Genomic DNA, 144179 nt, shown 5'->3' with positions numbered 1-144179 from the left:
CTGTCGTGTCGTAACGAACGTCTCTGATGTTATAAGAATTAATAAAAACTTAACATCTGTTTCTATAAATATTACGAACAGTCTTGTTTTATAAATCATTTCATCACCTTTGCGTAATATATTTGTGTAGATGGTTACGTTTGTTTCCTTCATGCAAAATGTTATTCGTTTAGACTTTGTTTTCTTTATATATGGTTATTTCATACAAGTAGATAGACCAAATTAGTGAATAATTATAAGAGCAGAAAATTTCGTAATTCATACTCAAGTCAATTTAATAAAAATAGAAAATACATGTTTATATACTAGTTATCCAGTAAATCTGCTCCCCTATAATCTGTAAAATATCTACTTAAAATTTATAATGTGGTTCTCAAAATCTTAATATTAAACTTACAAGCAGGCCGGTTTGCAAAGTTTCAAACATTTGGTGGTACCTTTGGAATATCTTCTGTAGAACTGAGAACGACATTTCACTGTAATATTATAATAATTATTAGTAAAATATGAATTACAAACTAATACCAGAAAAAATGGAAAGCCTGTTTATTTCAAAATTTTGCCCAAAACTACATAAGAACTCTCTGCGCATATCTGTCCCAAAGTTTGAGCATATAAACTAAAACATTTGATCTCTTTTGAATTTTGCGTAAAGCTACATGATGGCTACCTACGCTAGTCGTCCATAATTTAGCAGTGAAAACAAAAGAAAGGCAGCTAGTCATTTCCATCCACCGTAAACTCTTGGACTGCTCTTTTACCAATTAATAGTGAGATTGACTGTTACATAATAACAACCCCATAGCTGAGAGAACGAACATGTTTGGTGGAGTTAGGATTCCAACCCGTAACCCGCAGTGCGAGTTAGGTGTCCAAGCTACCTGATGATTCCATGCCGACTAGAAGAAGAACAGGTAGTTAAAAACATCCCCCCCCAACTCTTAGAATACTCTTGTCTGATCGAATACTAAAAGTTAACTGTCACACTTATAGCGCACACTAACTTCAAAAGTACAGAGTGTAACAAGTCATGAAACATGAATACTTGGAGCTACAGTCTGGACACACTAATTACTGGGATACCACTGACGAAAAATGGGAAAGAATGGGAAATTTACTGAATATTATCTGTACAAAAAGTAATTTGGTCTAAAGGTTTTGAAGAGTTTCTGTGTGCTTATAAATTAAATGGGTTTTTGTACAAAAATATATAAATGTTAATATATATATATATATTATTAATGCTACTTTGTACAAACTTTTGGAAAAATTGTATCCTATCCAACTGTAAAAAGAAATACATAACACGGCCAAAAGTATGTGGACATCCCTTCTAATTAGTAGGTTCGGCTATATCAGCCACACCCATTGCTAACAGGTGCATAAAATCGAGCATACAGCCATGCAATCTCCATAGACAAACATTGGCAGTAGAATGGGTCGTACTGAAGAGTTCAATGGCTTTCAACATGGCACTGTCATAGGATGCTACCTTTTCAACAAGTCAGTTTGTCAAATTTCTGCCCTGCTAGAGCTGCCCCGGTTAACTGTAAGTGCTGTTATTGTGAAGTGGAAACGTCTAGGAGAAACAACAGCTCAGCCACAAAGCAGTAGGCCACACAAGCTCACAGAACGTAAAAATCGTCTGTTTACAGTTGCAAAACTCACTACCGAGTTACAAACTGCCTCTGGAAGCAACGTAAGCACAAGAATTCTCGTTGGGAACTTCATGAAAAGGGTTTACATGGCCAAGCAGCCATACATAAGCCTAAGATCACCATGCGCAATGCCAAGTGTCAGCTGGAGTGGTGTAAAGCACGCCGCCATTGGATTCTGGAGCAGTCTGACGGACAAATCTGGGTTTGGCGGATGCCAGGAGAACGCTACCTGCCTGAATGCATAGGGTCAACTGTAAAGTTTTGTGGAGGAGGAATAATTGTCTGGAGCTGTTTCTCATGGTTTGGGGTAAGCTCTTTAGTTTCAGTGAAGGAGGGTTTTAATGTTACAGCATACAATGAGATTCTAGAGAAGTGTGTGCTTCCAACTCTGTGGCAACAGTTTGGGGAAGGCCCTTTCTTGTTTCAGCATCACAATGCCCTTGTGCACAAAGCGAGGTTCATAAAGACATGGTTTGCCGAGGTTGGTGTTGAAGAACTTGACTGGTCTGCACAGACTTCAACCCTATCGAACACCTTTGGCATGAATTGGAACGCCGACTGCGAGCCAGGCCTTCTCGTCCGACATCAGTGCTCAACCTCATTAATGCTCTTGTGGCTGAATAGGAGCGAATCTCCGAGCCATGTTCCTAAATCTAGTGAAAAGCGTGCCCAGAAGAGTGGAGACTGTTATGGCAGCAAAGGAGGTACCCAAGGTTTTAAAAAGAGATGTTCAACAAGCACATATGGGTGTGATAGTCGGGTGTCCACATACTTTTGGCCACGACATTAATGTTCTACTTAAAAGCCTTCTAGCGGCACAGTGGCATGTTTGTAAATGTTCAACCTAGAGACTAGATTTCACACTCCCGCGATTGGCAATACATAGATAGCCCATTGTGTATCTTTGTGCTTAACTGCAAACGAACGAATCTACTTCTTGAAAAACCATAAAAAAAACTAAATGAAAAACTAAACTACAAGAAACAATAGTACTATATAATTATTTTTCCGTTATCAGGGGCATATTTAGAATTGTCTTAATTTTTTGTGTGTAAATCGCAGAAACTTATTAAGCTAGGGATTGAAGGATCTGCAACATTCACAAACACGATAAAATAAAATCAACATGTTTTCATAGTTAATAGTTAAGAAATGTGAATGATCCAGTTTTTAATTATATTTACTCCTTAATTTCCGAAATTATATTATATTATGTTATGTTATGTTATGTTATGTTATGTTATGTTATGTTATGTTATGTTATGTTATGTTATGTTATATTATATTATATTATATTATATTATATTATATTATATTATATTTTTATTTGTTTTTATTGTAATTAACAGTATATATCATCACCACCTCTAAGTCATCTCTCACCTTGAGTAGAATTGCACGAATCGCATGAACTCTCACCTTCTACAGAAATTTCTTCTGAACACCCACATGTACGAAGTAAGCCGGCCTCCCGACAAAGGGCCTGACACAACTGTCAACATGAAGTTGTACAAATATAACGATTTTGAAACATGAAACAACATGTTCACAGGAATTATTCTGCACCTATAACTAATGTTTAATATTTTAACGGGTTACTACTCTAATTACGTTAAGAAACCCAAAACAAAACATAAAACTATTACTTTTACCTAAAATTTAAGAAAGATTATTTAACATGGATTTTACAAATAAAAATAGTTATGAATCAAAATGCAAGGATCAAAGACAAATATTTGGAAATTAGTTATTGTATACTTCTGAGCTAAACATATCTCAATTCATTTCAGAATAAGTACATTTTCTGGATGCAAAGAGAATGTGTAACTTTAGAGAAGGTGTTAACTGTGTGAGTTCTTTCTATACAGAACACAGAAGGTTCCTTCTCAGGTGTTATATGTTGGAGCTCTACAGCTATAACTCTGTCCCTGTCATCATTTCATTGACGAATGGACAAAAATTCGACATGAAACAAATGTATACAATGTAGGTTGTAAACATGTCGTCATATCTCACATTTGCGGCAACACTCCACTAAATTAGTATATGGAGTCATTTTTATAAAGTATAATGTAGCTGAGCCAAGAAATTACATGTTTACTTCAGTTTTTAAGGTGCTTTCATCTTGAACATTTCTTAAAGTATATATATATTTATGATATTTCGCCACTTCCCACTACATAGAATGACGCCTACGAATTGTAAAGGTACTGTTCAAGTTCCATAAATAATACCAATCAAACAGTCATAGTTGAGTCATTCAATCACATTTTCACTAAAAGAAGATTTAGAAAATGTATAAAACAAAAGAATACAGAGAAATGCAAAATGATAATTTGAGTGAGCTTTATGTCATCCGGCAATTCATGTAGATTAACAAGGTCCTTCAAAATCTCACAAAGAAAGTAACGACTATCTTGTCTCAGGCTTTTAAACAGAAAATGTAACAATTTGATATCTTTCCTTTAGTGTGTTTTTATCGTGTATGTGTGTTCTGTTTTTACTGGTAGTGATGGTTAAGATACTGTATGTTTTATTTCTAGGCTGGAACTAATCTACAAATAGAGGGATGGCTAGTATTAAGTTCTTTCGAAATTCTGGGATATTATTGTCACAGAGCTGTTTGGTTCCACGTGTAAGTAAATAATATGATGTTTAACCAAGTGTCTTAATCACATTCGTGAACAGTCATATCTTTTTATGTTTTGTTTTTCAATGGTAATCATGTTTAGTTTAAGAACCTCTTCACAATGGGTGATATTGAACATCTCATTGATTTCTATGGAAATTGCTTGGCTAGTAGGTCATTTTTAGTGACCAAGTAACTTGGCCCGACATGACCAGATGGTTAGGGTAATTGATTCGCGATCTGAGGGTCGTGGGTTTCGAATCTCCTTCCTACCAAACATGCTCGCTTTTTCAACCATGGGGTATTATAAAGTGATTGTAAATCCCCTATTAGCTGGTTAAAGAGTAGCCCAAGAGTTGACTGTGTCTGGTGACGACTAGCTGCTTTTCCTCTAGTTTTCACTGTTAAATTAGGGACGACTAGCGTAGATAACTCTCGTGTAGCTTTGTGCCAAATTCAAAACAAACCAAATCAAGTAATTTTTATTTGAAACCAGAAAATCTACTGGTTTTCAATTTTGTAACTCAAAGCAGGATTGATTTTCAAAAATAAAATTTTATTGTCCTTTATTTATTTTATATTATTTCATTAATAGTAATAATAGTATATGAAAAGATTTACAAATGACAACGCTCCTTTAAATCTATAGGTAAAAGTGTATTATGTTTTAAATGTTCAGTAAATGTTTTTAAGAGTAATTGAAATGAAGGAGCGTTTTATAAACGATAACTGATCCCAAATATGTCTACTTACTTATAGTATTTAAGGTCTTTTTTACTTGAGGTAGTAATATCATTCCCATAATATGTCATTTTCGTTAGCGAAGTCGTTGTTTGTTTTCGAATTTCGCGCAGAGCTACACCTGGGCTATCTACGCTAGTCGTCCCTAATTTAGTAATGAAAAACAAGAGGGAAGGTAGCTAGTCATCACAAACCCACCGCTAATTCTTGTGCCACCCTTTTACACCGAATAATGGGAATGACCGTAACCTTATAACGCCTCCACGACTGAAAGGGCAAGCGTATTTGGTGGGACAGGGATTCAATCTCTGACCTACTTGTTTGGTCTATGTGCCACATAAGATGTCGTTCATGTTAAAAATACGAAATATATCCTGTATAGATTTTGTAGATATAGACTATAACCTCTACGGAATGATGCACGAATAGTTCACATTAGAATTGTTTCTGGTGTGTTGGAATGTATCAAAAGCATTTTTATGATGTGAATATTTTATGTGCTTTCCGAGAATGCAAACTGTCTTTGATTTCTCTCAGATATCACAGCAACTCAGGAGAGTTTAAGTCTTAATCTTAACATTCTGTAGATTAAGAACGGTATATTAAATTCGCTGTATTAGTTACTAGATTTTTAAACTTCTCATATAAGTAACAAGCTTACTTTAAATAAAAGTTCCCCTGCTGGGACAGCGGTAAGTCCACGGATTTACAGGATTGATTCCCCTCAGTGGACACAGCAGATAGCCTAATGAGGCTTTGCTATAAAAAAACACACACGTCCACATTTAATTAAAAATTAATGATGATTGATTTTTACAATTATAATATTTTAATTACGCCACACGCTCATCAACAGACACCTAAGATAAACCACTTATCACTTCTCTTGGTTTATTCTATCCAAAAGTAATACTTTGTTCCCATTCTAGACGAGTATAAATGGAGTCACGTGCTGATAACCAAGCGTTAACCAGACTGAGGCTGATGATGCTTCTTTAATTATTAGGCCCTGCATGGGCTGGTGGATAAGGCACTCGACTCGTAATCCAAGGGTCGCGGGTTCGAATCCCCGTCACACCAAACATGCTCTCCCTTTCAGCCGTGAAGGCGTTATAATGTGACGGTCAATCCCATTCATTAATGAATTCGTTGGTAAAAGAGTAGCCCAAGAGTTGGCGGGGGGTGGTGATGACTCACTGCTTTCCCTCTAGTCTTACACTGCTAAATTAGGGACGGCTAGCGCAGATAGCCGTCGTGTAACCTTGCGCGAAATTCAAAACAAACCAATCTTTAATTATGATTTTTTCTCATTTGTTCATCAAAGAATGCACATTCGAGAAAAACCTTTAAACAAAATCTATACGTTTTCTTTCCATGGCCAAGTGATTAGGGCGCTTGACTCGTAACCTGAGAGTCGCAGGTTTGAATCCCTGTCACACCACACATGCCTTTTCGACTGTGGGACTGTTATAATGTGACGGGCAATCCCACTATTCGTTGGTAAAAGAGTAGCCCAAGAGTTGGCAGTGGGTGGTGATGATGGCTATCTGCCTTCCCGCTAGTCTTATCCTATTAAATTAGTGACGGATAGCGTAGATAACCCTCGTGTAGCTTTGCGCGAAATTCAAAAATTAACAAACATTTTTCTTTCAAATATAAATTCGAGTTTGTTTAATTTTGGCAGTTTGATATTTTTAAAACTGCATTGGAAATACTAAGAAACTCATGTAACTGAAAGAGAACCTGCAGTAACCTATTGTATCAAGTACTTCAGTGAGAGGTCTGAATTACGAAACTATTTCTTAACGTATAATATAGTTTTAGTACAAAGAAGTGACATTGAGAGAGTACCAACCTCCAAGGTATAGGTTTTATTGCACAGTAGATATTCTTGACCGTTCTGACGTAGATAGTCACCTAGTGGACTAGTAATAAACGAGTTGCTACATTCACTATAGGGTTCCAGTAGTCTCTCTATTCTGCGCTGTAAATAAAAGAATAATTGCATTGAAATGTATTGCAAATATTTTTCTTTTAAATAGAATAATAATTTCAGAGAATTTTCTAGGTGTACACCTTTTGCACAGATAAAAAAATTGGCTTTCATTTATTCGGAGTGGTCACAGAGTAACATAACGTGATGTTTAGGGACAACAAGAGACTTATCGGTCCGTCTTTGCTGTCCTGTCCTCTAATCCCAATCAAACGTATTAAATAAATAAAAATAAAATTTAAAGCCAGCCTTTATCATTCATATATCGATCAAACTTTCTTTTAAATTCACTCAAATTTACTGCTTCCATAACATCCGAAGGCAACCCATTCTACAGGCCAACAACTTGATTTGAAAAATAAAATTGTCTTAATTGAAGACGGCTTCTATCTAACCCAACTCCATTTTTGCGCCTCCTAGTTCTATAATTCTCGTTGATAAGTATGAAATATGTTGATGTATCAACATTATCGGTTCCTTCTACAATTTTAAACACTTCAATCAGGTTCCATCTAACCTTTCTTTTTTCAAGGTAAAACAATTTTACAGGATCTTAATTTCTCCTCACATAACTACCCCTCCATCCCAGGTATGATTTTCGTGCCACTTTGGTAATCCTCCTCTGAACCGTTTCCAGGATTTCAATGTCTTTCCTAAGGTAAAAAGACCAAGACTGAACACAATACCCCAAATTGTGGTCTAACCAATGATGAATATAATGATTTTTTTTTTCAGTAATGAAATTCAGTATTTCCGTAGATGCAACTTAAAATCCTATTTGCCATGCTACTGCTTGAATGTCTTAAGAGACTGATCAACTATTACACCAAGATTCCTTTTTTTACGACACTCTTAATGCCATTCCCATGAAATTATAATTCAAATTATGATAACCCATATTTAGTATCTTGAATTTAACATAATTAAAGCTCATCTGCTTTGTATTTGCCCAACTCACCAAATGATCTAAATACTTCTGTAAAGCACAAGAAACTTCTTCATAGCCAGCAACACCTAAGACCTTCATATTATCAGCAAATATAAGTGACTAATTGACCATTCCTTCATCTACGCCATTAATGTAAATCATGTAAATCAGGGCAATGATCCTAAGACTAAGCCTTGAAATACATCATCTGAAACATTAATCCAGTTTGACCGAACTCCATTTATAACAGCCCTATGTTTTCTTCCACAAGCTGCTCTTCCGTCCTATTTGTTAATTTGTCCCCCCACGCCTATAGAAATAAGTTTTTTACAAGCCTTTTATGTGACACTTTGTCAAATGCTTTCTGAAAATACAAATACACCAAATTTACACCATTACCCTCATCTACATATGCAATAATATTTTCAAAATCTTACTAAAAATTTATAAGACAAGAATTTTCCTTAGTGAAACCATGTTGACTATCCGATAAAATTCTAAAATTTGTTAAATGACTTTGCAAAGTATTTTTTATCAGTTTTTCTAGAACTGTTCCCACAACTGATGTAAGACTAATAAACCTATAATTACTAAAACAGCTTCTGTTACCTCCCTTGACTATAGAAGTGACGTTAGTTAATTTAGAATCTGTTGGTACTCGTCCTCTACTCAAGGACTTAAAAAAATATTGTGACATGTGATTCACATATCCACTTCTTGACCTCCTTTAAAACTCTCGGGGAAATATTATCTGGAACAAGAGCCTTTAAACTGTTTTTTAAACTTCCCAATTTTATTTTAAGAAGCTCAGAATTTATGTAGTCAAACCAAAATTGATTCAATCTCCTTGCTTTATCTTTAATATTCTTCAATAGGATGTAACACACACTTTATATATATAGAGCCACTTCTTTTCCTCTCTTTACTACTCTGTTCGTATTAAATGACCTGCAGTCATATATTTCAAAAATATTTTGTCGTCAAAATCATATGCATTTAACAATATTTAATTTATCCCCATTACATCAAAATATTCTATTCCTGTCAGTGCCCTAAATTCATCTGTTTTATTTTTTATACTTCTAGCATTAAAGGGTATAGCGTATATAAGTAGTTTTATACCTTATTTCCTAGAAAATTTTACTAATTTAAGTTACGATACGTATAAAATTTATTTTATGACATTTTGATTTATACTATAACTAGAATAATTCACTATTTATTTTGATATCTTTCTATTGCTCTTTGTGAAATTGGACAGAACATCTGATAAACTACGTATCATTACCTTTTAAGGATGCAATAGAAAACCAGGAGAAATTGAAAATTTAAGCCAATAAAAATCACCTGTTGTAGCTTTGCATCATTTCGGTTGAATATTTCTAACATTTTGTTAGTCTGGTAATAGAATAAAACAATACAATACATTATTCCAGCTTTAGCTACATGCAATATTTCATAGAGTTTGACAATAAGCTAACTTCACAATCCACGGTCATAACAATGTGTTTCAGAGCTAATTATGGTTTATTATGGAGAAACAATGTCCATACTATAGAAATTAACCATAAATTATATCATGGTGCATATGAAACTCAAAGAAGGAACTGGTTTGACTAAAAATTAGATCTTTGAGAATTATTAAAGCAAACTAATACATAGACCCACATCCACTGATATAAAAATAAATTTATGTGTTGTGTTTTTTTTAAAGCAAAAGGTTAAACTCACTAATATTTATAACTATTCAACCATACCCTTTAACTACAACTCTGAATGCCTAAAAATTGTTACTTTTGAGCACAACGTCATACAATGACAAGTACATACATAATAATGCACAAATACGATACAGGTAATGATGGGAAATTAAACTGCATAATAATGTTTACATAAGTAGAATAAACAAAAATACATACTATACAATATTACATCAGGCTTAACATTTTGACTTATATCACCCTGATGCAAAAATGGAAAAAATAAAAGAATATAATCGTTGTAATTAGAAGTGTAGAAAACAAATTAAAAATGGGGAACTCAGGATTTATCTAAGTGAATGAAGTGAAGGAATGTGTGAAGCCCATGGCTTTAACCATAGAGTCCTTGAGTCACTTGGGTTTTGGATTAAATTTTATACATTTTTTTTTCCTTTTTTGAGAGTAAGTTGTTTGGGTTTAATGAATTTTTACTGGAACAGATTTAAAAGTTGGAGGTTGGCCACCTAGTTCCTGTGCTACAAATAATGAAGTATAGCACTTTTCGTTGTATTTGCGAGTAAAGACATATGTATTTCAATGGACGTAAGCATCAAGTGTTGAACTGGATTGATAGACATGATGTTTTTCATTCTCTTCTTTGTGATTGCGTTCTATAAATCGATCTTATACAGAACTATAATATACTGAAAAGCTTTAATCACGCAAAATGCCCGAATAAAAATTAATAGATCTCACTTAGTTACAGTTAACTTAGTTGTCTTTGGATGAGTATGAATCATTTCTTTCCTCTAATTTTTTTAGGAACATTTAAACACAACAGGACCTCTAAAAAAACTGAAATGTTATAAACTGGAAGTCATTATTTAAGTAATTTTTTTTTTAAATCTTGACACTATGATATATGAGATATGCTATGTTTTCTTTCCCCTTTAGTTTTTAAGGGTGAACATTTGTTGCTCACCAAAATGTTATACAATTTTCGCATTTAAACGCGTTTGATACGAGTGTTGGATCGATAGCATGCATATAAATACTTTCAAATGGAATGATCTTTTTCATCAACTAGTCACACTCTGTAATGGATCATTCTCCAGTTTGGTATTTTGGCATCGAAGGTGGCACTGGAGCATTCATTAAAGTTGTGTTAAATGTGCTGACTAGTGGCATTGGGCGTGTAAAGCTGCAGAAACACTAAAGAATCTGTCTTTCTTGTTTTTACTAATAGGATGGCCAAGTGACATGAGTGGTTAACATACTCAGGAAGATTTTGTGATATGTAGGTATATAGCATGTTCTTTACCTTCTGTTATTAATATAGAATCTTTCAACTTTTCGTACAGCCCGTATATAGGCAGCTTTAGCCTAAACATGCGGTCCAGAAAATTATGTCTCTTGTTCGAAAATGACCAGTCACTTGGCAACAGGTATTGCTTCTGGTAAGACTGGAATTACTTTTTCAGTAAAGATGTCGATTTTAGTCAGAATAAAGCTAAATCCAGCTCTACTTGGTTAAAGACATGAGTCGATCTACAGAAATGCATTTTGCGAGCTAGTAAATGTTATTTGATTATCCGATTTAGTAGAAAAACGACTGTCCAGTATTTACTCAAGTATGCACAGTGTTTGTTTGTTTGCTTTCTTGTAAAGTGACACACAGTCTTACATTACATGCCCTCCTTCATTAATTCTTAACAAAAAACACTGTAGTTTAGCTACATTCAGATTTACTTGACCAGCTGTCTGATCATTACTGCTGTTAAAAAGTGGACCTATCTGATACTTGGGTGTAAGCTAGTTCACTTGAGGATACCACAGGTTGATCCTATTTGAATAAGTATGTAATGGTTGAATCACTAATCCTTACCCACATTGATATGCCTAGCATAAATCTCTCAATACATGGAAAATAGTTCTATCTCTTTCACCTCAATTTACATGTACATTGACAAGATGTGCTTGTCTGTCTCGGGTGCTGAATAAGTAAACCATTTTTATCTTGTGGAAATTTATGTCATGGTATCTTTTCTAAATTCCATCGTGTTATTATTGAGGTTAGTTTCAACATACAGTTTTTTCCAATCCTCTAGTCAGAACAGGTACTACCTTGAATTGTAAAAATCACTGTTTGAGAGAATACCACAAAGTAAGGTAGTAAGTTGAAATTTTGATACCAGAATCATAGGTTTCTTTCTTGTAGAGCTTTCTCTATTTTTTGATGTATGCCTTTCTTTATATTTCCTCTTTTACTATAAGGAGCATAAATTTCAAACTTGGAAATGCCAATTTTAAGTCCAAGAACCTGTCAGTGACAGAATGAGAGAGATAGTAACAGAAGGGAATCCAAAATCTGATAACAATGAATGGCCTAAGAGAAATATTCTGTTGGATGAGGGTTTTTTGCCACTCTTAGAAAAGGTCATATCCATGATCTCAATAAACACATAAGTTTACGGAGGAAAACTGTGGCCATGGAATCTCCATTCTACACTTCTTCAGTAGAAAGAGTGTATAGATGACTGAGGGTTGCTATGGTGATTTGTGATTTGAATGTCTCAAAACTGAGGAGAAAGCTCCCTATAGGTTATCATTAATTAGTTGAATTTGATTCCACTACTGGTTATTGTCACCTGTGATGAGGAGGGAGCTGTATGTATCATTGGAGGATGAGATCTCTTAACCTTGAGTCGATATGCCACTGAAAGTGTTCTGCTCTCACAGTCAAAAATTACCAGCTGGGAAGTGAATAAAGTAATTCTGCTAATGTTCCAGAAGAAAATCTGAAAACATAATCATGCATTTTATGCTGGTAACTTTCTGAAGCAGGTGGATTTAAAGAAAGGTGCAATGCCTGATACCAAATCAGGAAGGTCCAGTGTTTGGCTTGATAAAGCATTTGAATGAAAAGAAAGATACTGACAGTTGTTTTGTGGTAATTTCAAAGGATTCAGGTGGGAAAATCCTTAGCTACTTGACTAGTTGTCACTGGTCATTTTACTGATAACTTAACAGCCAAGTGGAAGTAGAATTTCTTGCTTTTTAATACATCAAGTAATGTTTCATGGAACAATGTTTAAGAGACAAATTATGATATAATATTTTTATTGTAGTATAACTGATATTATAAAATGTAATGCCTAGAAAATTGACAGTTGATATGAGTGGAAGTGTTCACTAGGAGTTCTAATGCATCTCTAAGTTGAAAAGACTTTGCATTCCTTGTTTTCCAAACATTGATTTGTAATTTTGTTTACATTTGTAAGATGATTGTATGAGATTATACGTGTTAATGCTTGTGTGTATGAAAGTAAGCCTAAGTAACATTTATAAATAAATTGATACCTTTAGGTACTAGAGATTTGTATATTACTTTCAGATATATAAGCTGAGATAAGACCAGTATGATTTACTACAGCCTCATCTCAGCTTAAAAGCAAAGTTTGTGTAAAGTTAACATGTCTTTGACATACATGTATTGTAATTTTAGTAAAATTAAAAATATTTAACACATCTTCAAAAGGTTACAAGTGTCCTATTATCCAAATATTATGTTTGCTGCAAAACTAACATGTATATAAGGAAGTTTTCAAGGTGGTTTCTTCTTTAAAAAAGCAAAATTTATTGTAAAGTTAAAGGTCTTTTTTGACAAGAATAAATATTTTCAAATATATTTTGATCCAAAAAGTCACATTTGCTCTCATATTAAAGTTATGTCATATATGTGTAACAGGTTGTCAAATATGTTCTCATTTTAAGCAATTATGTTATTGTAATGTCAGAAACACTGTGCTAAAAGATTTTTTACTACTGTATTATGTATATAAGTCTTAATCAATATTAAACGATTTAACTTCTGTGGTAGTTAAAAAACTTATTTATTTTGTAATTTTCTTAAACTTCATTGTTAAAGTGTTAGTTCAATACTTTATTTTTATAGACATAATTATAAAAAGGTTTTATTGTTATACATATTGTAATTTAACATTATAAGAGGATACTTCTTGCCATCCCTTCTGCTATATTTCGTCATGGTATATATTTGATAAGAAACCACAAATTAAAATAGATTTTTTACATTTCTTGAATTTAAGTTTTAAATTTAGGGACATGTGAGTCACCCTGAAGGTTGAGGGAAGGATATGTTGTGGTATGTGAAACACATCGTGATATTTCTTTTGTTTTCAGTTTATAAAAACTAAATGCTGTTTGTTCAACCAAAATTCCCAATTTCATTGTACTTAAATGTATTGACACGTGTTAATGTGTAGCATGCAGACAGCCAGCTTAGAATTGCATCAGTATCGTTCTTGTTTATTTTGAGCAGTGGTTCTCAACCTGCGGCCCGCGGGCCGCATGTGGCCCGCGAGCATGCGATGTGCGGCCCGCAGATCACTTTCCAATGATGACATCCTAATATAACTCAAATTATCAAAAATAAAAAATATGCACTGTATATAACATGTACATGTAGGCTACTCACTGTGGTATGTGTGTGTGTGTGTGTGTGTGTGCAGATAATAATCTAAACCTTCAAGTAAGATGAATAGCAATTACTTTTAATATCTCTATGATGCTTCGCGTTTGCGAGTTGCCTCGGCCTTTGTTTACGCTTTTCTAGCCATTGCCTTGACCCATATGCAATGAAACTTAACTTTGACTCGATACCGCGTCGACAATAGTGACGATATCTCTCCAACGTTTCTACCGCGTCGCCAACAGCAACGAGCTTTCCTCCGATCACGTTCGTTCTGGTTTCACCGCCCATTGCGCCCGCTCCTGCGTGTATTCGCCATGACTCATCTTCTCTCCATTGTTTCCTCTAAGACGCTGATTAGCTGTTCGAGTTCGTGACGCAGTATTGTTGTGACCTACTTCTCACTTCTCCCCGTTTGTCGGCTACGGCTGTCGCGAATCTCGTGTTCCGAAGGGCTTGAATTAGGTGAGGTGGTAGTCATAGGAACAATATACAGTGAACGCTAAGGCGTGTCGCTTGAAAATTTATTTGTAAAAGACCCCATTAAGATGAACACGCCGCTGCCGAAGAAAGCCCGCACTGTTTCAGACGAGAATCGCCGTTTCAACACCGAGTGGGAATTAGATTTTTTCTTCATAGAAAAAGAAGGAAGATGTTGTTGTCTTCTGTGCAATAAAGTCTTAACTGTGATGAAGCGATCTAACTTAGAACGCCACTATCGTTCGCTTCACTCCTCAAGCCTGGATAAATACAAGGAACATGCACGTGAGGCCAAACTCGAATCCCTGAAAGGAACTATCGAACTCAAACAAACATATTCACAAGAATTGTAAACGAATCACGGGATGTAACTCTGACGTCCTACAAGCTTAGTCATCTGTTGGCAAGTCGCATGAGACCGTATACCGATGGTGAGATCCCGAAACAAGGCATTCTTCTATTCACTGAAAACTGCTGCCCGACTTCAACTCAAAAAGGCAACGACACAGTGACCAGACGGGTTGAGTGCATTTCAAACGACCTACGAGAACAATTGATGAGTGAATCAAAGAATTTCGTTTGCTATTCGATTGCCCTTGACGGTACGAAAGACATTGCCGACATCGAGCAGCTCGCTTTTTTCATTCGCGGAGTTAAGCCTGATTTTACCATCACCGAAGAACTTCTTTCTATTCGCTCTCTTCATGGTTCGACTAAGGGTGCTGAGATCTTCCAACAGATGATGACTGTCCTCAAGGATGCGGAGCTTGATCCAGCGAAGTTAGTCGGCGTAGCAACCGATGGTGCTCCTTCTATGCTTGGCCTCGGTGAGGGGCTGCAAGGTCACATTACAAGATGGCGTCAGGCCGAGGAACTGAAACCTGTTGTATGGCACCACTGTATCGTTCACCAAGAAAACTTAGTTGCAAAATCGCTGAAATTTAAGCATGTTACGGACATAGTTTTCTCGACCGTGAACTGGATCCGTGCGAATGCGCTTAATCATCGCCAGTTTAAGCAGTTTCTTGTTGATATCAACGCAGACTACGGCGACGTCATAATTTTCACGGCAGTGCGCTGGCTGAGCCGATCGTCTGTCATAAAAAAGATTCCATGCTTTACTCCCAGAAATACGGACTTTCCTCCAGGAAAAAGGTGAGGATGTTCCTCAGCTCAACGACAATCAGTGGCTTCAAGATCTCGCTTTTTTTGTTGACATAACAGGTCACTTGGCGCATCTTAACCTGCAACTTCAAGGAAAGGATAAAATGTGTCACGAGTTGTTTGCCACTTTTACTGCATTTACATCGAAGTTAGAGCTGTGGATATCTCAGCTTCAGCGCGGCAGTACTCTTCATTTTCCGACTTTGGCTGAATTTAGTGCTTCGTCGTTTTCATATACAGAAGTACTTGTGGATCTCAAGGTTGAATTCGATCATCGCTTCAAGGATTTCAAGACATCAATAGAGGAACTGCATTTTTTCTTCGCACCTTTTCAATGCAACCCGAGTGATGCACCCGCACAATACCAGCTAGAGCTGATTGACCTGCAGGCAGATATTTCGCTCAAGACTGCCTTCCATGGAAATTCTCTCATCGATTTTGGCGACGCATGCCTCAAAAACTTTTCCTCAGCTCCTTGAAAATGCTTACCGTCAGGCGTGCATATTCGGATCAACATATACTTGCGAGATGGTTTTCTCGAAATTAATTCGCATAAAATCGAAATTCCGCAGTCGTCTTACTGACAGTCACATGACCCAGCTCCTTCAAGTCGCTTCAACAACAATGACTCCTCGTTTTGATTCCTTGGTGGACTCGCAGAAACAATTCCAACAGTCACATTGACTAATTCACAAAGACTTGCAGGTTCATGGTTGGGTGTTTAAATTTTATTTTTGGTTTGAATAGCTTCGAGTGTGCTGGATATGACTTGGAATATTTTTGTATATATTTTCAATAAATCCATTGTCTGTCTGGTCATACTGACATTTTACTTATTTACACCTCTTAAAATAATTATTACTTATAATTTGTATCGGTATACAACTTAATAACATACTAACGTGGACCAAAGTGAAACGATATTCAGCGTTTTTTTCTTTGGCTTCCTCCGCACAAGAAATAATTCATAACATACGTTGCAATGCAACTAAAAGTGTAATAGGAGGTAACCACTCTAATAATCGAACCATTCAATCAGATGTAAAAGGACGGCATCAATTTATCAGAGAATTTACTATAATTTAGTGACTTGCGGCCCGCGAGTCCAGATCGGGTCATCATGTGGCCCGCTGACAAAAAAAAAAGGTTGAGAACCACTGATTTTGAGTCAAACATGGCAAATGATAATTCTTCCTTGGTGTGTGTGTTTTTTTTTGGCTGCATTAGCTACTTAAAAGTTTACAAATATCTGAAGAATCTGTCTCCCCTATTTTAGTTAATGGGAATGATCAGGTGATGTGGGCGGCAAATAACCCTTGGAAAATTTAACCCTATACTAATAAATAAACAATGGTTGATTTTCTTAGCTTTATCCATATTTTTAGCTCATTACAGTTCTTTCTCGCCATTATGGATAGAAACAAGACTGTCCTCCATCTAAACATTCTAATGCATATTCAACATTAATTAAATTGATGTATTTGTCCTAGGCCTGGAATGGCCAGGTAGTTAAAGTACTTGACTTACAATCTGAGAGTCACGGGTTCAAATCCCCATTACACCACACATGCCCTTTCAGCCGTGGGGTGATATAATGTGATGGTAAATCCCACTATTCGTTAGTAAAAGAGTAGACCAAGAGTTGGCAGTTGGTGATGATGACTAGCTACCTTCTCTCTAGTCTTACACTGTTAAATTAGGGATGGCTAATGAAGATAGCCCTCGTGTAGCTTTGCGCGAAATTTAAAACAAACCAGTTAGTTGTTGGCTTGTATCATATGTACATATGAAATGCTTTATATCATAGCAAAACTTTGGGTTCAGACTTTTTCTTTATCTCGATTATGTCAAATTTCAAATTATCTTCGCAATAAATATTATGCCAAACTATTGTTAGTGTGATTACTGTTCTCACCTACAATTACTATAATATTAAAGGAAAGTTAGGTCTCACTCACTAAATAATATTTAGATTATAATTGTTTGTCATACTTTATGTAAGATATGAGAAATATTTTATCCTTTCACCAAAACAGTTTTGTAATAATCATATAAAAGCATTACTTATAGTAGCACATGTTATGCAATTTACTAAAAACATGGCTTACGTATTTTAATGAATTATAATCGAATGTGCCTATTAGTTATAAGACTAAAACAGTTAGATTTCTCATGATTCTTTTGAGCAAAATTAACGCAAGGAAACAGCGTCTATTTTATTATAGTGACTTATTTTCTTGTGTGACTTTCGGTTATTAGCACCTGCCGCATAAGCCGACTTAGCAACCTTTAGTACTGAACCTAGGGTGGTCAACAGAGGAATCGTTTTGGAAACAGATAATTTATGGTTACTTTGATAGATCTCTATAAGTGAAGTTCAACATAATTTCTAAAATTAAAATAAACTAAATATTAATGAAAGTATGACATGATGAAATTTATATGGATTACGCTATGGTGGTGCCGTAATGGGCATTATAACATCCTTCTTATATTTATTGCTGAAATGGCATTTGTTTAAAGTTGAGAATCCCTATGGACATCGATCATCTAATAATGAATGCATCATGTATCTGCTCCAACTTCGACATTGCATCTTTGGATTTTTCAGTGTCGTTAATTTGCAAAATACTGAAGCTAATGGTTTCTCATATAAGATTCCAATCTCCCCTCCCTTTATGAAGATAACGATACTATTATGCCGGCTTTTCATACGGTTCTTCACAGTAATCAATTGACGAATCTCATATTCTGCTGGTATATCAAATCGATTTGGATATCTTCAAATAAGTTCTTCGCTCATTCAACCTGGACTCACGGTTTACCTTAATCGGTACACTTAAGCTATTGCATTTAAAACCACATCTAGAGTATTTCAAGTATGTTTCGTTGCTATATTGTTTTACTTTACATTGTCAGGTTTATTTCTGCTCGTTGACTCTCATGGTCTCGGACAACGCCACTGGTCCAGGCATGAACCCTGGTCCAGTGAACAAGACTTTGAAAATAGTGTCAAACATCTTTTTATTCAATCAAAACAACCCAAACTTTTCTGGGATGACTTTTTTTTTTAATGCACATCAAGATGCTTGGCTGGTGTGACAGGTGTGGGAATACATGGGATGTTTCTTATATATTCTCAGAACAGGTTTCGTGAAAACTACAACAGAAATAACCATTTTTTATATTCTGAGTAATATAACTGTTATAGTAGAAAGGAAACTTTTATGATGTACAAAACAAATAAAAATACATAATTTTTTGATCAAACGTATAACAGCCTCTTTGTTTATAAAATTACAAAATAACAAACAAAACAATAAACAACGCTTATGACCAATAAACGGTCCCAACATTGTTACTTTAAAGACAGCTTGTAGACGTTTCTAATTACGAACCTTAGAGTAACTTCAGAAATTGAAATAAATTACACGTGTTACAGTTGGGTATCAAGATCTTACAGATGGTGCAGCGAAAAAATAAAACAATAGCTAATATTTACGAAGATAAAAATAATACGAAATAACATTTTATGAAATATTATTTGTTTGTTGTTAAGCGTAAGGCTTCAGAATAGGCTCTCTGCATTCTAACGACCACAAGTATCGAAACCCGATATTTTGTATTATTAGCCCGTATCAGTAAGTATACGGTAAGTACCGTTTCGTCACGGGAGGTCACCAGAAAAATAAAATTTACTAAACATTTTACGAGATTTGTCTGATACAATTAATTCGACTTTGATTAACACCTGTTACTTTTTGACATTCATGGAGAGGTCAGCCGGAAGTATATAAAAGTAAAGTTAAAAATTAAGTTATAAATAAAGTTTAAAGTTTTTTGAATTTCGCGTAAAATATATATAAGGAAGTGTTATACAGATTCCACGAATTATAGTTAGAACTTAAAACAATTGGGAGGTAAAACTAATGGTGACTGCCATACAATTTTACTTTAGAAAATTAATTAAGGTGTAATTATGATAGTCTTGAATAAGTTAATTAGGTATACTTTTTGAAGTTAATTCGCTTAATCGAAAGTGAAATCTAGTTTTGAGTTTTTATGATTAATAATATTCAATAAGAAAGAAGTGTTTGGTTGTAGTTGTTCAAGCACATTATGAACTAAACTAACTAACTAACTATCTTCTTCACTATATTCTTCGTATATACCTTCATATTCAATAAGTACATTATGCATAACAGTTAGAGCGGTGCACAATGGAACAGTCCTTGAAACATATATAACGAAGTGGATTTGTAAGTTTTTATTATTTTTTTGGACGGCACAATGAAAAATGATATAGCACGTGTTAACAGAACAAACAAAACAAAGTAGACCATGAAATGTCTTTATTTAACTTTGAGAGTATAATACCACTATATTTGGAAATACTTATGGCCGCACAAGAAACATATGTATATCCTCCTTTCTAATAAAGTCAACACTGTTAAGCATGTTTCTTTCTGTTTCACTATGAAATAATTTAGTTAGTGACATACGTATCCTTACCATTTTGATGCTGATATAAGATTTTGTTCCAGGTTTTAAGATTATTCCTCCCTGCTGTAGACTGGGAAATGTACCGTACTGATGGATTAGAAGTCTTGCTCCGTATTCTGGCACTATCTGCTCCATATAATCATCCCGCTCAATATTCAGAGTTAGTCTTAATCCTAGTATCAGTAACGTAGAATAGAAGATAAACACATAAAAATTTATATAACAAAATTATTTGGAGAAAAAGGTCAACAATAAATTAATATATGTACCACACATTCTTCCTAAATAAACCTTTTTGTCGCTGGTTATCCTCTCCAAGGCTAACAATGTCTGCGTACAGAAACTTCTATATCATATGCTTCGTGAGAGGAATATAGGGTCCGGCATGGCTAGGTGGGTTAAGACGTTCGACTCGTAATCTGAAGGTTGTGGATTCGAATCCCCGTCACACCAAATATGCTCGTCCTTTTAGCCGTGGAGGCGTTATAATGTGAAAGTCAATCCCCCTATTCGTTGGAAAAGAGTAACCCAAGAGTTGACGGTGGGTAGTGATGACTAGCTGCCTTCCCTCTAGTCTTACACTGCTAAATTAGGGACGACTAGTGCAGATAGCCCTGGAGTAGCTTTGCGCAAAATAAAAAACAAACAAACAGGAATATAGTTTTTAAAGAAAAGAAGCTTTCATCAACCGGGGACGTTCAGAGATACTGTTATTTCCCTTTGCCCCGCTGTTTGTTACATTCGTGGAATATTTAACTTTTATCTAGAGAGGTGTTGGTACTACGTTCTCCAGTGAATTTGAGGACTTGGAATTTGTCTAGCGATTGCGTAATTTTAATCACAAGCAAATACAACCTCGTGTTATTCCAAGCTATAACTGTTATTTATTTTAACTTGTTACAATAGGAAACAAAAAACAACAACAACTAATTACAACAATAAAATGCCGCAAATAAATAACCGTTGGATAACTACACGTATATATATTTCGCTTTCTTGAGCCAAACAAGCCAATAATAATCAAGCTTTTAGAACTAAAACACTTGTTAGCTGGCCAGGGGGGTTAAAGCGTTCGACTCGTAATCTGAGGGTCGCGGGTTCGAATCCCCGTCTCATCAAATATGCTCGCTCTTTTAGCCGTGGGGGCGTCATAAAGTCACGGTCAATCCCACTATTCGTTGGTAAAAGAGTAGCCCAAGAGTTGGCGGTGGGTGGTGATGACTAGCTGCCATCCCTCTAGTCTTACACTGCTAAATTAGGGACGGCTAGCGCAAATAGCCCTTGAGGAACTTTGCGCTAAATTCACATTATGGACATACAACAGACAATGACAAATACTATTGTATTTATATTTTTTTCTCAAAATTTAAAATATATTTTTCGAAAGTTCTATTATTTTACTTTGATTTTAGGGTAAATAAACATGGCACTAATTGTAATATTTACCCTGTGTCTATATGATAGAGAAGTATTCGAAGCTTTACATTAAAATGACTTAGAATATAAAAGAAAATAAGTGTTCACTGAGATTAACGTAACGTAACCAGGTGACCTAATAATTCGTAAAATGCAATAATGTTTTGACTCTTTAGTTCCGTTTCAAGATTTAGAGAAAAAAAATCTTTTACCAAACGTTGAACCAGTCTTCGTCAATTTTCTCATTCGTTCGTTCCCAATAGACATTGTGTGACAAAGGCCAAACCTGGGAGATGACGTGGTTTCCACGTCGATAATAGAAAAGCTAGAATATAAGAAATGTACATTACTTTAAACATTGCATCATCTATAATAAAACACTCTGCTTTAAGTTGACTGGGATTGGTACTTTGACATGTATGTCTTTTTATGATAGCTTTTATAGCTGTAAACATTTGTTGTTATATTTGTACTTTATAGAAATAACAGTGAGTTAAAGAGTTAAAATGTCTATGCTAACTCTAACATTTTATCACAGTAATATTTCATTTTAACGTTCGAGGACAGTAAAACATGGACTTAGTTATAAGTGAGGATATGATTAGTTTTTATAAATGTATTTCTTCAATTATTGACTACAGTTAAACGAACAAAGTTGACGTAAGCATTTTTATGTTTATTTTCGCAACTAGTCTGTTTCTGATGGCTATTTTTCTCATTTATTATGCTATATTGCGTAATACAATTTTCGTAATTCAAATGCAAAATGAAAACAAAAACCATGTTGTTCGCGACTCTCCTTCTTGATAATCAAAAATAAGATTTTACTGTCTAGTGTATTAAAAATCCGTAAATGTATTTACCTTTAATTTATTTTACAAACACACAATGTATAAAAACAAAATAACACAAATGGGTGTGAAATATATTGGACATTACGCAAAGGCTATACGGGCGTGCGTAGCCCAGAATCTAACTGATCGGGCTGAGAGTTTTGAAATTTTATTGGCTCTCATTCCGTTGGCACAAAATCGCTCTCCGTACTTTAGGGTCGTAGGATACTTGTAAGAGAGATGAAGCCCATGAGTTGGCGGTTGGCGCTGTTTACTGACCATCTTCTCTAAAGTCTATCAATTCAAAATTAAGGGCAAGTTACGTAGATAACCTTTGTGTAGCCTTGTGTAAATGTCATAAATAAACACACAAACCCTATATTAAAAAACTCTTTACTTTCGTGTAGTCCAGGCAGAGTTGTGTGATTTACTCACGTGACCTGTTAATCTTTTTACGACTTTGTTTCATGAGTATTATATATAGTTGATACTTTTAGGCTTTATATGTTGTTTGTTCCCTCAAACGCTTCATTGTATCCAAGATGGGCCTGGCATGGCCAAGCGCGTAAGGCGTGCGACTCGTAATCCGAGGGTCGCGGATTCGCGCCCGCGTCGCGTTAAACATGCTCGCCCTCCCAGCCGTGGGGGTGTATAATGTGACGGTCAATCCCACTATTCGTTGGTAAAAGAGTACCCCAAGAGTTGGCGGTGGGTGGTGATGACTAGCTGCCTTCCCTCTAGTCTTACACTGCAAAATTAGGGACGGCTAGCATAGATAGCCCTCGAGTAGCTTTGTGCGAATTTCCAAAACGACAACATCAACAAGTATCCAAGATGATAGATAAATAAAGGCAAAACTACCAGTTTTTTCACTGTTCTTAGAACTGATAATAATCGATTTGCTATACATTTTCAGCTGAAATAAACGTTGTTTTTTGTTTTTTGTTTTAGGTTTATTGAAAATATTTCGTATAAAGATTTTGCAACAGCAAAAAAAATATAAGACCACTCCACTGAGATTCTAAAAATACTAAAAGTACTAGAGCAACACTAGTTTTCCAAAAATGAAAGAATGTGTCTTTGATTTCTACTTGGGTGTAAGAGAAATATTGTAATACTAAATACCATTCTTCAGTTTTCTTTTGATTAAAAATTCCGATAAAATAGACCTTGAAACAATGTAACAAAAATGTTTTGTCAAAACATAACGTAAATATATATATACAAATATATGTCTTTTGATAAAACTAACGATTCTGTTCTCTTCTCCTTTATGTACTTATCGTCAATATTTTACCTTTCGTTTTTGTTTCGTTTAATTTTGTTATCGTACCTACTTTTATCTTGTCTCTTTTATTTACTTTGATAAACTTTCCACCTGAAATTTACTTTTAATATTTTCATTAAAGCTTTGGTTTGTTTTGAATTTCGCGCAAAGCTGCTCGAGGGCTATCTGCGCTAGCCGTCCCTAATTTAGCAGCGTGAGGCTAGAGGGAAGACAGCTAATCATCACCACCCACCGCCAACACTTGGGCTACTATTTTACCAACAAATAGTTAGATTGACCGTCACATTATAACGCCCCCACCGCTGAAAGAGTAAGCATGTTTGGTGTGACAGGGATTCGAACCCGCGAATTACGAGTCGAGCGCCTTAACCACCTAGCCATGTCGGGCCTTCGTTAAAGGTTGAGTTTTAATATGCAAAACATTTTTATAACACGTACATGTTGACAACCGTAAGATTGACATATCTATATTTATGAAACATTCAACAAATACAGTAAATTCTAGGTGTAGCCCCGCAGAGGAACAGCGGTACGTTTACGGACTCACAACGCTATAAACCAGATTTCGATACCCGTGGTAAGAAAAGTACAGATAGCCCATTGTGTAGCTTTGTTCTTAATTATAAACAAACCAAATCCTATGTGTGACTCTTTCTCATTACCACACATATGTGTGTTCCATTTCAAACTTGAATTCTTGCAAATGCATAATTTTATTTTTTAATTACTTTAGTAAATACAGAATCGTTATAAAATGATTTCCTGACATATCTTAACAAAACAGTGAATCATTAGAACATTGAAAATGCATCACCTTGGTTTGAATATTTTCTGAATACGTAAAGCCTTTCCTTCTTTGGTTTAATTTATTAACTTTAACTAATTAAAGAAATCCTCACCTTCCATTAAAACAATTTCTTGAGTTATACGTACACTGGACTATTAAATCAGCTGCTTGATGTCCATATTTACTTAGTGTTTCTTTGTTTGCTACAAGGCTCATCCACATATCGCTGAGGTCCATTGTCTGGCTTTTAGATATAAATTCGTCGATAGAACCACCCATGCAAATGTTTAAGCTATCTATGCTTTCGTCGTGTTTTGTTTGTGGTTCAGACGGGAGAAATTCACGTTTTAATAAGTCCAAGCGGTTTTTCTTGATTTTTAATATCGGTTTCCGAGAGTCGTATTCTGCGGGTGTATATAAAGAAGGTATATGGGAAGAAAAAGAAGTTTCAAAGTACTGTTTTTTAAGGGAATTAATATTTCAGATAGTTAAAGAAGGAAATTCCATCTCTGCAGCGTGAACTTCATCCGTTGTAGTAAAGCAAGGGTAAGTGAGATAAGTTACGATTAAATAAATACTATGATACCCAAAACAGCTCACCGCTGAAGCAAACACCAAAACCCATAGCAGCTTCCGAAATCGTCCCTGAGAAATTACAATGCGTGGAATCCCATGAGCTGAGGATCTGTATGCAAAAGCTTCGCACAATTCTCCTAGTGAGTCAACAGCTTCTAAATCAGTACATAGGTTTTGGTTTTCCATTATTTTGTAATAACGTGATTTGATTTCAGAGTTCACCGTAAAAATTCGTGTTCGCTTAATACATTTCTTTAATGTAAGTTACGTGGAGACATGTAACCAACACGAGTAATCTGTTTTCGAAATGTAATTGGTTTTTATAGCTCAGCCAAAATATATAGAGTTTACGTGCATGCACCAAAGAAAAATATACACTGTACAGAATCACAATCTATCATAGTTCAAATATCCCATATCCAGTACCTCAAAGAAACGTGTTTTATTTCTTAACGAATATATAAAGCTGATAGCTTTAAGGTTTACAAATTCACATTTTAAAAACAAATTAAGTATTTTCAACTGCTCATAAGAATATTTTCGAACGAATTTATTTAAAAATATATCAAGTTCTATGGATTTATTATACATTATCATAACACTTTTCTTTACAACATTTATTGGCAAGCAGAGCATAATATACCCACCCCCAGTAGAGCAGCAGCATGTCTGTGGATTTACACCGCTAGAAACCATTTTTTAAATACCCGTGGTGAGCAGAGCACAGATATACTTTTGTGTAGGTTTGGTTTGTTTCGAATTTCGTTATCTGCGTTAGCCGTCCCTAATTTAGCAGTGTAAGACTAGAAGGAAGGGAGATAGTCATCACCGCCAACTCTTGGGGTACTCTTTTACAAACGAATAGTGGAATTGACCGTCACATTATAACGCCACCACGGATGAAAGGGCGAGCATGTTTGGTGTGACGGGAATTCGAACCCACGACCCTCAGATTACGAGTCGAGTTCCTTAACCGCCTGGCCATGCCGGGCCATCAAGTGTAGAATATGATGTTAATTCAGTTTAAAGCTGTAACTTGCTAAATTTGTTAAGCAATTAATCAATCAGTTCATAAATCAATCACATACAACTAATCAAAAACTGCCACATCATACCTAGGTAGTTGGAATGATGAAACATAGTACTAACCAGAAGCATCTATTTTGATGTGTAGCTCTATGCTTAACTGCAAACAAAGAGAATAGTACTAGGTAATGCACCGTGAAAGCTATTTCGTGAATTATAATATTTTTCAATTTCCTGTTTTTTCGAAACTACTACCATAATGAAACAACATTTAGTGAGCTTCAACATCTTCGATGACAAAATAGAAAAAAAAGAAGAGAGAGAAACTTGACGAAGGCTTATCGAAAACTTTATTGTAAATGTATAATCAGCGAGTAAACATTAAATTAGACGATTAATTTGTTGCACGGCGTTGTTACTGAAGATATACTTTCGTTTTTCCTGCCGTTATTCATTATTAAACTTCGATTCCCATTGAACGAATCTATTTCAGATTATAGTCATAGTAATCGGTCGGTAATTCTTCTCGAACAGCGGGATTGATTATCGCGGTTATAGCAACGTTATAACTAAAACTCTGGAACTTTTTCAACAGCAAATCGCAGTGTGGATCTTAAACCTTTGGATCTTTAACCCAGCACACTAACCATTATCCCATATCCGGACTCACATCGAAACAAAGATTCTCGTTCTTTGTAGTATATATGCCATTACTTGTATTGTCTTGACTTCGTATTAAAATAATCAGATATACTCACACTTATTTAAAACACGTGTTCAAATAAATTGAAATATGATAGCCTTATGACTGACTAAGTAGCTACTTTGGGTGAAAGCAATGTAATTTAAGTGTTCATAGCGAAGCATCTCGAACTTTTTTCCACGACAGTCGACAGAAGCAAAATGTGATTTAATAATGTGCATCGCAAAACGTGAGATCTAGGACTGGTTTCCTTACACTAACGCCCGGCATGTCTAGGTGGTTAAGGCACTCGACTCGTAATCTGATGGTCGCGGGTTCGAATTCCTGTCACACTAAACATGCTCGCTCTTTCAACGGTGATAACGTTATAATGTGACGGTTAATCCCACTATTAGTTGGTAAAAGAGTAGCCCAAGAGTTGGCGGTGGGTGGTGATGACTAGCTGCCTTCCCTCTAGTCTTACACTGTTAAATTAGGGACGGGTAGTGCAGATAGCTGTCGAGCAGCTTTACGCAAAATTCAAAATAAACCTTACACTAAGATGGCTGACAGCACGGTGCTTTAGTTGCTAGAACTAGAAATAAATGTGTTTAGACACTGCTTTAAGATTTGTTTACGAAACAACGGCCATGTAATTCAAGAATGAAAGAAGATATATTCATTCTTGAATTATTTACTCAAGGAGTGCTAAGATTACGAAATAATTGTACTACATGTTTGACCTCTTGCTGTATACGGTTAGGCAAGTGGCTGCCACATCCATCAAAACTGAAACTGGTCACCACGTCAAGTAAATCTACTTTTCTTTGTCTGAAACCAATGGTGATATTAGTGTAACATAAATTTCCATTTTTTGTATTTACAGCTAATCCCTTTGTTAACAAACATTTTATTTCTTTTTATTTTGTTTTTATGTGTATTGTTCCCCAAATTATAAATGTATATACTGTAAACAACTCCTCTATTAATAATTTTATTGAAACATATTATGGCAAAATAAATACGTCACATATATTGTTTTTGCAGCAAAAGTACTAATCACTTGTGACTCGCTGAGCAGTGTCATGCAATATCCTTTGAGTGCCAATAATTGTGTTGTTCCTCCCATCACCATTGATCAAAGAAGTCCATCTGCTTTTTAATTAATTCATTCATATTGCCCTTCCCGCCAACCAGCATCTTTATCATAAGTTTAATAATAATCAAGAATATCTACGAAGTTACATTGGTTTTCAATAAGCAGAAATAAATTGAACGGTCTGGTCTATCCAAACCTCTATTTAGTGCACTCATATTTATAACGAATGTTTGTTTAGATACAAAGTAGAGACCTTATCAATGTAGTGCTAAGATAAACGTATCAACGTTTCATTGAAATCTATAAATTGAAATGTTTATTCCATAGTGCGTACGCGACACTTTATGTTAAATGCAAAGTGTGTACATGTATGTGTATGTATATGTGCCTTTAAACCCTCAAAAATATTTTCTTAAGTAGATATAAACAGTTCAGATTATAATATTGTGTTATTTTAATTTTCAGCTCAAGATATTAGTGGTTTGAACATGGGATTAGAAAAGACAGTCGTGAATTTATACAGTGCCTGACCACTTTATTAGAACCTCAAGCTCGTATGTGTTAAACTCGTGGTCTTAATAAAGATTGTTTGTCTGCGAGTAATGCTGTTAATAAAAAATATATGTTCAAACAGGTCTGTCATCAAAATATTTCAACAGAGAAAATGAAAGTGAACATTTTTACTACAAAAATCTGTGGTTATCAACTGCTGATTATGTGATGAGCAAAAAGGTAGGCTTGCTAGGTGTACCAGAACCATTCTGTGTTTTATAGTTGACTTATTCCTTCACCAGTGGTTAGGATTTGATTATTTCCAACCATGTAGTTAAGGTAATTATCAAAACTTTTGTGTGGGTCCTATACCTAGATGCAAATAGAACTGTGAACAGCATGGGCCGAAAGCATGTTTTTTATATCAAAGATGTGATACAAATATGGATAGAAATACAAAGAAACTGAACTCAGATTATGTTGCTCCGATAGTGCTAAATATCGGAATTGGTGTAATGGTACGGGAAATTTTCTCATGATAAGAATTGCTCTCCAGTCTCTTTTGAAGTGCGAATAACATCTATAATGTATCTAAACGCTGTTACTAATTAACGTTCACAATGGTGCTTCTTCATCATATGGGGCAAAGGTTTTTCCATGACTCTTCAACTATCTGAAGTTTATTCGAAGTGCATTACAGGTTTGGTTTGTTATGAATTTCGCGCAAAACTCCACGAGGACTATTTCCATTAGCCGTCCCTAATTTAGCAGTGAAAGACTACCCACCCACCATCAAGTGTGAAATTACTCTTTTACCAACGAATAGTGGAATTGACCTTCACATTATAACGTTCCCACGTATGAAAAGACGTATGACAGGGATTCAAACCTGCAAACCACAGTTTGCGAGTAGAGCGCATCTGGCCATGACAGGCATGCAGTCATTGGATTTCAACCCATTTGTGCAGCTTTGTTACGCACTTAAATGTTGTATTTGCCGTTGTCTCTTTCTGCCGACACGTGCGAGTCAACTAACGAAGAGGTGCAATAGTAAAAGACAACTTCCAGCATCTTATGGAGTCTATAGAATGCTGAGTACAGTAAAGGTGGTTCATCTTCATATGAGGTAGAACTCGTAATAGGTGAATCACATGGGGTAGGAGTCAAAATAAGTGAACTGCCAATGTATCTATAGTACAAAATTATCGAGGCTGGAATGACAGACATGGCCTAACATTTTTTTTATCGTTTGTACTGTTCTGTCACTGTGGTTATTATAATTATCAATAATATAATAAATATTTATAATATAATAATATTCATAAAAGTACAATAATAAATATTTTTTATCATGCAACATTAAAAATTGTTTGTCCGAAAGTATCAGCCAAAAAATTAGAATTTTTGTCTCTCGATTATAATTGATTGACAGAGAGAAAGTGTTGATTTGCTCTTACGTGATTTGTTTTGAATTTCACGCAAAGCTACTTGAGGGCTATCTGCGGTAGCTGTCCAAAATTTAGCAGTGTAAGGCTAGAGGGAAAGCAGCTAGTCATCACCATCCACCGCCAACTGTAGGACTGCTTTCTTAACACTGAATAATGGGATTGACCATAACATTATAACGCCCTCACGGCTAAAAACGCAAGCATCTTTGATGTAACGGAGGTTTGAACCCGCGACCTTCGGATTACGAGTCGAGCGCCTTTACCACCTGACCATTACTCATGCTTATTTAGTAGATACATTAACAGTTCTTTTTGTTCTTTTACTGTTAAGCGCAAAGCCACACTGTGGTCTACCTCAAGAGTTCGTGAATTAACACTGGCATTAAAGAACCCTTATTACAAATTAAGCTCGTTTAACATGCAGACTTATTACTAAATTTGTAACTGACATAATTAGACGAGAATAAATTACACACAGTACGATTTCATCGTAATGTTCTAATCATATATCAACCCTGTCACTAATAAGAATTTTGACCACGACAGGAAACATAAATATTTAAAGTGAAATGAAATAATGTGTTGGAAAAAATTACGAAGTTGTGCTACCATCAGACGATTTCCGTTTATAATTTCTTTCTATTGATTTCTTTGTGTGGAATTAAACACAAAGCTACAGAAGGGGTTATCGTGCTCTGCCCATCGTGGGTATCGAAGCCCGGTTTGTAACGTTGTGAGTCCGCAGACACACCGTTGTGCTACTGGGTGAATGTTTCTGTTAATATATCAATTTTTTCTGAGAAGAATACAGATTTTATGAAGTTCTTGAAGTTTTGTTTAATATCGCAGGATAAAATTTCTAGTTGCTATTATTTCAACCAGGTAGTTTGTTATATGACAAAATAAAACGGCAAAAAATACATAGATATTATATGCACAAAGTTGACCGAATGATATTTCTTTGATTTACTGACTCAAGTTATATTGATGAGCCTTGAACAGGTGACATTGCAGTCGACAGCAGAGGATACGACCAGTCAAAGAACGCATTAGGTTACGTCACAAATTCTCTTTTCAATTTCGTCTCTGGTGAAAAAGTGAAGAAGTATTTAGCATATATACATATATACACAATCGAAGTTTCTAACTATTTATAAAGTCATCTTACTTCCACACGCAAACACCGATCCAAATAATGTCTACCAATTGTCCAGTTCTTAGAAAATTGCGTGCTCCAATAGCAAAGCACTTGAGTGAAATCTAACAACGCTTCAAAGCAGCGAGAACTGGTTTTAACCTGTACTTTCGTATAAAGTAGAGCAATAAAAGGAAAAAAAAACGCTTTAACTATTCAGCTACTCCCCCTCCTCTAAGCAGAACATTCAGTAAATCTAAGAAACTCTCAGATAGTTTTGATATTGTCTGAAAAGTACTTGTGGAGTAATTTAACTTGATAATATCGCATTTTATACAAAATGCTAAAAGGTCATTAAAAAAATTCTTAAAATAAAAATGGTAAGATAGATCGTCACAAACTACAGAAACAACAATCTGCATCAGAATGCAAAGATTATATTTTCAAGACCATAACTAGGGACTCTAAAAAAATAAACAAGCTAGGTTGAATATAGTAGTTACATTATTTTATGAAGCTATAAATGCCTATTTTGACTCCATTCCATATTATCTGTTAGAAGTTTTGTGAAATTTCTAGGTCATCCTTATTATGAATTAGAAATACAGTGTCACTGTTAGTTTCTGACTATACGCAGATCTGTGCTAACCACAGGGATCAAACTCTAAATTTTAATGTTAAGAGGTTTCAACCTTATCACCGAATAAAGGGAAGAGTATTACTATTATACTTCAAGTAAGTTGGGATGAGAAATCTACCGTAATTTTTTCCTATGCTAAATATCTTTGACAAGATTGTCTTTCATTATCGTTTGTTTGTAATTAAGCACAAAACTACACAAAGGGCTATCTGTGCTTTGTCCACTACGGGTATCAAAATCTGGTTTCTACCGTTGTAAGTCCGTAAACATACTGTTGTGTCAATCGGGTTTTTCTCATTCACGACCTTCTATGGCAATAGAGCCCAGCATGGCACTCGCCCTTTCAATCATAAGGCGTTATAATTTACGGTCAATCCTACTATTCATTGGTAAAAGAGTACCCCAGAGTTGGTGGTGGGTGGTGATGACTAGCTGCCTTCCCTCTAGTCTCACACTGCTAAATTAGGGACGGCTAACGCAAACAGCTCTCGTGTAGCTTTGCTATTGGAAAGAAAGGACTTTTCGATGAAAATGATAGTTAGAATTTATCCCTGTGAATTAAGCGACTGATTTACAAATGAAAGTGGTGTTTTTAGGCTGTTAGTTTTTATATAATCCATCATTTCTCATTATTTTCGACGTCGGCCATGTAGCCATTGGCGAAAAAATTGAACAAACGGAAGTAAAGTACTGAATAGTTTCTGACAAAAACCTCCGAGAAGTTTACTAAACTAAATGTCACAGAGGTTTATACGTTTCTTTGTGAGGCCTAGAGTTAATAGACTTACCTTTATTCAATTGAATAAAAATACCGGTGTCATTAAGTTCAATGAACACAATGTATACAAGTCATTATTTGATACTTGTCATAAGTTAAACCTAAAACAATAAAGGTAACGTTTCACATAAAGTTCTGTTTATTGGCATGAACATGGAACTAATTAAATTAGAATTGTTAGTCACCGACATCTATACAACAATTATTACCTAGCACTTACAAAATTAAATAATAAAGCGTTAAATAACACTATGTAACACAAATTTTGTTCCTGGATAGTAAGTGTTATTTTTTAATTGTTTATGTTGTAAAAGTACAGAACATGGCCATTATTCCCTTCAAACTTTGCTTTTGTGACCTGGATAATGAAATTTAGAAATTAACCTATTTTCTATGTACAGTAAAAACGGGCAAGTTTGCACATTTTCATTTACATAAGGTCTGAATAAAACAACATATGAATCAAGATTTGCATGTATTTACACTAAAGTTATACACAAATGTTTAGAAGTGAGTAATTTTTCGAGATTTGCGGCTGTAATGTAAATCACTTTCACGTATCAGCCGTGGGGGTGTTATAATGTGACGGTCAATCCCACTATTCGTTGGTAAAAGAGTAGCCCAAGAGTTGGTGGTGGGTGGTGATGACTAGCTGCCTTCCCTCTAGTCTTACACTGCTAAATTAGGGACGGCTAGCACAGATAGCCCTCGAGTAGCTTTGTGCGAAATTCAAAAAATAAACAAACAAAACATCACGTATCAGCCCCCGAATACAGTCTTCCATCATTTTTTCGTCATACACTGCTTGGTAGCGGCGTTCAAATTCCAGTGTATCTCAGTGGAAACGCTCGCCTTGCTCCTCTGAGTATGCTCCCATATTCTCCTTAAATTTATCAAGATGAGCGTCAAGGATATAGACTTTCAGGGACATGCCGTAGTTCTTTACCAGAGCTTCAACCAGTTCCACATAATTTTCGATTGTGATTCCCTATGAAGCCGAAACCACTGCGACAAAGTTGTCCCAAACCTTTTTACCTTCCTACTGAACTTTTTGGGGAATTCTGTGCACTCCAGAATCTTCTTTATTTGTGATCCAAAGAAGAAACCAGCTTTGACCTTTGCCTCAGACAGCTAAGAGAAGAAGTCTCGAAGGTAATTGAAGGCTGCAGACTCCTTATTAAGAGCAGTGACAAATTGTTTCATAAGACCCAATTTTAAGTGCAATGGTGGGAACAACACCTTCTGGAGATCCACTAGTGGGTCACACTTGACATTGTGCTTCCCCACAGAGAACTCAGTCCGTTGAGGCCAGTGCTTCCTGTTGTAGTGCGCTGCGGTGTCTCTGCTGTCCCAAAGGCAGAGATAACAGGGAAACTTGGTAAAGCCTCCTTGGAGACCCATCAGGAATACCACCATTAAGTCTCCGATAATCTTCCAGCCATACTCATCATACTTCAAGGTTTCTAGCAAGGTCTTGACGCTGTTGTATTCCTCTTTGAGGTGCACCGAATGAGCCAGGGGAAGAGACGAATACTTATTCCCGTTATGGAGCAGCACAGCTTTAAGGCTTCTGGATGAGCTATCAATGAAGAGGCGCCATTCGTTCGGGTTACAGGCAATTCCAATTGCCTCGCACAGGCTGGATACATTGTGGCAGAAGCAGAGCCCATCTTGACGAGTGAAGAAGCTTGAAAAATGCCGGTGACGCTTCCTCTAACTTGTGACTTTCAAGTTCTACAACATTCTAGAAAGTTCTTGAAAATTCGTGTAAGTTCGAGAAAATTCTCTATAAGCTACTCAGCACCGAATTACCTGGAATGTTCTGGAAAATGGGTAAATTTGAAAATTTCATTACACAGGTCACAAAAGCAAAGTTTGAGGAGAAAAATAGGTCTTTTCCATTTACTTTAGGCATAAGCAATTGGGAAATAACACTTTCTGCCCAGGAACAAGAAAAAGTAAAAATTTTGTTACATAGTGTAATATAAGTGAATTATGCATCATTCTAGTTTATAAATGTACATGTAATCCCTTCCTTTGCATTTATCCCTTTCTCGACCACATGCTCACCAGTAACCTTAATATCGCTGCTATAGAAGACTTACGACTTCTAATGAGTAAAGGTCTTCAATTCAGGAAATGTTCCAAACATTAACTGGAAACGCATCATACAGGTAATTAATATATTAATCGGCAACGTTTTACATAAATGGTGTAAAAGAAAAAGAGATATAGACTTGTTTGTTTGGAATTAAGCACAAAGCTACACAACGTGTTATCTGTGCTTTGCTCACCACGAGTATTGAAAACCGGTTTTGAGCGGTGTGAGGCTGCAGACATATCACTGTACTACTGAGGGACAAAAGAGAAAATTTTAAAAAAATCTAATCATATTTAGAAACTGGGTAAATAAAGTTAAATACATAATCAATAAATTATAACAAACTTTAAAAAAATCTCTATTGACAACAATGAACATGTTATGGGAACAAAGAACTTACTGAGCGTTTAGATTGCCTATATTGTAAACAAGTATAAGGAAAAAATACGATAAATCAAAAGTTTTCCCATATATATGTAAAAACGGCGCGTTTGGGTTGAGAAATTTTTTTACGTAAAGGGACGAACAACGTTTCGACCTTCTTCGGTCATCGTCAGGTTCACAAAGAAAGAGGTAACTGACCGGAAGCTGACCACATGTTTGAAAGGGGCTGTGTAACTCAGTGTCAGGTTGTAGTGGGCGTACTTAGATGTTTGAATATATAATTTTATATTATTAATTTTATTATTATTATTATTTATTACATTATTGCCCCCCGCTAGTACAGCGGTATGTCTCCGCATTTACAACGCTAAAATCAGGGGTTCGATTCCCATCGGTGGGCTGAGCAGATAACCCGATATGGCTTTGCTATAAGAAAAACAAACATATTATATTATTTTTAATATAGGTATAAAGGTGTTATTTTGTATTGGTTTATTTTGGGCTTGAGTTGTTATATAAGTAAGGCTTCTTTAATTGTGCGTTTGTTTATGTTTTTTCTTTATTTAGTATTTGAGTGTTTTCTATGATTATGTTGTGTTTATTTGACTTGCAGTGTTCGAAAACGAGGGAAGGTGACTTTTATGTTCTTTGAATCTGGTTTCCATTTTTCTACTTGTTTCTCCAATATAGAAGTCGTGGCAGTTATCACGTTGTATTTTATAAATAATGTTGGTGTCGTGTTTTTCAGTGTAGTTTTTACATAGTATAGACCTCAGTTCTGTGTCTGGTTTTTAAATAAATTTGGTATTAACTGGAATGTTACACAACCCCTTTCAAACATGTAATCAGCTTCCGGTCAGTTACCTCTTTCTTTCTTTGTGAACCTGACGATGACCGAAGAAGGTCGAAACGTTGTTTGCTCCTTTACGTAAAACAATTTTCTCAACTCAAACGAGCCATTTCTAAGTATATATTTTTCTCTACAAGTGGGTTTTCTCGACATCACTGATTAAATGTTTCCCCAGTTTGTCCATCGAAAGCTTGGTATTTGGATAGAATCTCGGTCTTCACCATTATATATTTTCTTTAGTTTACTTTGAATACTACTTATATGCTTATTCTACGATAGAGTAACATTGTACGAGTAGAAATTTTGATTTATTTATTTTGCCAGTGAGGAAGCCAGTAATGTAGAGATTTTGTTCTCCAAATAAAATCGAGAGGGTTTAGCCTGCTATGTGATTATTAGCCGAGCAAGTCATATATATATATATTCCCATCGTATGTTGTTTGGTTTATCTTTCCAAGTTCAGTAGCCAGCCTTACATTGCTTTTTTATCTAACAATATTTTTTCTCCTTATACTTTTTTATTTACTATTGTAATAAGATGCTGTACGTGGGTTACTAAATTTAGGTGTATTCTAAAGCTTTATAAAGTTCACATATAATAATAAAATAAGTAGTTAAAAATTATGAAAACTATTTTGTTCTACCAAATGATAATAAAATTAGATGTAGGCGCTAGATCTGTTGAAGAAAAGTGACGGTGAACGAAAATAAGAAATCTCAGCTTTGGCTGTTTGCGAGTTTTCGACTTTGAGACACTCTGAATAGCTGAGAAGCATCATATACACCGGCGATAGAGGGACTATGCCAGGTAGCTCTTCATATCTACATTCAGATGACCTGTAGATAAGAAAATCCAGATGTCTTTTGTACTGTTTTAGTATGGGTGTCCATGCCATAGAGAATGCCAATGTAATCTCCGATATGTCATCACTCCAACCGATAACGCAGCTAACAACTTTTAGTTTAACGCTAGAGTTTAATTTGAAAACATTAACACCTTCATGTAATAAGGTGCATAAAGACGTTAAAAACGATATAAAAAGTGTTATACATAAAAACTTTACATAGTTAACAAGTATTTGTGTACATTATGTTAAACCTTACAATGCGTTACCTAAATTAATTTGCATTCCAAATTTATTTAAAACACTGTTTAATATTATACAAATTTATTTCCAGAGGTAAACAATAAAATAAACATTGATTAAGAGTTTTAAATTCCAATACATTGTTGTCTGAGATATATTAGAAACCAACATTTTAAAAAATATTGTAATACTGTCGGTGAGAAAAGTAGCATAAATCTGTTCATTATCATCGATAATTCCATTTAATACAAGGAGAAAATTAGAACCATTGAAACTTTCACAATAGAAACATTTAATTTTGGTTGTCTTTACACTAGCCTTTCTATTAATAAAGTTAAAAAGTTATTCATCAACAACTTAAAGGTATTTCAATAAAAATGGCCAGTAGGTTAGGGATCCTCACTCGAAATACGAGGGCCGCAGGTTCGAATCCCCGTCACACAAACATGTTCGCCCTTTCAGCCATGATAACATTATAATGTAACGATTAGTTTCACTATTCCTCTCTTTGTTAGCCTGAAAATGACCTAGGAAGGTCGAATCGTTGTTCTCTGCTTATGAATAAAATGTTAATACCCATATCAGCCGTCCCGAGATATATTTTTATTTCAAATGGGTTTCTCGTCATCAAGAATTTTACTGTTCATTGGTAAAAAAGTAGCTCAAGAGATGGCGGTGTATGGTGATGAATTGCTAGTTGCTTTCCCTCTAGTAGTGCAACATTAGGGACGACTAGCAAATATAGCTCTCTTGTAGCTTTGCGCGAAATTAAAAAAAAAAAAGTTCAGTCATGGAAAGTGCATAAGAACATTCTTTTTAACAAAAGCAACTCAACCACAGATAAAAGACTAAACAAAAGGAAGTGTGTCCGTGCTGGACTTGTGGGAGAAAAGGAAAGGAAATCTTAATGAACCCTGCAACTTAAGCAAGAACCATTTAATATTTAAGTTAGCTTCAAAGTCAAGTTATAATAAAGCAACGTTTCGCACCACCAGTTAAAATATAATATTATTCTAAAACTTATAAACAAAGTTGAACATTATGATAAGATTAAAATCTCACAGAAACTCTAAAGGAAAGTTAAATGAAGAAAATATTTACCAGTATCTCAGTTCCATTAAACTAAATATACAACGTCAAAATAAATTTAAATTTAATGTAAAATTCTAGCTTCTAAATCTCAGCAAAACATTAAAAAATAAAAATCACGAAATAATAACTCAGCTCAGGGTTTGCACTTTAATTGCTTTTCTGAAGGCGTCTTCATCCAATTGTGTTCGAATGATAGAGCTGTAGAAATCTCCGGATCATTAATAATTCACTAAGAGGAAATACAACTTTCTATTTCTGGACATGACCCGGCATGGCCAGGTGATTAGGTCGCTCAACTTGTAATCTGAGGCTCATGGGTTCAAATCCTCGTCACACCAAACATGATCGCTCTTTCAGCCGTGTGGGCATTATAATGTGAGAGTCAATCCCACTATTCGTTAGTAAAAGAGAAATCCAAGAGTTGGTGGTGGGTGGTGATGATTAGCTGCCTTCACTCTAGTCTTACATCGTTAAATTAGGGATGGCTAACGCAGATAGCTCTCGTGTGGCTTTGCGCGAAAATTCAGAACGAACAAACAATTCCTAGACGTCACATAGTAACCTCCCTGCAAGAAACTCGAATAAGTTACAATAATTGTGAGAGTACTTTGTAACTTGTATAAACAAACTTTCTAGTGTCAATTTTGTTTCTAGATGCAGAGTAAAACGCAAAAAGAAACATTTTTTTTATCATTTGATTCCTCAACTGGAACGTGAGACCAGTAAACTCTGCGAAGTTTGAAGGAAATATGTTTCCTCTTTAGAGGTGTAGCGTTGTTATTATCTATGAGAATACTCGAAGGAGGACATGACAATGAAAGAATTAACCATTTCATACCGGAACCTAGCATGGCCAGGTGGTTAGGTGCTTTAGTTGCAATTTGAGAGTCACAGTTCAAATCTCCATTTCACCAAACATATGCAACCTTTCAGCCATGGGGATCTTATTATGTGATAATCAATCACATTATTTGTTCTTAAAAGAGTAGCCTGAGAGTTGAAGATGGATTGAGTGTGTGACTTAAAGGAATGAAATTAAAATTGGTAACCAAGCTATAACTAAACTGATAGCAGTGAAAAGAATTTTACAGCAAATATTCATTCATTAAATAGTCAAGCCGTGTGTTTAATCAACTTGAGTGTAATAAAAAACGTGGATTATCTGACTGAAGAATGATTGCGAGCCAAGTGCCTTAACCATCATCCATTTGAAATATATTAAATAAATATAATATTCATTATACCATACCTTTTAGTACTATGTATTAGTGCAAGATGTTACTCACACTGAACACACGATTATTCAGGATCAGGTGAATATTGTATCATAAGTAAACTATTTCTGTTAGTTTCATATATCGATGTTTGCGTCCTGTTGTCGCAAAAACACACCTGTCACTTGGGGGCCGTGAATGTGCGATGAGAATGAAAGTAAAATACTCATATTTGTTTGGACAGCGTTACAAAGTTAGCGGAGGGGACTCTTAACAACCTGTCTTCTACTTGTCTAACAGTGCAAAGTCCCACAGTGGCACAGTGGTATATTTTGAGACTTACACTGTTAGGAATCGGGTTTCATTACTCATGGCGGGAAGAGCATGTATAGCTTCGTGCTTATCTTTATATAAACAAACAGTCCAAAATTATTGGCAACTACGTGTAGACAATACATGTAGAATTTTCATAAACATTCTAATTGAACAATTTTCTATTTATTTTATAAATCTTATTACCAGCTATGTATGTATAAGTTGATGACTGGGAATATATGTACCAACCTTTTCACATGTATAACTGTAGAATATTCACAAAGTAAAATGCGAGGAACTTTTTTTCTTTATTAGAGGGCGTTATACGTAGAAGAGTAGTATGTTCGTTGTTACCTTCGTTACGTACAATTTTGGTGATCGATTTTTGGATTTATATATTTTGCGTGAATGTAAATGCTTAGACGAGTAACTATTTAATTTAATGTTTATCTAACCCCCTTTTTAAAGCTATAAAATGGTAAGTTCTTGTAAGATTTGCACTGGGCCAAAAGAAGCATAATTTTATAAGATTACTGTTAATAGTACCATATAATTAACTTGAATATTGCAATTTGAATGTCATTATCTACTTTTCTAATAATATAAGCTGACAGTAACTATAACATTACATTAGGCTAAGGACTAATTTAGGAATAAGAGGCATGTTTAGCTCGTTGCTCGACTCTAACTTATATAAATTGTACTAGAAATAACACTTTATGGATTTTCAATCCCCAAAATAAATTGTCATGTAATTGTAACTTAAGTAAGAGACATAGGTTTGTGATGTGAAGTTATGATATTAATTTATTATTGTTGTGGTGCGTGTATTTGTAACTAATGTTCCAAAGCCTAGTTTCAGTATTATTTTTACCATTACTATATTAATACAAACCAGTAACTTTTACTTTAAAATAACATTGTAAACATAATGAATAATTTATATTAATAATGGATGTGAATATTTAAGCATGAAAACTGTAAATTTATGACTTTTTACATTAGTGTTTATGAGAAATGAAAAAAAAAAATAATTTCTCTTAAATTTTACACCTTACAAACACCTACCTTGTGATATACAAATGTTTGTCATATCAAATTTTCTGTGTAATGTGGTCCTATTCAAAACTTATTTAATCTGATTTAAATTGTATTTCCTAATTCTGTAGGCAATTTGATGTAAGAATACTCAAAATCAGATTATTTCTTATTCTGTATTGCAACTGAAATGTTGCTGTTTGTTTGTTTTTCTTTTAAATCACATTAAAAAGATAACTAACAATAATTAAGTAAATATAATTATGTGCAGGAATTCATTTATGGCTATTTTATTGTTAAAAGTATAATTGTGAAAAACGTCAAGTAAAATGTAAAGAAACATTTATTCATGAAATAATACTGACAGAAGAGAAGTAAATTCATTGCTACCTTTTACTTCATTAATGGGTAAAATAATCCATGGGTTTTCAATTTCTGATGCTATAATTTCAAACTGGAACTCGTGCTTTTTATTTTTTATCTACACCAGTTGCACCTTAATGATACTATTAAAGTGGGATTCTTGCTCTTTGCTTCTTCAGAGAGGTGGGGATTATTTTTCATAATTTGAAAATATATTCAAAAATACCTCTCTGAAGAATCACCCATCTCACCTTCCAACTTCTTATGTTTAATTTTGCTGTGACAAGAATGTTTTTTTTTCAGTGCTACTGCTTGTGCTCAAGGAGTTTAATGCTTAAGGAGGACATGTCACACTCCTACTGATGGAAGAGCCATAAGTCTTGTGACATGCACAAAACTCTTCTCAGCAGAAATGTGTGGTAATTACTCTATTCTGCTCAGAGGTGAAAAAGCTTTGTATCTTCAGTTACAACATGTGTTGAAAATGTTTTTAAATAACTTAACGTGAAGTAAATGAAAATACTGATAATGAAACAAGAACATCATTCTTTTACCCTTCTCTTTCTTCATAGTAGCTTGTAATTAGTGTTTAGAAATTCCTTTTAAACCATATTGTAACTAAAATGATAAAGAGTATCTGTAAATTAAACATAACCTTCTTCAAAATATCAAATCAGAAACTTTATAAAATAATGAAAGCCTTTCCTTATAGAGTTTGGATGCAGTCAACAGGATGTCACTCAAAATTTCCAAATGTCCCTTTATATATCAGCAAATGCATCACTTACCTACAGGATTTAAATACTTCACTTTCTGCATGAATTATTGCACAACCATCGAGTGATCAAACATAAGCTCTGTTATCTTTACTGAAAGTCATGCAATGTTCTGTGTATGATGAATACAGAAGTCTTCATTACTTTTGATGTTAATACTTCTGTTCATAATCATAACCCTTTTGCTTCTGTTGAAGCCTTATTTCAGCAGTCTTCTCTTGGGATGCAGGAAATTCCCTTCACTGCGTTGTAAGCATTTATCGCATATTGTATCTTACTATATGTTTCAAGTATTCTGGAGTTTATTTGATGTTGATAAGAAGAATCAGTACCCTCTCTTTTCTATTCAGAAACAGCCGCGTTCTCTTGCTTCGGCTTTCTCACGTTTCCCTCTCGAGGTGGTTTTCTGTACGTGGTGAGGGTGTCTCCTAGAGAAGGTTCTGTAGTTTCAGTTTACCTCCCCTGGGATCTGAACATACACCCACATGTTTGCTGTGCATGGTGACTCATGAAAGGGAGGATAAGATCCTGGTGGTTGAGGGGTCCAACCCTAATACATCTCTTTGGGCACGAATTCCTGCAGACAGACGACCCTATGGTGGCCCACCCAAGGTCAATCGGCTGGCTCAGTTGGGTTAGGGTCAATTGAGTACTTGTGTTGGCCTTCTTAACAGATGTTGTGAAGATTGTGTTTGATGCTGGTGTTTGGATATAGTGCTCACAAAACCCTGGCATTGCTTCAGAATCATTTGGCATTGTAGTGTGTCCATTCGTAGGGCTCCATTCCAGTTAAGGATGGTTAGCACTGAAGTGTAATCTATTTATTATGGATACCCCAATCCAAGGAAAAATAAATAAAACTGAAAAAGAAACAGATTATTGGAAAACCACCATCTATGAATGACTGTTCAACAGTCACCATCACAGTCTGACCCAATGCCTCAATTTATCATTCTGTATTTATTGTTTGATAAATCCTTAGGGCAGATGTCTCCCTTTTTCATTCATAAGGGATTAGAGGGACTTGCTAGTTCCCTTAAGTTATTAAGAAAGCTGCATTTAGGAGAAATTTTGATGGAAACATCTTCAACACAATATACCAACTCTTCTTGAAATCATAGGCCATGGGAGTTATATATACCCATTGATGTTACTCCCCATGCTACTCTGAATTTCTCAAGAGGGATTTGAAGAACATTCTTGAATCCTTGCTAGTTTCTTCAACTAAGGTGTTTCTATGGTGTGCTGTATCTCTACTTGGAAGGACGGAATAATGCTACCTACAAATGTACTTATTTTGACATTTACATTGCCACAATCAAGACAGGATACTTGAATTTTAAGGTACAGCCATATATTCCCAACCTTCTCTGTTGTTTCCAGTGGTAGCAGTTCAGACATTCAAATACCTCTTTTCGTGGATCTTTAACATGTGCTTGTTGTGGTGGAAAAGACCACGATGACTCTAAATGTAAACTGGAACCACACTGTATTAGCTATAGTGATTCACACTCCTCGTTCTTTCGATCTTGTCCTAAGTTGGTGGAAGAGATAAAGGTGCAATGTTTGAAAACTAAACAGTATTTCATATCCCAAGGCTATGAAGTTATTGTTGTCTACTCAGTCTCTGACATATGCTGCTGCACTCTGTCCCACTGCTAATATGGGAATGAAGACGGATCTTTCCATGCTTTCAAGAGAGTTGTTCTCCCATTATGTGAAGAGTCTTTTGCCCTCCATTGTTAAAAGAGTAGCCAAGTCAACACCTACTCCTATCTCAGTTCTCACCAATCCTTCCAGCGACTGCTTGGGTCCAGTTCCTTTGACACCAGCTTCTGGTGTATGCTTGGGCCCAATTTTTTCAGCCATAAGTTGTCAAATGACTCTTCGTTTACTGAGAGAGACCTGTTCACATGATCCATGGCAGAATCCACAGAGGTTGAAAGGCCTTCTTCTAATGAAGAAAAATGACATGGTCATAAACCAAAAGGAAATTGTTAATGGCCAGAGCATTACCAATACTCTTGGTAAAAGGTTTTGCTAGGCATCTAGTACTGTTTCAAGCCTCACCTTCTTGGCCATCAAGACTCAGTCCTAAAAATCACCTCTTTCCTTTTGAGCTGATTGTCTCTATGACTATAATCACCCCTTTGCATCAGTGGAACTCAAGTTTGCTCTTCATCAGTCTGGCAGTACATTGGCGAGATCTGTTGATATTCACTATGAGATGCTGTGCCATCTCTCTCCTGCCTCCTTTGCTATTCTTTTGGTTGTTGTTTACTGGATCTGGCAGGAGAATGCTTTTACTTATGCTTGGTGCCAAGCTATTGACCTCTCTTTTCTAAGTCTAGGGAGGATCCCAAGATTCCTTCAAACTACCGTCCAATTGCTTTGACAAGCTGTCTCTGTAAAACCTTAGAGAGGATGCTTCATGCTCGTTTTATTTGGTTCTTTGAATCAAACAATCTCTTCTTGCCCACTTAATGTGGGTTTTGATGACAGTGCTCCACTGTGGACCACCTGATTTGACTTGAAACTTCAGTTAGGGAAGTCTTTCTCAAGTAACAATATCTTGTTTCTGTATTTTTTGATCTTGAGAATGCTTATGATGCTATGTGGAGGTATGGGTTGCATGGCCATTTGCCCATTTCTATGAAAAGTTTTTTAATGGACTGGCAATTCCAAGTTCATGTAAGTTGGACACTTTCCTGTTCTTTCCCACAGGATCTTGGAGTCCCTCAGGACTATGTCTTGAGTGTCACACTTTTCAGTATAAAGATTGATGCCATCACTAGACAACTTCCTCCTACATTTGCAAATGGACTCAATATTGATGACTTCCACATCTCATCAGTTGTCAAGCATAATGTTTATTGAGTGGCAGTTACTGGCTGCCCTCAATCATTTTTGAAGTGGACCACAGCAAATAGTCTTACATTCTCTCTCTCTCTAAAACTGTTTGCATGCACTTTTGCTACCAACAGGGTATTCACCTTGATCTTGAGCTCTGTCTCGGTAAAGTTGTGCTTCCTGTGGTTCATCAAGCAGTTACTTCTAAGCGTCAATCCTTAAAACAGCATTCCACCTGGGGTTATGTTTTCCTTCTTCAGTGGGTCCTGCTTTATCAGAACAGATGGTTAACCATTGTTCCTTTTGGCCGTTGTATCCAGGAACAGCTGACTGAATTGGGTCTGTCCTTGGATAATGCTGCTGTCTCCACTGGTCAATTCATCTCTCCATGACTTATTTATATCCCCACCTGTGATCTCACTTTGAATCATCTGAGGAAGGTGGATACTCCCAATTTGAAGTACTGTCTTCTATTTGCTGAGCATCTTCCAAACCATCTTTCCATTCCCATTTATACCAATGGTTGAAAATCAGGGACTCTGTAGGCTTTTTCCTGGTATGTTGTATGTTGGTGATTGTGCCTCGGATCCACTCTACAGTTTCTGTGTCCACTGCTGAATTGTATACCATTTCTTTTGCCCTGGATCATGTATGCACTATACCAATTGTACTATTTATACTGACTTGTTTGGCTCTCTACTGGCCCTGGAATCACTTCATGCAGGTTCTCACCATGCTTTCATTGATATTCAAAGCAGACTGGCTCATTTATCTTTATCATCCATTTCTATCCAGTTCTTCTGGATAATGGGCCTCATTAGTATTTGCAGGAATGAGCTCACTGACACCTCAGCTAAGTTCTTTTTCTCTTGTGCTATCAAGGTTTTGCCTGTCCCATACATGGACTACAGTTTTGAATTGAAGGCTCAGCTCTGTGCCAGTTAACAGTTGAGTTGGAGTGAGCAACATGATAACAAACTTTTCCAGATCAAACCTTCTGTTGGTTTTTGGCAGTCTTGCTTCCACAAGGATTTGAAGAAGGAAGTTGTCGTGGCTTGGTTACGCATTGGTCACAGTTATTTAACTCATCATTTTCTTTTATCTGGGACTGATGCACCATTCTGTGAGCTGTGTGACACTCATGTCACAATAGCCCACATTTTACTGTCATGCTGTCATTACAACCATGGACAACAGCACTATTTTAGACATTTTAACAATGGGTTCACCCCTGACATTGGACAGTGTCATTGACAATGGCAACACTGTCCACCACGGTTGTGTTTCTAAGTTTTTAAGAGCCATTGGCCTTTTTAATGTTATACAAATTTTAAATTCATAGATTGGTTTTTGTTTTGTTTTATCATGATTCCTTTTTACATATTTTAATAAGTTTACTTTTATTTTTAATTGGCTGCTTGGCACAGACAGCATAATTATTTTGTACCAATAAATGCCAAACAACCAACTTCTCGCATTTTTTTGAACAACAGAGTTTTGCCAACATCCCTAGCCCTCATAAATATCTGCTCAATCTATTTCCGTTTTTGTCTTGGTATGTAACATTTTAATCTTTAAACCTTTCTTTTACACATAAGAGTTTTTTTTGACAGGATTTCCTTTTGGAAACCTTATTTGTTTTTCCTTCTGATATTCAGGTTCAGCCTTTATATGTAAAGATAGCCTCTGATGCATATACACAACAAAGATTAAGTTAAATAGTATTATTATGTGTAAAAGGTTGACATATGCTGTCCAAATAATAAGAAAACAATGGAATTGAATTTAAATATTTGCTTATATATCATAGGTTTCCCAGTGATGTACACAAAAGACAACATTGACATTGCATAAAACTGACTGTGTGTATAACATTAACTTGCACACCCAGTACTACAGTAATAAAGTTAATAGTCTGAATATGAGTGCTTTGACAAATCCTGGTGCCATATTAACTAAAAATTTCATCATGGCACTTAATATTTTCTCCTGTTTTATTCATGTATAGGTATGTATTAAATAGAATTAAATTCTAGAGCATTTCTAAACTCTTGGAATTGAATTTAAATATTTGCTTATATATCATAGGTTTCCCAGTGATGTACACAAAAGACAACATTGACATTGCATAAAACTGACTGTGTGTATAACATTAACTTGCACACCCAGTACTACAGTAATAAAGTTAATAGTCTGAATATGAGTGCTTTGACAAATCCTGGTGCCATATTAACTAAAAATTTCATCATGGCACTTAATATTTTCTCCTGTTTTATTCATGTATAGGTATGTATTAAATAGAATTAAATTCTAGAGCATTTCTAAACTCTTGGAAGTCCGAAACTGTTCTTTGAGTCTGAAATTAAACTTTGTTGCAATGATTTTAATGGCAGATTCAGTACTTGACCATGAAGCACTGCAATTGCACAACAAGTTGCTAATTTCACACCATTCAGTGTGTGTGTTTATATACTGATGGCAGTTAGTTCAGGTAATACTATCAAATAGTTGTTATCCTGTGACTGTTGGCATGCATTTATTGCTGTGAAAGTAAATAAATAGCTCACATTTCCCAGTAAAAACAGTAGTGAAGTTAGGTTGGGCATACCAAAAGGTCTTTGCTTATCATTGTACAATGCTGTAGTGATGAGTAAATTAGACCTATTCTGAAAGAACCTGGTTGGTCTATCAATGTGATAGTGATTATTACTGTTTTACTTTTGTTCATTGCAAGAGTACATCTAAGTTACAGTTATTTAGTCTATTGTTTTAATAATTGCACATGTTGAAATTTAACATATGTTATACAATAAAGTCTAATAATGAACCCTTTGTTTTTAGTGTAAAACTGAACATCTTTTTACCATAACCACACAACCAACTCAAAATATATTTCCTAACATTTCAGTATTGGACCTGGCTCCTGGATCTGAAAATATATTTTGAGGGCTGGTATAAAGTTAGCCACACACAAAATAAAAAATAATTCAGTTAAAGACTTTTAAGATTTGTGGAAAGTCCAATTATGTTCCCTTCATAAGGGAACTATGAACTTGAGTTAAGACCTGGTTATATGTATAAGGGTAGCATGTACTGTACATATAAAAATTAAAATTAAATTGAGATACTCTGATAAGGCTCTGAAAATATGTTTAAATTCCAGTATGATCACTCACATCTGTATACAGAAAGCTATTTTCCTCTTTAAGTTGCACTGTACCTGAGAAACTTGCATGTTACCAGCTTTGTAAGAACTCACACCAAAAATACATATGAATTTAATACTAAATGAGGAGGCAATATGTAGTGAAACTCTTCACTGATAAGAATGTGACATACTTTTTTGCAAAAATACTCCCTCTATATTCTTATATGAAAATTCTCATTCTTTTACTCAGCACAGTCATGCAAAGATGCATTTTTTTTGTTGAGATTTAATGAAGAATTTTACTTTCACAACTTGACTTTGTATGTTAAACCTTTTAATATGAATTCATAGTTGTTTTAGGTGAAGTGAGTACAAATACTACACAATTTTGAACAATTCAGAGATTGTGGAATCCATCATTGAACATTAGGTGGGGTCAGGACTCTCGTCTTCCATCCCTTTACAGGATTTTGAGCCTGAAGTTAAGGTGGATGAACTGAAGCATTTTTAAAAACCGTCTTTGCCTAGAGTATCTCCATTCCTTCTGAAGAACAATTTGATTCTTCAGATTTTCTAAGAACTTATTCCAGTTAGGACTATCCTTTTTGCTTACTCCACTGTTTACAGTGCTTCCTAATTTTTTTACAAAACCTTTCCCCTCACAGTTTCTTGTTTTTTCCACCCTTGTTTGATATTTCCATTCATGTTTCATGCTTTCTAGAACATTTGTTTTTATAGTATTCTGCCAGGTGTTTTTTTACATACTGAACTACTTACAACCCCTCTCAGTTCTCTTTTCAAGACATTCAGTCCTTGAGGTCAAAGTTGTCATCCATTACTAGTCTATCTAACCTTGATTACCTATTCCATATCTCTTCTTGACCAAAGTCCTTCTTCCACTTGCAACCTTTGCATTCAGACATTATTCAGATTTCAGTGTGATTGTGACTGGTTAAGTTTTCTTTCTTTCATTATATGTACATTTTTCAGGTTTTCAGGGATCTGCCCTACGTTTTGATCTGGATCCTACTCTGTGAAAAGTGGTGTTTGTACAGGTATAATTCAGCTACTTAGAATTGCACTCAATCCACATTTTAAGGCCATGTTGACTTCACTTTCATAATTTTCATGGACACTGAACACAGTTTTTTACTATCGTACATGCTAGAGATGGCATTTCCACTAGATTGCTTGCAGTTTATTCATCTCAATATCTTTGTTTCATAAATATGCTCATTCTAGACAGTACTGACCCATAAATTTCATGGGTAAAACAGAAGGGGATTCCTGCCATTCTTCAGATCGAATAAATTAGGTTTGGTCTGCTTTTCAAAATTGGATTTTATGATCACACATACTGTTTCTGGTGTGAATGTTTCATTGGACTCTCCACTATAACTTTCTTCCCCTGACATGATATCCCTTATCATACTATTGCATGGATGTTGTTTCCTGGCAGTTGAGTTTTGGATCTAGAACTGAACCAGTCAGCATGATGTACTCACGTGTGGTGTGCTGTTATATGTGCAGTTCACCCCTTCATCTGGAATTTCTCATCTTATCCCAACATGGAAGTCAGTTACCACCAGTTAAATTTTGGATTTAGAGTTCAGTCACTATAAGTCCTCACACGTGTATTCAAGGGAGTATCTTTTACCTCACTTATTTTACTTCAACTGCTTGTTGGTTGCTTTACTTCCTCTTGTGCTAATCCTCAATCACTTTATGCCAAGGATGTTACCATGTTTGAGATGGTTTGATTTAAATGGGATATATTTGTATTTTCTCAACCCACATGTGCTCTGTACCCCAATCAGTGGTGGAATTTCTTTCTATGGTCAGCTGAACTTGAGGTGAAGACAGTATGATCTTTTTTTCTTCCTTCCACATGGATGTTGGTTCTTGGCAGTTGAGTTTTAGGTGCAAACTTGCCATATACTGTCTAAAATGCTCTAGCTGCTCTACATCTTGGAGCACATCTCTTATATTACCCAGATTCTGTTTGTCAAGGGATTGAAATTATAATATATTGTTAATATAACTGTCTCACTGTTTTCTCTTCCACTGGGATGTACTCCTCCCAGTTTTCTTCATAGATCTGTGACATCTTTTCTAGATCTGGATAAAGAGTATACTTGCATGGAAGAGATGTGGTCTCCAACATATAATCTTCCTATGAGAGAGGAGTTCCCATATAAGAGTGTACTTCAGATGCTTTCAAAGGATGTTTCTACTTTCTCACTTGTACCAGTTCCTCCACCTATTCAGTGTAGGAAGTTAGCAATATATTTGAGCAAAAGTAAGGTACTGTCATTCACATTTCCAACCCTTCTTTCCTACAGTCCATGGGTACTTAGGTTTATGCCTAAACTCAAGAGATAGTTAGGTAGAAGAGCAAAGGAGTCACATGTGTAGTGTGTGTGTGGGGTACATCTATTGGTGGTTGTTTGTCATATGATAATTTGAATGTGAGGTTCAATTAAACCATGTGAACCAGGTGGTAGGTGAGAGTAAAAGGCTTATAACATGCAAAAAATATTTTGCAATTAAGACACAGCACTGAATGAGAAGAGCAAAGTATGTAAGCAAAAGTAAACACCTGAAATATATTTTCAATGTAGGAAAATAACTTCAATTGGTTTTTGGAATAATCTGAAGCAGTAATAATTAGAAACGCTAATTTTATTTAGTTGATTATTTTTTGACATTGAACAGTTTAATCTTAATTTCAGTTAACTGATCAGTTTAAACAATGCTAATTGGTATAACCACTGCTCATAGGTAATAATTTAAATCTCTCAATTATTGCATTCAGAGTTTCTTTTGTGTGTAGGATTAGTCTTTTCTTCTCCCTTCCTGTTTTGTACTACTTCTGACCTTGAATTGGCCTCTTTCTTACATCTTTTTTGTTGGTAGTACTCTTAAGTTGGTTTTTCATACAAATTAAGCTAGACAGCAGGAAATAATTCAGGTTTTGGCATAATTTATTACTTCCAGTCCTCATTCTACTGTTGAATATTTGAGTAGTGCTAGTCCTTCTTCTGCATTACACACTTTTGATGGTGCAATTATCTGGCCTTCTATTTCTCATTCAGTTCACTCCTTTCATTTTGCAGAGATACTAGCAGGGTATGTCATCTCAACCCCAGCACTGACTTGCATCATTTTCAAATCGTACCTTCTTTGCATCTTTTGAGTAGCTGTTTTGGATTATTCACTTATTATTAGTGTCTTTTACACCATTGAGTTGAACAGGTATATGAATTAGTGCATAATTTATCAAACACAAATATACAAAGAAAACTGAAGAAAACAATAAAACATTTTATACAATTTCTTATCTTAGAGGATGGGTGTTTATACAAATTTATCCAATCAGGACTTTCACTTTTTTTCTTGATTATTCCATCCTCTTTGCTGCAGCTCCATGAAAGGATGTAGCATTTTCAAAGTGGGCTGAGGGTGCCATCTGGTGGCTAATTATGCCTCAACAGTGACCTTTCCCACCTTTATAAGCACATCCTTACATGTTATTGGAGAAATCACTTGATGCCTCTACTTCAACCAGGACAGTTATCATTCATGTTTTTGTATATTTTTATCTATTTCTTTATGTTTTGATGTTCTCATTGCACTGCCCTCACTTTATGGAGCTTATTATATGGGGGTTGCTTGGGTCTTCAGTTCTCTTTTATGATTCATTGATATAGTCAGTTGTGTGACTTTCTGACCATTTTCAGCAAGGATGAAGAGAAGCTATTACTTTTGGTATATGCCCTTTCATAAAATATATCTGTGCTGCTTCTCTGCAAACCTTCCACTGCAGAAACAAGACATAGTAGTCAGTGATGTTGAGAAAACCTGCTTGTAGAGAAAAATATATATGTAAAAACGAGTCGTTTTATGAACCTGACAATGACTGAAGAAAGTTGAAATGTTTGCTCCTCTATGTAAAAAAATTTTCTCAACCCAAATGAGCCATTTTTACATATATAAGACATAGTAGTCTTAAATGTTTATGCCACCATGTGTTCCATTGTTGGCTTTATAGGCTCAATACACCATTAGCCCTCACAAAACTAACATCTTTACTTAGATTAAGGAAATCATGGGAAAAGGGGATACACTGCTAAGAAGGATGACTTTTCAAATATTCTTTAGCTCCAGTGTTTTTATAAGACTGGACCATGCCATTAATTCTCCCTTAGCTACATATTTTCTGCCCTGTAATTTATAGTTAATACTTCTGTTTCTTTTCATATTCATTGATCACTACTACTTTGTAATGGGAATGTTCTGACTTTTACAGAGGCAAGCCTGCATTATTTGAATTTTACAATTTTAGAACTGAAATAAATTTCAAAAGGTACTTCTCTCAGAAATATTTTCTCTCACACCTCACTAAAACTGAATTTTTATTAAGGTTGAAACTTTTAAAAAAATATAAATTATGGCAGGAAAGCAGACATCATACAATATCCTGAACACAGTGCAGTAAGTCATATGAGAGAATTATAGATAAGTAAGGCATGTTCTGTAATGGTTAAGGGGCATGGAAATTTTGAGTCATTTTCAAAAATAAGTATTTCAACTGTTTAAAAACAGTAATCCAATATTAGTGTGAAAACAAAAATTTAATGCACAGTTTTAATTAAATGTATATAATTAATTTTTTTTGTTAACATGAAAACAAATATCTAAGAGAGTGCATATCCATCCTCAGTAGTTTAAGGTAGCCACTTACACAACAGTTTGTAGAATAACTCTTTCTTTGATAAGCTAGTCATTTTGATGATGTATCTACTGTTACACTAACATAGGTATTTACTGACCTGCTGTGTATATATTCTTCTATTATTTTCTGTCATTTATATTTGTCATTCTACTACTGTATCACTAGGATTGTGAGCAATTTATACATCTGTGAATCTGCAAAAACAGTATTGTGCTGAAAGAAAGTCAGGATTCCTAAACCCATGTATGAAATCTCATTGTATTTTAGGGGCTCCAAACCTCTCAGACTGAAATCCCAATCCATCTCTCAGCAGAAACTTTTTATACAAAAATAACGTAAATTTAAATTACTTATTCTTGTATAATCCACTGATAGTGAAATTCTAGAGTTCAGGAATAGTTTTATTGAAGATCTCATGTACTCATTGCAAATTTGGGTTTTCTTCTCTTTTCTCCTATAGTTATTTGTTGCCATTAGCGACAATCAACTTCTTGGTGTTGGAAAAATATGCTAATTAGCTGGTTAAAAAATTATTTTATGATTTGAAAATTGTAAGAATGTGTTTTTTGAGTTAATGTATCCTGCCTTAGGATGCCATTGTGAATATGGTATGTAAAAATGTTTTTACAATAAGTTTCACATGTAAGTCTCCAAAATATCTTTCAAAGTCACTCACCAACCAGAATTTATGTCAGTGGGGTCCCATTGATATCATATTCTCATTATATCTTCAAAACTACTAATATAATTTTATTCTTTTGTATAGATAATGTATAGTAATACATATTATTCAAGCTCTCAGAAAATGAAATTCCAGTGACTGGTTGTGGAATTCCACACATCATATTAGTGTGTGAACAACCATTTACATCCTGATCCTATACAGTTATGATGCCCTTTTATAATACTGTTGAAATTTTTCCAAAGTCATTCAGTCTGTGAATAAGTTTTTTTATCCTTGTAGCAACTTACACCATTCAAACACACTTTTGAGTTCTTACACCTAAGTGATATGGTTTAGCCTTTCAAGTAAATACTTTTAAAATTAAAGGTCTTATTGATTGCTACTATAATGACTGGATGGATAAATTATAACATACGTAGTACATATATGATATTCACAAGTGCATATTCAAGAAGTGTTCCTTCACTATAAGGTTGTAGTTGCTAATGCTGCTACTTATGATCTGTTCTTTCGCTAAAGAACTTGCATATTTGATATTACTATTTTTCAGACTTGCAGCATGCAACCGACTTAAAATTTTCATGTAAACACATGTTCCAAATTCTTTTTAACACTACTGACATGTTCATTTCATGGAAGACTGTTGTAATCATAACATGTACATGCTTCTCATTGAGAAAGACTGGGTAATTTTGAATGTAACTGCTCATTGTTCTTTTTTTATACCTTTCTATCTGATTTATAGTTTCATCCTTGTGAGACTAAGAGGTGTTCTAAATGAATTATGTTTGTGTCTGCTTAATTTCACTGGATTGAGTGTACTAGCTGCTAACTGTATAATGTTTAGGATATTTTAACTTGTCTAATGTATTTTCAAAATGAGAAATATTTTGATTAGTTGTGTTTTTAATAATACATATAAGTAACATTTTTCACATTAATATACTAAAATTCTAACTATAAAATGTTTGTCCATTTGAATTTTGGTATTAATACTTGTATATTCTCTTACAGCATGTTTGGAATGATTGAATTTATTCTCTGAGAGAACAGTTATTACTTAAAATATCAAGTGATTCAAAGCTAGCCTTATAAAAATACAGAAACATCTACTATGTTTCTGTATGAAATGAAATACAGTAAGTTGTATATATATCCATATATAATAATAATGAAATGATTGCAATGTCAGTGATATGTTTTTATGAGAAAACAGTTTTAATAATACAATTTTTCCCTTTAATGATTGTTTAGGTTTCCTCTAGAGGAAATGGAGAGTATGGAAACTGATGCCCTTATCAGAAGAACAGTTGGTCATAATGTCAACATGCCTAGCACTAGGCAAACAAGTTATCAATCAATGAATGGACCTGAAGGCTCACTTCAGACTTCAACAAGTGAAAAGAGTACAGAAGTAATAAAAACCCTTCCTCGTTCACACAGTAGTGATGATGAAATGATTGACATAACAGGCACGGGAACTACAACAGAAACAAACTTGTCTCGTTTGCAGGGTATGGTAATTTCTTATTTAAAAATTTTAGTATTATTAGCCTTGCATTACCTGTGAAGACTGAAGAGGTCCAAGAAAGTCACCATTGGTTAGAACTGTCTTTAAAGGTGAAAAGAAGCATTCTGTAGATATACAGTGTAATAACTAGCAAGTAGGCTTGATATATTTCTGCTATATTGTATCTTTTAATGAAGGAATATTTTAGGTAATTTCAAAAACTTGGGGAAAAGGCCCATATACTTTCTAGGTAACTTTATAGTTTTGTCTTTGCTCATGGTTGATATACTTATATTTAAAACATTCATTAAGTGGAGTGTGTGTAATTAACTTCTAAGTTACACACTTGATATATGCTCAGTATTCATGCTACAGAAGAATCAACTTTGTGTAATCTAACTTTATTTATATGTCTTTCAAATAGTTTTTTGGATATGTTTTACTGAAATATATTTTACTGTATTATTTGTTGTGTGGAAAATTTATAGAATCATAATTCTAATCTATTAATACCTGACAATGAGGCAATTAAAGTCATGGCGTGTTTGTATATGTACTTACATATGTATAAGATAAATTAGACCTTTTGTAGGTAAGTCATCAAAAAAAATTATGGTTGAAATTTATTTTCCTGGCTTCAAAAGTAACACTTTTTAAAAATGTTAACTTTTATTTTATCTTTCGTTTTTAATATTTATTATACACACATATGCACATATATATGAGAGTACAAGTATATTTCTGTAACTTCCCTTGTTACGTTTTTACAATTAAAGGACTTGACGTAAGCATTTTCTACCATAATTTTGAATGAAACAGCTAAAGTAGCATATATTGAAAAAATGTTTTAATTTTAATGGAGTCAAGAAACATTTTGAACCATGAAGTTATGATATATCAGAAATTGTAATTTTTGATAGCCAAGGAAAATAGTTAGCAATGAGTTTTTAAGCATTTTTTATCTATCAGAGAATAAGAATATTACTTGGCAATTTTTACAGTTACTCTTTATGAATTATACATAGGATCATAAAAGTTTTGGTGCAATGTATACCTACATAATGGCTCATTGCATACTTCATATTTTGTACAATTTTCTCTAAAAAAACATTTAAACAAGATCCATTTGTCTCTTAATTTTGCTAGAAAAATCTAATTTGTGACTCATTTTAATTGTAGTTACTTTAATTAAACTAGAGAAAAGTGATATTTTTGGGTTTTGAAAGATACATGGCAATGAATATATTTACTAGTAATGCATATGAACATCTAAGAAATATGAGACATAGTAAAAGAAGGTATCAGCTCTGTACTCCATAATGTTGGTCCAGTCTGTTACACTTCTGTGTACCTGTATGTCAGTGATAAGATTTATAGCATTAAGCACATGCATATGTACATGCTTAAGTCAAAATTTGTTGGAGTCATTTGTTTTTCAGTTATGTTTGAAATTCTTAAGTGAGATTTATAAAATTCTTGAAGTTACATAAAAAGACATAAAATTTTGTACTGGGAAAGATACGAATGCTAGGTGATATTTGAATGAGTATTATTTGCTCAATTACCATTCTGAAGATATTTATTTTCATCACTTGTCATAACTGTCAAAATGATGTTATCTTTATCTTTAAGTGTCATCCTTCCTTAATTTTGGTAGCCATACTGCACTCAACCATAGAAATAGATAACTTCTTTTTTCAATAGATATACTTTTTGGTTTTTCCACAATATATTTTAATTTATATGTGAAACTAAGTATATCTTACAGTCTATCCTTATCATTGTATCCATTAATACATATGCCTCTCACTAATATTATTATAATGGTGCCACACTTTTCTTTCATTTGATGTAAAGAGATTTAGAAATTTTGGTTGATGCATTAGTGCTAATGTAAATATGCTAGAAAGTGAAGCAAGTCTTTTATTCAACCAACAGGACTTTTGGTTTAATGTATAATTTATAATATTTTTGAATTAATGTTAAAAAATGTATATCACAGGATAAGATGTAGTTTGTGGTTGTTAGACATCATGGCAATTATTGTATTATAATTATACATTAAATTGAACTAAAATGAAATTAAGATTTTTCTATTGAGATTTTTGTCATTTTTATGGAAAGATAAAACTAGCTTTTAGGGTCATAAAATTTTAAGGGTATGTTGAATACACTAATGCACTAAATTACTTATACATTTCCTATAATACACTCACCTTCTTTGATTCATCATAAAAGTTTTTTTGTCGTAGTTTTGTTTAAAACCTGCATCATTTGCATGCATTATTTATAATTTTTTTCTTTCTTTCCATCCTGACTTCTGTCTCAAGTAGCAGAAGTCTGTCAGTAGCATGATGACAATTCAGCTATGGGTTTGTCTTTTTCTTTTTTTTCTTCCTTAGGTGAGAGATTCCTGTTTACTAACCCTCAATATTATCGGCCTTCTGATGTATTTACATACATCTCCCCTTCTGACCGTGAATGCATTGAGCGAGATAGGCTTACAGGTAAAAATCTAGAAGCTGTCTCATTAACCATTTTCCTTTTTTCATTGCATTAACATCCTTGCTTAAATGCTTAGCAGATTAACATTTCTTTAATTTTTGCTATTTTAATTTGCATAATGATTCCACTTATTATATGTTTCATTTACTGTTTAGCATCCTTGCAGCACCAAGTTATATTTGACATGTGCCTTGAATACCTAATTTTCAGGAGCATTCTTACTAGAATGACATTCACTCAAATTTCAAGCAGTTTTTTGTAATATTATATACTACTGTGTTGTAGCTGTTGTAACATATTCAAATATATTTATACATATATTAAGTATTGTACAGATTAACTTGTAGCTATTATTTGCTATAATATAAATGTATAAAAATTGCTAGCTGTGGAAATTATTTTGAAGTTTAAGTGCACTAAAGACTAAGATTACTTTCTAAGTATGACGTTTATTTGATGTGAAAAACTGTCTATGGGTCATTCCATGTCAAATCATCCAGATTTTGGAAAATTTTCCAGGTGACCCCCTAAGAATGTTTTGAAAAAATTCACATGTGGTCATCTACCCATATAATGAAAAATTGCCAAAGATTAGATCAATATCTCTAATAGTTTCTGATTTACAGCCCTGTAAAATTTAAGTAATTTTTTTAATTTTTGACAAATTCATTTTTGGGCAACTTTGGCTGCTTAAAGCTGCAAGAGTAATGGGTGTACAGGGCTTAAATTTGCTACACTGACTGAATTAATATCACAGAATTCAAAAATAGTCTCAAATCAAGTTTATCTTTCTTAGGATTTTCATAGTGAGGCTGTAAAATCACCTGAAAACCCAAAATCGTAAAAAAAGCTCTAAGACTTAATATGATACAAAGCTGAATTTTGTTTTCAAATTTCCTATAACATAGCAGTTGATAACTCAGCAATTGTTGTAATTAAAAATCTATTAGATTTCCTGTAAAAAATTTAGTTGCATGCAACTTTTTATGATTTAGCTAAAAATAGCCCTACTTCAGGCCACAGTTTGACCATGTCACCAGTTATTCAGCCTTTTCAGATTTTTACCATATATTCTTACATCTCTGAATATGATCTACAAAAAAATCAAAATGGTGTTCAATCTATTTTTTGAGTTATAATTTTTTAAAGTATCCTCGGACCATATGTTGTTTACTTGAAAAAATAAATTCAATTCAGGTGTGTTACTGTGTGCAAATATATCCATACAATTTTGAAATAATTTAAGAATCCCATTGAAATATTTTAATCAGCCTTTACCATATATTCTTACATCTCTGAAATAAAAAAATCAAGGTTGTGAAAAATAATAATTTATCAAATTTTAAGTGTCTCTGATATTGGGCAAAGGACCACATTCAGGGCATTCAGTTCTTTTTTGTCAGTCAGGAATCAGTCCTGCAGAATTGTGTAAAGTTTGATCTACTTGAGTGCTATGAAATACAAAACTGTGGCAGGTATTAGGTCACATCATAGCTTTATTCCCCACTCTACCAACAAATTGTATTTGAGAAGGCTATCAGATGATGATGTGTACACAGTTGTAACTGTTGGTAGTAGCAGTGAAAGTGATGCTGCAGCAGCTCAAATAGGGTCTAATGATAGCAATAACAATTATCAGCCAGAGAAATATGTGGCATGCATATATGATCATGAATGGTATGTGGGAAACATCAAAGATAGATCAGATGAACATTCTGATGTGTTGGTGTCATTTATGAAGAAATCAAGAAACGAACTGTTCTCATGGCCTGCAAGGTCACATAAAGATGAAAGCTGGATTCCTTTCCAACATATTCTTTGTCTGATAAATTCACCTACCATACTATGTTCTAAGTTGAAGTGATCTCAACATAATCAAACTTGAATTTTAGAAATTTATTCAAGCTGTCTGAACAAAGCAATGTTTATATGATGTTGTTAAGGCTACTTTATTGCCAAAGCAGTTTTTGAAACATTTCATTGTCACAATTATTGCAGTTTGGTGTGACTATAATCTTTCTCAGTTATACCCTGTTGTAGCACTGTGCTTTTTGTGTGTGATTTACCTTTGTATTTTTAATATTATGAATCTTAAACTCAGCCATATCTGCATAACTGTAGTGCATACACAATATATTTGCATTGCCATGTGATCTAACTAGTTATGCCAATAAACTTGTTCAGAAATGAAATAATTCTTTATTGTTTCTTACAACTTCATTATTTAACATTGTGAAAGGCTGGTTAGAATATTTCAGTGAGATTCATAAAATTCTGACAGGTATTTTTCAAAATGTATGGATATATTTGCACACAGTAACACACCTGAATTGAAGTTTTGTTTGTCAAGTAAGCAACGTATGGTCAGAGGACACTTTAAAAAATTATAACTCAAAAAAGTAGGTTGAACACCATCCTGATTTGTTTTGTAGATCATATTCAGAGATGTAAGAATATATGGTAAAATCTGAAAAGGCTGAATAACAGATGACATGGTCAAACTGTGAACTGAAGTAGGGCTATTTTTAGCTAAATCATAAAAAGTTGCATGCAGCTAAATGTTTTTACAGAAGATCTAACAGACTTTTAATTACAACAACTGCTGATATATTAACTGATATGTTACAGGAAATTAGAAAAAAAAATCAGCTTTGTATCATATTAAGTCTTAGAGCTATGGCTTATTACATAAACCAATGTTTTTTACGATTTTGGGTTTTCAGGTGATTTTACTGCCTCACTATGCAAATCCTAAGAGAGATAAACTTGGTTTGAGACCATTTTTGAATTCTGTAAGATTAATTCAGTCAGTGTAGCAAATTTTAGCTGTTCTACCACCATTACTCTTGCAGCTTTAAGCAGCTATAGTTGCCCAAAAATGAATTTGCCAAAATAAAAAAATATTAACTAAATTTTACAGGGCTGTAAATCAGAAACTATTAGAGATATTGATCTAATCTTTGGCAATTTTTCATTATATGGGTAGATGAGCACGTGAATCTTTTCAAAGCATTCTCAAGGGGTCACTTGGAAATTTTCCAAAATCTGGATGATTTGACAAGGAATGGCCCCTACATTAATGATATTTTGAGTATTACATATGATATATGAACTGTATCATAAATCAGTGATCTATCTATCTATTGAAAAAGTTTTTCAGTTTACTTTCTTGAAGTTGTAACTGCAAATATTCTTAAATAAATCAGTACAATCTACAGAGAAAGACGGTACTGGTAATGAAACATATTTAAAAAGAAAGTGCAACTTAATATTCTTAGTCATGAAAATTACAGCCATAATATTTGCTTATCTTAGGTTCCAAATACATGTTTTTATAGGTGTGGTATTGTCATATGACCTTGAGCTTACAGACAAATATTTAAACTGTGAAACAGGATGCTTATAGAAAATGTACATAAAATATGTTTAAGTCAGAATCAATAAAAATGTAAAGCAAATTCACCATATAATGTTTGCATTTCACAGATAGAATACTACCCAATTCAAGTAAAGAGACATGTCCCATTGTGTTGTCTAAAAGTAAGACCTACAACCAAGACTTCACAAAATCTACAAAACTGTAAATGTATAGTTGGCAAGTTGTAAAATTAACTGCTGTTCTTTAAAGGAAAGAAAATTGAGAACTGAAAACTAAACCATGTTTGCCATAAACAGTCATTTAACATTGATAAATGACTGAAAATTACATGGCAATGCTACAGATTTATTCTGTATTATAGAAAAACAAGACTCAAAGTATAAATGACACTACTAACAAATGAAAAGTAGTATTAATTGGAGCATATGCATAACAATTTCAAAAAATGTTTGGTAAGTATTATACACTTGATATAAAGCATGCAGCAAATTATACAATATATCAAGTATACAGAGTATAATATTACTTAACAAGCATTAAACTTTTAACTTCTGGATCACTGCTAAAAGACTTCTCTGCAACATTAGAAATCTTTATCACTTTAATCTAACAATTGTTATTATCATTGCTAAATTAAGCCATATTTTCAAAACCTTATATATTAGAATATATTAACATTATATTAACTTTGTTTTTATGTAGGTTTCTTTAGAACTTTTTGGTAAACACTGAATGATTATTTCAAAATACTAGATAACTGTCATAAAGTCCCCTTTTCTTTCTCATAAAACATTGAAAATTCTATGACAGTACTATACAGTTAACTTTTAAAAAGCTAGTGCATATCCTACCTTGATGAAACTGTGTAGAATGGAGGGTAACTGCCTGTTGTGGAGACACAAGTGTAGATGACAATGTTTCGAAAGTCTTCCACCTTTAGTCTTCAGGTCAGTGTGTCAAATCAAATTCATGGCAGGTATTCCGATTTAACACTTTGCACCTCAGAAAGAAACACAAAGCAATCGAGGGTGCTCAGAAGAGACCTTCTCTTTGCCCTACTCATGAAGTTAAATTTTGCTGGGCTAGTGATCAAGAGCTAAACCAGAAGAATTTTAAGTATACCAGATTATGCTGCAGGCTGGTGACAAAGGTCCGTTGATGGTCTGAGAGAGTTCAAATATTGACCCAGAAAAAAACACAAGAGGATAGGGATCTGTAAATCCAAAAGTCTTAGAATTTGCTGTGGGGGGAAGCAGGAGTAGCCCGAGAAAACTCACTTTCATGATTAGGGTGCCGAATAATCTACCCATTGTCAGTGTGTGTGTAAGTGTTGTTGGTCTTCTATAGTGTCCTGGTGGATTGTGGAGAGCATGTTATGATTGGTTGGATTACTGCTGTTTCTGATTGGAGGAGAGATTTCCTGTAGATTCAACTAATGGCAGCCACAGGTTACTCACCTCTAATCTGGAATTCTCTGTTTAGTGAAGATTTAATAGTGTTAATATAAAATGATTCTTTGATTTTTCTTGTCTTCCAGAATTTGTCTGTGTCAATGATTCAAGTTTACTCCCAGTTTATTCTGTGTCCAGTTGACATGGCTTGCTCTGCAATGGCTACATTTTGTGTTTTCATGAGTCTTGTACTATCTTTATGTTCTTTTATTCTTTTCACAACTTTTCTTCCCATTTCTCCAAATGTATATATCAATGCGAGAACATGGAATTTCATAGATGACATTTTTGAGATTCTCTTTGATAGGTCACTGTTTCTTTTTACCAGAATGGATCTTTAGGTATTGTAGGATTTCCACCAGACTTCTATGTTGAATTTTTTTGGCTACATATTTAAGTTTTTCACTTAAATGTTGCAGGTATGATAGGCAAGTGGTGGTAGTGGTGGTGACTATCTGATATTTTCTTTCTGTTGTGGTCTTCTTCAAGGAGTTTTTGATAAAGGAGGAGGTGTAACCATTGTGTTTAAAACTCTATAATCTTTTGGTGTTCTCCTTCCATGGATGTCTTATCACAAATGTTTTCTGCTCTCTTGTTTAGGCATTGGATTATACCACATTTTATCAAGGTTGGATGCTAGGACTAGAAGTGTAATTATCTGTCTGTGTGGGTGTTTTCTGTATACAGATGTGGTTATTTGTCTAATTTGTTTGCTGATGAGTATGTCAAGAAATGATAGACTGCTTTGTTCTTCTATTTCCATAGTAAAGTAGATTCTTGTCTATGGAAATGATATGTTCTAAGAAGGCTGGCAAGTTTTCATGACCATAAGGCCAAATAACGAAGGTGTCATCGACATAATGTCTATAGAAATTTGTGGATGAAAGGGCTCTTTCTTCAAAGTCTTCCATGAAAATGTTTGCTAGGATTGGAGAGAGTGGTGATCCCATGGCTAGATCATCTGTTTGTTTGTAGAATTCCTCATTGTATTGGAAATAGGTTGATTGTAAGCAAATGGTTGTTAGTTACATTATGGTATTTATTTTCATATCTGTTCTATGTGGTAGAGAGTTGTCATTCAGCAGTCGTTGTCTGGTGATGTGAAGGGTTTCTGAGGTTGGAACATTGGTAAATAGATCTGTGATGTCAAAACTGGCCATAATATCCTGGGATTTGATGTGTAGCTTTCTGCATTGTCCTATAAAATCTGTGAAGTTTTGAATGTGATGTTCAGTGTTTCCTTTTAGTGGAGATGATAGGTACTAGGAAAGTAGCCATTTGATGGCAAGGTGAGTTTTGAGCTCTGATGATAGGCCTTAGAGGTATATTAGGTTTGTGTACCTTAGGTAGTCTGTAGAACTGAGGAGGAAAATTTTCCTTGGATCTTAAATCTTTGACTAGTTTTTCATTGATTAAGCCTTGTTTCTTAGTTTGTTCAGTATTCTATTGATGATTCTCTTTGTCTTTTCTTTAAGATCATTGGTGGTCTTTTTATATTGGTGTTTGTCTAGTAATTGTTTGATCTTCTTGTCATAATCGTTGATGTTTAGGATGATTATACTGTTTCCTTTGTCTGCTGGTAGAATCTTGATGTTGTTGTCTTGCTTCAGACGGTTCAGTGCGCTGCATTTGTGCTTAGTAGACAATAGGTACTGCAAGCCAGTTACCTTACCTTTGGTTGGTAGTGCTTTGGCATAAAATAATTAATAGACTTTCTAGTTTTTTTCTTATTCATTTTCTGATGATTTTTAAACTTTGCAAGATCTAACCTATATAAATACCAGTGTGTTTCACACCACACTTGATTTTTCAAAATAGGAGGAGCATTTATTCAGATAGAATAGTTCGGTCACTGTCTGCCCATAATGATATTAGTGACAGAGGTGCAAGGAACTGTACCATGAAACCTTTATAAGTATAGTAAGTGTCGATATAATAAGCCTGAAGTAAAGAAATAATGTAGGATCACCTAGGCTAGAACCAAGTGCATAGAATGTAACATGAGAGTAAACTATATATATATTCTGTTTTAAATTTAACTCTTTTCTCAGTTGAAAATATTTTCTTTTAAATCATCAATGTTTGTAATAAAATCAAACTTCTTTAATCAATGAAGACTCTAAATTAAGAAACCAACAAATATTTTTTCCAGTTTTTTTGTCTGTATATTTTATTTATACTGTCAGTACATAGACTAACAAAATATTAGGTAATACTTTTGTTGCTAGCAACATGACATAAAGCCATTATTGGAATGCAATGCTATCAAAATGCAGTGGCTTTATATACGTAATATCAGAAGCTATTAATCTGACTGATTTTTATAAGGAATTATTCTATGAATACACCAGAACTTCATTTCATGAATGATTTTAACTTTTATTTGCTCACAATGTATTTTACTGACGTTTGACTGCCCTGACTGCACTTTTCTGCCTCTTTGTTGATTAAGTTTGATTTCATAAAATTTATTTATTTCAATTAATTGTGAAATGTGAAGTAAGGGTATACTATGGGGTGGAGGTGGTAGTACTTGCCCTGTCATTTTTGATGGGTTAAACACTAGTGAAGTTATTTTCAAAAAACTAATTTACAAAGGAAATTTGTTAATTGAGATTTTTATGTTGTTTGACTTTAAATTTAATTTAGTTAAATATCCAAAATACTGTGTTTTTACTTTGGCTAAGTATTCATTTGCCTAATAAATAAAATATATTAAGATTAATCATTTCACTTGCTTGCTTATAAAGCTTATGAGAAACTGCATTGTTATTATGCAACACTTAATGCTCATATAAATCTGTAGAACAGTATTAAATATTCTGGAAGAAAGTGTACATAGTATTGTTTCAGTAGGTGACTGGAAAGTGCTTAAATCTTTCATCATTTCTAAACACTCAACAGTACAAGTGTAAATATAGAAATACCAGGTATCCCATATACCACTGTGCATGTGTCTTATTTTTGGTTAGACAGCAGAAATGATGCAATACTGTTTGCATTTTATGGTTAAAAATGCAGATCACTAAAGGCATTTTTGAAAGCAAGTATTACCACTGTTAACATTAAATACTTTTTAACCTCTGTAGTATTATATTGTCTGGAAATTAAAATTTTTAGTTTTTGAAAAGTAAAAACAGATGAATGCTTTATTTAAACATAGCTACTGTTAATAGACCTAATATTGACATAATCTGAAAACATATTTAAAAAGAAATACAGGGTTACTTTTACTGATGATGTAATATGCCCTTTTACCAAGAAGTATGATTAATATTAAGATTCAGTATGAAACAACCACAAATAAGCTTTAAGAAAGAAAAATGTTTTCTGATTTCATATGCATTGTTGCTTGTAATGTTTTGGACAAGTAGCTCTTCCTACCAAAGTCTGGGCTAGTCTTTTCCATTTTTATGCAGTTTGATTACTTTGATTTACTTATCTTAAAACAAAGGAACCTTCACATATAATCTAAAGGAAACCTAGCTTTGCACAACTAAACAATCTTTTGAGACTCACAATAGTTTATCATATTTCTGACATCTAATTTTTAACATAGTTTGAAATGTATGGCTTCCATCTCGTAAGATAGTTCGTACAAAATATGCAAGTTGAATCTCTCAAGTTATTTTTGATGAACTCTGACATTAAGCATGTTCTTGCTTCAGTTTCACGTGATAATGTTATAAAAGCCATTAACTGTATAATGGCCAATATAGTGTGAGATTCTGCTGTATTTTCAGTGTCATTCTATTACCCAGAAAGATTATTGTTCTTCCACTTAGTCTATCAGGATGTGCTGTACTGCTTGAAGTCTATCCATGTTTTGTTCTTCTTATCACATGTACATCCAGGTGACATTATGACAACTGCTTTTCTGCTGGGAATTGGAAATGTGATTTTGTACTCAACAAGTTCTTTTGTCCTTTCCTATTAATAAGTTGGTGACAAAACAGTAAGCTCTTGGGCTTATCTTCTAAATATATGGATTGTAATCATTATATCCCCCACTTGGACAGGGGTAAGTCTATGGATTTGAATCAAGGATTCAAATTTATGTAGATACAGAAGGTAACTTGATGTGGCTTTACTACATGAAAACACACACAAATATTATTATAGCTATCTTCTTTCTTAAATCAGTGGTGCTTTTTAATGTCTCATGACAGGTAGTTTATGACACTTTATTTGTCACTGAAACTGGGGCTTGTACAACCATTCAGCAAGGAAAAAGTATATGTGCCATTTTGTGCTCTTAATCTCGTAGTATATAAGCAAAGTATTCATTTCCTACCTTATTTTAATATAGTGTTATTATTTTCTTTTAGTGTTAGTTATTTTGATACATACAAATTTTCATTTTCAGATAACTTAAATAAGATAATCATCAAATTGCTGTCATTCTAGCTACACTTGTTCTTTTCTTTGTTATTCTCTTGAGATAGCATCTAATCTGCTTGTTACAGATATAGTTGTAAAGCTAGAACTTTTTATGCATGAATGCAGACAGTAATTTCATTCTGTGGTAGGTCTGGTAAGTTTATAAATTCTGTGTATTATGTAAAGGTCATATTGAATGTAAATCACATGGTTGTTGAAAACATGAAAGCAAATTAACAAGGAAAAGCTTTTAATATTTCAGAGAAAAGTACATGTTTGAAATTTTTTAAGTTATAAAAATGTCAACATTTAAACAGTTTAGAATGAAACTGGAAGAAAATGGCCCATAAATAAGAAGGTAAAATAAAAGATAATCCAGAACAAGTTCTGTAAGGAGAAATAAATTGAAGGAAAAACAGTATCCAACAAGAAAAGTAATTAATAGAGGCCTTGGAAGTCTTTGACTAAACAGTATTCATGGTGTAATTTTTCTTAGAAGTATTTACTTTCTATTTTTAAGAAAATATTTGACTTAAGTAGCTCTCCTGTAGGATCATGCTTAGCATCAAATCATGTCAAGCCGTAGGTATTACTGAGATCTAATTGTTTTTTTTTAACATACATGTATGTAGTCTTCACCCTTGCTGCTATTTCTGATTGAAAGTCACTATTGTAATGAAATTAGGTACAGCTTATACATCTTAATATTTACACTTAAAATCATAAAGTATCTTGAATCAAATTAAAATTTTAGTGCTAACACTTTTAGATTAATTTAGAATTTTGTAACAGTATGTAACTAAGCCAAGAAGGCTCAAACATAACTGCAAAATTTATGAAACATTATAAAGTTTGAATTATTGTTTAAGGTTTTAGATTTAATTATGTATTTTTTTCTTTAGATATCAAATATTTTATATTTTAACAACAAAGTCACATTTTATATAATAACTTTGGATACAGCTGTATGAATGTTTTACTGTTATAAGTTAGTCCAAAATACTTATATTTAGCTAAAAATACAAACAATTTCCATAATAAAAGTATAGTAATAAAAAGTGAAATTGGAAAATAATAAAGATGGATATATCAAACAGTCTAACTAATATGTTAATAAAAGCAACAATACAGAAATAATAACCATCTTCTACTTAGGGAAGACACTAGTTGTTGGCTTCAATTACTGTCCTAGAATTAATTTTATTTAAAAAATATAAGTACATATTATTTTTTTCCAGGTTTTGATAACTACATTTTATGATCAATGAAAATTTGTTAAACAACTCAATCAGTGTAACCTTAGAAAAGCTTAGTAAATTGGACAAATTACTACAATGCATGTTATAGTTTAGGCTATTGAGTCAAATAATTGAACTTTGATTAATCTGAGAAAATCACTCTGTGCCACATTGCTTCAGTTTAGTGAGCATGTTCTTTGGCCCAGTTAAGCATTTTCCTTATGAACAGATGTGCAGGGAGGCAGTGACCCCAAAAGTTTCCTGCCACATTTTTTTGAGACATATGGTGGAGAGTTGATGATACTGCATGGTCTTGCATTTTAGAACATTATCATCAACTGTGGAAACTTTCTTTCTACCATTTCTTTTTGCCACTCGATACATTCACTTTTACTATGTCTGTATTCAGCAGCTCATAGAAGACTCCTTAAGTTTAATTCTCTTTGAAAGTCTCTCTTTGCTCAAAAAAACAACTGCTTTTTTTTCAGTGGAGTTAACTTGCAACCATTGGCCATGGTAACATCATGCATACATTGTAGCAGGTAAGCTTTTGAGGTGATGGAGTACTTAGCCAATAAAGTTAAGGATGTAATAATCAGACAGCACTGCATTATTTATGAAGCACATTTGCATATATGTGCATCAGGACTTCAAAATAGATGATGATTCCAAAGAAATGTGTAGAAAAATTGGGTGATGCAATACATTTTTCCACCATACATGAATGATCAGCTCGATTTAAGCATTGTGGTATTAAGCACATTTTATCATTTAGTTTACATGAAAATAGATTTTACATTTGTCTTCCATAGTGGTGGTATTTTGTGTGATGGCTCTGGATATTGTCTGTTGCTCTGCATCACAATTTTCACTCTAAGGGGCTCTTTATAAATACACTGAGATAAATGTTGCCCAAAAGCCCACTGAGAGGAAAGGATGATTTGGATATTTCCCTGTAATCCGTTGCCCGGTAAGGATCTCATATTAAGGGTTTCAAATGAGTATGAAATGTTTAGGGAAACATTAATCATGTCTCAACAAGTCTAAAGTCTCGTTTCGGAAGCTATCTAGAACAGTGATGTCAGCATGTTAACTTGATATTGCTAACAAATTATCTTGGCATTTTTCTCAATTCTACATATGTTTAACGTATGATATATATGTAACTTGCAACTACCACAAGTCTCCTTTTGCAACATGTTATGCATCATTTTGAAAGCAGTCTGGCAGCTTGCCAAGACACTGCCACATTCTCTTAAGTAGATATACACTTTGTCTATTATTATGATATACTTCCAGTTCTAAAATGATTTTACAGCTTTCAACAGTTTGTTTATTATTCATCTGTTTACTTTGGAAGAAATTTGTGAACCTGCCTCTTACATTGCTTTTATTGATTAAATTCCTTGTGAACTATTTTTTTATAGTTTCAAGGAAAATTCCAACATTTTGGCTGTAGTAGATTGATGTGTTCTCAGCTTACTTCTGGTAACAAGTTGTTTAATTCTCTTCATTCTCTCTAGTGTATGTTCGTAGTTGGTCATGGATTAGAATTTTTTCCCCTTCCACAGTTACTCTTAAACATGCCTTAATCCTATGGTTCAACTCAACATGTATTTCCTTTTTCACAATGGTAGTTTCAAGCTTGTGTCTTTTAATAATCACAGAATAGCAGTCTTTTAATATACTTCTTCCAGAAAGGAGAAATTTCATGCACCATCTGCACTTTCAAATTGCCACATTTCAATGGTATGGGAAGAGGCAGATCTCCTCTTTAGAGTTTTCTACCTTCCATTTGTTTGTTGTTAAGAAGAAAGCTACACAATGAGCTACCTGTGCTGTGCCAACTATAAGTATCAAAACAAAATTTTTAGAAGTGTGAGTCTTCAGACATACATATATATAGAGTGGCACCCACATTATTCGAAGTATCAGGATTTAATCTTATAAGATTTAAAATTTTTTCCTATGTTATTACTACCCCTGGCTTGAAAAATGTTACTATATTTCTGGTTGAATGGTGTATTTATACTGATTACATGAACTAAAAAAACCATCTATCAAATGAGATCTAGGGGGTAGGTTTAATGGTAGTTTGAAACAGTGTTATGAAGCTGCAATACTGGGAAGTGTCTGAAATAATTTGAGCTTCCTTTTTCTTTTAAAGAATATAGTGTTGTATCCTAAGAAAAGTATTTCTTTTGTATTTTCCAACTAATGTCACTTGATTTCTCATTAAAATATACCCCTTTATCCCTTTTTAAGTTAACCCCCTCCCACCAGATAAAAATTTCTTTAATGTTACTGTTACATTTCAAAAAAAGAACCAGCACTAACACTTAATCTGTAGAATTATAGATCATGCGTATTTTCAGGGTCAAGTGTATAGATGTAATGAACTTTATCAAGTAATGTAACAAAACTACATATATTACAGTATTTCAAAATATTGTCCTGCATATTACAAACACATGTATGATGTCGCATCCATATACTATAAATTTACACAAGAGTTCATTCTCATAATATCTTTTTTATTTTTAATCCATTGTTGTAGTTACAGATTTTTCAATATTTTGCATGAAAGTTTTGTTTAAAAAAATGCAGTGTTTTTAACATTATTCCAAAACAATTCTATATTATATATGTTGTCAACCAGTACATATGAAGCATTTTACAATTTTTATTATTTCTGCTGATCTAAAGATGCTTTGTTTTGCTTATTTTTTTTATGCTGAATATACTGAGTATTTAGAATATTATATTAAAATGATTTTGAATATGCAAATCAGCAAGTCATGTGAAAACCACAGCTGATGTAAAGTTGTGGTATTTTGTTTGGTAGTGTGATACCACTAAACATATGATATTTTTAGGAACAGTAAACAGCCTTTTTGAATACAAAGTATTTACACACTCAGTTCTTAAAGATGATGTGTTCATATCAAGGATTTGGGATTTACGTTACAGGCATATCCAGCATACTTAATAGCATTGGAAAACAAAAGACTCTGAGTCAACTTGGAGTAACTGAACTATCCAGAAAAAGATTTGCAACAAGTCGCAGCTGAGCTGTGGTAAGCAAAATGCTTTATCTTGTAACAGATGAGAATCCATGAACACAAAGATTAATGGCAAAAGCTGTGATTATGCTCTAGGTGGCAGTAGACTAAAGAAGAATTTCCATCTGAAAAGTTGCAGAAATTGTGTATGTTTTTTTCAATGACATATCAAGAAAAAGAAGACAATGTATTAACAGTGCCTAGTCATGTGAAAGAAATGGCAGTATCTGGTAACTCTTGATGAATTATATGTGTACTTTGAAAACTATTAAAAGTCTAGTGCCATTTTTCTGCTGAGTAGGAGGTGAAAAACATTTATCAAAGTAGTACTTTAGATGTTTCCAAGCTTTATTGAAGGAAATAATGTAAATTAAGAATTAAGAGAGTGTATACAAAGGTCAGAATGAACTTTGCTTACTAACAGAGTAATGCTCTTTGTACCACACAGATATGAGGAAATGGAAGTAAGTCCAAACAGGATATGGATTCATCAAGATAAGGCTTCCAGTGACATATTTCATACAAAGACATAGTAATCATATTGCTTGTTGTAGTGCCTTTGGATAACCTTATAGTTTGACTGTTGAAATTGGAGTGAAAAAATTTCTTCTTACACTGGATGGATTATTGAAAGCATGCAGGGATGTTTGATGTGCTTTTTACACATTACATTTGCACGAGAGCATTTTATACTAGAAATTACAGTGTAAGGCTACTGTCAAGATGTGCAGTTATCAAATAGTGCATGACATGGATGTGGATGACATGCTCTGTAACAATGTGATGAAGTTCAAATATCATTTTAATATGACATACACAATAACTATATTATAATGTGATCATATCAATTGCTATTGTTTGTTTGAATGTAGGAAAATAATAGCTAAAGCTTTTCTTTAATTATATTACAGATAGAAAGAAAATAATATTAAAATGTAAGAAAACGATAGTGTAAATCAGTCTTTTATTTCATAAGGAAGCAAGCTGTATATATACATATATTTTGAATTTAAAGTATACTGAAATATGCATTATCATTAATTTCTGTCACCAGTGCTATATCAGTTAATAATTAGCCTGATGCCATACATTGCTCGTAGCAGGGTCAGAAATGGATGATCTTCCTCCTGGAATTGGTCAGTATGATGATTTTCACACTATTGACTGGCAGCGGGACATAGCTCGTGATAGAATGAGGCATCGATACATTGTCAAGAAAAGAACAGAATCAATATGTGACTTAATCAGAGGAACGCATGATGCATGGTCTGGGTGGTTATGTGTTTTACTTGTTGGTGTAGCAGCAGGTGAGTTGTTAAGATATATGAAATGAATGCTGTGTACCTCTTATTTCATACTTGAATTGTGATTTTTAATGTTTTAGTATTAACAAAACCAAAATATCTAAATGTTTATACTTATATATATATTCTTTTCTCCTGGGATATGTCCCATTTAAGTTTTGGATTCCACTAAGTGGAAAGCATTGCCTGTCTAGGTATGCCTTCTGTATCTTTAATTTGCACTTAACAGCCAAGATGAAATAATAAAAAGCTATATGCTCATGAGCAATAATGCACACTGTTGAGATTGCATGTTCCAGAAAGTTGTAGGATGTTTTTCCTTGCAATATATTTGCTTCCAGACCATATTAACCTATGCACTTGTGTGGGTGAAGCAGAAGATGATAGCTGCTCATCCCTGCTACCCCTTTAAAGGAATAAATTGGATCAGTCTGCTTTTCAGTAGAGTAATTTTGTGGTCACCTGTAGCACTATCATTGTTGGCGTTCGTTGGGGCTTTTCACTGCATTTTATTTCCCCTTATTTTTCTAGTAGAGTCATTTACACCTTCCAGTTCTGTGTCACTGAGATGGTGGATCATGGAGATATCCTCCTGAATGTTGTCATTTCATCTAGTATAAAGGAGGGCATGGTGTTCTGCTGGTATAGATAATATGCTATCCTCCAATTATGTTCTTTATCTTCTTGCAGTAGGTTCCAGAGGTTGATTTTTGTGCACAGCTTCCATGCAATTCTATCCAGGAGATGATATTGCACATATTTCCAAATATATAAGCTCTACTTTCATGCAGTGGTCCTTGGAGGATGAAGATACAACAAACTTCTGTGCAGTCCTATATGGAGGGTGAGGTTGTTTATATTTTACAAAAGTGGTCCACTTCTGCATGGTGGACCAAAAGGTTGATATTGTGTTCTAACTTTTGTGTGGTTCTGTCCAGAAGATGATGTTGCTTTGGAGTGGATCTGTCACATTTCAGTTTACCCCTTTGATTGGGTCTCCTCATTGTACCATCACCTGGATGTGTGTTCCCAGTGAGTTGTTTTGAATTAGAACTGGACCAATCTACATAAATCCTCACACAGGTGTCAGTTGTGATTCCTTATATTCACTCCAATTTTTTTGCTTTTGCCTCATATTCACCACCCCCATGTAGTGGGTCCTGTAGGTTGATGTTTTTCAAAAATGCTTTCCAACTTCTGTGTGGTGATGTTGTTTGGAGTGAAGGTTCTGCTTCTTGTGCTCCTCCTCAGGTGTTTTTGCCTGTTGTGCTAAGGGGCTCCAACCATATTGGATTTGGTTTGATGTTAACTGCCACATTGGCACATCCCTTCATATAATCATTTGTATGAATGGTTGTGGATTTGCACATATGCTCTGTTTATTAGTCAGTTTGACCTGTATCCATTTTACTTAGTTTGAGGTAAAAATGGTGGGAGTCTTCCTACTATGGGTCAGGTGCAGTAATCTCAATGCCACTTGATTATGGACTGGAGTTTACTAGCCATGTATGTTCCATCATTCCCTAGCCACTCTACATCTTGAAGCACGACCATTTTAACTTCCCCACATTCTTGTCTGTAGATAGTTCTTCTACAGTCTTTCTCTGAGATTCCATTATACTGTGTTTTGGGTTCAATCCATTGTTTTTTTTTTCTCCCTTTTGCCTGTGCTACTCCCATTTTCTGCCCATGTATGCAACACCCATTTTAACACCAGGTGCATAGTATACCTGGTACAGAAGCAGTGTGGTCTTAGACATGATCCTGTAACAATTCATTATTTTATTATTTTCCTATACTAAAAATATATGTGTATATATATATATTTGATAGGTACTTATCTCTCCACCCTTCCTTTCAACTGAAAACCAGCACTTTTCTTTTCTACTTAATCTTAAAGTGATAGTTTGTTTAATAGAATAGAATAGAGGAAGTAAAATTTGTTAGGAAGGTGTGCCACACTTCTGTTGCTTTAAGATTGTTGTATGATGATTTTAATGTGAAATCCAGTTGAACCACACTGATCATGTGGTACCTTGGTAGTTCGTGGTTTGAAGCAGGTGAAAAACTTTTTTTGCCACACAGAGGACAGTACTGAATGAGAATAGCTATACAAATGAGAGGAGATAAGTATGTGCTGGAAATGTTTTCAGCATATGAAAATGATTTGTAACCACCAGAGTGTGTGCAAAAAAAAAATTGTTAAATTTTTAATTTACTTTACAGAAATATAAATAAATATTAGAAATAATAGAAAAAAATAAATGGGCTTTCTACATTGTAGTCATGTTGGTATGCTTGTAAATTCACTTCCACAGCCTGACTGAGGGACTCATAGAACTGTCTTGCATGTCCAGACTGTGGTGGTTTTGTATCATAGTAAGGAGTTTTTTGTTTGTTTACACTTTTATATTGTTTTAGGATACAGTAGAATACTATAAATTACACTATACTCCATTTTTGCTATATATGAACAATTAATTTCACAAATCCCATTTTCATTTCATCACCCATTATTTACACTTTCCTCATTTCAATTTTCAATGTTTTCAGTATTTTTATCAGGTATGGTAATCTATAAAATATTCTCCAACACACACTGACATTTCACATTATTTGCATACATATGTAATGAGCTTTCCCTTCCATTCATGCAGGAGAGTGTACATACAGATGACTTGATATGGATGTTGTGCACTTTTCTTTAATGCAATAGTTGGCAACTGTACTGCATAGTGGCAACTGAGCACATTGATACCATAGAGTCTGTCTGTTAAGCCTATAGTATGAATGTGCTCAGTTGCCATAAGCACCCCATATCATTCCAGGAATTGGTACACCATTTTTGTGACAAAATTCACACAGATATTTTTTTTCATATTTTCACTGAGTAAAAGATGTAGGTGATGAGCCTGGAAACATCCACCATAATAAGAATAATTTCTTGTACTATTTAATGCACTTAAGTACACATTCCACTGATCCTGTCATTATGTCTAACTTGACCAACAGCAACATGTTCTGTGTGTAATCATTTGCTACATCTGGCTTCATAATTTTCTCCTTAGTACTGAAGTAAACTTTATATCCTACTGTTGTGAACACAGGCAGATCTCTCTTATCATGCCATTTTATTGTATCCATACTGTCTTTTTTCTCTAGTTCTTTGTTACCTTTACAAAAATGATACTATTTGCTCATTTCACTTATGATATGGTTTGTGAGTGTTCTGTCAAAGAATAGTTGGAAGAAATTCATCACAGAATCATATTCAGTTATTTGTACATTTTCTGTATGCAAACAGGGTTATTGAACACAGTCATGTTGCACAAAATCAATACCCTCTCACAAGACAATGTTGTTATGGCTAAGGAGCAGCCAGGTCATGTTTCTTTGGACTGCCCAGGGCAACATCAGAGGACTCTGAATCCACATCAGCTGTACTATCCCCACTATCTCTCTCTCAAGAACTCCACATTTGTTAAATGTATGTCATTCTCTTCTCCCTATTCCAGAGCAAGGAATTCTGGATGAGAATTATTTGGAGTTTTCTTCAACCCTGTTATCATGTAACATTGGTAATTTTGGTTTGTGTTAGTGAGAGAGTGAGTTCATGCTTCAGACCAGTGTGAAAAGGAGGAGGATGTGATTTTCCCATGATTATTAGCTTGGAACTGAAGTTGCTTGGGGCATACAAATGAATTCACACACCTTACCAAGAGTGAATAATGTTTTTCAGGAAATGATGGGGAAAATGTATATTATCAATTGACAATATTAATAGTTTGTGGTAAATCATTAGTCGATTATAAGGGTAGTTTAACGGTTAACATGTTTATACAAAAAATTATTGAAAAATTGCAGTGTTTCATGTAAATGCAACTGTCTAAAGTACTAAAACAATGTGGGGAATCTTCATTGTAATATTTTTTATCCTTAAATTTCTTTTTGGCATATGATAGAAGCCAGAGTCATTTTGCTTTGTTCATTTTATTTCTTATGTACAGGTGCAGTTGCTGGTGTTATTGACATAGGAACACAATGGATGAAAGACTTAAAAGATGGAGTTTGTCCACAAGCTTTTTGGCTAAATCGAGAACAGTGTTGTTGGTCTTCTAATGATACATTATATGAGGATTACTACTGTGCTCAGGTTAGTTTCTCTGCTAATATAATGTATGTTAAGTTTTTGTCTGAGAAAGTACAAACCATTCTCCTTACAAATAGAAAATTTATTCAAATCTCAGGAATTATAGCAGGCTTCCCATGTTTTTCATAAATTAATGAGTTTGACCAACTGGTATCAAAATATTGAAGGTTGCTATCTGCTGTAAGGGGTCAACTGTAGTATGTTATTAAATACTTTTTAATGGTGTGTATTATTTACTCAAAGGATATTAATGTTTGTGAAAAATAGTGTGTTTGGAATGTTTAACATATAACAAATAGTACATTATAAGTTTAGCAGCAGCAAGGTATTGGTAAATCACAAGAACATCAATGTCATTGCTTCAGTTTATTTTAGTTAGTAGAAATGCTAAACAGCATTGCATAGCTTAGAAATATTTATTGTTCATAAATGTTGTTAATATTTTTATAATACAATGTTAACATCTTTAACAAAATTAAAATTTACAGCTTTAAAAACAGTTCATTAAATTTTAATCACTAGTTGGAAAATTATGTTGTGATACAAGAAAGCATTATATAATCACAAAGTGTTTTAAATTTGAACATATTTCATTAATCAGATCCTCATGTTTGACAGGTGCCATAAAATGGTTTTTGCAGGGTCGTCAAGTTTGTACTGATACTTGCTGTTCATGCAATCAGCTGTTTGTTTACACAGAACATATAACTTTGTGATCCTTTTGGCTACTACAACTTCAGTACTTTAAGTTCAATTGGTCCATGCTTACAATTTTAAATACATATTAACCCTTTTGTGTCAGGTCACAGGTCAAAGGCCATGTCATGTTTATTGAATTGCATTCAAAAGTCTATTTAACTACTATTTTACGAATTTATGTCAGTAAGTTTGGAATCAAGTTGTGAATTATAATTCAGACTTTAATATTATATATGAATTAATTTGTTATTTTAAGTAAATAGTAAAATAACATATCTAAATATAGATTTTAGTGAGACACTTGGTATGTTGAACACAGCACTGTTTAAATTAGATGTTTGTGATGTTAAAGAACTAAGTCTATCGTTTCTTACAAATTAGGAGTTCAAATTATTAATATTATCAAGCTAGAATATGAAACAAGAACCTCATATCTTTTTATTTTGCTGAGATATGTCTTATATACTGAATTAAACACAGTGGCCCTGTTCACCCCTTATCATTTTTGAAAATAGTCCCATATATACAGTTGCTTCCATATATGATATGGTTAACCAATGAACAGCTTAAGAATGTCTCCAAAGTGCTTTTCCCTACCATTTTAATCTGAGAAAAAGCTACTACATTCTTTCAATCCAAGATTTGAAGTAGGTGGGTTTTGTTTTTAGTCTGCTCGAAGTTTCATATTTTGTAATGCTAAATACATGTTAGCTGCTAAACTTAATAAATAATAGTGGAATTCTGTGATATCAGTGTAGTTATTTATTAATTTTTTGGTTATTTAACTGTATATATAAAAAAATTAAAAAAAAAACTTATTTCATATTCTCTACATGAAAAATTAGTAAGGCTTAGTAACAGTGCCCAGCAGCAATCGAGTACAATTGTTGTAGTGAGAAGAGATAATTGTTTGCTTTATTTCTTGATTTATTGTTCTATATTTTAAGAAAAATAAGTGTAATAATTTATTTCTTAATAGTAACAGTCTATATACATAATGTATAATAATAGAAATGTGACTGCATATTACAAAATACTAGTCCCCTAAAACACAGTCAAGACAGGGAAGAATAAAGGTCAGTTTCATATTACTGTATATGTGACCTGAGTGCATGGGCACCTCATCATTGCAAGTTGTGTAGTGTTACCTATTCATGATTGGAAGCCAGTATAAAAAATAATAAACATATATGTAATTATATAGCATTATGAGACTAAACATTTGTATTTTTGTGTTATAATATGTAGTCATTCTAGCATGAAAGAAGTGTAATTTATATTTATTTATTAATTTTTATGATGTTTTGGAGGTTGGTCAAGTGACAGACCTTACATGGAGTACAAAAAATAACAAAATATAAAGTCTTACTGAAAATAAAAAATTGAAATGTATATAGGAGGTTTTAGAGATTACACAAATAATATTTGAGATTTTTTAAATGAAGAATAGTGTTTTAATCTTAACATGAAATCACTTTGCACTTAGACTAGTAGCAAAACAGACTCTATTTTCACAAACAAATCTTTAGTAAAAATATTTCATTAAAACTTGTAATCTTTACTAAATGTTTCTCAAATTTTGTTAAGATACACTTACTGTATCAAAAGTTATAGTGCAAATACTATAAGTATTTGTCAATGTGTACAAATCTGTAGATGAACTCCTTTATATTTTACTGAGCCTGTAGCAAAAGGGTTAATATGATATTTCTAAACTGTATTGTAACTGAGCAATGAAGTCAATGTGTTAGGTTAAAGTACAAAATTGATTATTAGTTATGAGCAAATCCTGATCAGTAAGATCTTTAACAAGTTTGATCTTGACTTAAATTGGATATCATGAATTTATTTGGTTTTCTATATGACACAATGACTCTTAGGCTATTATATTGATTGCAGATCATTATAGTTCATTAATGGTCTCACTTTCAGTTATAAATATGTCTAGTTTAGTCATTGAAGCTGTTTTGTTGTCAACTTTTGGCAAATTGAAATTTGGTGAACAAACTTAATTTTTTTCTTCAAAGAACACCTTAGGAACAAAAATTTGATGAAAGCTTTGTACTCAATACAGAGAGAACATCTGAAAAGAAGTGAAAGGTTGCACTTTACGAGAGGTAAATGAGTATGTACACCCTTGTGCAAATCAATTGAAATAAATGGTCATTTTACAATATTTTCAGCATGGCGGTTAGTGTAGGCTCGCTGGACTAGCTGATTTCCTTTAATAGTCATTTTTTTCACACAGACGTTGTCATTAGCTGTGTTTTGCAGTACGGTTGATCTATTTTTAGGATATATGACGAAATTTGGAGGAATATTACGTCGTTTGAAATTGCGTTAGAAGGGCAAGGAGACCAGTCAAAAAACAACTTCTTACCAACTCAATGAAGAAAAAACAGTATCATTGGGGTCTGAAATACAAGAACTAGATGCAAGAACAATGGAGGAAGGTGTTATTCAGTGACGAGACTTGTTTTTTCATACAGGGTCAAAGAAGAGTGCATGTTTGCAGAACTCCAGGTGAGAAACTTTGAGAATCTTACATCAATCAATTCATAAAACATCCCTTGAAGAAGATGTTTTGGGACTTTTTTAGCTACTATGGCATCTGAGGCTTATTGTAGAAAGTATGATGCAAGGACCGCAATACATCAAAGTTTTGCAGAGAAGAGTCATTCCAGAATTGAGAAAGAGATTTCCAGATGGATCTGGCATTTTTCAGCAAGATCTGGCTCCGTGCCACACATCGAAACTTGTGAAGAATTTTATGACTACAACGCAAATAAAGGTGCTGGACTGGCCTGGAAACTCTCCGGACTTAAATCCTATTGAAAATCTTTGGGCGATTTGTAAAGAAAGACTTTGGAGAAAAGACTACTACGAAAGATAAGCTAATTAAGGCCATAATTGAGGTGTGGTACTGCAACCCAAAAATTAGTAAAGATTGCAGTCAACTTGTGGACTCGATGCCAAAGAAGATTAATGATCTTCTGAAAAATAAAGGCAGTCATATCATGTATTAATTTGTGAGTAATTTTTGGATTCTCAGAAATAAAATGCAAAAGATTGAAAAAATCATAATTTTCCATCTTGTTTCAATTAATTTGCATAAGGGTGTATATACTAATATGGTATTGATTTCACAATGAAGAAAACTGTCACTAATTATCCTCATTGGGCTAGGCATAATGGAAAGCACATAAACCTTCTGCCCTGACTCAACCAATGCTCACCTTTAAGATTGGGTGTTCTGAAAGATCAGTATAAGTATCCTTATGATATTTACACTACTCAGTTGTCTAATACAGCCCATGCCATTCCAGGGACTATCACAGTAAAAGCCAAAATAAAGGGAAATGTCTACCCACTTTTTTTGACTGACTTTTGAAAATATGGTTTCACAGACACTGACTGCACTGTCTTCACTGAAAGACCTTTTTGGCAGTCATATGATAGAGGATCCAGGTGCTTCTCCAGGTCTTCCCACTACAACCCCTCCCCCTCCCTCTCCCAGTGGAGTATAGGAGATCCTTGCCATTTACCAACTCCTAGCTTCTGGGGTGATAGAACTTGACACAGTTCCTCAGTATAGTGCACTGGTAATAAGAAGGGCAGTGGATACACTGCCTGTGTTCCCAAGAGAAGCTCATCTCTACACACCTTACCATTTGCTTCTCTCCTTGTCAAAGGATGAAACTACATTAAATATAAATACCTAAAGGGAGTTACTGCAGAAAGAAGTTGTGTTGCCTTTCTATTGATGGTGGACTATTACTGGAGGTTTGTCATCATGCACCAGTGCAGTTTACAATAAACATAAGAGTTTTTAGGTGAGAGTTAGCTCAAGACTAAGTGGCATGTGAATCTTGTAGGCAGATATACAAGGAGCAAAGTTATTTTTTCTACAGTGGTGAGTATCTATCAGAAATATATTTTCAAGTAAAGCTACATTTATTTGTGACAACACTAAACTTTAGATATTTTGAAACTATTGAGAAATAAGTCATTTTTCATAAAAGTACTAATATTTATTCATTATGCTTTCATGCCCATTGCACAAATGCAAATTAAGTACCAGGTAAAGTTGAAGCATTAAGTGAAATTGTAGAAAATAAAAAATTGTGTTTAATAAAATATTTTGGAAAATGTTTAACTGTGTATTGCATATTTTTTTTTTTTGTATACAGCATTGTATCCTGTAATTAAGTACTGTATATCTTTGGTTTAAAATTTTTGTTGAAAACTTCAAAGATCTGTTATGGATCTATAGAAACATTCATACAGATATAAATACTTAATACTCATTGCAGGAATGTATTCAATATGCTTTGGAAACTTGTTACTGAAGACATGTTGAAAATGACAGACTTGTTGATTTATTTTCAAAAAAATGTTAAAACATCTTTATACATGTATAAAGATGTCATGTTGGTAAAACTCTTTGAAAATTATTTAATATTAATTTAATAATAACTTCAGTTAATTATTTTAGAAACATTTTTTAAGAAGAAAGACAACTGACTTTGGAATAAAGTTTTATGATAAATTAGGTTTTTGAACCTTTTGAAATTTTAAGTTTTGTTTATATACAATATCTAACCCTAAATTTGTTTGGCTTTCATGGTTAATAATTTTTAGATTAATTGGCAAATAAAATAAACAAATAGATGTGACAAATATTTATTATGTATTGCAATTAAAAAGTACTTTTTAATTTGTTCTAGTGGTATACTTGGCCAGAACTGTTAGGATATTTTAGGAAAGATGCCTGGTCCTTTATCATTTCTTATATTTTGTATGTATTGTGGAGCCTTATATTTGCTGGCCTAGCTGTCTTGCTTGTTAGAACATTTGCTCCATATGCTTGTGGTTCAGGTATTCCTGAGGTAAATGTTTTTTTGCTTCAAACCTTTTCTTGAAATATTGTTGAAACATTCTTGGAACATTAAATTTCTTTTAATGTGTACTTGAAACATAGATTGGTGACTCATTTGTATTGTTTTTATTTGAAGAAGTATAAAATTAATAAGTAAACACATAGACTTTAAAAATATTGGGTGGATAAAAATTGTTCAAAACTTTTGATATGCTGTTTAATAAAAAACTTATAGGAGTAAGGTTGCATTTACTTACTTTAAGCAAATATTTATTCTAGGAATAATATTTTTGTTTTTATGGGATGTAAAATAATTTTTACTAAACTTTTTTGTGTTTTATTAGTTAAAGTTTCAATCTTTATTTTTAATATCTGTTTAACACTTCATTTTTCCTTATGTATTTTTAACTTTTTAATATAAGAGAATATAATCTGCCAACTGATTTATTTGAGATTTGTTTGGAGTAAATCTATGAAGCTGGTAATAATTTAAGTAGATTGGTATATTAATATTAAATATATCCAGCTAAGCAGTTATAACTTGTTTCTATATTCTAAATACATTTAAGTGTAAGTATTTTGATGCCAGGCAACTTATGTTCATACCAATTGGTAATTGTTGAACTTGGCTAAATATACAGTCATCACCTTATTTTTAGGTTTTGTTCTTGTTTTTATCAAAACTTAAACACTTTAGTGTTTTTCATTTTAATTTATTTCTTTTTTTCTGTTATAATGTTGGTATTTTATTTACAAAATATGTGTATTTAAAAAAACGTGCTACAAAACATTCTTTTAAATACTTTTTCTAACAACCTAAGTTTAAGCAGTGTGATGCATTATTCAGCTATGGACTCTTGCATGTTTAATGTATTTTTATTATGTTATATGAATTAATATCTTACATTGTTTTTATAGATAAAAACTATTCTTAGTGGATTCATCATTCGTGGATACTTGGGTAAGTGGACGTTGGTCATCAAGTCTGTTGGAATGATTTTGGCTGTAGCCTCAGGACTTAGTCTTGGAAAAGAAGGCCCACTTGTACATGTGGCATGCTGTATAGGAAATATTTTTTCCTATCTTTTTCCTAAATATGGCAAGAATGAAGCCAAAAAGAGAGAGGTTAGAATTGAAATATTTTAATTATCCAGTTTTTAATTTTCATTTCATAAAGCAATGCTATTTAATTTACCTAGTAGTGAAAAAGAATAAAAATATTACTAGTAATTATGAATCATAAAATAAAATGTGGAGCTGTTTTGAAAGATTTTATGTACTTTTTATTTCCTAGGAACCATCTCCTTATTTTCCACAGGGCCATGGGAAGTGGTAAGGCAGTCAGGCCATGGCCTGACCACTTTTTTGTGGCATGTATTAAAATTTGGTTGTTTTAATTCAGTGTGTTACATTGTGTGTATACAATATCTGTAGTTAAAATGGCTCAACATTTAATCTCCTAGCATTAAAGTTTCAAAATTTTCTATGGGATCATGCCCCAGACCATCTTAAAAATTATAATGTTGCAGTGGCCTGACTACTATGAAATTGCTTAATACAGCAGTGTTCCATATAAAAACAAATTTCACATTAAATCCACAAATGCTAGTATTGATCATTTGTTAAGTTGTGTAGTATTCCTTGCAGTAATAAAATTATAAAATATTCATAGGTTTTACCTACATTTGTTATTAAGTGTTAACAGAAACCCCACATCAGGGATGATAATTTCTCATTTCAGGTTTATTAAAATCACAACCAAACTGATATATATATATATTGTTTTTCAGTAATATTACTATCATGATTGTATCAAACAATAGTTTAAAATATACGACGTCAAAAATGACTAAATCTTGTGTTTTGTTTCTAACACAATCCAAGTAGAAAAAAATTATTAACTATTTGTCTATTTTTGTATACAGTATGTTACTGAAGAACAAGCATTTTAGTCATTTATCTAATGTGTTTAGTAGTCCTGCAAAGAATGGGATTAATTGTGTTTAGTGTCTAAATGATTCTACAGCTAGTATGTTAATTACCAGATCTAGGCAATTAGTGGAATTTCATAACCAGGCTTATTAATTGATTACATTTAACTAATGTATTCTCACATGAGACTTGATTGTTGAAATAATAAAAAAATAATAATAACCAGAAACACTAATTTTGATTAGTTAATTATTTTCGTGACTTTTTACACTTGCTACCAGCAAGTCAAAGTGTCTTTGTTGTAATTTTTTAGACCTACTTTCAAAATTTAATTAAGCTACTTTATTATCATGCTATGTGGATAAACTTGGCATATGAACAGGTAGTAAATCAAATTTTAATATAATACAAGTTTTTTCAAAAGGAAATATTAAAAAAAAGCTGTCAATCTCTCCTAGTACGAGAAGTGTGATATTTGATCTCTAGGTTTTCTCTTTTCTCTAGTCTATTTATCACATCTCCAAGAAGTATGAAGTTTAATGTAAATTACTTATTATAATATAGTTATTATTCAAGCAAAGCATAATTTTTTTAGCCTTCAATCTTATTTTTTTTATGGAGTCATAAACTAGAAAATTGGACCTGCTTACCATACTAACCTGTCACATCCTATCTTTTTTGAATTGCCAGTGCATCTCTCTGACACTTAATACTATATTATTTATAACAATAGAACCTTTAATCTGTCAAATAATGTATTATATTATGTTGTTTTCTGTATAGAGAATTGTCTCTTTCACTTCCAGCTCAATGTTGTTTCCATAGAAAACATCAACAAGCTTTGCTGAATTTTTAATGGTTCTTATCACACATACAAAGCCAGAAAAAATTATGATAGTTGTCAGACATTGTCTGCTCTTTACATGTTATTCTATGTTCTTAGGTGTGTATCAGCCACATATGTAACCTCTGCAGTTAACTTAAATTTTTTTTTTTCCATATTTCACAGGAATTTTATAATCATTTTATCAATCACTTGGATATTATTTATGGTAATACTACAATGATTATGTATATTTATTTTTCAGCATATTCAGAAATTCTTATGGATAATATGTTAATCTTGTGTTGTTTCTCTATCGTTTACAATATGGATATAGTACTTTACTTTTAACATATGAAAAATTTACCAGTTAAAGTAATGTTTCAATATGTTGTCTACTTTAATTGGGTATTAAAAGTTGTAATCTGTTTAGTCTAAATAAGTGATTAGAATTTCAATGATAATATTGCTTCCAAAAGAACTATCTGTGTTATGTAAAATAAAAATCATTTTATTGACAGATTCTCTCAGCAGCATCTGCAGCAGGCGTATCAGTGGCTTTTGGTGCTCCTATTGGTGGAGTTCTCTTTAGTCTTGAAGAGGTATGTCAAACTGGAGTATGTCTTATAAGTTAAATTCTTCAAATGAATTTTTAGCACTTTAATTTTATTAATTATACAAATGTATTAGCTGTGCTAAAATTTATTCTAGTTCATCAAAATGATGTGTTGTGAGAACAGAAATACCAAAACATATTAAAGTAAACTCAAGATTGTGAAACCTTCCATAATTCATTGTTAAATAACATTCAAAATATATTTTAAAAATATATCTTCATGATTTATTAATTTATTTTACATGAAATTATATAATCTTTTGAGAAATATCCAGTATTTTTGTGCTACATTTATGTAGAATTTTTTCTCCTTTAACAATGTTTGAGGACGATTTTCCAATTTACTATTCAATTCTTGGGTATAATAGTGTTATTGTTCTTTTGCTCTTTTTTTTTAATCCTATCTGCAGTTTTCCTATATATGAGCTTTACAATATTAAATAGGAAATTAGCAATTTTCCTGATTCAAAGATTTTTAAAATATTAATTTTTTATTCTAACAATTAAAACGTTCAATAGGTATTAATTTACTTGAATATCTTCTAACATTAATACTTCTTTCTGCAGCTTTTATATTGAATCTTTTGGCATGGGACTGACCTTATAACCATTTTGTTATTTTGGAGTTTTCATGCTATATCTTTTAAATTAGTATTTATTTAAATTAGTATTTCTATTTACAAAATTAGCCAGGTTATTAGGAAACATTATAAGGCTTTCATGGGGAAAATATTAGGTTTTTTTTATTAAGGCTTAAGGTCTGTCAAGCAATGATTTTCTAATGCTTTTTTTCTTTTCACTGATTGCCTGTCCAACATGCAAAGTGACTTTGATTTTACGATTGAAAATTTTAAAGTTTCACCTTCAAAAATTTTATAACATCCTGATAGGTATCAAATGTTTCTTAATTAAAAAAAAACTTTACATTTTATTTCCACTAATAAATCTGTATATGGGTTTGATACACATGACTGATCTCACAACCATCATGAAAAAAATAAGAAATAAAAGTTGTACCTTATTTTGTATAAGAATGACTTCATATTATAATACAAAAATATAAATGTTCAGACTAAATAGTTTAAACTTTATAACGTTATACTGACCTTTCAGCTGTGCCTGAATAACATTGCAGAAGTCACAATAATATAATAATACAACATAGGTGCACTGATGTTGCTCTATCCAAAGATATAATACTGGCTTTTTCAAAGTAGCTTGTCTTGGCTCTGTATTAGTGGGCTAGTATTTTGGAAAATACAGTCATATTTCAATTATTATACATAATATATGTATATACATTAATACTGTTTACAAATAAGTTCTTAAATATGTTTTCCTTAAGACACAGAACAGTAAATAAAAATTGCAGTAAATAATTATATATCATAGTCATGACAATCTTTGTATTCATTTACTGCCTGCCATAGGTTGCTGAACCTTATCAAATATTACATATGGAGGATATGAAACAAAATAATATTTTGAGTCTATACACACACACATTTGTAATAACCAAACAATTTAAGCCTTATCAAATATTACATACGGAGGATATGAAACAAAATAATATTTTGAGGATATATACACACACACACACACACACATTTGTAATAACCAAACAATCATAAATTACTATTTATCAATATTATGAAATTTCACCATGATTTATCAAGCTTAGTAATAAACCTGTATTTGGGTCTAGAAAGTATACTTACTTATAAAAAGCCATAATTAAATATGCACAATAGCTAACACAGATCCAAGAATGTATATACACTGGCTGGTTAACTTTACTGGCAGATAAACAGTTCTATTTTCATAGTGCTTCACGCTTTCATTACAAGCTTATTAGCCAATCGACATGCTCACCTGCATCCATAACACTGTGTAACACAAAATTTGTTCCTGGATAGTATGGGTTATTTTTTAATTGCTTATGTTGTAAAAGTACAGAAAGTTGCCATTATTCCCTTCAAACTTTGCTTTTGTAATGTAGATAATGAAATTTAGAAATTAACCTTTTTCCCATGTAAAAATGAACAAATTTGCACATTTTCATATACATATGGTCTGAATAAAACAACATATGAATCAAGATTTACATGTATTTATATTAAAATTATACAAAAATGAACATAAATGTGTAGAAGTGAGTAGTTGTTCGAGTTTTACGACTGTAATGTAAATCACTTTCACATATCAGCTCCTATATATAGTCTCCCATCATGTTTTCATTATACGCTCCCAGGTCACAAAAGCAAAGTTTGAAGAAAAAAATAGGTCTCTTCCATTTACTTTAGGCCTAAGCAGTTGGGAAATAACACTTTCTGCCCGGGAACAAGAAAAAGTAAAAAATTGTGTTACATAGTGTAATTTAATGCTTTTTCTAAATGTTTGCAAAGCCTTCTATGTTTTTGTGACGTAGCTTAAATATTGTAGGCTTACTCTCAAGAACTAATTGGATATTAATATCATGTGACCTCTAGTTAACATCTGAATTACAACATAAGGAATGTAGTTTATAACCATATTTTATATATGTTAAACACTGTTTAAGTTTGTGACAGTATTAATGTAAACCAAGATTTCTTCACCAGTTTGTGCACTGAATGTTCCATATACTGTAGTGTAAAATTCCAATAAACAAATGAAAAAACCTGAAGAAATATTAACAAATATATATGAAGAGCTAAGTTACAAAACACAGTATATGCCATTTTTAACAGAATTGATCTGCCACTGGCATTTTATTAATAGATGTAAAGCATTTTGACTGTGAAAAAGCATTTGTTATGTAATATATATGCAAAAACGGCTCGTTTGGGCTGAGAAAACACTTTACATAGAAGAGCGAACAACGTTTCGACCTTCTTCGGTCATCGTCAGGTTCACAAAGAAAGAGGTAACTGACCGGAAGCTGACCACATGTTTGAAAGGGGGTTGTGTAACTGTGTGTCGAAATGTAGAGGGCGGTATTAGATGTTTGAATATATAATTTTATTTATTATATTAATATAGGTATAAAGGCGTTCCTTTATATTGGTTTATTTTGGGTTTAAGTTGTTGTATAAGTAAGGCTTCTTTAATTTTACGTTTGTTTATGTTTGTTTCTTTATTTAGTATTTGAGTGTTTTCTATGGTTATGTTGTGTTTATTTGACTTGCAGTGTTCAAAACGTGTGAGGTGACTTTTATGTTCTTTGAATCTGGTTTCCATTTTCTACTTGTTTCTCAATATAGAAGTCGTGGCAGTTATCACATTGTATTTTATAAATAATGTTGGTGTGGTGTTTGTCAGTGTAGTTTTACATAGTATAGACCTCAGTTTTGTGCGGGTTTTGAATAAATTTGGTATTAATTGGAATGTCATATTTTGTTACTAATTTTTGCCAAATGTTGGTTATTTGTTTGCTGATGTCGGGAATATATGGTATACAGCAGTATATGGTTTCGTGGTTTTTTGATTCGTGAGCTGTATTTACTTTAGTTGGTTGATTTTGCTTTCTGTGTAGGTGTGTGCGTATAATGTTTTCTACGGTTTGTGGAGGAAACTTATTGATGTTGGTGAAGTATTGTTTTATTTTGTCTAATTCATCGTTAATTTTATCTGGTGAACATAGTTTTATGGCTGTGTTTATTTGGTTTCTTAGTATGTTGAGTTTTTGTTTTGTTTCATGTGCTGAGTCCCAAGGAATGTATAGTCCAGTATGGGTGATTTTTCGGTGGATTTCTGTTTGAAATTGTGTATCAGTTCTTGTAATTTTGAGGTTAAGATTATTAACCTGATTATTAATAATCACTGATTATTTGTTATGTAAGCTACAGTAAATATAGGTGATTTTCTCAAAATAGCAAAATCAGATGCACAACATTTTACATTTAAGATCTTTGTGTATATGTAATTCAAGTATAATTGTTAAAACTCAAATATATCTGATTTATCTATTTGATGGTTTAAAAAAATGACTAGCAACAAAGAGCACAGCAGAAAAAGAATTTTTTGTTGTGCACCATATGAATTAGACATTTTTAAAACACACCTACACACTGTAATTTTACCAAATTTTAAAACAACAGTGCATGTACCTATAGTAACTTTGTCTTGTTCAGAATGATACATTTAATATTATGATAAATGAAGACTATAGAATGTATATAAATTTTGCAAACAATTGGATCATCGGAGTATTTTATTTTGATTTTTCAGTATGTGAATCCTGGTGTTTTTTTATTCACTGTTCATTTAGATAAAAACAAAATATAGTAAGTTAATTGTTCTTGTGTGTGTTTTGTTGAGGGAACAAGCACATTTTTTTATAAGTTTATCTTTTGGACAAGTTTTTTTTAAAAATATATTTTTTAAATGTAACAAAACTCTCGATTATACTCCAGTAGATGTTGCAGTATACCTTTCAGCTACATTTTTAAAACACGTCATGCTTCCCAGTGGAACAGTGGATTTGTCTGTGGACTTGCACAGCTAGAAACCAGGTTTTGATACCTGTGAGGGCAGAATACAGATAGCTCATTGTGTAGCTTTTTGCTTAATTTCAGATAAACCAAAACTAAACACAAAATATCTATATAATAAACTTTAGAACTCAATAACTTTTTTAGAAAGGATTTTGGCAGGGCCCACACAGTTTTTTGAAATCCTGGAAAATCATGAGAATTTAGTTATAAAACTTTCAACACTGAAAAACCTGGGAAAATAATGTTTAAAATTATGGGCTTGGAAAATATTTGAAATAAAATCTCTCATTAAATAATTGGCTTAATAAGAAAAGAAAAAATTGTATATCATGATTTTTGTGACTAGGGAGACTCAAGACTGTTGCAATTTTCACTTGTAAGCACATTTGAGTAGGAAAATGCTTAGTCCCACTTTGCAGGGTTATAGAGTCATGAAATTTTGTGTATAGGTCCTAAATATACTTACAGTTTGGGCTTGGCTTGCTCTGATGGTGAGAGAACTTTTAGACCTGTAACATTCTGATGTTATGGTCAGCCACATTTTTCTTTGATCAAATATAGCTCAAGAGTTAGCAGTGGGTGTTGACTAGCTGCTTTTTTTTCTAATCTATCACTTAAAAAGTAAGGATGGCTAGTACAGATATCTTTCAGTTGCTTTGCATTAAATTGAACAAAACATGAAATTTCTTTTTATAAAATTTTTATGTACTCTGTATTATCAAGTGCACTATAACATCATGGTCCTCCCCATCTTCCATCATTTTAAGAATTATTTTTAACTTTAACATTACAGAAATTACTCAGTTTATTGTGCTAATACATTTGCAGTAAATATAATTAATCTGGGACAGTTTAGTTAGATTTTATTAAGATACATTTAAGGTTTCATTAAAAGAAAAATTAAGTGTTTTACTCTTTTTTTTTTTTTAATATAAATCACTTATCTGCTTCATTATCACTTAAATAGAAGAAAACTTTTGAATAATATATACCAAGAAAGCTGTTTGTTTTGGACAGTGGTATAAATATTGTTTTTGTTTTTTTAAACTACAAAACTTTTGCACTCTTTTATTTCAAGTTAGCTTACTGCTACTATTTATAAAATAAAAACTAACTGAAAAAATTAATTATTTGGCAGCTTCATAAAATTGTCTATCTTAGTAGAGGAATGAAGATTTATAAGCAGTAGTATTGTTGATGAGGGTGGGGATTTTGGTTCTGAAATGACCTTGGGTATAATTTTGGTGTAGTTTTTAAATATCAAAACATAAGTGTTGACTGATGTGACAGTAAACTTATAAATTTGTGGTTTTGAACTAAATATGTTTTCATGGCTTAACATAATGATTTATAAAGTTCTAAATAGAAACAACTTGATGGATAGGGTATTTTGAAGAAGGTATATACATTTCAAATTACTGCTTGTAGTTTTGAAATGTTTTGCAAAAAATAATATTATAATTCTTTGAAAGAGAAATGAAGAACTAGTTTAGCATTTTAGTAGTTTCAGCCACTCATTTAAATAGAAAATTCTATTTGTTTTATCAGTTTATTACAAATTAAACAAATATTAGGCTTTAGGATAAAATGAATCTTAAATGTTGTAAGGCCACAAACACAATAGAAATAAAACCTAAAGCACATTTCGTGCAGTTTTGGGTAGTTAATTTCCTGCCCTTAAGACCTTGTGCAAAATGTTTTAATATAATTTGCTGTAATATTATCATATAAATAGTATATTATAATCATTGAATAAGGTATTATCAGAATTGGAAATTTACACAAAACTGTTTAAAAGTGGTGTCAGATAAGCAATCCCTAACATATAGGAGGATACATTACATAACAATGTGTGTGTGTGTGTGTGTGTATACATTAAAAATAAAACTATAATAATGTAGTTTGTAAAACTTAAATACTTAATGAAGTCACATTTCAGAAAGTCTTCATACTTACTAACAACTGTGTTCATAAACCTGAAATATTTTTAAATGTGTATGTTTAATACTGTTTACATTTCCTTTACAAAGACTAAAACATAGTAGTGAGTATTACATTACCAGTATGTTTATTCTAATAAGTTGTACATATAAATATTTTTATGATAGAAAAGATTGGTTGTCATGCAGAGTATGTGCCAACTTTGTTTTTCTTTCATTCCTATTGGATTGCTAACAAATCATTAAACTTTGGGTGTGACTGAGGTAATAAATTAGAAATCACATGTATCTGAAATGTACATTAAATGATTATGAAGTTCAAACAATATTGGAAGGTTAGATACTATGGATAATACTTTGATACAAAAAATACTAAGAAATTCAGGGATTAGCAGCATGTTAAAAATTGAATTAAACATTTCAAAATAAGAACTACTTCGTGTAACACTTTTTAGAAACAGAAACATTAAATGGAGATCTATGTTGAAAAGAATAACAACAAGGACAGTATTATGTATTTGGTTGATCAGTGCAATAATCTCAGTAAGAAGTACATGTAATAATCTATGGAAGTATGTTTTGTATAGAAATGTGTATTATTATATAAATATGTATAAACTGAGAGGCACAACTCTTTACCACTTACCACTCATTTTCCAGTTTTTCTAAAAAGGTGTAAGAACCACAGGATAATATGCTATCATTAATTTTTTTTCTCCAATTTCTAGGTCAGTTATTATTTCCCTCTTAAGACATTATGGCGATCTTTCTTCTGTGCTCTAGTGGCAGCTTTTATTCTTCGGTCCATCAACCCATTTGGTAATGACCACTTGGTAATGTTTTATGTGGAATATACCAGGAACTGGCTTTTTGTGGAATTAGTTCCTTTCATAATACTAGGTATTTTAGGGGTAAGCTGAATAGCATTGTATATTATATATATGCTGATATGTTTTTACTTGGAATCCACTTATTAGTGTAAAATTAGCCTTTAATAACAAATTAATTGTTTTTTTCATCCATTTAGTAATATAAGTGAAGAATTTGGTCAAGTTGCTGAGTGAAAATTCTTCTCAAAATAAGGGTGTAATTAGAGGAATTTACAGTATTTGGTGGATATAATTATTATGCATGTGTGTGCCTATTTCTATATATGTTTGTTATAACCAAAAGCAGGCCAAAACAAAAAAATAAATAAAAATTGCTGCACTAACTGAAAGGATCCCAGGATACAAGCTATTATATAGGATATAAAATGTACCCTAGGTTTTGGAGGTGAGTGATGAAGTAGGACCCACATTGTGGTGGGGATACACCGTCTGTTAGTCTTAACTTGTATTCATCAGGCTCACATAAGAAATAAAAGAGTAGCAATAGATATAGAAATAGAAATTAGGAGAGCAAGATGTGGGTGCTCAAGCCCACATTTATATCACTCTTTACTACCTGCAGACAGCTATGGGAAGGTGACTGCTCTCCAAATAATATGGGGGTAAGTAAGTTAAATAAACTCACCTCTTGAAATTAGCATTCCAGTTCCCATTATGGTAGAAAGGCATTAATTGGTAGCCCAGTAAATGAAATATACTAGTATGAAGGGCCCCATCCAATTATCTAAATTAACTAGCATAACTTCTAACCACCACCCATTAATATATATATATTCCATAAAAGAAAAAAAAATATATTTTATCATTTCTGAGGAAAGCTAATAATGTCAAAGACAAATATAACTTTTGAAAGAAGGAAAGAAGCTGCTGTATTTTTGCAGGTTTATTTGGTAAGGAAAGTTACTAAATTTAAATCAAGTGATAGTACTAAGGAAAAAATATTGTATGTTCAGAGCAAGTGATGTTATTTGATAAAGAAGGCTGATTTTTGTGTGTTTAGGTCAAATGATTGTTAAAATTATATATTTAGAACAAATGATACATAAAATGTTTAAGATAACTAAATATTAGTGTGTGTGTGTGTGTGTGTGTTTGTATTATAGACCAAGTAATGAGAAATGCTGGCTTATTTAGACAAAGTAACATTGTAATACTATATTTTTCTTCCACTATAGGGAAGTTTTGAATTAGTTAATTATTGCTGATGCTATGTAATATGTTTGCACATCAATGGACTTCACATGTATGTAATTGGTTATTTGTTCAAGTCAGTTATCTGGAATGTGTTTAATATATATATATACATATTGTGTTGAAGATGTATCAAATCACAAAATCCCAGGTACATGAATATGATACATCTTTTGTATGATTTGTTTTATTGTATTTAAAAAAGTTACTGCAGGAAATATTTTGAAATTTGAAAACACTATGTAGCTTTGGCAAATAAAATTTTTGTGTGTGATACTGTATAAATTTGCAGCTTTGAAAATTCAAAGAAATGTTTTATTTTGAAAATAAACAGATATAATTTCCTTTGTTATAGATTTACTTAATGATTTTTCTGTCTTCCTACATCCTTGTAAAAGTTTCCTACATATTTTTTTAAAATGTCAAACTTTATCTTTGTTTTGAATAAAAAATACTGTGACCTTCTGGCAGAAGTTTTTTTATAAGCACTTTTTAACATGTGGCCAAGCTAAGCTTTTGTCACTGTTCTGATCTCTGTGAGAATCTCCAATAAAAGGGAAACTATATTAGCTTATGGGGTTAAAAAGAACAAAAAAATAGCTTTCATGTTATTTAGATCATTAGTTTGTCTTCTCAAAGTTGAGATGTAGGCAGTTATATCACACCATGTCAACAGAGGTTTTGATAAAACTGAATTTACACTGAAGTTACTAGGCCAATATTAGTACTGCTATGCTTACAACTATTTTGAATTTCTTTTTAAGGGGCTGTAAATATTATGAAAAATCAAGAAATTCACAAGCATTAATTTTTTTTTCCACAAAGCATTGAAATCAATGTTTTGAAAAATGTTAATGTATGAAACTAAATCAGTAGTTATTTTTATTGAATAAATTTCAATTCTCATATTCTCATATTTTTTTTTAGATGTGTGTAATAATGACTAGAACCTAGTTAATTTTGTTTTTTTAATTTACTGGTGCAATTTTGACCTTGGTATATGATATGATCCACCTGTCTGAGCACCATAGGGTGAAATGGATGAGTCATTAGACAAGGAGCATGAGTTAGGTGGCCAGTCATATATTTTACTACTGTAATACCACAATTAATGTCTCAACTAAGTGAGGATATTGTTAGTGAAAAGCATGAATCTGATGTTACAAAGAATTTTAGATGAACAGTTATATGCTATGGCTCAAGATAGTAAAAAGGAATGGCTCACACCCCAGTTTGTAGTATTACTTTTTTAAGTATAGGTCTGACATTGACTGGTTTCTTTGCTAGTAGTTTCATAGCGTTAAAGTTTAAAAAGTTTATTTGGAATAAAATCTTGTACAGTCAACTTATTAACCTTTTCACAACAGGTACTCTTTTCTTTGCAAGTCACTGTGTTACATTCAAAATTTAATTATACACTTTTATTATCAGTGTAGGTGAATGAAATTGGCATTATATTGTATTTTAGGATTCTAGGTTTTACATTTTCTAAGTTTCAAATCTTTTATTTAAAACAAAAACCCTTTAATAAACTACTTAAAACTTCAGACGTATTGTCATATAACTAAGAATTTATGAAAATTCTTTACTTTGGTACTATGTATCTTCAGTAATACAAAAGCAGTTGTGTAAAGGGACATCTAGGCTTTAAGATGCTTACGTGTCCTTTTGACTCGTATGTTTAAAAAAATTTTCAATTAATACATTTGAAAAAAGTAATGATGTTTTTCAATCTCTGACAGAGAACTTTGAACTTTGTAGCCTATATGTAAATATCACATACATAAGCAACTGGCCACAATCTTAAGGTTAATGAACATAAAGAAAAAATATGCATTTTGCATTGTTAGACTCAACCACTTATTTGAGTAGAGCTTTGCAAGATGAAAATAAAAATAAAAACCTTTTTTACCATTTAATAGGGAAAATGTGAACACTATGAAATTAGCCTAAATACTAGCTGGTCAAAAGTTTGAAACCATACCAAAAAGAAGTTCTAAACAGGGTAGGAAATGCCCAACAAGAGGTCTCAGTAGTGAGTTGCATGGCCGTCATTACGAATAACTTCAAACATTCGCTTTGGCATGGTTATTATTTAAAATGCATAATTTAAAGGTTTAAACTTTTTTAAATATACATCATACTTTGTGTCAGTTCTTAAAGCTTACAATATTATGCAGTGCACAAAAATTGTGTTGAATGGTTGCACATGTCTACTACAGACAAGAAAGGAAAATAAAACATTAAAAATTAACTATGTTTAAAAAGGAAAAGAAAAAAAATTACAAATTTAACAAAAAAATTTTAAATATGTTCTACAACAAGTTAAAAGGTATGTGTTTTTCTTACTGTTTCCTAATTTAATTATTTCATTTCATTGTATGTTGATGATAATAACTAGAGTTAGTGATGTTGCAGAGAAAATGGTAAATAAACTATTAACATTAACCTTAAACAACTTTTCATATTATTTTAGGAGATTCTATAGGTTATACAAATAAAATATGAAAACTAAAAATTGAAGAACAGTATTTTTGTACTTGAAATTAAAATCATCTTGAACCCAATTTGTCAGTAGTTTGAGTGCAAGTAATTACAATTGAAAAAAATAACATATTTTTAGTAAAAACACTTAATTATAATGATGTCAATTTTTATGTACAAGATACTTATAATCTTTAACAAAATCTTACCAGTTTTGAGAGGATATTTTAAGAAATCTCATACTTTCCATGATTATTTTGCATAAATGAAATTTGAGATGTTTTTTGCAAATTACATAAGTCTAAAGTGAAAAGGTTAATAGAATATTTTCATAACATTAATGCAGGATTTCTTCCTCAACCAAAAAGTAAAGTAATGTCTTGGGGTAGTAGAGCAAGAAACAGAAAATTCTGGTGGTTGTTTCTTGAAGGTGTTGAATATGATGTATTTGATAAATATGCAATCTACATAATGTTAATATATTTTAATCTCAAGCAGTAAGCAGTCAAAAAGATGCTGTTTTGGAGAGGCCATGCACACACCAGTTTATTATTTATTTTTTGTTCTCAAAGTTGATTGTGAAACCTTTCTTTTCATTGTCTTTGAAGTTGAAGACTTTGTTCTTAATCTTCCAATATTACAGAAGGCTACATCTATAATTACTTTCATTGTGAGCATTGAACCTTTGTTTTTTTTGTATTTTTTTTATTCTGGAACAGGTTATTTGGGTATGATAGATAAGCTTGTTTTAGCAAGTGCTGTATAAAGGTTCTCTGCAATTGCATCCACAGAGGCTGCATAGGTTGTAAGTCAAACATCTCGGAACTTCAAACGTGCAGGTAAATGAAGGAATAATGGTGATTGATAATGAAATGTTTAGGAGTGGCAAAGTTCCAGTCAGTGTTTGATGGGGCGTGGAGCCATTTATTTAAGCTCTATGGGTTCTGGTCTGAAATACAAAATCAATGAAGAGCAAGGAAGAAAGTTTACGTAGCACAGTCATCAGTTGCACGACAAGAAGTACTATCATTTGTTTCTGTTGATGATTTGGTTAATCATAACTCAGTCAATATTTGTTTAACTTGGAAAATTTAAGTTGTAATCCTTATATCACACGCCACTTCCTATACAAGTTTCACCAAATTCACTGAACGTAAAAAAATGCAGAATTTCTTTTCTGACCACCAGGGCACTGATTGAGGAAGAGATCTTGTGTTGAAATGAAAGAGCTAAAAAGTGTACTTAAAAATGAAATCTTATACTTTTATTGTGAGTTCTGAGCAGTGGAATTCAATTTGTGTACGATTGATATTTAGGGGCTTGTAGGAACCATATTTATCAAAGGAAATATTCAGTGGTGCAGCTACCGGAAGCAGTCTCAATTGGGGAAGTATCCAGTAACAGAGGTAAGAGAGTACATACATACTATTTCATAATTTTCTATGTTTTCAGTCAATAGTTCATTATCAAAATAAACAGTAGTTTATTTATTGCCTCTGCAAAGCACAATTTTAAAATTAAATTAAATGTAAGAATTAAAATTGTGTACAAGATTTGTAAATCCATAATTTCTTAAATTTCATGATATTTCTTCATTCTGAATTACAAAAATTACTCTTGTAATGATTATTTCTAACTTTAAACTTTATTTGTTTTAGGTACTGGTTATCACCTGTATCACTGCTATAATTAGTTTTCCAAACACTTACACTCGCATGAATACCAGTGATCTTATCAAACTGTTGTTTAGTCAGTGTGGTGTAGCAGATGTTTCTCTTTTGTGGTAAGTTATGAAAGAAATGATTGATTTTTTTAGATAAGGTTTTATACTAACCAGTTAACTAACCAATTATTTTTTATGAAACTTTAAACAAAATTGTTTATTACGTATCTTGATTTTTTTTTAAGTAGGCAGTTTTATCTTACTTAATACTCAGTAAAGATTGCTCTTTTAGAATCCTGGAAAACTAAAATGTCTTCATGAAAATTTTTTTTTCATTAATTTTAATATACAACCAAATAAGAGCTAGAGCTTTGATCAGTACAATTAAAATCTTTCTTACAATTATCAGCTTATTGAACTTGCCAGAACAGTGTGTTGAAATTAACGAGGCAGTTGCAGCATCTGTTTTTCTGTCAATATTTTTAAATCTTGTCCCTCAAAGTAATTAACTTATTCTAGTGCCAAAACACTGAGTTAAATTTATCAAGGTAATTGCAGCAACTTTCTCAATTTTAAATATGTAATTAATAATCTACTGCTTGAACCTGTTGTAATAATGATTATCTGATAAACATTACAAAAGTTTATTGAATAGCTAATAATGAAACATTTAAATACTGAAGTAATTTGTGACAATGGTTATGTAATTTTCAATACTTTACATTGTAGAGAGGATGTATTTTTAGTGTGTTTTAATTATTACTGGTATTTTCAATAAGAACTGTAAAAAAACAGCTTACTATAAGACTCCAAATAAGTAATTCTTAAATGAGTTTAGTAGATCTGTGTGAAAAGAAATTCTTCATGTAGCAGATCGTGATATTATTGGACTGTGAAATAATGTTGATGTTAAAGGTTTTTGTTTTTTATTGCATAACGTGTAATTTAGAGCAAAAGAGTAATTAATATTTTGAAAAAATAAATCCACCACTAAATAGTGGAATGAAAAAGTACTTTGATAGAAAAAAAATTATTTTAACTAATGTTATCCAGTTATAGAAAATTTGACATTATGAGTTGTTTTATCTATTACATAATTACATATAGAGAATACAACATAATTCAACAGTTGTAGAAACTTTTTCTCGTTTAAAATTGGAAATATTTAAAAGTCAAAGATGAGAAAGAAACTTTTTTTTTTAATTCTTAAACTACTGGTAATGTATTTTAGGACTTGCATATTTCAAAAGAATTTATCATTTGAGTGTATTTAGACTTATTCCATTATTATATATATTAAATAATATATATATATATATATATAAATTTTTTGATGAGAGTGAAAATTAAAATTTTGAAAAAAAATGTTGCTGAGTGTGCTACTTATATTTTAAATAAAATGAATTAACACTGGCTGTTTTGTATCTACAATATTTCATTATTAATGTTATTAATGATTTTCTAGTCCTTACTAAAGCTGATAAAGTGTACAGTTATTTTCTTTTATATTGTTATTCCACTTAATAAGTATGGAAGTGTTAGTGATGTCATTTCTACTGAGAAAAATGAATAACTGGAATTTTTTGTTTTGGATGTAAAATCATCTTAAAGTGTTTCTGTAATTCGTAATCATTTTTGTCATGTAACCTGTGGGATAAAAGGAGGCTGGAAATTTGAATATTAAATTATATTATATAATTCATTTATTTTTATATTATCCATAGTGAGTGAATCTTGCAAAATTGTATACTACTTTTTCAGTGATTACAACAGGAACTTCACAAACGTTAACAGCAGGATAAAGATAGCTGAGGCAGGACCAGGTGTGCACAAGTCTTTGGGATTACTAACATTAGCCTTAATCTTCAAACTGTGTATCACAATTTTTACTTTTGGAATCAAGGTGAATATGGTTTGACGTTAATCGTTAAAACGCTCAGATGTAATTTCTCAACATTGAATAATGTTAAAGATCTTGGTTTAAGAAAATAGTTTTCTTACTTTCTACTGTAGAATACCATGCTGAATTTTGTTAATATCCTAATCGTAAAAAGTTTAACTAATTTGTTAGTAGTTAATACTTACACATTTTAAAGATTATAATCATTAAAGAGAATTATTACTATCAAATTTTTAGGTCTACTGTATGATTCCACTTCCAGAAATGAAGTTAATAGTAATATATCTAATTAACCAGGTTAACAAAAAGTTGCTTTATCTATTGCTTGTTTCAGAAAGCAGCTTCACTAAATTTGACTGTATCTATCACCAAAGAAGAAATTAGTTAGGTTTTAACAGCTGTATACAAAAGGTTAAGGTTAAAATGAAAAATGATCATGTTAAAGTTAATAGAAAACAATCTGTATGAATGTGTCTATATAATTTCCTGGAAATTAAATACTGAATGGTTGGTGTGTCAGATATGTAGAAGTGAGATTCTATGATTTGACTCACTACTGCCAATACGAAAATTCTTTTTGGTACTCTGGGATTGTGATTAAATTATAATTTGACACTCAAATTCTACTACCCGATCTGACAACAATAGCAGTGGGTGATGTTGACTTAGTACCTTCCCTCTAGTCTATTGCTTTAAAGTTAGGTATGGTTAGCATAGATACCTTTCATGTCGGTTTACATGAAATCCGACTGGTAACATTATGTATTGTAATAACTGAATGTTATCTAGTGTTTAGTCTTATGTTTCATGCATATTATTAATAGTTTTCAATTTATTTTTGTTTATGAAATTATTGAGAGGGGGGGATTACCTATCAGAAATAAAGTAAGCAAAAGCATTCAGAAACAGTTGTTCCTCTTCAGTCCCACATGCAAAATTAAGTTTTTAGTCCCATAAGGGAATAAAATATATTAAGAGCTGTCTTGCTGGTGTTGTCTATATCAATCAGCTGGAAGATCATTTCAAAGCAGGCATTTATTAACAAACAAAAAAAAAGCTCTTCTTTTTTGAAGGATTTCTGACTCCAGGTTTATGTACTTTTCTGAATACATTTTCTGTCATTATTATATAAAATAACATTTGTTTCAATAATTTTTATGCTTAAGTTGTATAAATAGGTACCAACTGGTTTGTTTATTCCAAGTTTGGTCATGGGTGCCATAATGGGTCGAATGGTAGGAATTGGTATGGAACAACTAGCATAGTAAGTATATATAACATCCACTTTTGTTTTTGTTTTCTCAATTCTTTGCATATAATGCAAAGTTTTAAAACAGTATTCTAAGACTTTTAAGAAAACAAAAGCCTTATTTGAAAGATGTCTTGGGTCTAGTAAACAATCTTTTTTCTAGTTTAACTGTTCAGTAATATATTTTTTCTTATTTAGCCTTATTAAATTAGTAACACAACCCAATAATGATGTTGCATTATGGTTAGAAACTAAGTTGTTGGTTTTAAGTGCTGGTGAAGTACTGTTTAACTCGTACACATTTATTCATCCTTAACTTAGTTACAAATTTTATAAAATAATGATGGAGTTCTAACACTTAAATATGAATAACTTTGATCCTTGCATTGATAGGGCTACTCCCCAGATGTTCCTTCTAGATAACCTTGGTTGTGTTTTTGACTGAATATACTGTGTCAGATGACTGACAATCTGAAATCTATTAAAATACCTGAGAAGTACCTGTTTAGGAGTGGGTTTTTCTTAAAATTTTCTACATTCCCTACGTATGGTTTACTTTTATTTACATTCCATGCTGCTTTTAAAAACTTGCTGTTGACCTGGATACTGCTGAGTTTCAATTGCGTAAAAACTAAACTTTTAATTCCTAATGTAAAGATTTCTGGGGTAATAAAGAAACTTGGAAAAGTTTCTCATTGTCATCTTTTTTCTTCCTTTTTGGCTATGGTTCAACTTTAAAACATAGTTGCCGAGTAATAAATTTGTCAGAATTTTTTTTGTATGACAGCACTAAATCAGTAGACACTAAAGAAAACACTAGATGGGGTCAAAATATTTAGAAGGTTTTATAACTAGTTTTAGGAATTTATTTTACATTTAAAATTTACTTATATGTCACCAAAAACAAGCTTTTAATGTTATTCATCCAGATATTTTGACTGTGAATCTATATCCAATTGTTCCCCAGTGGCACAGTGCTTTGTCTGCAGACTGAAAATACTAAACACCAGGTTTCAATACCTGTGGTCGACAATGTATCTTTGTGCTTAATTACAAAAAAAAAAGTATCCAGATTTTAGTGCAAAATCAATACTTGAATTCAGATGATTAAAACAATAGGTTGATTATTTTGTATTTTGCTGCATGTGTTTTGTAGAAAATTAAACTTCATTTATTACATTTTTCTGTTTCAACGGTTTATACAGAGAAAAATATTTTTTGGATATGCAACTTATTATTTAGTTGAAAGGTTTCATCTGATGAATATAACAAACACAGCTTATTTTTGGTTATTTTGGTTTTCTGGTTATTCTTGAAAATTCCTTTTAACTATACTACAAGAAGTGACAGGTGTGATATTCCAAAGGTCTCAAATACTATTTAAAAAAAAATTAAAGTTTCCTTATTTTATATTTTAATTATAAGTAATTGAAACACAATTTATATATGAAAACTTAATTAGAAGTGTTATGTTAATGGCATATTTAATTTTGGAAGATGATAAAATGAAAAATAGAAACGTAAAGGTTTTATGAAGATTATAAAGTGTTAAATTATTGTATACTTTCAAAATTTTGTCCTTTAATCTTTTAATTTTCATCTATTAGGTGTTTCCATATTTATGTGTGTGTGTATCTTTTTATCACAATTTCCTCTTGTGTTATTCCAAATGATAAAATCTCTACATGTTTGCAGATGAAATTTTTTCATATGTAATTCAGGTATGTGATTTGAAATTGGTTCTTTGTATTTCTGTATAATAATAGCCATTACCCTCACCTATGGGTATTTCAAGGAGCTTGCTCCACTGGTGAAAATTGCTTGTCTCCTGGGCTGTATGCCATGGTAGGTGCTGCAGCATGTCTTGGAGGAGTCACAAGAATGACAGGTATAATAAAGCACTTGGAGTTCACAAATAAGAAAATTTATATTATTTTAAATTTTATTTTTAAAACGTTGTGTATTCACTTCTAGTTTGTTATAATTCCTAAAAGTGTGTGGAATTTATGCTTGCTAATAAGGTTATCTAAGACAAGAAAATTTGTTATTGGTTATTAAAGTTAAATACTAACTTAACTACAATTCTGTTACTTTGGGCATTGTTGTTTAACAGTAGCCTTATACTTTTAAAGAGGACTTGTGTGTATGTTCTGTTATTTGTAACTTGCATTATCTAATAAAGGCTACCTAATATTTTAATAACTGATTTCATAAATAAATAAATGTAAAAGATGTAAGGGAATATGTAAATACAGGAATAACAATTATATTAAGTAATTCACTTAATGACAAATTAAAAGTGGTGGTGTAATTTTTTTTTCTGTTTACAAAATTTAAAAATTATATACTAGATAAAATCTAATATGTAAGCTTGCAATGCACTTGAGTTTTTAAATTAACACTAATAAATGTGCTCTGAAGGTACATCAGGTAATAAAGAAAATTTAATTTGCTTATTTTGTAATTCTTGTAAGTTTAAGACAGAAATAATTTTCATATATTTTTATAAACAGTCATGATGAAAATTAACCTAAAGTAAATCATAAATTCAATTTTTAAGCACTGTATTCTCAATTACATGTAATAAACATATGTCAAAGGTGTAGAATAATTTTATTACAGCTTTTATAACTCTCAAACTTGCTTAAAACTCATGAACTAGAGCTTTACCTTTAGTGGAAACACAACTCTACAGGCAGTCACAAATACAAATGAAAACCAAAAAGTTACATTTCCAAGATCTTTTAAGATCCACTTTTTTGGATGCAATAAAGCATGCTTTAATACATATTTATGTATATCTTAAACTGTCAACTCATTTTTGTCTTTCTGGAAATTTAACACTTTCTAACCAGTTTAGAAAGAAATACTTTAAACAGATATTTGTTAAATATTATCTTAATTTCCAGTTTACATTATTTACTAAATGTGTTAGTGGATTAAAAAAAACAACAACTTAAAGTCTGCTCTTGTTTTTCATAATACATTTTGAAAAATTACACACATTATAATTTCTTCTTTTTGTTCTATTTAGTATCTTTAGTGGTGATCATGTTTGAGTTAACTGGTAGTGTGAAGTATATTGTGCCACTTATGGCTGCTGTCATGGCAAGTAAGTGGGTAGGAGATGCTTTTGGAAGAAGAGGAATGTATCCTTTTTTACTTTTTAAATTTGTATTTTATTATCACAAACTTATATTTGATTTGATTAGTCTTTTAGTATCAAGCAAATGCAGCAAGTACAGAAAAGTTTCTAAGTTCTGATAGGAACTGATTGATAGTAGTTATAAATAATTCAAATGCCTGTAATTACCTTTGTCAGTTACAGACTTCTGTGGTTAATTAGTGTAATAAAAGATGCATGTAACTAATTCATTGCTTAAAAATATAACAATACACGCTTCTCCTGTGCTTGGAATTGGGGGTATTAACTCAAAAGATTTTTACTAAATGTAGTATGTGCTTGGCCAAAACTCTACTTCTTGATATTTATATGTACTTCACTGTTATGTTTTTATTAAAACATTAACAAAAGATAACCTTTAAAGAAGTAATATAAAAATATATGTCATGCAAATGATTGCAAATACACAATGGATTTCATATCTGAGATTATGACAGGCTCTATCAGGATCATAAATTTGGCAGCAGAAAAGTGGATTTAACATTGTTTTGAACAAATGTGGTCATGTAAATTCTGGATGTGTGAGATATGGAGTTCTCATTTAAGTAGTTTGATAACTTATTATTTAAAAAAATAGAGGTTAATCTTGTTTAAATTGCTTAAGTAGACAATTCACAATTTCATATGTTTTGAAATTCAATTTATTTTATTTTTAATACAGAAGCAATAAGCCTTTTAAAGTAATTGTAGAACCTAAACTTTGAAGCATGGACAATAACTGCATGAACAAAATTGGGGATTACATGACAAGTTGTTTTGATTTAATATGTTTCAAGTGATAAACATAGCATGATAACACAGTTTGCAGTATATGTTTTAAATTCAAGTCTAGTTTAATCATAGAATAAAATTGTTCAAACAAGTCACTTAGCCTTAAATGGACAGTTCTTTATATTTAAATAATAAGTATCAAGTGGTTGTAATCTTTGATGATTATGCAGCTATGATGCCCACATTAACTTGAATGGTTATCCATTTCTTGATAGTAAAGAGGAGTATACATACACAGCATTAGCTACAGATATAATGACACCCAGGTAAGCTTTCAACTTCTGCATTGTTATTTACTCAAATAGTAAGAAACTTTTATTATTTTAATTGCTATTATTTTATTTGATCCTTTTGCAATGGGCTTGACATAATATATTTAAATTCATATTCACATTTGCACAAATTAAGTAATTACACCATAACTTGTGTATCTTCACAAAATTTGGTAGAGTTGTGATAATAATTACAAGTCTTGTACATAAAAAATCAAAATTTTTACTGAAAATTTGTTTGTTAAATTATCAAGTCTATTTCCTACAAATATGAATGCAAAGTGATTTTCTTGTTTTGATTAAAAAACTATTTTTTATCCCAAAAATTTCAGACATATTTGTATAATATCAAATACATACTAATTACATTGGAAACACTTGTTTTCAGTAAAACTTTATATTTTGTGTGTTGGTTTCTGTAATTTAACTAAATGGGGGTCTCTCAGTTTGGTGAGTCTTGTAACCACTATAAAATATTATGAAATAAATATAAGTTTTGCTTTTTCATTCTAGAATGGTTACAGATTATAACACGAAAACAAATGTTTTGTCTGAATTGCTTAAATCTTAGAACATTTATATATGTATATATATGTGTGTATTATATTTATCTTTCAGTCCTGCTTGTAACCAAGAGTATCAAATAAGCTTTTACAAAGTAACCTGTTTTGGCTGTATTTTAGTGGACTAGTATTTTGGAAAGTACAGTCACATTTCAGTTATAATATATATTTGTATATAAATTATTAAGATTTACAAATTTGTTCTTAAACTTGTTTTTATTAAAATGTAGAACAACAAATAAACAAGTTTAACAAACAGTTATTTCTTTTAGTTACAACCTTTGTATTGATTTTCTGCTTGCCATGGGTTGCTGAACCTTATCGAATTTCGTATGTTGAGGATGTGAAAGGAAATTTTTTTAAGGTTTAACATACACATTTGAAGTAACCGATAGTTATAAATAACTATATCAATACCATAGAATTTCACTATAATTTAGCAAACTTAGTAGCTAAACTTTGGGTCTTAAAAAATATATATATTGAGCTCATTAAAGTGTGAACTTTGGCCCAGCATGGCCAGGTGGGTTAAGGTGTTTGACTTGTTATCTGAGGGTCGCAGGTTCAAATCCCCATCACACCAAACATGCTTGCTCTTTTAGCTCTGGGGGCATTACAGTAATGTTACAGTCAATCCCACTATTTGTTAGTAAAAGAGTAGCCCAAGAATTGGTGGTGGGTGGTGATGACTAGCTGCCTTCACTCTAGTCTTATACTGCTAAATTAGGGATGGCTAGTGCAGATAGCCCTCCAGTAGCTTTGCATGAAAATAAAAAAACAAACAAAAGGGTCAACTTATTCTCGTTGAATCCAGAGTGAAAATAATTTACAAAGAATCAATGTAATTTATGAGGCATTCTGAGCTTCTGATTGGTTAATAACATGCCATAGATGTAAGTAGGTTTACATAATTGTCTCAAAATTGAAACAGGTGAGTTTGATTCAGTACATGAAACAATATCTTAACAAATATGAAGGTTATGAGTTTATTAATTTATATTCTAGGTTTTATATTGGTAATTTGAATTCCTAATTTATACAAAACAATAGACTTTGTATTTTAACATCAGAAACATTCAACATACCACATGACAGAAAAACTGATATTTAAGTGTGTTATCTTAATATCTACTTTTAAATTTAGAAATTAACTAATGTATAATACTAAAATTGGAATTATAATGTACAATTTGATACCAAACTTATTGACATAAATTTATAAAATGATAAAATTTTGAATGCAAGTCAGCAAACACAATGACATAGTTTTTGACCTTTAACCTGTGATAATAGGGTTAACCCTTTTGCTGTTGACAAGTTAAAAAGTTTATACTATGATATTTTAGAGTTATTTCCAAGTTATTTTAATAAGTAACAGTGAAGTTACTTGTATAAATGAAATTGACATTAAAACACTGTTTATAATTAAAATGTTAATATTATGTATGTTTTAATTTCTTAATTTTAAATTAAATATGAAGAAAAAGTACCAAATATTAATATTTTCTGTCGCATAACATCCTGCTGTCTTATTGCCTACTCTACAATGTGTACAGTGATTAACAAATTAGAAACCCAAACATGAAATATAATAAAGCTAGAATATAAAATAAGAACCTCTCATTTCTTTCATTTGATAGCATTTGCTGAGATGTCAATAATTTGAGCCAATCTAGGTAAATGGCTCTTTCCACTACTTCATTCGTTAGAAACCTCTTGTCTACTCCCACCTAATTCTTTTTATTAAGAGTTTGTGCACTTATATAGTAAGGTGATAATTGTTTTGTTTTCTAAGTTCTATATTTGAAGCCTACAAAAATTAATATCTCTTAAACCTCCTTTTTATGGAAAAATAATCAAGGCTTACAGTGAGTCTTAGCACATATGATGCACAAGCGTAAAATCTTGTATTACTGTAAGTATTTAGAATGTTGATTTTTCAAGTATTTTTTATCTGTTTTCCTATGTTTTATTAAAAATAACTAAAATTTAAGTATTTGTGAATAAATAGTATTATTTATTAGTTCTTGAAAAGGTTTGCTGAAAAGGAAAGAGAATTTTATAACCATGCACATAAATATATTTGTATGCCTATGTAGTATACTGATATATTTCAAACATCCTATGAGGATGACCAGTACTTAAACAGTTGTGATGTATATTGGATCAGCTCCAAACTATATAATAAACATTTTCACAAATTCAAAGTGCAATTTTATTACACTGAGAAATTTTTGTTGTAAACAGTGAACACTGTAAGATGCGTAAGTTGATAATTCCGCACTGTGCTTTTGGAGCAGGGATCAAGTTGGCTTGTTGCTCTCAAGAATATTGTATCACAGTGTCACGTAAACAATCTAATAACACAAGTGGTGATTAGTTGCTTCATTTTCAGTTGATTTTTATTTTAGTCATTGATAGTAAAATATGTGGAAAATGTATGTGAAATGTTTATCAGCTCAAACTTTCAAGAGAAGTACTTTGAAACTTTGTGACCAGTAATGAAGGAAAAGAGTACCACTGCTTATTTTATTTCTGATATTACAACTTTTCATTATACTTTGATGATTTGTATGATGACTGAAGAATAAACTGTATTGTTAGGATAAAGGTAATTACAGATACGAACTTTTATATTTATTTGGAAGGTTTTGAAGGTTACATTGTCTCTTTTTTTTCTGATCTTTTTTTCCTCCATTGTGAAGTTAGTGGGCCATACTTAAAAGAGTATAGTTTTGAAATATGTCTAAACTTCTTATTCAGTGTATATCTAATCAAAACTGCCTCTAACTGATAAATTTTAGAAAGATAAACCTAACATTTATTGTAGATTGTACAATAGAAATTAAAAATACTTTAATATTGAAGCTTGAATATGTAAATTTGGAAAAATTTTATTGTTCAAGAATTAATTATTTCTTAAGTGTCATTAACAAGAATTGCATGACCAGGTGGTTAAAAGTGCTTGACTTGCAATCTGAGTTTTGCAGATTTGAATCCCAATCCCACCAAACATACCTGCCCTCTCAGCCATGGGGGTGTTATAATCCTACTACTCGTTGGTAAATGAGTAACTCAAGAGTTGGTGGTGGGTGGTAATATGGCTAGTGCATATAGCCCTCATATAGTTTTGTGTGAAATTCCAAAAGAAACAAAATTAACAATAATTCATTGTAATATTGTGAGAAAGTAATATACAATTGTTTTGTACAATTATTTGTATATGGTAGTGATGATATACTTGTAACAGGCTGCTCTTAGGAGAACTGCTTATGTTAAAAATTGTTTTCACTTAATCAAACAAAAATCAAGTGCATTATTAATATTACTTTAACTGAGAAAAATTGTCTATAACATATTAATGTTTTCAAATACTATAGAATGAATGCATGAAGAATGTATCACAAATGATAATTATAACTTTATAAGAATAGTGATTCTCACAAGTAGAATGTATCACTTCAAATTTGTTTCAGTAGTAATAAGATTAGACGTGTGATCTTAATTTTAATTTTTTTCCATCTTAGGAGGAATGAGGGTCCTCTTTGTGTCATTACACAAGACAGTATGACTGTGGATAATATTGGTGAGTGGTATTAAGTTGCATGTCTTATTTCTTAATAAATGGAACTATATAAATCATGAATAGTTTTAACAAACACTTTCTGTGCAATTGAACTTTTTGTAAAGTAGTGGACATTTGATCGGGACTCAGCTTTTAATCTATACTAGTGTGTTTTCATAATAAAAAGAATGGGCAACACATCTTATGAATTGGTTATCTGGTATATTGTGTTGACATGACAAAATGTTAAGATTCAGTGTGTTTTAAACACAGTGTTTTGCTGTTCCGGTTTATCAGTGTGTTAATCAGGTTCTTGTATATGCAAAATATAGCAAGAATATTTTTTTTATTTTGACCTACCAATTATGCCTGGCTAACATTACATAACTTGCATTGAAGTAGTTTTTGTGCAGTCATGGTACCATATCTAATAATGTAAAACTGACCTTTAGTCTTTATAAAGTGACCCTGTCATGGTTGTGGTTTAGTGGACTAGTATTTTGTAATATACAGTCATGTTTCAGTTGTTGTACATCATGTACACACACAGATTATTACTATTTAGAAATAAGTTATTAAATGTATTTTTCATAAATGCAGAACAATAAATAAAAAAAGTGAAATAAACAATTCTCTCTTTTAGCTTTGACCTTTGCTGCTAGACATAGATTGTTAAGCCTTTTAAAATTTTGCACATGAAGGATATGAAACAATATTTTTAGGTTTTCTGTATACCGTTGAATAACCAAAAAATCATAAATTATTATATCAATACCATAGACTTCCACTGTAATTTATCAAGTTTAGTAGCTAAGCTGTATTTAGGTCTAAAAAGAATATAACACTTTGATCAGACTAAAGACACAAACTATCTCCTTGAAATCTTGGTTTGAAAAAAATGTGGTAGTCTTTTTAATGGTTTAAATTGGCTGAGAAAACCATTATGGGGACATTCTAAGCTGTAAATTGGTTTTTACAAAACTATTGAAGTTAGTATATATAAGGGACTTTCCAACAATGGAAAGAGGTGAACAGGGCTACTGTGTTTAAGTTAGTATATAAGCCATGCATCAGCAAAATAAAAAGATATGAAATTTTAATTTTATATTCTAGTTTGTCAATATTTTTAATTTGAGTTCTTAATTTCTACAAAACTTAAGACTTTGTATTTTGACATTACAAACATCTAATTTCAACCAGTGTTGCATTCAACATACCATGCGACTCCCAAAAATCAATATGTAGGTGTGTTCTTTTAATACTTACTTTTAAGTTAAGAAATTAACTTGTATATAATATTAAAGTTTGAATTGTAATATACAGTTTGATTTCGAACTTATTAACATAAATTAATGAAATAGTAGTTCAGTAAAATTTTGGATTCAAGTCAACAAGTGAGGTGACATGGTCTTTGATCCATGACTTGTCATGAAAGGGTTATAATTTTCATATGAAACCTAAACATTGTTTGAACAACAAACCTTAATTGTCAAGTAATTTTTGAACAGATAAACTGATTTTAAAGCTAAAATACAAGGTGTTTCAGAAGTTTAGATTCATAGGGAAAATAAACATTATATTCTTAAAGCTAAACAAACACATTTCTAATGTCAGTTGTACATATTTTAGGAAAGAGAATACTTGATGGCAGAGAATACTTAGAATTGATATGCTGATGACTGTTACTGGCATGGAATTGAAATAATAAATGAATTAAGCATTTGTATATTTTTTCCAATGGGCCTAGACTTCTTTGACACCCTGTATATAAATATTACATTTAGTCTGAATCACTTTTTTGTTTTTAGATTTATATATAACTTATGTAATCAAATTCTTAATGTAATTTTAGGTACTTATTGTAAGTTGTAAGTTATGTATTAATGGCTGTTACTTGATTGAAAATCTTTAGAAATGAATATGTAGTTCAGCTACATTTTTTTGTTTTAGTGAAAATTATTATGCAATTACGATTTCATAGCTGGGATATGTTTTCTCTTCATAATTACTACTCTTATTATACTTGAACTTGATTTTTCCCTAGTTTTAACTTGGAAGCTTTGTACATTAAAAGATGAATGATAAATGGCATGAGTAATGATTTTAAAGAAAAAATTGTGTAAATTGTTTTGCAAATTCAATAAATTAGAGTTTTTATAATATACAGTTCACTTGTTTACTATTTTTTACAGAAAAGGAAATATGAAATTAAAACAGTTCCATGTTTAATGAGAAATAAAACTCTATCCTAAAATGAACCTTGATTTAAATAACTAGCTCTTTAGGAATTATTATGTTGTCATTCCTTCTGGTATTGTTTGACATTTTTTATGTATATCACATATCCTTGATACTGACATCACTATTAAACATGAATTTTTTTCTGTAACTTTGACAAAATTGGTTAGCAAAGCACTGTGACCTTTAATTATAGAGTATTTTTAGATTAAATGTTTGTCATTTCCAGTCAGTAAAACTAATAATCTAAGTTGATCAATTCAAAGAGCTATTGTAATAATGTAATGCAAAGGTATTGAAATTTAAATTTCTCTTTGTTAATATTAAAAGTAAAAATGTATGTTGGAATTTAGTATGAGTTAATTACAAGAGAGTTCTCAAATCCACTGCTTCTCTTTGGAACACCTGAAAGATTGGTGAATGTGTTAGAAGTGAAAGAAATCTAGCATACTGACTGTGTAGAGTAACAAAAAAAAATAATTTAAATGTTTCTGATGTTTTATCAAATAAGTTAGATTTTTATCTTTTATATAATAAAGATGAATAATTTAGAAGTTGCATGGATTTTATTTTTACATTTTTATGTAAAATTGTACTAACTTCCTTTCTAATTAAATTAGCATATTAAAATTTGACTCTCATCTCTCATTATGTATACCAAAAGAATAGAGGTAATTTGCATTATACTCAGTACTCATAAAAAATAAAAATGCAATTTGTACGACATTGTGACATAAGCTTAAGCCCAGTTCTTAAATAGTATACCATTAACTATATAAGCACATTACAAGTAGTTTTGTACATTTAACTTTAAAAAATTGTACTTTCAGACAAGAACTCGTGCATGGGTCTTATTTAGTGTCGCTGAGTATTATCAAACGCACCATATTTGTTCATCTTGAATTGGTGACTCATCAAACTATTAGTGTCAAGGTGAAATGATTTTTCATGACTATGCTGTTTTCTTTGACCTTGTTCCAGTGGCTAGGATTTTGCTAAATAGGGACATTGGAAAACTTAATTCATTGAAGCATGTTGCTAACTATATAACAAAGCATATTTAAAAAAGGAATACATGTGTATATTTATACACACATTTCATTAAATGTTAAGTATTTATAAAGCTTTTTAATTTCTTAGTCAAAACATCAGACTTGAACATTTGTAAGTTACAATATTTAAATTATTTTGAAATAATTCAGTATACTGATATTGAAAATGTGTTAAAGAATCTACTGCTAAAAAGTGTTAAATATTGAAACTGTTTTAACATTGTTATTAAACTATTTAGCTGTACTTTATTTTGATAAAAATTGAGTTGCTTTTAGTTGATGCACCAAAGTAAATTTCAGTCACCTTATTGTCATGAATTAAACTGAATGTCAGCTTTCAGTTGTTAGCCACTGAGACCATACAAATTTTTTTAGTATAGTGCTTCAAGTATTATCACAATCACCTACAAGTGGTCAAGGTGTGTAGCAATCTCTAGTGTGTATAATAATGAATTTGTATGTATAATACTAGTGTTTCTTCTTTAAGAATTTTTTGTATAAGCTGGGCTGTTTTGCAGAAAACATTCTAAAGTCTACTGACCACAATGGATTTCCTGTGGTTGTCTCCCAAGAATCTCAATATCTGGTGGGTTTTGTACTAAGAAAGGATCTTACATTAGCATTAGGTAAGGGATATTCACATGATATATTTATTTTTTTTGAAAAACTAAAAAAATCTGCATATAAAACAGAACTGGCTTATCTATCCTTGTGTGACAAGATCAGTATTGGTTGTGTGAAACAAAGCTTTAAAACATTTTCTTTCAAAATTTTTCAAAATTAGACATTATTAGCTTTAGTGTAATTTCTATTCTTCAGTTAATTTTGTTTATATCTGTGTGAGCAACATTACAATAAAAAAAAAATATATCAGTTTGGAAAAAGACCCAGGAGACCTTCCCTCAGTGAGAGTACACTTGAGAATAAACAAAAACTTCATTGTTATTATATGGAGTTTTAGAATAATATTTTTGTGATTGCCTTACCCTAAACTGTGAAGTACAAACAGATGTAAAGAATAGTGATTTGTATATATTTCAACCACATTGTAAAAGAAACTGGAAATCGTTTAAGTTTTAGAACTATTTTGCTTTAGGAGTTTAAAATCTTGATACAGCTATTACTCTTTGAAATTTTGTTTTCTTTGTCTTGCTGTAATACTATTTATCTATGAAAAATTAAACCTTAAAGCAACTGTGTATAATGGTTCTTGAAGTATTCCTTTTTTTTTTATCTGTGCTAATGAGCATTCAGTTTCAAACTGGCTAACATTTTTAAAATTTAAAAAAAAATTTATAAGAACATGCTTTGTGTCAATTTCATCCCGAAGGTTTAATTTTATTAATGATTTTAGGTAATGCCAAAAAAACACAGGAGGGAGTAGTTGGAGAATCTTATGTACTGTTTACTTCTCATTTGCCTCAACCTGTGTCAGGTCCTACTGCTGTGAAACTTCGGAAAATTTTGGATATGGTGAGATCTTTTTATTCATCTTCATAAATTGATTTTAGTTGGAAACAAATAATATTTTAGAAATAACAAAATGGGGTGATTTACCTTAAGTCCCTCAAATAAACACAAACACATACATGCATGCAAAAAAAAAAAGATAATTAGTTGTACCTCAAACTAAGACACAAAACAATGTGTAAAAATCATACTATATGTCAGAGAAGCACAAGACAAATATTTTAAAAGGGAAACATCACATTTGTTTTAATTCTTATTTTATGTTAAATCTGTTTTTGGCACAGTCAATATTTCTTATAAATTAGATTTTTCTTTATGCATACATTCATCATTATTATATAGTTCTGAATTTTCACCTATATACCTTTGATAAGGTTCCATGATATTTTTCTTCTGGTTATTTGACTGCCATAATAAATAACTGCTAGGAAATGAATGTAACAATTAATTATTGGAATATTATGAAAACAACCTTGATCATGAAAATTGCATCATAAAATTTGTTACCTTTGCAAACATAAGTAATGGTTTACATATTTGCTGTAGAGTGACAGCTTTTGTTCCCAACAAATTATTCATTTATTTTATTATCCTCTTTTTTTTTGAGCAATTATTCAATTACTTTATTATTCAATTTTATTTTTAATTACGTTTAGTGCGATAGTTTATTAGTTCATTTTGATTTTGGGGGATAAAGTTGTTTACTGTGCTAAGAAATGTTTTGAGAAAAGAATTATTTATACCTATGTGTTATTGGTTATTGTTTTAATTTTTTGGAATAAATTGTTAATAGTGGAATGCACCAGCAGTAATTTACTAAAACAGTAAAATCTCGGCAGTCAAGTGAATGGCAGTAAAATTTTCAAGCACATTTTGTTGAAGACAGTAAGTTGACATATGTACATAAGTCTATTAACTTTTGAAATAAGAAATATATTTATTAGTGGCATTTTAATCCATTGTGACATCAGAGGGTACATGGACTGAGATACAAAGTCTTTTTTCAGCAGTGAAGAAACAAGATATGGCTTTTGTTTAAATAAAATTTAATAAGTATCATTCAGAAGGTTTTGAAAATAGATACAGTAAAATTAATTTGTCATAAGTATTGATATTTTAAACAAAAAATATATTTAAATTAAAGTGATTACACTTACACATAATTACTCATTTACTATTAATATTAGGCTGAAAGTTAAGTTTTAGTGATTAATTGTTTTAACTGATAAGGCATTTATTTTAAATAAAATTTATTAATTATCATTTGAAAGTTGTTTAGTAATAGATATCTTGAAGTTAATTTGTGGTAAGTATTGATATTTAATAAAAAGTTTTATTTAAATTAAGTTTAAATTGGATTGCAATTACACATGATTACTTATTAGGCTTAATGTTAAATTTTGGCTGTATGATTTTTGATTAAAGACACAAGCATGTGTATAATATTTTTAACCTGTTATTTATAAATAAAAATTAGTGTTGAATATTTAATGGAGTAAGCTCGTGAAGTTAGTTCAAACTTGTTAGACAGTAGTATTAATAGTAATATTAGTAACAGGATGTTAAATGTGATCTTAACTACATTACATGTGAAATCTTTACAACCTCCTTACAATTTCACTGCACAACAAAGTTTTTGCTTCTTGAACACTGTTCAGTGTTCCTTATAGATTTTTGGCTCCTGATCTCGAAAATCACATCCAAATTTGCCCATCACGTACCGTTTCATTGAAATCTTTAGTTTCACCAAGACATTGCTGCAATGAAGAAACGATATCAGGGTAATTGGAATTCATCAATGCTTGCTGACTACTGTTGGACACTGCAACGTGATGTGCCGGACATTGAATACAAATGAAAATCAGGAGCAAAACACTTTTAATTATGTTGAACATAATAGCGTATTAGAAACATAAGCGCAATTAAATACATTATTGCTGGTAAACAGTTAACTGTCTATTTCTCAAAGTTCCTACGTGATGAAGCAAAACCAAAACTATATTTGTGCATACCCACCAGGTACCTGTCACAATCAGCAAAAACTTTTCAGGAAGCAAAACTTTTCAAAAAAAATTGTTGTGCAGTGTTATCAAATGTTTTTTAGAAAAGTGTTTATAATATTATCTGTTATTTTTGCTACTGTGTCTCTGAATGGGATAGGCTTATTTAACTAACTGCATGACCACCAAAAAATATTATGACGAAAATATAATTTTTTTTTTTTTTTGTATATTTAGCATGATACTAACCTTTCAGCTGTGTCTGCATAACATTACAGAAGTTTCAGTGATGTGGCACATGTGCACTTATGTTACTGTATTCAAGAATATAAAACTGGCCTTGTCTTTGCAGTGCTTTAGTGGACTGGTATTTTGTAAACTACAGTCACATTTCATTTATAATACATGATACACATATATACATTATTACTATTTAGGAATAAGGTATTAAACGTATTTTTCTTGAAATATAGAGCAATAAATAAAGAAGTATAGCAACTGGTTATTTCTTCTAGTTACAAACTTTGTAATTGTTTGGTGTTTGTCATAGATTGTTAAGCTTTATCAAATTTCTCGTGTAAAGGATGTAAAAGGAAATATTTTTTCAGGTTTTTTTATATATACATTATGAAATAACAAAAACTCATAAATTACTGTATCAGTAACAAATAATTCCACTTTAATTTATTAAGCTGTATTGGGTCTAAAAAAATATGAAATATAATGCTCACTAAAGTCTTACCATACTACTTGGATTCTGGTATAAAAAGAAGGAATTTTGCCTGAAGACTTCATTTTCTTTTAAAAAGCCATTATGGAACATTCTGAGCTTTCAATTAGTAGATGTATGAAGAAGTGTTTCTAAAAATAGAGAAGGTGGGTGGGGTTGCTGTGTTTGATTCGGTAAATGTAGCAATATCTTGGCAAATAGAAGAGATTGGAGGTTGTTAGTTTAGATTCTAGCTTATCAGTAATTTGAGTTCCTAATTCATATGAAATCAGAGACATTCTATTTAGGCATCACAAACTAATAATTTGAAACAATGCTCCATTCAACATACTATGTAATATGCAAAAATTAATATTTAGGAGCTGTGTTTTAATATTTACTTATCCCCTCGGTGTGGGTTCCTGTACGTGGTGAGGGGACCTACCAGGGAAAGTTCTGTTCTTTCAGTTTACCTCCTCTGGGATCTAAACATCCACCCACTTGTTTGCCGTACGTGGCGACTTGTGAAGGGGAGGAGAGGATCCTGATGGTTGAGGGGTCCAACCCTAACACACCACTTTGGCCTTGAATTCCTGTAGACGGGCAGCCTTTGGGTGGCCCCCCTTGGGTCAGTCAGCTGGTCCACTTGGGCTAGAGTCAACCAAGTACCAGTGTTATAAGTTCTCAGCGGGTGTTATGGATATTGTGTCTGATGCTGGAGTTTGGGTATAGTGCTCACGAAACCCTGGTGTTGCTGCAGTGTCCTTGCATGACATTGTAGTGCGTCCCCTCATAGGGCTCCATGGTGGGTGGGGTCAGTGGGTACCGAAATTTTCCTTTTTTTCCTATGGATCCTCCAACAAAAAATGTAAATAAAATAGTGAAAAAACAGTCAATAGGTAAATGACCACTTCTTGAAGACTCTGAGCAGCAATCTTCAACATCTGTAACACCTGTACCCCATTTTCTTATATTACATTCTCTTTCAGAAAAACCTTTAGGGCAAATGTCCCCCTTTTTTATTCAGAAGGAACTAGAGGGACTTGCTGGCTCTCCAGAGTCAGTAAGGAAGCTTCAATCTGGAGACATATTGGTTGAAACATCCACATCCCAACACAGTGAACTCTTCTTGAATTCAAAGGCAATTGGGGATATACCTATTGTGGTTACCCCTCATGCTACCTTGAATTCATCACCAGGAGTTTTTGTTGAGAAGGATTTGAAGAATGTCCCCGAGTCAGAGATTCTCGATGGTCTCTCCACTCAAGGAGTTTCTGCAGTGAGGCGCATCTTCACTCACAAAGACAGAGTTACACTGCCGACAAATATCCTCGTTTTGACATTTACATCACCACGTGCATCTGCTAATATCAAGGCAGGTTATCTAATTTGCAGGGTACAGCCATACATTTCAAACCCTCTTCGATGTTTCCAATATCAGAGGTTTGGCCACTCAAAGACGTCCTGTCGTGGCTCCCTGACTCGATGTGGTGGCAAGGACCACGATGCCTATGAGTGTCACACGGACCCAGATTGTGTCAACTGCAATGGTTCCCACCCTTCCTACTTTCGTTCTTGCCCAAAATGGTTGGAGGAAAATGAGGTGCAGCGTTTGAAAACGACCCATAACATTAGTTATCCTGAGGCTAGGAAACTGCTGTCCGACACTCAATCTCAGACATATGCTGCTGCACTTCGTTCCACAACCACAGTGGGAGTGCAGACAGATCTCTCTGTACCTCCAAGAGAATCATTTTCAAAACAGATGAAAAGTCTTTTGACCTCCATGGTTAAAAAGGTTGATGAATTGACTTCTACACCCATCTCTGTTCCTTCCATACAGTTCAACAAATCTCAAGATCCACATTTTTCAGTTTCAAATACAGGCATTTTTTCTGATACATCTTCTTCTCCATCCCCACGATGCAAAACAATCATTTGTTCGCATTCTCAGACACTGGAATGCCCTTCCAACAACAAAGACCTGCCCAGTCGACTCAAGGCAGGATCCATGGAGGTCGATAGACCTCCTCCGAATAAGGACAGTAAGGAAAAAAAATGTGGTCGTAAACAGAAGGGTTCTCCAGCCACTTCGCCTTCCCGTCATTAAAAATGGCCACCTAGATACAATGGAACTGTTGAGGTTTACGTTCTAATCTGGATGACATCAAAACACTGATTGCTTCCTACCATCCTGTATGTCTTTCCTTACAAGAAACATTTCTAAAACCTGCTGATACAGTCACCATTCAGCAGTTTTCTCTGTACAGAAATGACAGGCTGTATGATGAACGAGTACATGGAGGGGTGGCACTATTGGTTGATCAGCATGTGCCCACCCTGTCTTTGTCACTCAACACACCCTTGGAGGCCGTAGCCATCCGTGTTTCCTAGGGTCATACCATCACTCTTTTATCTTTCTACCAGGCAGACTGGTCCACTTTCTCTGCTTTCGCAGAACTTGATCCTGCCATCGTGAATCAGCCATCAATAGACGACTGTGTGGCAGCGGTAACTGACTGTATTATACAAGCAACTGCTCAGTGTATTCCTAAAACCTTGACACGTTTTCCACGATATCCTCGTCTGTGGTGGAATCCTGCTTGCCACTTGGCATGGAAGGCTCAAAAACAGGCCTGGAATACTTTCCGTAGATATCCCACACTTTCAAACTGCATCGTTTTCCAACGGGCCCGTGCACATGCTATGTGGGTAAGACGTCAAAGCCAGAAGGAATCTTGGATTAAGTTCATAACTAGCATATTTTCTACCACCAGTTCCAAGGTCATATGGGGCAGGATTCGAAAGGCCAGTTGGCACTACAATTCTGTCCCCCTCTCCATCTTACTCTTTGATGGCCAAGAGGTAGCTGATGTTTGGAGCATTGCCGATACTCTAGGTGAAAGCTTTTGCCGGGTATCTAGCACTTCTGCTTGTTCTTCCACCTTCTTGGCCATCAAGACTTGGGCAGAGCGTTCACCTCTTTCCTTTCGAACTGACTGTCTTTTTTACTACAATTACCCATTTACACTGGTGGAACTGAATATGGCCCTTCATCAGTCTGGCAGTACACCTGTTGGACCTGATGATGTACACTATGACATGCTGCACTATCTCTCTTCTGCTTCTCTTGATATTCTTCTAATTGTTTTTTAACCGGATCTGACAGGAGAATGTTTTTCCTGATGCCTGGCACCAGGCTATTATCTTACCTTTCTCTAAACCTGGGAAAGATCCCAAGATTCCTTCACACTACCATCCAATTGCTTTGACGAGCTGTCTCTGTAAGACCTTAGAGAGGATGGTTAATGCTCATCTTGTTTGATTCAAGGAATCAAACAACCTCCTCTCGCCCACCCAGTGTGGTTTCAGACGACAGCATTCCACCATGGACCACCTAATTCGACTTGAAACATCAATCAGAGAATGCCATTAAGCAATCTCAAATGCCGACATCTTGTTTCAATATTCTTTGACATTGAGAAGGCTTACGACACAACATGGAGGTATGGCGTTTTGCGAGACCTCCATACATATGGTTTACGTGGCCATCTACCCATGTTTATTAAAAAATTTTTAATGGACAGGAGATTCCAAGTTCGTGTGGGTTCGACACTTTTTCATTCTTTTGTACAGGAACTTGGGGTCCCTAAGGGCTGTTTTGAGTGTCACACTTTTCAGTATAAAGATAAATGCCATTACTGAACAACTCCCTCTCACTGTTGCAAGCGGGCTCTATGTGTCAGTCGTCGAACATGAGATATATTGAGCAGCAACTACAAACAGCCCTCAATCATGTACTGAAGTGGACTACGGAGAACCGCTTTAATTTTTCTCTCTCTAAAACCGTTTGCATGCACTTTTCCGACAATGGGGTATCCACTCTGATCCTGAACTCCGATCAGTGAAGTTTCACTGCCAGTGGACCCTGAGACCAAGTTCTTGGGGCTTCTCTTTGACCGTAAGCTGACCTTTATACCACACTTAAAGCAGCTATGGGTCAAATGCACAAGAGCACTGAACATCCTCTGTGTCCTCTCTACTGCCAGTTGGGGAGGGAATCGATGTTCTATGTTAAAGATATATCGTGCTCTTATTCATTCAAAACTCAACTATGGATCAGTGGTCTATGGCTCGTCCAGACCCTCGGCCTTAAAGATGCTGGAGCCTATTCATCATCAAGGACTTCGACTCTGAACTGGGGCTTTCCACACCTCCCCAGTTCCGAACTTATACGTGGAATCTCATGAACCTTCTCTGCACCTTCGCTATTTGCAACTGTCTTTACTGTATTCTTCGAAACTTCGCTCCTTACCAAAGCATCCCACTTGGGGATGTGTTTTCCTTCCTCAGTGGGCCTTACTTTTTCAAAACAGACGATCTGCCATTGCTCCTTTTGCCCTTCACATCCAAGTGCAATTGGATGAATTGGCTCTGTCTTTGGAAAACATTGCAGAATCCACCGGTCAGCCCATACCCCCATGGCTTATTACAGCCCCCAAATGTAACTTTTATTTCAGTCATCTCAAAAAGGCAGATACTCCCGATTGGAAGTATCGTCTTTTATTTAATGAACATCTTTCGAACAACCTTTCTATTCCAATTTATACGGATAGTTCAAAATCAGGTGACTCTGTGGGCTCTGCCATGGTTTGTTGTGGTTCGGTGGTTGTGCGCAGAATCCCCTCTACAGCTTCTGTGTTCACTGCTGAACTGTATGCCATATCTCTTGCCCTGGATCATATTGAAGCTGAGCAGTACTCTGACTGCACTGTTTATACTGACTCCCTTAGTTCTCTGCTGGCCTTGGAATCACTTCACGTTGGCTCACACCCTGTTCTCACTGATATTCCAAACCGACTGACCCATTTCTCATTAACATCTATTTCTGTCCAGTTTTTCTGGATACCAGGCCACGTTGGTATTCGCGGGAATGCGCTTGCAGACATGGCAGCTAAATATATCTGCTCTGGCACTATCACCACTGTCCCTATTTCGTACATGGACTATGGTCCTGTATTCAAGGCTCGGCTCTGTGCCAGCTGGCAGTCCACTTGGAGTGAGCAACGTGACAAGCTTTTTCAAATAAAACCCTATATTGGGCTTTGGCCGTCTAGCTTCCGTAAGAATCGGAAAAAGGAAGTTGTTCTAATTAGACTATGCATTGGTCACAGTTTTTTAACTCATCGTTTTCTTTTATCTGGAACTGATGCACCAGTGTGTAGTTTGCGTAACACTCAAATCACTGTAAGCCACATTTTACTTTCCTGCCATCGTTATGACTCTCAACGACACTATTTTAAACATGTTCTGTCCCAGGTTTCTCTGTAACATTGGACAGTGTTATTGATGATAGTGACACTGTCCACGTGATAAAGTTTTTAGTTTTTTAAAGGCCATTAATCTTTTTAACCTCATTTAAGTGTTTGATATTTATTCATTACACCTTTTTAATTGTGGTTCCCTTTTCAGAGTCTCAATCTTTCTAGTTCAATTTGCCATTGTAAAATGGCCAGAACATCAAATAACTTTACACCAGGACTGGAAAGGCCAACTTCAGGTGACTAATGGTGCTGTTTGAACTATTTGTTAGTTAACCTGGCGAGTTGTTATTACAGTTTTGCTGCATGTCATATGACACTTTTATTACTTTACCTTTTAGTACTGGCCATAATGACACATAACTCGGAACCAGGACTGGAAAGGCCAACTTCAGGTGATTGATGGTGGTTCTTGTACTTACCTGTTAGTCTTCCTGATGGATTATGATCATTACTATTATGCTACAGAGAGTACTTTACAACTTTGTAGACTGGATGTCAACATTGGTTTTATGCCTTTTCTGTTTTTAATTGCTGTTTTGTTATACCTTCATTTCCTTTTACAAATTTTACTACATTTACTTTACTTTTACCTTTTCACAGGACATTTGGCTAATTTTTATTACAATTTTGCTATATGTCTTTTAACACTTTTCTTATTTTTCCTTTACATAATGGCTGCTATGACAACATAACCCAGAACCAGGACTAGAAAGGCCAACTTCAGGTGACTGACGGTGGTTCTCGTACTTACCTGTTAGTCTTCCTGGTGGGTTATGATCATTACCATTTTGCTAGAGAAAGTCCTTTACAACTTCTCTTACTCTGCTTTCTCTCTTAACAGTGTAGACTAGGTGTCAACATTGATTATATGCTTTTTCTGTTTTTCAGTGCTGTTTTGTTTTGCCTTCATTTCCTTTTATGTATTTTACTACATTTAATTTATTTTTTCCTTTTTTACTGGACATTTGGTGCAGATAGCCTAGCTGCTTTGTGCCATAAAACATTAAATCAATCAATCAATATTTAATTATAAATTAAGAAATTAAATTAATATATAATACTAACATTTCAGTTATAATATACATTTTGATACCAAACTTACTGACATAAAGAAATAAGATAGTAGTTCAATAAAATTTTGAATGCAATTCAGCAAACACTGAAATGGCCTTTAACCCATGACCAGTCAAGATAGGGTTAAAGGTTTTGATAATATGGATCCATTAAATTTTTTTTAATATTTAGCAGTGAAAATAATAGGACAAGGGACCATAAATTAAAATTTTGGTAGTGTAGGAATTGTCTGCAGTTTAGACAGTATTACTTTTCAAACAGGTCGGTTGGCTTTTAAAATGAGTTGCCTTTAAAAGTGATGGAGGAACAAAATTTAAAAGAATTAAAGTAAACAATAGGATGAATACTTTAGTTACTAGTAAGGGGTGGTTGTGATTGGGAGCTGGAAGGAACATTTCTGATGGGATAATAAGCTTCTTTTTGTACCTTAAAAATTTTATGAAATTATATTTGGGCTCAAAATTTGGCTTGTAAGAAGGCCAAAATGGTTTTGGATACTATTTTATTGCATACACATGATTTTACCAATTTCCAAATTTTAGAGGTTAAAAAGGCATTGGTAAATTTACATGATATCTCTGTGAATCATAAAAATAGAGATGAAAAGAAATGACAAATATAAAAAAACAAGGATTTATCATTGACTTCATAAATAATTCTACCAGTGAATAACTGTAAAAGAGGGTATAAGTGTGAAATATCGAAAGAACCTATTAAAATAAGTAAATAAAACACAAGAAAAATCAGTTATTTAAAATATTTAGAACTTTCCATAATATTGCTCTTCACCTAAAGGTTAGAACAGCCCTTATCATTTGTATACCTATCAAGCTTTCTTTTAAACCTACTTAAATTTACTGTCTCCACAACATCCAAAGAGAATCCATTCCATAAGCTAACAACTCTATTTTAAAAATAAAATTGTCTTAGCTGAAAGTAGCTTCTACCTTTCCTAAAGCTACAATTGTCTCCCATAGTTCTTTAATTATCACTCTTAAGTCTCAAAATTGTTGATACATCAACATTATTAGTTCCTTTGACAATTTTAAACACTTCAATCAGATCTTCTCTAACTTTTCTTTTTATAAAGATAAAACAATTTTAAGGATCTCATTCTCTCTTCATATGAAAACCCTCCATCCTGGGTACCATTTTGGTAACCCTGCTTTGAACTTTTTCCAACTCAGTGTCTTTCCTAAGGTAAGGAGCCCAAGACTGAACACTATTCTCCAAGTGTAATGTATACAATGAAATTATAACCTCTTTAGACTTATATTTAATATTTCTGTAAGTAGAACCTAAAATCCTATTCCTATTCAAATTATAACTCACATGCAAATCTTGAATTTATCATAATTAAAATCCATCTGCCATTTATTTGCCAAACTCACTAAATAATCTAAATCCTTTTGTAAAGCAGCAGCATCCTTTTCACAGCCACCAACACCCAAGATCTTGATATCATCAGCAACTTTAAGTAATTTATTGACCATTCCTTCATCTATGTCAACAATATAAATCAAAAAGAGCAGTGGTCCTAAGATGGAAACTTGAGGTATACCACTTGCAACATTAATCCATTTAACTGAACTCCATTTAAAACATTTCTGCTTTCTTCCATCAAGCCACTTTTTTATCCAATTAGTTAACTTATCCCCCACATCTACAGAGGTAAATTTCTTCACAAGCCATTTATGTGGCAGTTTGTATAATGCTTTCTTAAAATCCAGATACATCAAATCTACACCCTTATCCTCATCTACATATGCAGTAACATTTTCAAAGCATATCAAAAGATTTGTAAGGCAAGATTTTTTGTTAGTGAAATTTTGTTGACTGTCCCACTAAGTATGTCTGAAATTAAAATCACCCATAATTTTAACTTTGTTAACAGCTGAAATCTTAATCTCACTAATACAATCAGGTTCATCTAAAATTTTTTCTCCTTGATATATTAGCAGAAACCCAAATGTATTCAATCTCCTTGCTATTATCTTTATTGTTCTCAACTTCAACAGAATGTAACTTGCACTCTACATATGCAGCCACTCCTCCCTCTCTCTTTACTTCTCTGTCCCTATTAAATGACCTATAACTATGTATTTCAAATAAATGTCTGACTTCAGGATCATCTAGGTTAGTAACAATTAATCCAATTTTTATAATTACTTTTATATTGACTTCTTATGCAAAACATTCCTTTATATCTCAATTTTATTTCAGTTTATTTTTGCTATTTAAGTCCTAGTTTGAAATTTCCCTTACTTTTGAATTAATATCCCTTGCAAAGATGCCAGACCCTTTCTTACTTTATTGAAATCTATTGCTCAATAGAATAGGGTCTTTACAATTAAATTCACTACTTTTAACCCTAACACTGCCCTTTCTAACTTTCTGAACGTCATTGTTAATCTTAGCTCTTGTCTCCCTTGCATATAAAATCTTAAGCTCCTTTTGAAGTCCTGCTGTTGTTTCCTACAGTTATACTTCCCTTTATATATTTACCTGAATATTAGTTAGGATAGTCTTCAAACTCAAAATTTAAAATGATTATCATCACTGCTAACTTTCTTAAGAGCACATAGTAGTCCAAAATTACCAAATAAAACCCATTCTTTGCACCTAGCATACCTAACACACACTGAACACTTAACCCCCAAACTAGTCTTAACCATTGTATTATTTATAAAATTAAAATTAACAGTTAATACTATAATTAAATACTATTAGCCTTATTGTTAACTGTTAAGCTATAGCTTGACAATTAACTAGTTCTTTGTTTGTACTTATTAAATAAAACAATGTGTTTAATTTGTATTACAATCCTACTGCAAGTTGAATTATAACTAAGCCAAAAGAATCATTACACATACCTCTATAACAAACTTGGTGAAGATCCATCCACAACCTGAGTAGTTGCATGAACATACAACAGACAGTAACTTAACCCCATTGGCAGATTGGTATGTCTACAGATATATACTACTAGAAAGTGGGTTTTGATATCCATAGTGAGCAGAGCACAGATAACCCTTTATGTAGCTTTGTGTGTAATAGTAAATCAAGTACTATTATATTTACATAAATCTGGTACTGATTAAATTGGTTTGCTTAATGCTGAGAAAAGTTATGTTTGGGTGAAATGGTTAAACTGATGATTGAAACTTTGTAGAATGAATGGCAATTGCCTGTTGTAGAGACACGTGTAGAGGATGATGTTTTGAAAGTCTTCTGCCTTTTGTCTTCAGGTCAGTGTGTGTATGTAGGTGTTGTTGGTTTTTTATAGTGTCTTAGAGGATTTGGGAGAACGTGTTATGATTGGTTGGATTATTACTGTTTCTGACTAGAGAAGAGATTTCCTGTATATTCAACCAATGGCAGCCACAGGTTACTCATCTCTAATCCAGAATCTCTGTTTAGTGAAGGTTAAATAGTGTTAATATAAAATTATTTTTTGATTTTTCTTGTCTTCTAGAATTTGTCTGTGTCAATGATTCTACTTTGTTCTCAGTTTATTCTGTGTCCAGTTGACGTGGCATACTCTGCAGTGGCTGAATTTTGTGTTTACATGAGTTTTGTATTATCTTTATGTTCTTTTATTCTTGTTGCAAGTTTTTTTCCCATATATCCAATGTATTTATTGTTGCAGAAACATGGAATTTCATAGATGACATTTTATTTAGATTCTCTTTGGTAGGTTGCTGTTTGTTTTTTACCAGAATGGACCTTAAGGTATTATAGGATTTTCACTGGACTTCTATATTGAATGTTTTGGCTATGCATTTTAGTTTTTCACTGAAATGTTGTAGGTGTGGTGGTGACTTTCTGATATTTTCTTTCTGTCATGGTTTTTAAGGAGTTTTTGATGAAGGAGGGGGTGTAACCATTCTGTTTAAACTCAAACGTATATCTAAGAAATTCAACATAGAAGTCCAATGGAAATCCTACAATACCTTAAGGTCCATTTTGGTAAAGAAAAAAACAGTGACCTAGCAAAGAGAATCTCAAAAACATCATCTGTGAAATTCTTTGTTACTGCAATGATACATACATTGGAGAAACAGGAAGAAAATTTGTGATAAGAATAAAAGAACATAAAGAGAGTACAAGACTCATGAAAACATAAAATTCAGCCATTGCATAGCACACCATGTCAACTGGACACAGAATAAATTGGGAGAAAACTAGAATCATCGATACAGACAAATTCTGGAAGACAAGAAAAATCAAATAATGATTTTATATTAACACTATTAAACCTTCACTTAACAGAGATTCCAGATTAGAGGTGAGTAACTTGTGGCTATCATTGATTGAATCTACAGGAAATCTCTTCTCCAATGATAATCCATACAGTTATAATCCAACCAATCATAGCAGGCTCTTCATAATCCACTATGACAATACACACACACACACACACACTGACTTGAAGACAAAAGGCTTGAAGACTTAAATCGTCATCCTCTACACTTGTGTCTTCACAACAGGCAGTTGCTGTCCATTCTACAAAGTTTCATCATGAATGCTCTGCCTAAAGAATTTATCAAAGAATAAACTGATGACTGTTCATAATATATTTTCAGAAGGTCATACAAGCAGGAAAGTATAGTCTTTTGTTAATTTTTAATGGAAATGTAGATTATCTGGAAATATTTTCTTTCATTTTAATTCTAACAAGACAATGTGAGTTTCTCTTTCTAAGACCAAAACTAGATTTTTTGGCAAGTTTTTTTTTTCTTTTCAAAATGATGGATCATATAATTTAATTTTCTTTATTACATTTAATCACAATAGCTTCTACATTATCAGCTGACAATATTTGAATAGCATTATTGATTTTCAGTGTATTAATATCTCATTGTTCTTGTTTAGTTAAATTTGGTATGGGAGTTTGATCAGAATGGTGATTATTGGTAATAGTAATTATTAATTCTGAGATGGACATGTTAATTTGTTTTAACATCTTTCAAAAGTCTCAAGTCTGAAGTAATTGCAAGCTTTATTACTTTAACCAAAGGTTGAGTTTCAAGCTCACATAGAAAGGTTTATAACATGTTTATTTGATGGTGTTCTTCTTTCATGGTTATTGGGTTGTCATAACTTTTGAAACTTTGTAATATGTCATTTTCATTTTTTCACATCCTTGTTATATTGATTAATTTAGGAAAATTTCTAACTTATTGTAATGTTCTTCATAATTTATTTGTTTTACTGGAAGTAATAGTTTCAAACTTTGGACAGTAGACTTAAATCAACCATTTCATGAGGGGTTCCATATAATATACAAAAGTTCATCCACACATGTATATATATATATATATGTCTATAGATTATTACTATTTAAAATAAATTATTAAACTTATTTATCTTAAAATATAGAGCAATAAAATAAATCAAGAAGTAAACCAAACAGCTATCTCTTCTATCTTTGAACTTTGAACTCTGTTACTGTTAAACATAGGTTGTTGTCATGTGGATGACATCAAACAAAATCTTTTTAGGTTTTATATACATCTATGTAGTTGAATAACCAAAAAATCATAATTAACTACACTGATACCATATAATTCCACTAAAATAGATTAAGCTAAGTAACTAAGGTTGTATTTATATTTTAAAAAAATATAAAACTTCGAACAGACTAAAGACAACATTAACCTAATTGAAAGAAATTCAAAAGAATGAATGTTTTGGAGTTTTCTAATATTAAAATGGTTATTAATGTCATATATTAAACTAAGTGTATATAAGGCACTGTTTTCAAAAGTGGAAAGAGGTGAACAGGGCCACTGTGTTTGAGTCAGTACATATGCCATATCTCAGAAAAATGAAAAGATATGAGGTTTTTATTTTAGATTATAGTTTGTTAATATTAGTAACTTGAGTTCCTAATTTATACAAAACTATATATTTAGTATTTTGACATCACAAATATCTAATTTTAAATAGTGCTGCATTCAACATACCAAGTTACATTACACACTAAAATCTGTATTTGGACATATTATTTCAATATTTACTTTAAATTAAGGAATTAATTCATAAAATAGTAGTTCAATAAAATTTTGAATGCAAGTCAACAAACACAATGGCATGGCCTTTGGGTTGTGACCAGTCACAAAAGTGTTAATTGGAAGCTATTAAATTATTCCACAAGCTGTTTTAACTGATGGGATTTGGAAATAATGTTTGAGTCTTTGTAATGGTTATTGAACATTAAATGTTTCACAAGTTTTACAACTTTAGTCATTACCCTGTGTTTATCAGATGTTGGAGACTGAGTTTGTCACATACTTGGAAAGGTGGTTGACCAATGATAGAAAACATTATTGGATCACAGAGGTTTTACAACATAATATAAACTGTTTATAGGAATGATTTTGTTGGTTTCTCAACCCTATTGTCTTTAATCATATTCTTTGTACATTTTTCTCTCTTAAACTTAATTTTGTGTGGTGTGTCACCAAAAGGTTTTTAATGCTATTCACCCAGACTTTTAAATCATTCTATAAATATATGAAACTTTATCATTTCATTAATTCTGCAATGAACTACATACAAATCTACCAAAAATCTAGTTTGCTTATTATGGAACTATGTGAAATCTTAACATTTGTTTCTTTAATTCAAATCTACAACAAAATGTTACATCATTAGCACATACAGGAAGCACATACCTAAATTCAGTGAAGTTAAAAATCTAACTCAGTTTAGTATCATTTATAATAAATATTCATTAAGCTAAAATAACCTTAATTTTGAGTAAAGGGACAAGGTTTTGTATCCTATTATTTAATACTTAGTTGCATTATGAAGTGTTTCAAAATATCCTACTCTGTTGTGTCCTGTGTTTTAATACTTAGATCACAAAGTTTTGTGTTTCAAAATATTATACTGTATTGTGTCTGCTATTTGAATACCTAGCTACATCATGAAGTGTTGTGTTTTGTTATATTCTCCTGTATTGGGTCCTGTAATTTAATATATATTTACATCATGAAGTGTTGTGTTTTGTTATATTCTCCTGTATTGGGTCCTGTAATTTAATATATATTTACATCATGAAGTGTTGTGTTTCAAAATATTATTTAAAAAGCAACTCAAAAGAATTAAATAAAACAGCCAACAGTAGGAATCATGCACATGTATTACAATACTACAAAGGACATGATCACTAGTTTTTCATTTATGTAAAAGGGTTAATTTAAGAGTTTTGATGAACAGTTTTCAAATATATTCATATAAGAAAAAATGTGATAAACAGTTTGGTGTTATTTTATCCATTGGAACTAAAATAAAAAGGAAATTTCTTGGCAAATTTGTTGTTTTATTATAGGCTCCAATTACTATCACAGATCAGACCCCTGTAGAAACAGTCATTGACATGTTTTGTAAGCTGGGATTAAGACAAGTTCTAGTTATTCATAATGGGTAAGATTTTTAGTCTTATTAAAGCCACAGTTTATGGCAAGTATTAGTTATGTTCATATTTCTAAGTTTCCTGTAGAATTTAAAGTTGTATCCAAATGTTTTCTTAAGATGATCCTAATCATTTCATTTAAGTTTAGTATGTGTAAAAGGTACATTATTGAAATAAAAGTCAAGCTGATAAAGTTAGTTACATACAATAAGAAGTATTGAACTTGTTACACATTTGTCAATATTAGTGTAGTAGATGTGAGCAAAATCTAAAATATCTAGCATAAACAAACATTGGCTTTTGACAGAGGATATTTTGTATATGCTTTTGTGTGTGTGTATGTGTGTATAAGGTTTACGTAACTGACAAAGTTATAAACTAACAATTACTCTTCAAACATAAGCAAATATATTTATTTAAAAAATAACAAATCAGATTATATGCTTAACTCAGTTGTGCATGGGCTTTATGTGGATGAATATGTGATTTGACATCACATAAAAAAATGTTCAAAATCTAAGTTTAAGTTTTAATTGTTAGTGTATATATAGATAATGTTCAAGGTGGTAGAAATAAATATTTTGATGAGAACTACATATTAAACATTTTTGTAAAACTGACAAGTCCCATAAATCTTGCTAAATTGGCTGGAAACATTAACCATCACATGCCTTATTTTTTATTTTATTATCACATTAATAACCAGCAAGCCTGTCAAGTGGATGCAAGAGTTGAAGATACACATGTTTTCCTGGTCTAAAATCTTATGCAATATGACTTAAATTAAGAATGTTGGCAATAGTGTTGTGCTGATGATTTGACAAAATTAACCCTGTGTGTGTGTTCTTATTCTGAGTTGGTTCTTTTTTCAGAAACTTACAGAAGTGCATTGTAAAGATGTGAATTTAGTTAAAACTTAATTTCTTGTCTGTTCCACCAAATGGCATTAAGATTATAAATTTTAAAGACTGGATTGTTTTGCAAGTTAAAGAGTTCTGTTAGTTGCTGTCCACTAACTCCAGTGAGATAAGGAAAATTTGCAATATAAAAATTCCAGTAATATGTATAGTTAAAGCACTGTTAAAGTTACCAGCAAAGATAGCCTAGTTGCTTTGTGCCATAAAACACCAAACCAACCAAACAATCAATGCTACCACAGAAATGGGTTGAAAACTATTAAGTTTTATTTGCTCTTTTTCAATACATTTTACATGTATCTTTTTACTTACAAAAAGCCTAATAATATCTTAGGAAAAAAATGAATTGTAACTAAGTTATTAAACCTCTAATCTAAGTTTTCATGTTTCAGACGACTACTTGGAATTATTACAAAGAAGGATGTCCTGCGGCACATCAAACAACTGGGAAATGAAGATCCAGAATCCGTATTATTTAACTAAAATGAAAAAGTTATATTTAAAATGTTCAAACAAGCTTGTGAATAATTACTGTAGATGATGATTTGTATATGTGGATTTGTTACTTTGTCATCCACTTTTCTGTAATGCTTTTATCATATAATCACTGTAGTGCAGTCAGTAGAAACCTTGTCATTTGATAAAGGAAAAGCTTGTCTGCTGGATGTGAAATACGCTGTAGATTTTCTGAAATTTTTCACATACGGGTTTTTAGTTTACTGCTGTATGCTATGCTATATTGGGAGAGTTTTTACAGCTGGAGCTGTGCTCGTTATGAAGTGTGTAACAACTAAGAATTATGTATGAAGAAGTGAATAAAGGTATCTCTCACTTTATGTTGCTTACATTTAATATTTTTTGTCTTAAGTAATATTACTCTTTTGAAAAAAAACAAATTCTATCATATTAAAGCCTACATATCGAATGTTGAAATCTTTCCCATTGTGTTTTATTTTTTCTTCTGTTATAAATATTTTGTTTTATTCATGTCTCAGTACTCCAAAAACACTGGCACAGATACAAGCTAGCTAGTTTTTCTACAAGATGTGTGGTACTTGCAGAATTTGTAACATTGCAAGCAAGACAATGAATACTGTGAAATATATACAGGGAATTTCTACATTAAAATAACTCATTAAAAACATGAAATCCACAAAAATGATTTTGCATCTTGTGTCAATCTATTTTAAATTAGATTATACATACACACACACACACATGAGCTTCTAGTATATTTTGGGTCTGATTGTTCATACTTGATGGTATGTTATTTTTTTATCCAGTTCTGTTGTTTTTTGTAAAATAGTATATTATGAATAGCTAAAATTGTTGTCTGTTGTCTGGAGAGTAAGGATCGTTTTTCTTCCTCAATTGAGAAATGTGTGAAGAAATCTGTAAAATATATAATATTTGTATAAATATTCTGAGACTGATTAATATTAACTTCTGTTCAAAGAAAACTACATACATAGTTCAGAACTAAAGATATATACCTATCATTGACTATAGCAGATTAGATGTAATGTTTAAATGATATAACTTATTATAATTAAAATGCATTGTTTCATGATGTGCAGGTATGTTTTCTACCATCTTTGAGCAACATAGGCATTTTTAGAAATTTAATATATCTAGTTTCAATGCAATTTTAGCACAAATGTATGGTCCAGAAAATTACTGAATTTGCCTTGTTCTAGTTGTTTTATTTTTTCTCTATAACAGATTATATTTACCATGCCTGGGAGGATGTTGGGATGTACTTTACTTAAGTGTTAAAAAGGTCAATGACTGCAATGTTTTTTGATTGCCAAGTGGATAATATGTCTAAATGTTACAACTGATGCATGCTGTAAGCACAAGTCACAAAATAACACTCACTGAACAAAAACAAAATTTATTTCTTAAATTGAAGCTTCGTTTCTTAATTCATTCTAGCCTGAGATCAATGAGTTTAGCTCTAGATAGATCTGTCTTGAAGGGAGAAATCTTTGGAGTTAATCACAATCCATTAGAAGTAACAGTCTTTTAATGTGCACAAGAGAGCACTGTGTGTTATTCTTTTGTTAGTCATAATAAAGATTTTATTTGTTTTATTTATGGTTTGTCCTGTTTTCCCATGTCACATACCAAAAAGCTAACTCAAGTTTCCAAATTACATCACACTCAGATTTCCTACTCAGCTTGTTGCTACTACTGAAAGTATCTAATGCTTGTGCAGAAATCAGTTTTATGTGAAAATACCACATATAAATAGGAAGGAGAAATTTTGATGCTGTGAAATTTTTGTTTTGGTAATGTGCAAACTAGCCCTAACTTGCCTTCATGTATTTACTTAGTTTAAAAGAATGACTTTGAATTGAGAATGGCTTAATCACAAAGCAGAAGTACTTACAACCAGGAGGAATGGTTTACTACAAGAAAGATGTGTGGAATCATGGAGAGTTCACTCCTGGAGATAGACTTTTATCAAAATGATGCAATGGTCCCTGACATTTGTCAGTCTGCAAGTGTATACTTAGGGATTTATTTATATCTGGAGCATCTAAACCACAGGAGTAAACCATACCCTTGAAAACTGTCTACAGAAAAGAAGCATGGATAACAGAGTCATCAAGGTTGAATAATGCTTTGCAAGTCCAAAATTATATGGGAATGTCTCTACAGGATTTCTAAGCTGTTATTGGTCAAAGTACCATGACCATAGACCATTGAAAAGAGGTTTGATATGAATGATCTTCAGTTGTAAAAACTGTTTTCCTTGCAGGTAAACCAATGGCCACCCATTGCAATAGATGGAGTCAGAAGCAGGCTATTTAAAGCCAGCTTCTGTGCTGAGGTGGTCTGACCCTTGATTCTGTTCAATGTCTGGAAGAGGAACAGCAGTAAAACTGGAAAACAGTCATGTATGAACTGCAGTGATGAATTTGTGATTTACTGGGCTAAATTCAAGACTCAAGAGGAGGATCAGCAGCAAAGGACTGAAAACCTATGCAGATTATCTATGCTAACTGCACAGAAAGGCCTACTTAGAAATGTCAGGTGCAGTTTCCACAGCAACACAATTTGAAATGGTCGCTTAGAGCTGGTTGTTTGAAAGGGAAAAAGTCTATAGCAATAACTATTGTGGCTACTCCTCGAAGGTACTGACCTACTCATTTTCTCTATCATGTCGTGCTAGGCCAGAAACAAGAATTTTTTAGCCATCCACAAATCCTGGCATTGCGATGCAGCCACACTGATTTCTAGTGAATAGACAGCATAATCCATTTTCACCAATGAGGAACTAGTCATTACTAAGGATACATACTGCAGCAGCTGCAGAGGCTTCTGCTTGGACATTATCAAGAATGGGTTGAGTGAAGTTTTTACTTAATTTATGGATTAATGGGCAGAGGAATCGTCCTTAGTTTGTTGAACAGCAAACAGTATAACTGTTGGTTTCAACTAATGACTTGGCAGATGGCAACTTTCAAGCCCTTTAAGCTAGACCACTGTAGTGAGTGAATACATAGTTTATTTCAGTGAAAGATGATAGGACAGGCATTAGAGTTGAGGTGGATCTCCAGCCCAGTGAAGAAGATGTTACACAGAAAATGTAAGTAGTCATTTCTAATCTCAAATCTGGAAGTTGCATGTTCAGGATGGAAGTGCTGTGGAACTGGTCCATCAGTTTTGATTGTGCAGTGGATGAATTAATATTTTGTGGAAAATTCATCAAGTGCCAACCAGATTGAGCTCAGGAACTGTGACTGCATAGGTTTATGTATCAATTTAGTGTAGATGAAGTCTAATGTGCAATTGCATGTAACATATATTAGAAGTCATACATGAAGTAAAGTGTTTCTTGTCCAGAAAGCTGCCAGCAGTAGCTCAAACAGTCACTTGTCTGACATTGGATGAAGTTTCAGTGTTTCTGCGATGATGTGTGATAAACCATCCAGCTGTTCAAGGCATGATAAGAGAAGTGAAAACAGCTGATACTAGCAGCAATAGTAGGATTGATTCTGTAGCACCATAACTAAACTAAGTACATGGCCACAAACACATCTGAGGTTATTGATTTGGAATTATGGTACTACTACACATCTAATGAAGAAAAGACAACTCAATGACTTGTGCGTGGGTACATTAATATGTTTATGGAACTTGTAGAGCTTAAGCAAGTTTGGTCTCATTAGCTTGTAAGAGGTAGTTTGAACAAGGTTTCAAGTATTGGTATACTGGAATCCCAGGTGAGGGCCAGGAACAAAGAAACCCATGACAAGTTCAGATTCAGTAGCGCTATAAACCTACTACGAGACCTTCTAGCTTTAACTTCCTGCAATACATAAAAATGAGAACATCCCCCCTAGAGTCTGCCTGCAAAGTTTAGTCTTCCTAGCTTCAAAATTAACAAACACAGCTTGATCCAATGTAAGATAGCCCTATATTGTTCATTTTTCTATTCCCCACAATTGGCATTCCATTTTATGTATTTATATATTTATTTACATTTAACCGAACTAACGCATCGGGTCTAGTGTTCATGATCTGTATGTGTGATTAATTCTTTCTGAGAAAATTATTATTAATAAGTAATAATAATTCGTATGTTGTATAGTTCTTCTAACTATATCTGAAATACTGTTGTTTGAATTTCGCGTAAAGCTATACGAGGGCTACTTGCATTAGCCGTCCCTAATTTAGGAATAAAAGACTATTGGGCCACTCTTGCCTCTAAATAATGGGATTGACCGTACTTTATAACACCTCTATTGCTGAAAGTGTGGGCATGTTTTGTGTGGTGGGGATTCGAACCCTCGATTTACGAGTCGAACAAACAACCTAATCACCTGACTATGCCAGGCCCAACTGAAATAAAAGGGCAATCATGTTTTTCTTCAAGCATTTCACATCACAAGGTAATTTAAGCGCAATGATTTATTTTATTATACAAACCATTTAATGTAAACCAATAGTGAAGCAAATGAAAATATTGTAGCTTATTTTCTTAAAATGAAGCAGCATATTTTTGTAATTATACTATAAAATACAATGAATATTAATCTCAGTAACCTCCCCCTCCAGTGATGGTCAAAACATGACTGAGATTACCTGATGAGTCACCGATTGAAGTTCTGGATTTGAGGCATTTTGCAACTGAACAAAGTGCATTTTCAGTTGTGCTTCTATCTAAATTTTTTCTCCGCTAATAGTTGTTTGTTCTATGGTTAGAGCATTGGTTTTTGAACTTGAGCCGGGTACAAAATATTATATGTGCTTTAAGCCGTGGAAAAATTACAAAAATGGTTGTCAATTTGTTAGCGTGAATGACGAGATGTAGGTGATTGGCTGCCTTCCCATCTTTCAATAGTTTGAAATTTAGGCACAGTTATATTTGAAGTCTATGATTATCTGATCCGACTGTTTACCTCAAGTGAATATCATGGATTATTTGGGATAAAAATTCTGATTTCAATTCTTTCAGTGGTAATTTTGAGAGGTTCCCTAGTAGTGGCAATGACGATCTAGATAACAAGTTCTGCACCTTTGTGCGAAAACAAGTTGGTCACTGGCACATTTCTGATGTCTTAACTCATAGTAAATTATTATCATAAGAAGTCTTTTTGATTAAGTTTTCACTTGCATATTGCGTGGAATAGTAAGCTATAAATAATAATTTTCAAGGCATTAGGCATAAGCTTATAAATTCTTTAGTTCATATTTGATAACTAGAAGTTTCGTAAGTAATCAGATAGATTTAACTTCTGAAAACTCAGATTTCCAAGTTACTGACCATTACACCCATATGCGCTTGCTGAACATCTAATTCGAAAACCGTGTGCATTAATATAGAATTGATCCCCCCTTAGCTGCAAAAACAGGTTCCACTTTTTTGGGAAAACTTTTCACTAGATTTTGGAACATTGTTGCGGGGTTTCGTTCCTATTCAGCCCCAAGAGCATTATTAAGGTCGGGCGAGAAGGCCTGATTCGCAGTCAGCGTTCCAATTCATCTAAAGGTGTACCGGCCAGTCAAATTCTTCCACACCATCATCGGCAAACCATTTCTTTATGGACCTCGCTGAAACAAAAAAGGGCCTTCTCCAAACTGTTGCCACAAAATTGGAAGCACACAATTCTCTAGAATGTCAATGTATGCTGTTGCATTAAGATTTCCCTTCACTGTAACTAAAGAGCCTAACCCAAACCATGAAAAACAACCCCAGACCATTATTCCTCCTCCACAGAACTTTACAGTTGGCACTATGCATTCAAGCAGGTAGCGTTTTCCTGGCATCCTCCAAACCCAGATTAGTCCGTCAGACTGCTAGATAGTGAAGCGTGATTCATCACTCCAGAGAACACGTTTACACTGCTCCAGAGTCCAATGGTGGTGTACTTCACACCACTCCAGCCGACATTTGGCATTGCACATGGTGATCTTAGGCTTGTATCTGGTTGCTCGGCCATAAAAACCCATTTCATGAAGCTCTCGACGAACAATTCTTGTGCTGATGTTGCTTCCAGAAGCAGTTTGGAACTCGATAGTGAGCGTTGCAACTGTTGACAGACGATTTTTACGCGCTTTAGCACTCGGCTGTCCCGTTCTGTGAGCTTTCATGACCTACCGCTTCGTGGCTGAGCTGTTGCTGCTCCTAGGCGCTTCTACTTCCCAATGACAGCAGTTGACCGGGACAGCTCCAGCAGGGCAGAAATTTGACGAACTGACTTTTTGGAAAGGTAGCATCCTATGACAGTACCATGTTGAAAGTGACTGAGCTCTTCAGTACGACCCATTCTACTGCCAATGTTTTTCTATGGAGATTGCATGGCTGTAAGCTGATTTTATGCACCTGTTAATAATGGATGTGGCTGAAATAGCCGAACCCATTAATGGTGTTTTTCTTTTCTTTTAGTATTAATTTGTAATTCGTTCTTTGTTGGGAATATGTAGATAAAACCGTTAATTTGTTCTTGTTACCTTTGTCCTTTTGTTGTATCCTAAAGTAGTAATACTTTTTACCGCATGAGAAGAAAATTGTTTAATATGATACGTTATCTGAGAATATCAGTATCAGTGTTTTTCAGTGGTTGTTCACGTGACAGTTAAAGGTTACAGCTCCACCTATGTTGTAATAAGAAAGACCAGTCATATGGTATCTCACGTCGCTCTGAATAAATGCGAGGTTTGTTAGAAACTACGACACGTTTCATGAAGCCATTTTAGAATGACATCTTTATCTATACAGAAAATGCAGTGAAAAAGGACAGTTCAACCTGTTTTAAACATCAAAATGTTTGTTTCACATACTATAAAAGCAATTCCCATATTTTGTTTCACACTGTATCCGGTATCTTCATCTGATTTAACACCAGTTCAAGCAGTAAGAGTTTGTGGAGTTACACTATAATGGAGGTCTCTGGTGTATATCTAACATTAATTCAATTTTACCTGGTTATACCACATTACACAATTACAAGACAGTTGCATGCTATCCACACATAATGAGACCCGAACTGAATTTCCATTGCTAGATTAAATAATAAAGCAACTTAAATGTATGTAATATACCGTACATAAAACGTAGGGTCTCGGTTATACATACTATTAAATAAATCACTATCCTATTCTTTTGAATAATTATTTTTGGATTGTAATTTATCGTAACTTTAACATTAGTTAATTGTGATTTCGTGCAGAAAGGAAAAAATACTGTTAACATGTCTAGTATTCTTAAAGAAAAAGAAAGAGGCTTGTAGACAGGACAAAGAAAAAAAAAACTATATTTTCAATGCAATGAATCATCGTCACACAAAAAAACTCTCCCTTTCAGTAGTAGGGACGTTATAAAATAACTGTCAATCTCCACTATTTGTGAATAAAAGAGTTATGATGTTGATTAGCTGTCTTCCATCTGTTCTATCGCTGCTAAATTAGGGCGGTTAACGCACCTAGCACTCGAAATTCAAAACGAACCGAACCAATAAATTGCAATGACGACCTTAGTGGTGATACTATATTGGGAAAGATTAACTATTTTTGTAACAATGCTTAGTGGTTAATATATATTTTTTTGAAATATTTGAGATTTGCACCTATTTACGTATTTAAACCTTTCTTGCCATTATACTTTCACGTTGAGTTTATTCGTTTATTTTTGGCCGAGTTTACGTTAAATTACAATCCTAATTTGAAAATGACATTCATGCACATATTTTATACATTTTAGTATGAATTATTCTTCCAACAGTTTCAGTGAAATGACGTTGTAGAAGTATCTTTCCTTCAATTAGCATGCGCTGGTATGTCGATCGCGAGACATTTTATTATCACATCTAATTTCATACAATTGTCTGCACGCGGCGTAATGTGACGCTCGTCACAAAGTTATCGGTTATGCGTTCTACACAGACTTGTACCCTTGTCAATCCTTAATAAAAATACATATATTTGTAAAATATAGAAGGAAAATAAAAGTTATTAATATTATTCTTGTTGTTGTTGCATTTCTCGGAAAGCTGTTCGACAACGGCCCCTAATTTTAAAGCCTGTCATGGTTCGTAGTTAAGACGCTCTACCAGTAAACTGGGATGGGGTTTGAATCCGCGTCACTGAACATGCTCGCCCTTGCATCCGTTTGACGTTATTATGTGACGCTAAATCCCCCTACTCGTTAAAAAAATACACAGCCAACCTTTCGGCTACTCTTTTATAAACGAAAAATGAAAGTGATCGTTACATTTTAACGCCCTGACAGCCAAAAGGACGAGTGCGTTCAACTACAGGTTTCGATCCTGCTACCCCCAGGTTAAAATCAAAAGTTCATAACCACCAGAACTGCCACTTACAGAAAACTACAGTTAGTTTGTTTAAGCAACTCGCTGCGTCCTGAAGGGGAACTTTTGTGACATACAACGTGTTAAAATTGAAGATATCTAGAGTTAAAACTACTTTCTAATAGTTCCACGTTGTAGACGTAACTTTCTGTTGATTCACTGAAAAAACTTTATGATCATCACTGAAGAACAACATTAATTGAATGTTATGCTTATAAACTACGAAAGCCAGCAGAACAGCCAATGGGCTTGATATTAGTTTCAAAAATGATAAAGATCTCCATTTTTCACATTTGAGATGGGTTGGATATGTCTGCAGACAATTTTTACGAGTTTTGGTAGAGTGCGGAATGTCTCCTGAAAAACATCATGCACTGGAAATAAAATAGATTTAGAACGCAATTTTATCACACGTCTTATTTAAAACAGTTATGGAATAATTTGGAACAACGTGATTAAACAACAATTACAATCTGTTGTGAATTTTTTAACGAAATATGTGCGTATTAAAAACTAACTTTCAGTTAATAAACTATAGATCCTATATGTTATTTCTTATAAAAACGATTTTGGTTAAGAATGTTCATTTTAAAATATAATTTGAAGTTGATTATTTTACAAAAGATTTTGTTTTGGCTTAAATTGACATTGAGTGACGTAACGTTTTATAATTTTTTGTTGAAATTACTCGATGAGTCGCAAAAGGTCAGCGGTAAGTTTATGAACTTACAACACTAAAATTAATGGTTGTATTCTCTGCGGTAGACATAATGCATGAAAACCATTGTGTAATTTGAGTTTATACAAACAAACGAGTTAGAGAAAAAAAGATTTACAATTGAATTTTATAACAAACTAGGCAACAACCTATACTATACTTTACTATATATAAGACTTGATATCTTGCGATAATTAAAATCAGATGGACGTAAAATGTAGTCAAGTCTAAACTTGTTTATGTCATTAAATAATAAAGTGTAAATTATTCATACGTAACAAAAACTTTTTATTATTGATCTTATTACGGTCTCTAAATTCGGATTAGATACCTGAAGCAGTCATTATATATCGGAATAAATAAAACTGACGAATCATCCATGCTGTTTCTGTTATTTTCCACTTTACCAACGTTACCAGCTATTCCATTTAATGAAGGAAGTGATACGTTCATACGGCCAAGATGTTTCTTCATAAACTTTATATATATCGCACTTTAAAACTTAGACTTGCTATCAACACGCGAAGAGGAAGGAAGTAAACACGTGTATATTACAGATTTCCTTTTCACTTCAATTTAGAAACAAATATGTAGCTGCTACTATGAATGCCTCTTTCGGTTTACAGCTGTGATGCAGCAATAACTGTTTGAAAAGTATAGAACATATTAGAGGATTGTAGAAGCTAATTTTCATTTATTAAAATAACTGATATATTAATGTATTTTAAAATAAAGAACTTATTCGAACGTCACAAAATAATGAGTTCTTGAAGAGATTTAAAATTTAAACATTGAGCACGATAATTAAGAAAGCGAATTTGTTTTTGAATTTTGCGCAAAGTTATACGAGAGATTTCTGCGCTAGCCGTCCCTAATTTAACAGTGCAAGACTACAGGGAAAGCAAATAGTCATCGCCATTCACCGCTAACTCTTGGAGTACTTTTCCTCTTGTACCAACGAATAGTGGGGTTGACCATCACATTATAATGCCTCCATAGCTGAAAGGGCGAGCATGTTTGGTGGGACAGGAACTCGAACCCGCGACCCTCGGATTACACCAATACAGTAAATATTAATCAAGTCTTAAGGTTTTGATGCACGGAAAAATTAGACAAGAACATTTAAAATGTATCATAATTTCAAAAAATCTAAAAAAAATAATTAGAAATTATTATATTTTATATTTCTACAATATTTGTTGCTTTATTAGTTTCACAAAATGTTTGTAAAATTTAAAACATTGAACACTGTTACAGTATATAACGAAATTTCTTTAATATTCTTATTATACGATAAACTCGAGAAGTGTTAAACATTGGTACTCATACCAAGCCTTTTAAAAAGTTTGTTGCAAAATAATGAATATATTAGATGACTGACGTAAAATGAAGGCGTTTGTGGTGTAATGATAGTGCTTCGGTTTTGTTTATTTTTTCAGTGTTATTAACTTGTGCATTTTACGTGTAAGATAACTTTTGTCTGCAAATATAATGTTTCTTTTTATTCCATTGAGTTTAACTTCCTTTGTTCGTCATTCAAAAGTTTCTTAATAATCACTACGTTAGTTTGTACGCATATAATTAAAGAAAATGAAGCATAATAATACGAGGCTATCTTCTAATGGAAACTTTAACAATACCTGCAGTGGTGAAAAAAATGAACAAGGGGAAGAGAAAATCAGAAGCGATCGCGGTCAGTAAACATCCAGAAAATGATTAGATTGTCGACTGTAGAAGTTATTCATCGCAGTACAAATAATTAATATTGTACAGCCATAGCCACTAACTTGTGATTGATGATTATATATACATACATATGTATACATCTCTTCATTTATAAAAAAACAACAACATAAACTTATGAAGATTTGTAAAAATATAATAATAATATTTTTATGAATTTGTTTGGTCTTTAATTCTTGTTTGAAGTTAAGTACAAAGCCACACAATGAGTTAGAGTTCACCACCACAGATATCGAAACCCGGTTTCTAGCATTGTATGTCTGAAGACATACCGCCGTGCCACTGGTGGTTTGTCTACTGTTATTAATGGTTAAAATGTATAAAGTAGTGCACAAGGTTATTGGTTGTACTTTATTTTCGGGCAAAATTCAATGGTTTACGTTCTCAGTTGTTACGTGTTTTATATATCTAGTGAAATATACTGACTTTCTAAACAACGTGTGTGATTGATTATTTGCTCATGTTATAATTAAGATTCGTTTGCCTATACTTATTGAACCAAGTCAGTCATTAACTAGAGCTCTAGGTTTCGGAGATAACAAGCCAGGTTCGAATCTCTGCGATACTGTAGTGTATCCTCTAAACTTTATTCTGGAGATGCATTATCGGAGAGTGCGATAGTACTCTCCCTATAGGGATGGCATGGACATACATATTAAAGTCATACAAAATTAATCCAGATTTTATTCTCCACAGGTCATCAAAAGTTAGATATAAAGAACTACCTGGCGTAATCGATATGTCTTCGGTGTATATGCCACTTTTCAGCTATTCAAAGCGTTCCAAAATCAAAAATTGGCGAATATCCAAACCTGAGATTTCTTATTTTCATTCTTCGTTACCTTTTTTCAGTAGGCCTAGCGCCCACCTCTTTCAAGCAGGTAATATAATTTATCATCATTTGATAAAGCAGAACAGAAAAACACATTATCGTTAAACTTAGTTTGCTATTTGATCATTATATGTTCACTTCCACCCCTATCTTATTTGGTTCCTCTTTTTCAAGCTCATTAGCCAGCCCTACAGTTTGTTAGCATGGATGATAAGGTGTTACCATGTCTTTCCACTGGATATTAGATCAAATTTAGGGTTAGTGACAGAAAATGTTCACTTATATATATATATAAATCTTTAGTTTATATATATATGTCAATAGTTACTATTCTTTTGAACAAACTACTTATTTTAGTATGTCTGGAGTATTAGATGAATTTGTAGAATAATATTGATTGCCCTCATTATTGAATACTCTCAATGTTTAAAATTACATTGTTCACTAGGATACAATAGTTATTTTTACATAGTATGACACTACACACTGTGAACCGTTTATAAAGCCATCTTGTTTTCAATAAGTTTCTATATAATCGCTGCATAAATATTTACAAAGGTAATAAGAACTTATTTTTACCGTCAATTATAATGAAGATAAACCGTGAAAACACGTGTCTTTAATTTTTAATTAAATTTTACTATATATAAGTGTTAAG

At 32.7% G+C, this 144179-nt stretch overlaps 3 protein-coding genes across 12 annotated transcripts; all 3 read left to right on the top strand.

Moving 5' to 3' along the window:
• Nucleotides 1-15033: 15033 nt before the first annotated feature.
• LOC143251677 (general transcription factor II-I repeat domain-containing protein 2A-like) lies at nucleotides 15034-15780 on the top strand. Its single transcript, XM_076502930.1, has one exon. It carries the CDS (start codon nucleotides 15034-15036, stop codon nucleotides 15778-15780), a length of 747 nt encoding a protein of 248 aa, XP_076359045.1.
• A 109-nt stretch (nucleotides 15781-15889) lies between these two features.
• LOC143251676 (general transcription factor II-I repeat domain-containing protein 2-like) lies at nucleotides 15890-16264 on the top strand. The gene has a single exon (XM_076502929.1). It carries the CDS (start codon nucleotides 15890-15892, stop codon nucleotides 16262-16264), a length of 375 nt encoding a protein of 124 aa, XP_076359044.1.
• A 23580-nt stretch (nucleotides 16265-39844) lies between these two features.
• Nucleotides 39845-132245, top strand: LOC143253183 (H(+)/Cl(-) exchange transporter 5-like). 10 transcript variants are annotated; one of them, XM_076506599.1, is made up of 22 exons: nucleotides 39860-40010; nucleotides 41237-41376; nucleotides 54382-54641; nucleotides 57040-57144; nucleotides 71756-71959; nucleotides 75964-76109; nucleotides 81533-81694; nucleotides 82603-82809; nucleotides 84961-85041; nucleotides 92199-92381; nucleotides 97352-97441; nucleotides 97694-97818; nucleotides 99460-99601; nucleotides 100777-100862; nucleotides 102614-102735; nucleotides 103882-103996; nucleotides 104973-105068; nucleotides 109165-109223; nucleotides 113011-113118; nucleotides 113847-113965; nucleotides 130409-130503; nucleotides 131802-132245. In XM_076506599.1, exons 3-22 carry the CDS (start codon nucleotides 54398-54400, stop codon nucleotides 131890-131892), a joined length of 2580 nt encoding a protein of 859 aa, XP_076362714.1. In that variant the 5' UTR covers nucleotides 39860-40010; nucleotides 41237-41376; nucleotides 54382-54397; the 3' UTR covers nucleotides 131893-132245. The 10 variants fall into 10 exon arrangements, with proteins under 10 accessions (XP_076362717.1, XP_076362715.1, XP_076362713.1 ...); XM_076506597.1 differs by having other exon boundaries at nucleotides 39863-40010; nucleotides 71753-71959; XM_076506598.1 differs by lacking the exon at nucleotides 41237-41376 and having other exon boundaries at nucleotides 39847-40010.
• The last annotated feature ends 11934 nt before the right edge of the window (nucleotides 132246-144179 follow it).

The sequence above is a fragment of the Tachypleus tridentatus genome, chromosome 6, assembly GCF_004210375.1.
Source record: "Tachypleus tridentatus isolate NWPU-2018 chromosome 6, ASM421037v1, whole genome shotgun sequence".
Classification (NCBI taxonomy): domain Eukaryota; kingdom Metazoa; phylum Arthropoda; class Merostomata; order Xiphosura; family Limulidae; genus Tachypleus; species Tachypleus tridentatus.
This window is presented reverse-complemented; position numbering and strand designations above follow the sequence as displayed.

Coding starts and splice junctions, on each gene's coding strand:
- LOC143251677 (XM_076502930.1), top strand. CDS start 15,034: ATGAGACCGTATACCGATGGTGAGATCCCGAAACAAGGCATTCTTCTA.
- LOC143251676 (XM_076502929.1), top strand. CDS start 15,890: ATGTGTCACGAGTTGTTTGCCACTTTTACTGCATTTACATCGAAGTTA.
- LOC143253183 (XM_076506596.1), top strand. CDS start 54,398: ATGGAGAGTATGGAAACTGATGCCCTTATCAGAAGAACAGTTGGTCAT. Junction 54,642..57,039: donor AAACTTGTCTCGTTTGCAGG/GTATGGTAATTT, acceptor TTTCTTCCTTAG/GTGAGAGATTCCTGTTTACT. Junction 105,069..109,164: donor ACAGATATAATGACACCCAG/GTAAGCTTTCAA, acceptor TTTCCATCTTAG/GAGGAATGAGGGTCCTCTTT.